Source organism: Lichenostomus cassidix, chromosome 11 (genome assembly GCF_008360975.1).
Source record: "Lichenostomus cassidix isolate B80296 chromosome 11, HeHo_3.0, whole genome shotgun sequence".
Taxonomy (NCBI): domain Eukaryota; kingdom Metazoa; phylum Chordata; class Aves; order Passeriformes; family Meliphagidae; genus Lichenostomus; species Lichenostomus cassidix.
Genome location: NC_139492.1, coordinates 20215699 through 20330216, shown reverse-complemented (window position 1 = coordinate 20330216; position 114518 = coordinate 20215699). Strand labels below are relative to the sequence as shown.

The 114518-nt window shown below is 41.6% G+C and overlaps 3 protein-coding genes, 1 long non-coding RNA gene and 1 other non-coding gene across 11 annotated transcripts; 3 read left to right on the top strand and 2 right to left on the bottom strand.

Moving 5' to 3' along the window:
- Positions 1 to 13883: 13883 nt before the first annotated feature.
- Positions 13884 to 13957, top strand: TRNAT-AGU (transfer RNA threonine (anticodon AGU)). The gene has a single exon. It is a non-coding gene; the product is annotated as a tRNA-Thr (tRNA).
- Positions 13958 to 33214: 19257 nt separating this feature from the next.
- On the top strand, positions 33215 to 38819 carry LOC146432445 (uncharacterized). Its single transcript, XR_014854611.1, has 4 exons — positions 33215 to 33300; positions 33424 to 33722; positions 34643 to 34739; positions 38701 to 38819. It is a non-coding gene; the product is annotated as an uncharacterized LOC146432445 (long non-coding RNA).
- LOC146432444 (uncharacterized) lies at positions 35525 to 40420 on the bottom strand. 4 transcript variants are annotated; one of them, XM_085072109.1, is made up of 4 exons: positions 39537 to 40420; positions 39226 to 39399; positions 38629 to 38765; positions 35525 to 35632 (listed from the first exon to the last, which is right to left on the bottom strand). In XM_085072109.1, the coding sequence occupies exon 1, from the start codon at positions 40418 to 40420 to the stop codon at positions 39611 to 39613; it is 810 nt and encodes a 269-aa protein (XP_084928235.1). In that variant the 3' UTR covers positions 35525 to 35632; positions 38629 to 38765; positions 39226 to 39399; positions 39537 to 39610. The 4 variants fall into 4 exon arrangements, with proteins under 4 accessions (XP_084928235.1, XP_084928236.1, XP_084928234.1 ...); XM_085072110.1 differs by having other exon boundaries at positions 38635 to 38765; XM_085072108.1 differs by having other exon boundaries at positions 35525 to 38765.
- Positions 40421 to 40538: 118 nt separating this feature from the next.
- On the top strand, positions 40539 to 70354 carry LRP3 (LDL receptor related protein 3). Of its 4 annotated transcripts, none has more exons than XM_085072104.1 (7): positions 40539 to 40654; positions 45694 to 45741; positions 53102 to 53240; positions 61889 to 62097; positions 62375 to 63461; positions 64627 to 64759; positions 65672 to 70354. In XM_085072104.1, exons 1-7 carry the CDS (start codon positions 40588 to 40590, stop codon positions 66476 to 66478), a joined length of 2490 nt encoding a protein of 829 aa, XP_084928230.1. In that variant the 5' UTR covers positions 40539 to 40587; the 3' UTR covers positions 66479 to 70354. The 4 variants fall into 4 exon arrangements, with proteins under 4 accessions (XP_084928230.1, XP_084928231.1, XP_084928233.1 ...); XM_085072105.1 differs by lacking the exon at positions 40539 to 40654 and adding an exon at positions 42243 to 42296; XM_085072107.1 differs by lacking the exons at positions 40539 to 40654; positions 45694 to 45741; positions 53102 to 53240 and adding an exon at positions 53253 to 53391.
- A 4300-nt stretch (positions 70355 to 74654) lies between these two features.
- On the bottom strand, positions 74655 to 113613 carry SLC7A10 (solute carrier family 7 member 10). Its single transcript, XM_085072102.1, has 11 exons — positions 113466 to 113613; positions 90992 to 91196; positions 84780 to 84931; positions 83909 to 84034; positions 82794 to 82947; positions 81022 to 81145; positions 80823 to 80926; positions 79681 to 79777; positions 76406 to 76555; positions 75943 to 76120; positions 74655 to 74986 (listed from the first exon to the last, which is right to left on the bottom strand). Exons 1-11 carry the CDS (start codon positions 113596 to 113598, stop codon positions 74862 to 74864), a joined length of 1548 nt encoding a protein of 515 aa, XP_084928228.1. The 5' UTR covers positions 113599 to 113613; the 3' UTR covers positions 74655 to 74861.
- Positions 113614 to 114518: the final 905 nt, after the last annotated feature.

Here is a 114518-nt window from a genome sequence, read left to right as displayed (position 1 = left end):
AAACGTGTATGTATTTGTTAGTACTCACAGCCCAGATGCCATATGGCAGTAATCCACACCTGAAAAATTTCATGCATATTCTCAGCTGCTTTGATGGAGCACATGAACTACCATATTTGAAGCAGATGATACTTATGATTCTATAGCAAGACAATTTGGCAAACATACAGAAGAGACATACAAATACAGATAGACCTGTGAATATTGAATCTGAAAGCATGCTTTCCACACTGAACTCTCCTTCTTTGATTTTATTCACAGCTGACTGACAATTCTGAAAGTATTACCTGTATTTTAAATTTTGGACAAGATGCTTCCTTAATTTTCAAAGTCAATAACATTTTTATATATTTTTTCAATTTAGTTGTGTGTTTGCTAAATGTATGTGTTAATTTTTACAAAATTAAAAATATTAACAAGTAGTTGAAAGGAACAACTACTGTCTTGATAGGGCATGACTAATAGATCATTATTTAATTTTTTAAAATAAATTCTTGACTTTCTGTGGGAAGTAGCCTTTTTTATTAGTCAGTATGACAAAGGAGAGCTAAAATATGGTGTTCAGAGTTTACATGTCAGCATCACTTGTATCTGGCATATATGATGAAACTATAGTTATATGGGATACAGATGCAGGTTGTAAAAAGTCAAACTTAAAGGTACTGAGCTCTTACTTGGTCACTAATTTGATGAAGATATGCAAAATATATTGCTAGTTTTAAGACCATTTCATTGTTTGACAAATACCCTTGCCCATCCTTTTTAGATATGGGCAGGAATATATCCTGGATTTGTGTGATTTAATTTGCTATAACAGTACATTCTTATGCAATTAGCTATAAAGATATCATTTTCAAGTCAGTTGTTAATAAGTTTTTACATTTTTCTTTTGATGAACAAGTTCATTTAAGGACTACATTGGATGGAGTTGTAACTATGTTTTAGGAGAGAGTTTCTTCCAGCAAGTAACAAGAGCCTGGATGGCACACATATTTATTTTGAAATGCCAAACTCTTGTATATCTGTATGTTTACATGCTTCTGTCCATGGAAACAGAACATTAAAAAGGAAGCATACAAAGAAAAAAAAAATTGGTGTTGAGGTTGTCAAGCTTAGCTCAGTTCCCCAGGTTACATTAGTGCTTAAAGTGACAGGGACATGTTATAGCACTTTTTCAGGTGGACAGTTCAGTAGATTAGGTAGCTATTCAATGTTTAGTTACCTCACCTTAGAACTAGACCTCCTCTTTTCTTCTATAACCATAGTAATTCTACCCAGAATTTGAGGTGGCAATGCCTTCATTAAAAAAAAGTCAAATTCTCTTTAGGGTTTTTTGTGCCATCATGACTTTATTTTTTACAAATAATTCATATTGTATTATGATACCTTTATTTAATTTCTTATTTTATTGGGAGCAATCTGCAAGACATGAGTTAATGATCAGACATGTTGGTCTAAGAAAAGGATTAAGAGTATGTATAAAGTTACATACATGTTTTGCAAATATTAATTTCACAGAATTCATGGCCTCTTCTGTTGGATTCTCTCCCAGAGCTCAACCTGTGACAAGAGCATGTGGTGACAGGACAAGGAGGAATGCCTTCAACCTGAAAGAGAATAGGTTTAAATTAGGTATTAAGAAAACTATTTTTTCTTACAGCAATGGTGAGGCCCTGGCATAGGTTGCCCAGAGAAGCTGTGGCTGCCCTGGATCCCTGGAAGTGTCCAAGGCTGGGCTGGACAGGGTTTGGAGCAACCTGGGATAGTGGAAGGTGTGTCCCTGCACATGGCAGGGGGTTGGAATTAGAGGGTCTTTAACGTTCCTTCCAACCCATGCAATTCTATGGTTTTATGAAGGGAATTATGAATTCCTCATGTGGTTTCAGGAGCTAATCTCTAAATATGAAAACTTCACCTCTACCTTTAAGCTTTTTTTTAAATGAAATGTAAAAATGGTCAAGTGGTTCATAAAAGAGCTAAGCTGTAATCAGTATTTACCTCAATAATTACAGACATTTTAAAAAAGAATTTCATAAGTATATATATTTTTTTTTTAAATTTAAAACTTGTGGCCAGTTTCAGATTGCTGGCAATTGTTTCCAAAGATGTGACATGTAAATGTGAGAGTTTCTCTCATACTGGGAGAGCTCATCTGAGATAAGATTTCATCCTTATCAAAATAATGTAAACCCCTCTTTTGGTAATACGTCAATAATACTCATGCAAATATGTCAAAATAATGTCATCTTTTTCTCAGAATTCTACTTTGAAATTGTGGTATATTGAATAGATGGACCACATTCCTTTAATGATTGTTTCCGTTTAGAGACAAGTTTAGGAGAAAACCATTCTGGAATAAGTGTTTCCTCTAAAGAAAAGGGTTTCAGCAATCCCTTCCTGCTAATATGAAATGAATATTGGTCGGTGAAAGTGAAATAAAAATCCCAACTGTTTCTTTGACAAAAAAAGGTGCCCCCACAACACAAAAAAAATTAGCAACTGTTATATATTGAACTGTCAGAACCTTACCCCCGCACACATCCACCCACAGGACAGCAACAAAAAAACCCCCAACAACACAAAAATGCCAGGCGAAGCGAAAAAACTGCTGACCTTGTGCCAAGAAAGAACAAAATGGTGGAAGGCCTTTTGTCTCAGGGAAGGAAGAAAAAAGTCCACAGAAGAGGTTGGGGAGAGAAAAAAACCAGATGGGAACCTGGTGAATCTCCACTGTTGGCCTCCTCCTCGCACAATAAGCTGGTGGATTTAGAGTCCTTTCCTTCATTGGTTCAGCTTTTCCCGAGGTCTGGGCTGAGATGGGGTGTCCCCACAGCTTCCCCACCAGTCTGTGCCGACCGGCACCTGCCGATGATCTGATCTCAGAACCAAAACCAAACCGAACAGCTCCAGAAGAAACAAAAGAAACCAACGAATAATTGCTGCTGCAGTCTAGGGAAAAAACTTCTTGCCTAAGCCAACAAAAAGCAAGCTAACTAAGCAACAATGTAGCCTCCGATCAGTGCCACCAGCCGAGCACCGGGGAGTGAGAGTTTGAGCAAAGCCCCTGCCAGAGTTCCCCTGGTTTCCACCCCTCCCCAGGACCTAGCTTAAAGCTACAGGAACCATTTCTGGGCGTAAAGCAGACAATAAGGGACTAGGGTATCATCATATCATCACCCCAAGGTAGTGACAGAAATCAGAAAAGGAAAAGGCTCAGTAATTGCCCTGGTCATATCACTTTGCTGTTTAACCACACATTAGACCTTATTTAGAAAAGGAATTTTGGTGTTAAAAGAAAGATGTCAGATTTCTAGGCTAAAAACACAGATTGATGGTTTTTGGGATCTGTGGACTACAGCACACCAATATGATGCTCTGATAGCCGATTTATTATTGTATAAGCTCATAATTTATAATACAATTTGTTCCGTACTTGTGATCATGCTATCACCATGCACAATTATGATTGGATGCGACGCTTTGTCTATGCGAATAATTCTACCTTATGATTGGATAAATATTGTGTGAAAGCATACAAAAGCAAAACTGACTCTTGTTACAGTAACTTATTTGTTACCTGCTTCCCTAGTTCTCGTGTTGCTTCATCATTTTTTTCTTACAGTTTCAGCGATTTCAAACTGTAGCTCTTGTGTTTTTTCTTACCCTTTACAGTTCATTCTTTGTTTTTTCATAGCCTTTACAGCTCCTCTTTGTTCTTTTATAATTCCTCCACTACCCAGGCCCCAACATCTCCCCCTTTTTCTTTAAATACAATGCTCTCAGAACGGACAATTAAACTTTGAATACATCAAAAAATATATGGCAAAAATAGCAATACTAGTACAAAAGGCAAAAACAGCGTAAGCAATTTTTTTAGCAAACCCACTATCCATCCACTTAGGCCTAACCTTTGTAACCATTCTAACAATGGATCCATAGAAACTGCAATATGCTTAATGTTTTCTTGCATTTGGGCCAATTGCAAGTGGATGCTTCGAGAGTGATCAGACAAATTAAAACAACACATTCCTTCAAAATGCTGACAACTGTGTCCTTGTGCTAGTAGCAAAAAATCTACTGCAGCTTGATTTTGCAAAGTAGCACGTCTAATACTGTCAACTTCTTGCAACATTTTTGAAATAATTCAAAATGTAAGATTGAACTGCTTTTCACTCCAACAAGCAAGTCTGTTGGTATTTTTTGCATTTACAGCCATTCCACCACCAGGCAAAAATATACCCAATGCAATGGTCTTTGCCAGAGACGGCAACTCTACCTTGTCATTGCAGTTCTCATTGAACTAAGAAGTAGAGCACTTTTTTCTGCTTGATCACAACCAATTTACCAAATCTCGCATGTGTTGAGTGAAAAGAGTTTATTTCAGAATGCCATTCCATGCTCAATCCCCACAGATCAAAAACACTCTAGGAGGAAGCAAATGTCCTCCTGCAGTATTTGCAGTGAGATATCCTGTTTTGGTGATTGGCCATCCCAGTGATTCTCCAGCTACATTTGATAACCCTTAAACCATACGTCCCTTTTACCTTGTTTCACCAGCCATTGTTCCAAATTATTCCCGAAATTAACAGCTCCTGTACCATTCCAAGGTTGCAACTGAGGTTCTAAATTGTAACAAACATTGTGAGCATTAGTAACATTACTCAGTTCCCATGGAGCAACACTAGCCAATAAGTTAAGCTCTTGAAGATACATGGGTGCAGGTCTACTTAATGATTCAATTATAGATTTTTTCCCAGCATTAACCAGTCATAGAAGGAAAATGGTCAAGACATTGATCGCTACTCATATTACTGAATGGAATTTTACAGCTACTATTATATGTATTCTCATTATATCAGGTAGTGAAGTTAACTTGACTTTCTTCCAGTGGTACGCCTATTAAACATGTTCTAAAATGGTCCTTTGGGTTTGTCATGCTTAAACAAAAATTTTGTTGGCCAGTAACAGTTGCCCATGTAAGCAAAACATTTGCTCTCCGTGATAACTTTAAAATCTTGTGGTGTTTCTTGGGCTGCATGACCATTGTCTGTTGCCGTGGGTCAGCCCTGTAGGGGGCCAGGGGGTCAGCTGCAGGGAGGATGCTACCAGGAGGGAAAAAGCAGGGTGTGAGCTATGGATCTGTGCCCTCCTGGTCATGGCAGCGGACCATGGTCCCCTGCAGCCCCCGGATTAGTTATGTATTTTATAAACTGTTGATTGGGTCCACACTCTCCCCCTCCCCATCCCCAGTTAAGGGTATTATTCTGGAAAGTTCTCCCCTAGTTGTTTCCCCATTGGTCTCCCAAGTTTGTACCCTCTCCTGTTTTGTATTTATTGGTTGTTCCCCCGTTACATCTCCCTTTCTCCACCCACCTGCTTCTCCCTGGTTGGCCCTTCAGGGCTAACCACTCCCCTTTGCCCATCACTCAAAAGCCTCTGCCCTGAGGTGCCCAGGGCTCTTCACTCCTGGTATGTCTCCCCCTTGCCGCCCCTCACTCTTTACCCTCTGCCCTTAATAAACCACCTTGGAGATATCCTGAACAAAGTGCCTACATCTCCTTTCTTCACATTGCTTTGCCACTGGTCCCTGTCCCCCGAGCACTACCGCGCTCTGCGGTGTGCCACTGCCTGTGTTCTGGCATTGCCCGGGAGAGTCCCATCTCAGGTAGCGCCCCTCCATTGACAGCATGGGGTGCTCCCCAGCTAACTGTGGAAAAAACATGCCGTCAGTTGTCCACCCAGCACCCTGGATGATGCAGATCGCGACGATCATGATCGACATGCCCATTGTCTCTTCTCAACCTCTCATCTATTATCACTCACCCACCAGCTTCTTGGAACAGCAATTGCACGTCCACACTGATACTCTATAATGTGTGTACTGTCTATAATTTGTTGTACAGCAATACGTTTAACTATATCAAAAATTACTTTTGCAGTCCCTATATCTTCTATTAAATTAACAACTGCATAAAACTGTCTTTCCCTCTCAGTAGGTGGCCAAGCAAAATTAAAATTCTCCCTGCCTTCTATCTCACTCAACGATTTTCCTAAAACCTGCTAAAAAATGTATGCAAACGGAATTCTATTACTTTCAAATCACAAGTAGGACATATCCAACATCTGGCTTGGTCTTCTTCGTGTGTAACTCGCCAAAAAATACCATTACAGCTAGGACAACACAATTTTATCCAAGGCCTACAGTTCAATCCGTGCTGTGGACAAATACAGCAATTTGTTTAATCTGTTCAGGCGTAAGATCTCTTGGTCTAAACCCTATATGAATACCAAGCTCTAGCAAATTCTTTGAATACTTATTATTCCTTTGTTGCAACTTATTAAACCACGGTGTAATGGCCTTATTCAGTCAATGTTTCAGCCTTTGAAATGCTTCTGGAGTCAGAGGTATTGTCACTTGGCTCTGCTGTATGAACTGGTCCATCAATCCACGGCTTTACCCACTTAGCAGGTACCCAGAGACACTGATCACCTGTGGAAACACAAGCATATCCCCTTCCCCAAGTTATTAATTGCTCAGGTCCTTCCCAATTGTTTGACTCAGGGGCAAATACCTTAACATGAATCTTCTTTTCCCTAAAATCCTTTTCATTATTTTTCCCATGAGCCATTGCGGGTGGCAAATTTGTATCTTGTTTTGGGTTAAGCCAATTTAAAACAAATAGTGTTTTATGCAGCACTTCTGGTGGTCCCATTTCTCTCTGTTTTCGAATAATGTCTAAATATTATTTTGGGGTGCGATGAGCACGCTCCACAATAGCTTGACTAGTAGAATTATACAGAATACCTCTAACATGTAAAATATCCCGAGTCTGCATAAACTGCTTAGCAAGGATCGGATCGATATGCAGGGCCATTATTGGTTTTGATTTGATTTGGTTTACCCAGTACTGCCATACTATTGAGCAAATGTTTTTTAACAGCTTTAGCTGATGTAGAAGTGAGACCTGTTGTCCACATGGCACCAGAGCATGTATCAATGGATACATGAATGTATTTAAGCCTTCCAAAAGCAGGATACTCAGTTACATCTGTTTGCCAGATTTGTCGGGGCTGTAGAACTCTAGGATTTGTTTCTGTTGTTTGTCATATTGGTACATGGGCACAATCAGGGCATGCTGCAACAATTGCTCTTGCATCAGCCTTTGTCAATTGAAACTGAGAATGTAGTGCTGCTGCAGTTAGGTGAAAAAATTGCACTTTGCTATCATGGTTTGAGGAGAATTTTGCGCTTTGCCATCATGGTTTGATTGGAGTTATTTGCAGAAAAGACAGCAACTTCTTTGTCTATTCTTGCGTTCCCTTCCACCAGTCCACCAGGCAAATTTGTGTGGCTTTTTATATGGGTAACAAATATAGGTTCTCTCTGATGCTGCACAACCTGCTGCACAACCTGCACAACAGGTTCTCTCTGATGCTAACACAAATGCTCAAATATGTTGAAAAGTAATTAGTTTTGAATGTGTCTGAGGAGTGATTGTTGTATGCGTTTTACTATTCCTACAACATATGCTGAGTCTATCACTAAATTTAGGGGTTTTGTGTGCCATTGTTGCAGGGCCTCAGTGATAGTGTGTAGCTCTAAAACATGAGCAGATCCCTCTGCTACAATGATATGTTTTTTCCATGTTCCCTCTTCTTGCCACACAAATACTGCTTTTTTGGTCTTACTGCTTGCACCGGTAAAGATCGTAAGAGCTTGTGAAGGCTTATCTACTACAACTGATTGTTCAAAGCGACTGCCAGGGCAGCTGCATAGGCTTGTGCATGAATCTGAGCCTTTTCGACTTCTAACTGCATTGCTGGAATGCTGCTACAAGCTTCAATAATTTCTGGCAGGGTAGCTGTTTTTCCCAATCCAGCAATAATTTGTTGACATTGAGGATTTACATTCATTACTGCCAAATCTTTTGCCACTGCATTTTTTGCTGCCGCGTCAAGATTAGGTGAAGTGTCAATGGCCTCTTTTAACTTGTCAATAAACTGCATATATGATTCTCCTGGGTTTTGTTTTACTGTGGTATATGAGGGCTCAGGTGAGCAATGTTAGGTAACTCTCTGTGGCAGGATGCTCCCCCCTCCCCCTTCTCTCTCTCCCTGATCAGTCCCAGGAAATGCATGGCTCAGATTTAGGTTGATAGCCTAGTCGGCAGCTACCTGGTGCTGGGGACTGAAAGTCTGAAAAGACACTCCTCTGTGGAATGTAGAGAGAATGTGAGAAATTTTCAGTGACTACAAATACACACTTTTATCCTATAAAAAGCTCACGAAATCTCAGAAAAGGTAGAAGCTTTCTACATGGACATTGGAGTGTGAAGTAAATTCTTCTCCCCAGGGTCTGGACGCAGCCCTGTGGTTACTTCCCTGGGATTGAGTGAGGAAGTCTTAATGTATTTCAGCTCCAAATTGGGTTTGGTAAGATCATTTGAGTTTCCTAGATTGTATTATGCCAGCTAACTTACAGGTACCTTTCTTAACTTGCATTTCAGCTAGCTCAAGCAAGCATTTCTTGCATTTTTACTATTTTTATAGTTCAAGCAAGGTTTTACCCCATAATTGCATTTTTAACTATTATAGTGTTGCAATTATGTATTCATTGTGTGTTTATGTGTGTCAATCTGTTCTATGTTTGTATGTTTGTTATTTTCTGTGTCTAATAAATGCTATTTTTAGACAAATTGGCCAAATATCAAAGAATCTTGCAAATGGGACTAAGTCTTAGGGAACTAGCTTTCTTAAAGTCTGTCAAACTGTAAAAACACATAAAACTCCTGTCTCCCATGCAAGACACTCTCTCAGTGCATCTAAGGCCAGTGTTTGTGATTGTTGTAATACTTGTGGATGAAGAGCAGCTTGTGCAGCCCCTTCAGCATATTGACCACGTCCCATGAGGGCATCAATCAATGCTAGTCTCAATGGATTTCCTTGCAGTCGACGCACATTCTTAGCTGCCACTTCAACCTTTTGCTACCATTTTTCTAAAAACAATAAGTAAGCAGTAGGTAGTCGTAAAAGTTCTCCTAATGCATGAATATCAACATGTGTTTTAACTTAGCTCGTGAAGAATGTCGACAACAGTTGCATTATGTGTTTATTGTCCATGCCATACTGCATTAAGGCTTGTTGTATGCCTTTCACCATCTTCAAGTCAAATGGTGCCCAATAATGATTCCCTTGTTGAACATAAATAGGCATAGCAGTGAGACTAGGAGGCAGCATAACTCCTTTGATGGTTGCCTCTTCAATGACCTCTTTCTACCTTTGGTCCTGGATCATATATTGTAGATTTGACAGGTGACACAGGAGCATCATCATCTGAGCTTGAAGAATTATCTGAGTTTGAAGAATATGCTCGTGCTGGCTTACACGGTTGATTTTTTTTCACTGTGTGAGGAGGGTCCATTGCTCTCCGCATTCTTGCAAATCTGGATTTTGATGCATCTGCAGATTGGCTAATTTTTTTGTGTAGGTACTCTTCAGCTTCCTCAGTTTCTAACACTCCGTCCTCCACACATTGTGCTGCCCATTTACAAATGTGCTCTTCTTTCAATCTCCGTTCTTCCTTGGTCAATTCAGATTCAGCTTGGGGTCCTTGACTTTTCTCGAAATCTTCCCCCAGTGCCTCTAGACCACTTGAAATTGCCTTAGCAGCTCTATCATAGGCAATCATTTGTTTTGTCTTACTAGACCCACTATCTAGCCTTTTCATTTGTTGCAATACTAGTTGGATTTTCGGATCTTGCTGTTGTAATACCTCTCGTAACTCTCTTGCATAATCCTCCCCATAAATATTAGGATAGAGTTTAAGGGAACTCTCCTCTATGTCCATTGGAAGAGGGACAGAGGCAGGATCTATTGCTTGATGTTCTTGCAATGTTGGAGTCCCTCCTGATTCTTCAGGTGCTTTTTCTTGCTCTTGCTCACTTTGCATCATTTCTGAGGGCATCAGCGGTGCTCTTGGCACTTTAGTTGCACCTCCTCAAAATTCTATTTCTATTGCAGGGAACGCTTGTGGAGTTGTAGCCGGTTCTGGAGGTGGCAGATACAATAGCGAGCTTTCGTAAGGGGGAGCTGGGTGTTGCTGTTCTAAAGCTGTCTTTGCCACTTCTGCCACCTGCTGTTCCAAGATTGTCTTTGCCGAAGCTGCTTCTGCTCCCTTTTCATTTTTATCAAATAACGATTGTCTCAGCACCAACTTCATTTCTGCCTCAGAGGACACAGCTTGTAACATTGCTCTCATTTTTCTCCACACAGGAGCTAACTCTACAACGTCTTTGTTTCCTACAGCTACAGAGTTCAAACACTTTTCCACATGTATCCCAAAAATCCAGTGAGAATAACTGCTCTGTACTTTGTAACAATCCTCATTGCTTCCCCCAGCTTAGCAGCGTCTCTATTTCTCTACCTCCAATACATTTACACCAGTATGAAGAATGTAAGAAACCTATCTTATGCCTGCTGCGGAGCGGCTCTGAATAATATGCAAATGTACATTTTGTCATCTGGCTTCCCCAGTGAGAAAAATTTTGTCATTGCTACCTTCTGTTGCTCTGATCTTTGAATTAATCTAGCAGTCTTGGGACTGAACATCTGGATGTAATACATATATAAAGCCGAGACTTTCCCCTAACCTTGCTCTACCATAGTGTTCTATATTAAGAATATGTCCTAGGTTGCAATATAGATGTATTTAAGTATTCTATTACCACCAACTGTGGGCCGTTAGCTGTTACCAGCTGCTAATGACCCACTCCGGATGACAGACAATGGGCCATCAGGGACCCACCGCATAACTCATGGATTTATCTCATCCCGTTATGGGATGCTCTGCCCAGGAGGGAGGAGCCAGGTGTTCCCACCTGGATATAACCTGGCCTTGGAACTGCCTGAGCTAGCCCTGTCTACTGGGTTCCCAGAGGACAAGAGCTACCACTGGATCTTCAGCTGGAGACTAGACCTTCACAGGATCACCGCTTCAACTGGACTACTTCAGTTGGACTGCTACTACCACCCTAACAGGGTGTTAGGTTGTATCTGACTTTGTCAGCGCTTTTCCTTGTATTATTTCACTTATTTTTAATTTCAATCTTGACTTGTGATCTCCCACTGGTTTGTTTTCAAACCAATACAGAATAATAAAATAGTTTGCACTAATCCATATAATACCTGTGATGTATCAGGTAAAGAATAAAATCCCCAGGAATAGAAATACTACTTATGCTGCATGGTACCAGAGAATAAAATTACTTTCTTGTCCTCTGGGAAACTTTAAACGATTTTGAATAAATACACTAGCCCAATCTTATTAAAGAAGACACAAATGCAAATTATTGATGGGTTTCCTTCTGTTCTCTAGAAGACACATTCTTCTTCACTATGACAAACAAGAATCTTCGCTGTCAGTGGATGTCAGGAAGAGTTTTGTGTGTAAAACCATTAATAAAACCTAGAACATTTGTCTAACTTGTGGTCATACTCCTTACAAAATTTTTGTGAAGGAGTTTTCAGGTACTGAGAGGAAGCTTATATCTGGCATAATGCAGCACAAGTTAATTCTGTGTAACAAAAGCTTCCTCCAACAAGAAATGTAGTGTTTTATCTGCCCTTTCTTAGGATCAGTCCAGAGAGGATTATATCCATTCAGTATATCTGAAAATGTCAATTAATAAAAGATTAACTGTTCCAAAATTTTTGGAAGCATTATTCCTAAAAATAGTAATGTCATCCTTCTCAACTTTTCTTTTATAAAAGGAACTGAAAGTGGGGAAAATATTTGGAACTGGGCATGTGACAGCCTGGAACGCAGTTAAGCTGTGGAATACAAAGAAATCTGAGTAGGTAGATTTTTTTTTCCCCTTGTGTGAATTACGTGAAGGTTAAATGCAAAATATTTCTAGGGTGTAGAATGTTTGTACAGGTTTATGATTTTGAATAAATTGTGATTTGATTTAGGATTTGATAAATTGTGTTATTTCCCAGCATTCTTCCTTCTCTTTACTCCTTTATTAAATATTGTTTTGTTACAGAGGTTAAAAAATTCTATGTCTATGCTCATCACAGTATTTTTCTTAAGCAGATCACATAAAATATGCATGTTTTATAGATTAATTAATTTGGCTTTAATGTAGTTAGCAATACAGAAGTAATTTCTGTATGTTAGAAAAGATTGTCCTAGAATAATTAATCGTATATTGGAATTTGAAGCGTTCTTTATTTCTTCCTTTATTCTTTTCAGCTAGGAAAATCAAAGCTCCATTTTTTCCCATTGAAACAGGAAAAAAAGCAGTAGCTTCTTAGAAGTTTGGTTCATTTTGGTTCATAGTTTGGAAGTTTTCTTTTGAATGAATTCTCTATTTCCCAAATTGAGAAAAGCAAAGAAACGTTAATTCTTACATTCTGGTTTTAATAAAAGCAGGAAGTTCTATTTATTGCTGTTTCCTGTCCATTACTATCACCTGTTTAATACCTGGGTGCCATATGGGTTGCTTCCAGCCCTGCACTGGTCTCAGCTGCAGCAGTCAGCTTACATCTGTGTGTGGTATAGGTTTGTTGGAGAATGTGGTAGTTATGGACAATTCACAAGATGGAGATTTATCTGCATTTTTTCTGGCTTTTGTACTACTGTAGTTTGAATAATTATCCCAGTCCCCATCCTTAGGGACCTGATGGGAAAGCTGTAAGGCTGTTTTAGACCAAGCTGGGATGGCTGGTCTTCATCTATGAGTTATTTGGAGAATAACACCTATAATTTGGCTGTAAATATGCCTTGGATGCCTGTTAAATTGCTACAGAAATCTCTGTGCTTCGCAGATTCTGATAACACTCCAAGTGAGTAATCACAGCATTATAGAGCAGGAAGGGACATTAAAGCTCATCCTATTCCACCCACGCCATGGGCAGGGACACCTTCCACTATCCCAGGCTGCTCCAAACCCTGTCCAACCTGGCCTTGGACACTTCCGGGGACGGGGCAGCCACAGCTTCTCAGGGCACTCTGTGCCAGGGCCTCCCCACCCTCACAGGGGACAAGTTCTTCCTAATATCTAACCTAAACCTCTTTCAGATTGAAGGCATTCCCACCTATCCTGTCACTACATGCTGTTGTAAATAGTCTTTCTCCATCTTTATTTTAGGCTCCCATCAGGTACTGGAAAGCCAAAGGTCTGTTCCTGACAAGATCCTTTCCCAATGCCCTTGGGTAAGGGGCTGGCTTGTGGTTGATGCCCACCTGGATCTGCTGGCACTGCTTGGAGCAGGACTTCTTTGCCCTGTGCAGGTACCAGCTGTGGACTGGGGCCCAGGGAGGGGGTAACTGGGAGCAGTATCTCTTCTGTGTCTACCAGTCTTCCCAGCTCTGTAAGAACTACCCAAACCACTTTTTCTGGTTATTTAGCTTGTACGAACACACACGTTTGGTTCAACACTGTGCCAGCGTGTGTGCACAGATCACGAAGCACATGGCAGGGTGTGCATGTGTATATCGTGGTTTAATTTTTCATCATTATAGATGATTGTAGAGTTAAACTGAGACCCGATCTTCCCTTTGTATCCTGTGCTATGAACCTCGGCCAGTCGGGGCACTGCAGGATAAGGCAGGGCTGGAGCCTGGCGGTAGGCAGTCTCGCCTAAATGTCTGAAAGGCCGACAATTTTGCATTTTCCTCTGCTCTCTACGTGTGCTGTGCCAAAACCAGCGCAGGCGCGTGTGCGGTTCGCAGTCACGCACGGGGCAGAGCCGCGGTCGCAGCTGCTCCGTCCCCAGCAGCTCCGGCGGCGGGGCCGAGAGGGCCGGAGAAGGAACAAGAGTAGAACCCAGGCCTCGCCTGAAGCTCTATTAATACCCTACTGAGATGCTGCTTATCATACGGCGCCGTGGCTTAGTTGGTTAAAGCGCCTGTCTAGTAAACAGGAGATCCTGGGTTCGAATCCCAGCGGTGCCTTCATCACCATGTACCGTTTTTTGTCCCCGGCATGGTTTTACCGCCGCAGCGCGGGGACGGGCCGGGGCAGCTCATGGCGCGGGATGGGGCTGAGGCTCCCCTGCGGCGGCGGGGAAGCAAATCCGCGGTGTGTAGTTGGCTGTGTATATATATATATATATATAAATACGTACACACACAAATCTCTCACTGTCGCAAATTCAGGCTGTTCCTCATGTGCTTTATGGGGATGCCTTTTTCCAAACCTAAGGACTGTTTATTCACATAGAGTCAGGAAACTTTTTTTTCTTATTGGCACATCTTCAATAGCCCCTAGGATAAACAAAGCTATTTTTGTCTTTTTTTTCTTCCTCTTATAGCTGGAGTGCCTGCTGACTTGGTGTTCGCTGCTGAGGTTTTTTGTTGCCCATTAGCACTGAGACCTTTTTGCCTCTTACCTGCTACTGTCACATTAAGCCTGTCTTTTCCAAGTGCAAGTTGCAATAAGCACTCTGTGCTACCCTGTCATTAGTGACACAGCAGAGGGTCAAAGACTTTTCCTAGAAATCTTGAAAAATCAAAGGCCAAACCTTGCTCTGTTAGGCTTGGGAATTAGGTTCAACAAAAATATTCCAAATTTGTGTTACTCTAAAGAAAGGCAGAATTCATCCCTACACCTAAAGATAAAAGGCTTTAAATCCACTAATACAAGTCCCAGTCTAGCAATCATATCCTCAGGTGCTTTTTTTTTGTGCTCACACAGCAGTGATGGGAGTAAATGGATTCACAGCCTCATTTGGGGGTCAGGTTTTCAGGACGCAGGTCAGCAGCCAAATCACAGTTGTTGGTTGCCCCAAATGTAATGTATAAGTCTTAATGTCTAGGATGAACATTTTGGTTATAACATTTACCTGCAGGAATCTTTCTCTGAGTAGCAAATGCTGTAAAAATGCAGACTAGATAGTATGTGATATGTCATAAATATAAGTAAACCATAATTGCAAACATTTATTTTTAAAAAAATTAGAAGTATCTTGGGATTAACCCCCCATAGATTGACACTATCTAAAAGAAAAGAAGAAGAACTAGAAAACTGGAAAGTGCAAATTGAGGCAGATTTGGGAAAAGAAGCTACAGTGAATGCAGCCATGAAACAGCTCAGCAGTTCTCAGCTCTTGCACAGGAGAGGGATTACTTAGGCATTCTTTACTTGGAATATTTGTACCTGCTGTCACTCTGCTAGTTTCCAATTAGGTTCTGTTCTTTGGCTTGTAGGTGAGAAACACCAATGTTAAGAAATTCTAGGTGTTTGTATCAAAATTGTTAATACACTTTTTTGATGCATTAGCAGGAATGGCATGATGAGCCAGCCAAAATTGCACTGGAGGGGGCTTGTCACTTTCTGCTTTAGCATGGGCACCCTAAAAAAAGACTGAAACCTCAAACTTGACTCCCTTAAGGGAGAAATTAGAGAAATTAGAGAAATTAGAGAGATGGGCAATCTGCAACCATGTCAAGTTTAACATGGGCAAATACTGAATTCTGCACCTGGGATGGGGCATCCCTCATTGTGTGGATGGACTGGGGAATGAGAGGCTGGAGAGCAGCTGTGGGAAGGGACCACATGGGGGCATCAGGCCCAGCATTGCCAGCCAGGCCAGGGAGGGGATTGTCCTGCTCTGCTCTGGGTTTGGGAGGCCTCACCTGGAGTGCTGGGGACAGTTCTGGGCACAACGGCACCAAAAAAAAATGAAGATACTAGAGTGCATCCAAAGGAGGCCAGCCACGAGGATGGTGAAAGGGAAGCCACATGAGGATAAGCTGAGGGTGCTTGGTGTGTTCAGCCTAGAGGAGACTGAGGAGAGTCCTCACTGAGCTCTTCAACATCCTCCCAAGGGGCAATGCAGGGCCAAGTACCAATATCTGCTCTCTGTGACCAGGGACAGGACCCAAGAAAACAGCATGAAGCTGAATCAGGAGAGGTTTAGGTTGGCTATCAGGAAAAGATTTTTCCCCCAGTAAATGGCCATGCACTCGAACAGGCTCCCCAGGAAAGTGGTCACAGCTCAAAGCCTGTCATAGCTCACGAAGTGTTTCAACAATACTCTCAGGCATAGGGTGGGATTTTTGGGGTATCTGTGCAGGGCCAAGAGTTGGAGTCAATAATCTTGATGGGTCCCTTCCAACTTGGCATATTCTATGATTCTATGAAAATGTTTGAGGAAGAAGGGCAAAATCAGAATCTGAATTGGTTCATGAGCACAAATGTGATTTGTCTGGATTTTTCAAGACTCTTTTTGTATATTAGCCAGAAATACGGAGCCTTAGCTTCTGAAATCCCTGGATTTCAAGGATTATCTATATACTTACACAGGAAGTAACACTGTAAGACAATATTTAAGCAAATTGAGTGAACTGAGTGAATTTTGAGTAAAATTGAGTGAATTTTTTTGGGTCTAGATCTAAGGATATATAAAAACATACAGTTTCTTGTTTTGGCTCAACCTTGGACACTTTAAATATGTATTTATGAAATCCCTTCATCTGAGCACCGAGCTTTTTCTGACTACCCAGAGTGTATGGTTGACTCTGTACCTCTCGAGTACCTCAGCCAATGGGAAAAGAGAGAGGGAAAGGCCGGGAAATTAGGATAAAAAGAGGCTGCATCCTCTAGCAATGTGGGAGACCCCATGGGAAATGCCCATGACCTCTCCCTTTATGCATGAATATTTGCAGGACTCCTGTCTCTTTTTTGGGCATTAACTTCTGGTGTCTGTGGATTGATTTTCCTGACAGTTAGTTACAAAAATAAAGGCATTAGTTATTATGATACATCTACATCTTTATAATGAAGCTACTTCTGTAAGAATTAGTGCTGTACACATAGTATCCATTTTAATATTTGTGAAAAGCCAATACTATAATATGTGTTTATCACAAAATAGAAAGCCAATATCTGGCAATTTAATGAATTCTCAAAGTGCCAGAATTGCTCCAGAAGATCTTTAACTCCTGTGCTGTTGTGATTAATAATTTTCTAAGGAATTTCATAGCCAGCATGTTCTGTGAAATTGTATTCAGAACTTACCATAATAACAGTTAAGTGCTACTTAATATAAAAAAAAATCTAGACTCAAATTGAATCACACCGACAGTGTATCTGGCCCAGCGTCCTCTCTAATAATCCTGGCCAACAGCACATGTCTGGAGCAAAATATAAGCACAGGGCAAAAGGGCAGCAATATTTTGGCAGAATATCCTACTAGCCTTTGGTGATTTCCAGCTTGGAGTCTTGAATTTTCAAATACAGACCTGATCAAATTTAATTTTTCATTTCTTCATGTCTTTGAATAGGAAAAAGTGAAGTGACTCCTGCAGGCAGATTTGCTTATTGGAGACATCTTTTATCAAAGTGGCAGTTGCCTAAAGAAGGGAAATGTTAGAGGCTGCAAAATGTTTAGTGGCTGTTTATTGTGACACTGACTATAGGCTTAGGGAAAGATATCTCAGGTTTGCCTGGGAGCTGGCATTGCTGCCTGTATGTTATTCACAAAGATTTGGGTGAAAACATTTGATAAAAACATCAAGTGAAACCACATTGCCTGTAAACCCAAATTTACAGGACTGCTTTTTTGTCTTTCTTGACACTCTCTGCTGTGATGTGTTGTTCTTCAACAGGCGTGTTCATCTACATGGCGTCATGGCTGTATAATGTGATGTATGTATGATGAAAGGATTTGCCCCAGCTCTGAAGTTTGGGGGAGAGGAAGGGGAGAACTGTTTGGGATACTGCAGTCTGCATATTGGAAAACAAAGACATTTCCCAGTTATTCCTTTGCTGGTGGTAGAAAATATTGATATGAATGGTTTAATTTGCAAGTAATTTGCAGAACTTATACCTGTTGCTTGTAGGTTTGTTTTAAGGTCTTCATTGTCTGTTTTTACAAAGGAAGCAATGACATCAGAGTGTCTTATTGTGAAGAAAGTGACTTGACTCCATCATAGAGCAGAGGAGTCCCTCATGCATTCTGCTATTGATGTTTACAGTCTAGATGTTTACAGAGGTAACAGTGGCCTGTGAACTTGGATACAGATATGGTAGACATCCCTGTCTTGCATGGGAGACAGGAGTTTTATGAGTTTTTGTAGTTTGACAGACTTTAAGATAGCTAGTTCCCCAAGACTTAGTCCCGTTCGCAAGATTCTTTGATATTTGGCCGATTTGTCTAAAAATACCATTTATTGCACACAGAAAATAACAAACATACAAACATAGAACAGGTTGACACACATAGACACACAATGAATGCATAATTGCAACACTATAATAGCTAAAATGCAATTATGGGGTAAAAGCTTGCTTGAACTATAAAAATAGTTTAAAAATGCAAGTTAAGAAAAGCTTGCTTAATGCAAGTTAAGAAATGCTTGCTTGTGCTAGCTGAAATGCAAGTTAAGAAAGGTACCTGTAAGTCAGCTGGAATAATACAATTTAGGAAACCAGTGATCTTACCAAATCCAATTTTGGAGCTGGAATACATTAGAATTCCTCACCCAATCCCAGGGAAGTAACCACAGGGCTGCGTCCAAACCCTGGGGAGAAGACTTTACTTCACGCTCCAATGTCCATGTAGAAAGCTTCTACCTTTTCTGAGATTTCGTGAGCTTTTTATAGGATAAAAGTGTGTATTTGTGGTCACTAAAATTTCTCACATTCTCTCTACATTCCACAGGGGAGTGTCTTTTCAGACTTTCAGTCCCCAGCACCAGATAGCTCTTGATTAGGCTATCAACCTAATCTTAGCCATCCATTTTTTGGGACCGATCAGGGAGAGAGAGAAGGGGGAGGGGTGAGCGTCCTGCCACAATCGCACAGTGTCACTTAAAAGAAAATGCAAGAGGCCAGGAGGAGAAAGAGCAAGAGGACACTGAGTAATTTAGATGCTTCCTGTTTAGGACCTGCGCTGCTCCATTCTCCAGGCAGCCCAGCTCATAAATGCACCGGATTAAAAGAAAGAGTTTTGAAACTTTAACTGTATTTTGGTTCAGAATGAAACAAAAGTTTGTTCAAGCAGGGAATGTGGTTGGCTAGTAAATTGCAAGTTGTGTGCCTTCCTGCAGCAAAATTGAAAATTTTGCATCCAAATGGCTGAAATCCATAGCCACAAAAGAAGGGGTTCTGTGGGACTGATGGGAGAAGAGAGGCAGTTTCTGAGGTGTTCTTTGACCTCTTTGAAAAATGTTTTTTCAGTAGGTGTGCATGGCTCATGTGCAGAATTTTGCCTTTGTGCAGGTGTTTTCACTTCTTATATTTTAAATGTCCAGTTGCCTATCTTGGCAATTTGTGTTTGTATTTTTTTTAAGGTGACACCATTACAATTCAGTATATTTTCAGTTTATCCTTTTACTTTTGTTCCGACAGAGAAGTACTCTATAGGGATCCAAATAACAAGCAGTCCCCTATTGATCCAGATGAAGTCCAGTGTACACAACTCATGTGGTGTAAGTTTCTACAGCGTGCACCATTGTCATATGCCAACTCATCAGCAGTGATGTCATGGACAGAAAGAAAACAAACAGTGGATAATTTGGTTGCCCACCTCCAGCAAGATGAAGAAAGTTTCTCTTCTCCTATGGGCCTGCATCTCAGCTGTGAAAAGACTGTCTATGTCCAGCAATTTAAAGAAGTGTCCCATGCCGTGCCAGTACAGACCAGTCCCTGGTATTGGGAGCAAATGTTCCCCTGCTTGAGAAAGAGGGGTCATGCCATGAGGTAACCTGTGGTTTTACCTGCATGGCCACAGAGAGGACATGAGGAAGTGTGACGGAAACCCCACCTCTGCCCTGGGAGCACAGGTACAAGAATTGAGTGGAGGACCAACCACCACAGGAAATTCTTCAAGGATGCCATCAGGATCTGTGGATGTAGAATCCATCTGTTTCTGGTGTGACAGGAGTATCCCAACAGCTGACTGTACTGGAAACTGAAGCAAGTCTGACTGGGAACAAATGGCAAAACCCCCCATCATGACTGGTCCAGAGGCCCTGTGTATCCTTTGCGTGGATTACCTCAGGAGAGGGTATTTCAAGGACACAAAAGGGCACTGTTGGGCTTTTGGGAGAGCTGCTGTGGAGACAGAGGAAATTAAACAGCTGAATCCTTTGACTGGTCTCTCTGTTATGGGACTGCTGAGGGTTGAAGGAAAACAGGTATTGATCGCCACCCCAACAGTGCCCCATCAGCAATATGGCACTGACCAGGACTGCAGGGTGCCATCCATGGCATGATCCATCAGCTGGAGAGCTGGGAGCGCTCAGCAAGACTTGCTCACTCTTCAACAGCTCCATATGGCCTATGCATAAGTCCAGTGGAGACTGACAGTGGACTGTTGGGGCCTGAATGAAGTCACACTATCACTGGGAATGGTGACTATTCCATTCAGGAATAATGTGGCCAGCAGGACTAGGGACTTGGCACTGGTGAGGCCAGACCTTGAGTGCTGTGTCCAGTTCTGGGCCCTTCAATTTAGGAAGGATGTTGACATGCTTGAATGGGTGCAGTGAAGGGCAGCAAGGCTGGTAAAGGGTTTGGAACACAAGAGCGGCTGAGGGAGTTGAGGCTGTTTAGCCTGGAGAAAAGGATGCTCAGGTAGGACCTTATCGCTCTCTACAACTACCTGAAAGGAGTTTGTAGCCAGGTGGGGGTTGGCCTCTTCTCCCAGGTGACCAGTGACAGGATGAGAGGACACAGCCTCAAGCTGCGCCAGGGGAAGTTTGGGCTGGTATTAGAAAAAAATTCTTCACAGAAAGAGTGGTTTGGCATTAGAATGGGCTGCCCAGGGAGGTGGTTGAGTCATCTTCCCTGGACATGTTTAAAAAAAGACTTGATAAGGCACTCAGTACCATGGTTTAGCTGATAAGGTAATGGTAGGTCACAGGTTGGACTCGATCTCAAAAGTCTTTTCCAACTTAGTTTATTATGTGATTCTGTGAGATTTCCTGCTGTGCTTGACATGCTGGAGTTTCAGTATGAATTGGAGTCAGAGGCAGCAAAGTGGTGTCACCATCAATATTACCTATGTGTTTTTCTCCATTCCTCTGGCAGCAGAGTGCAGGCTGCAGTTTGCTTTCACCTGGAGGGGTGTGCAGTACTCCTGGAGCTGACTGCCTCAGGAGTGGGAACACAGCTCCTCTGTTTGCCATGGACTGATCTATACTGCACTGGAAAAGGCTGAGGCTCCAGAAAATCTGAAGTACATTGATGACATCATTGTATGGGGGAACACAGCAGAGCAGTTTTTTGAGAAAAGGGAGAAGATAATCCAGATCCTCCTGAGGGCTGGTTTTGCCATAAATGAAAATTAAAGTCAAGAGACCTGCCCAGGAAATTCAGTTTTTAGGAATAAAATGGAAAGATGGATATTTTCAGATTCCAATGGATGTGGTCAAGAGTATAGTAGCTATGTCCCCACCAACCAGCAGGAAGGAAACACAGGCTATCCTGGGTGCTGTGAGTTTTTGGAGGATGTATATTCCAGATTAGTCATATTGTCAGCCCTCTTCTCTATCATGTGGCATGGAAGAAGAATGCTTTCAAGTGAGGTCCCGAACATCAACAAACTTTAGAACAAATTAAACAGGAGATTGTTCATGCAATAGCCCTTGGGCCAGTCAGGACAGGACAGGGTGTAAAAACTTGCTGTACACTGCAGCTGGGGAGAATGGTCTTTCCTGCAGCCTCTGGCAAAAAGTACCAGGGGAGACTTGAGAACAACCTGGGGTTGTGGATTTCTGTCTGGGGTTCTGGATTCAGGGATACAAAGGATCTGAGGCCTCCTACACTCCAACTAAAAGGAGATCCTGGCAATTTATGAAGGTCTGCTTCAGAAGTGATTGGCACTGAAGCACAGCTCCTTCTGGCACCCTGACTGCCAGTGCTGGGTTGGATGTTCTGAGGAGAAGTCAGTTCCACACATCCTGGCCCTGATGCCGTGTGGAGTAAGTGGATTGCTCTGATCACACAGCAAGCTTGAATAGGAAACTCCAATTGCCCAGGAATCTTGAAAGTTACCATGAACTGGCCTGAGGCTGAAAATTTCAGATTATCAGCAAAGGAGGAGGAGGAGAAGGTGACGTGCTGAGGAGGCCCCACCATAAATTCAGCTACCAGAAAATGAAAAGCAATGCTCTGTCTTCACTGCTGTATCTCAGAGGTACACTGGAAATGGAAAGCTGCTGTATGAAGTCCTACGCAACGAGTCACAGAAGCTCTTGAGGGACAAGGTGGATCAAGTCAGTTTGCAGAGCTGAAAGCCTCCAGATGGCCTTGGATATCAGTGAAAGAGAGAAATGGCCAACACTACACTGACTCATGGATGCTGGCAAATGTCCTGTGGGGGTGGCTGGACTGATGTAAGAAGATGAATTGGCAGCACAGAGGGAAACCCATCAGGGCTGCTGAACTATGGCAAGACATCACTGCCTGGGTGGAGAGCATGGCTGTCAAAGCCCTTCATGTGGGACTGCTGAAGGACTTTTCAACAACAGACAGGTGGATTGGGCTGCCCAGATTAAAGTGCCTTAGGTGGTTTTGGACTGGCAACACAAGACTGAATTATTTCTGGCTTGATGGGCCCATGGCACCTCAGGTCATCGGGGAAGAGATGCAACATCCCGACGGGTTTGTGATCAAGGGGTGATTTAACCACGGACACCATCTCTCAGGTTATCCGTGGCTGTAAAACATGCACTGCAATAAAGCAGGGCCAAATGGGTAAAGCCTCTGTGGTGTGGGGGACAATGGTGGAAATATAAATAAGGGCAGGCCTCGCAAATTGATGACATCATGCTCCTGCCAATCCCGTCAGGGCAAGCACTGCATGCTGACAATGGTGGAAACAACCACTGGATGGCTGGAGATGTATCCTTTGCCTCATGCCACTGCCTGGAGCACAATCCTGGGCCTTGACAAACAAGTCCTGTGGTGAGATGGCACCCTGTCAGAGACTGAAATAGTTCATGCCTCAAACATTGATATAAAGTTTTGCTCATTATAACTAAAAGTGTATAAAGAAGCTACAATCAAAGAAGCCTCCCTGAAGATACTTGACTGGGATTTTGGACTGAGTCAAACTGCTGAGATTAGATAAAGGGAAACCCTATTGTTCAATCGTCTCAAGTTGAGGGAAAGGAATACATACACAAAGGCCAAAGCCACTAGCTGCACTAAGGATCATCCCTGGCTGAGTTTGGGGTGGGGGCAGAGCACAGCTCACAGAAGCCAGGTTTACACAGACTGGCCCAGCTGTGGAACCCCCAACCCCACAGGCCACATCCACGGGACTTTCACGTGAGAGGCAGCTGAGGGGGAGTCACAATCCATCACAGACCCCCCAAAGTGCTAGGCCTTGCACCACAGGAGTGCAGGTGATGCAAGCAGAGTCTGCTGCTAGAGACTGCCCCTCCCCTGGGGGGACATGCCTGGACATTGCCCCTGGCCTGAGTGTATATTAACCCATGACATCCTGTGCTTCTGGGGGGACCACCACCACCCAGAAGACTAGATAGAGAGGATCAACGCAACATCATTGGGATCCACAGATGGTGATATTTTCTCTTTCTGTCCCCCCCACCTCTTTTCCTACTTCTCTTTTTCTCTCTTTTCTTCCCTCTCTCTCTCTCATATTTTCTATTAAATAAAACCCATGCTATTGACTGGCATATGGTCTCGTTTGTACCTTAATTCAGGCAGAGGTATTTCCAAAGAACCTTAATAATTGGATCATAACACACCCCAGAAAGAACTGAGTCAGACAGTGGGACTCATTTCTGAAATAGCTTCATGGACACCTGGGCCAGAGAGCACATGACTGAGTGGGTGTATGGTATTCCCTATCATGGACCTGCCTCTGGAAAAGTTGACCAGTGCAATGCACTGTTAAAAACCACGTTGAAAGCAATGGGCGGTGGGACCTTTGGACATTGGGATCTACATTTAGTGAGGGCCACCTGGCTAGTTTTCACTACAGGCTCTGCCAATTGAGCTGGCCCTGGTCATTCAAAAGCTCCATGTACTATAGCAGGGGATAAAGTCCCTAAAGTGGTGCATATGAGAAATGTGTTAGGGAAGGCAGCTTGGATTCATCCTGCTTAGGCAAAGGCAAACCCATGTGTGGGATTTCTTTTGCCCAGGGACCTGGGTGCACCTGGGGGGTGATGCAGAGGGATGGGGAAACATGATATGCATCTCAAGGGGATTTGATTTAGTCCCACTATGCCATAGTGAGGTTTTCATTCAACAAAAAGGCAATAAAGAATCTGATTCATAATGAAGGGAGGAAAAGATGAATAAATTCAAGCTGTGTGGGTAGATTCTTTTCTGTGCTGTTAACTATGTGTGGTGGTTTTGATTGGCCCAAAACATCAGCAAGGTATCTTTAACATCGAAGAGAAATTAAACTCTACAGAAGCTGTTGTAGTAGGCCTGAGGAAGTGTCTGAGGGGTGGGGAGTGGCACAAAGATGGCTCCTGTGTGTCTTGAGTGAAAGTTCTGGAAGTTTTTCACCAAGTCCAGCAGAGCCAATCTCTGATGGCTCTGAAAGTGATGGACATGCTGCCGGCCAAGTGTAAGCTAATTAGAAGTGCTAGTTACGCCTCTGTGAAAATATATTTAAGAAAAAATCAAACCAAGGTAGTCACACACTTCTTTATAGTTAGAAGAGGAAGAGGAGGTGGAGGTAAAAATATGTGAAAGAAAAACAACATGGAGACATCAAGGTCAGTAGAGAAGGTGGGGGAGGAGGTGCTCCAGGGGCTGGAGCTAAAAACTCTCTGCTAGCCATGGTGAAGACCATGGGGGGAGCAGGAGGTCTTTCTGCAGCCTATGGAGTCTACAAGAATGCAGAAATCCACCCACAGCCCACGCCAGAGGAGCAACTGGATGCTTGGAGAAAGCTGTGAACTAGTTAGAGTCTCATCTAAAGAGTTAAAGCTACAAAGGCCTTGCAAGGGAGAGAAAAGCCTTGCTCCTGAGATGGAAGGAGCTTAGCTTTGGCTCGGGAGAGCTTGCATCTTATGGACAAGAGGACTCACGTTACAGCAGAATTTGGGTGGGATGTTGCTCATGAGATTGGACTCATGCCAAAGAAGTTCCCAGAGGACTGTTTCTCGTGGGAGGGACTTCGTGGCTAAGTATAGGACTCCTCTCCCTAATGGACTGACCAGAGAACAAACCTCTTACCCTGCCCCCTGCCCATGCTGTTGGTTTAGAAAGAGGGAAGGCGGGGTGAGCGAAGAGACTGCTTCTGAAGAGGGAGGAGGTGAGAGCAGAGAAACTGTCTAGAGAGATAGAGATAAGTAAAGAGTATTTGTAATAGAAGAATTGTGGTAATAAATAGATTTATGGACTTGCTCTGTGAACTGAGAAAATATTCTACACCTTGTCCCCCTATCCGAGCTGTTAGTTAGAAAGAAAAAAAGGGGTAAATAAAAATGAGTTTGTAAGAGCAGGGTGAGTGAACAAAAATAGTGTATGAAAAGCTTATTTTTTTTCTCATTTATCCTCTGATTTGGTTAGGTTATTAAATCACTTTGCAACTTTAGGTTTGAAGCCTGTCTGCCCTTTCTTCTGTGTGTCTTCCTACCAGTGTTCTATTTCACTTAACTCATGAAATTGGTGTGTGTTTTTTACAGATTTTTTTCCTTTCCCCTCTCCTGCACGTCTGCAGCAGGAGAGAGCTGGAGTGCCGGCGTTTAGTCAGGATCAAACCTTGACACTATGCAATGCCATCAAAACAGCAAGGTATGTCCAAATCTCCTGTAGTATTTGTGGTTATTCTTTACTTATTAATGACTAAACACAGCCCTTTATAATTAGCTGTTTGTTGTCCATGGAAACTGTTGAGTGATGACTTTTTCTGAAAAACCCCTTGTTAATATTTTAATGTAAGAATTATTGTGAAATTGTCTGAATTACAGCATTTTTTTTTTATGATGTAAGGGTTGACAAGGTATTCTTTGTAGACTTTTTTAAAAACAAGTATGTTTTTTAGTACGTCTACTACATACATCAGAAATCTTTCTACCTTTTTGTCCGACAATAATAGTTTAAAATATCATAAGAGTTATAACTATCATAAGAGCAAATAATATGACCATTTATACATATTATTTCGTTCAACATGTCTTGCTAAACAAACATGCTAGAAGGTCATAGCTCAGAAATAATTTATTACAGTGTCCTTAATTACTATGAGTATGGCTTAATATTTGAAAAAATTACTGATACAAATTATTCAATTAACTCTGCATGTTTATTTCTGATTAATTATACTCTATATAGTGCTTCTCCATTAAAATAAATACTTACAGTCAGTAACAAAAATTGTCAAATAATATGCTAACTCGGGTCCGATTGGCCAGGCCATAGTGGCTACTTTTTTCAGTACTAGACTTTAATTTTTTTTTAAATTAACATTTTGATTTGCATGTCATTTTCAGGCAGAACAGAATCACTCACTTTTCCTTCTTATGAGTTATGCTATTTTACTATATGCTTCTCAAGGTAATTTCAGTTATCTTTATGTAATAAATATGTATTGATGCAGTATCTTAATTGATCAGGGTACCAATATGCTATTATTTCCCTACCTTTAAAGCAAACCAAACCAAATCCTTACACAGTATTATCTATACTAGCTGAGTTCTAAATTTTGTTCTTTTGTATTCTGTAATAGAATGTCCTTTAAAGCGCAAGAGCTCTGTGTTCTTAACCACGACTGCTTACGTGATGAAGATTGGGATTATGCAGACTGCCCAGGTACGATTACCACATGGCATCTTTTTCTTCTGCCTAAGAAAATGTATCCAAGGTATTTGTAGGAAATTCCTTAAATGAAACTTCAGTGTGTAAGGTTTGCATTTTGAATGAATAAAAACCCCCAAGACTTTTACTTCTCTACTCTAACCAGCTGAAAAAATGTGCAGGTCCCTGGTCAGTAGTTCTTTGACTACCCAGAAAACTAAAGCATTGGGTGAATAGTTAACTTGGGACACCTGGTCAAAATGAGTAAACTGCCTTGGTTGCCATGGTCAGAACCTGCCATCCTTCTGAAAAACAGGGTGAATTTCATGTGCTACTTAATATTGTTTCCCTTGAAGTCAATTGTGATTTATTCTGGCATTCTCTCTGGCTGTGGTCTGGGAAACAAATGTGGAAGATTAAGGGAGAACTAATGAATTAGTATTTCCGAACACAAATTTGGAATTATTAGAGCCCAAGGCTGTTATGAGATAGCACATCTCTCAAAAAACGTTCTAGTAAGACCCATAACACTGTTGTTCAGATATTGTAGTCCAAATTCAGTGTCACATGACTAGAAATAGAAGAAGGATTTAGTCACTTCTTTGGATACTGTCTTGTTGAATCGCTGACTTAATTTGGACTCTGTCCAAATTCAGTGTCACATGACTAGAAATAGAAGAAGGATTTAGTCACTTCTTTGGATACTGTCTTGTTGAATCTCTGACTTAATAGATTCCAAATGTTTTCACATAAATTGAATATGCAGCTGCTGCTGGTTTCTGTATTTCAGGAGCTCTGAATGTGGGGTACTCAGGAGAGCATAAAAATAGATTTGGGGCTGCCTTGGTACTATTGGTTTTAGGCCTGCCTGACAGTGACCATAGCTAATGTGGCTGCATAGCTCTTGGTTGGTACTGTACAATCTGAAATTGATACACATATTTGTTCTGCATCTGCTCTTCCCTGTGAAGAACTTCAGGAAGAATATTAGTAATGACCACAGGAGTGAAAACTGCTTGTAAGGAAGAAGAGCACATATTATGCAGTAAATACAAACATTTCTGAAACAAAGGTACATTGTGGGAATATTAAGATTGCAGATACTTGCACATCAAGATTTACATTTCACTGATGGGTTTTGTGTTAACTTTTTGTGCCCCTGACTCTGGATAGAGCTTTGCAGAAATCCTACTGAGCCCTTTGTTGCTGCTTTGCCATTAAGTTCAGCAAGTGTAGGATTGAGAACAAATTACCTCATCAATATACACCAGTTCTTTGCAATAGGGGGGGCAAGAAGAGTTGAATTTGTGATTGTTGCACCTGTGGCCATGGAAATGGATCAACGCCATTTTGGCTAATGAAATAATGGTATTAAATATTCTCTTTGAATCACTATCTTTGTTCAAGGTAGTACAATGCCACTTTTATGAACAGAACTACTACTATTTTTTTGTAGTTAGAGCAGAAGAGCATGGAATAAGTAAGATTAAAAAACAACAAGTGTTGTAATTACTGTCATATATGAAAGCTGGCAAGTTACTATAGTAAAGGAATATTTTAAAATGAGTAGGTTTTCCTAAATTACATGACAATTGCATGTGAGCTGCCATATTTTTGGTACTCAAAACCACAAATGCATACACATACTTTTCTTCATTCACTTCAAGATGGTCTGTGAATAATGATAGATTCGTAAAAGCTAATTACAGTCAGCTCCCAAAACAACTGGCTGGGTAAGATCAAAACTGAAAAATCTATAAACATCTGAAAAGCCTATAAGTGAGTCTGACAATGTGAAAACAAATTTAAGTATAAATGAATACTTGGGTATTTTATTAAAATAGGTTTTAAAACTGGTTTAATCTTCAGAGCACCTCCCCTGAAATGGACAAAGCAAATACTATGCTGCCATGGGAAAAAGTGCTCCAGTGAAGGATATTTGAATACTCATATCTGTACATGCATACACCAATCTGGGGAATCATGGAATTTTCTGTGCTATGTATACTGTGTTATCCTGGAGTCCTCTCAGATCTGTCCAAAATAAAAGAACTTTTCTGTTAGCTACTTTTAATTTAGAATTTGTGACCCCACTGGCTCTGTCTATCAGCTTGGTTGCTTTCTGTTTGAAAGAATTCATAAATGTGTAATATATAAATATAGAGCAACATACATATAAATTGTTTTTAATTATTGTTGCCTGCTGTAGGATTCTCCCCTATGCCCTCTGGAGTATCTGGTGTGCTCTGAGATTTTCCAGAGTGAGAACTCTGTACAGAAATTATTTATTTAGAAAAGTTATTGTTACCTTCATGTAATTCTGATTTTAAGTAGGTACCATTTTGCAACAGTCCTGTTCATCTGCCACTCCAGGCACTAGTGGATACAATCCTAAGTGGTTTTACTGCAGTTTTCTTTATTTCCTAATTTATATTAAAATAATATTTTTCATTAATTTAGTTGACTTCTCTATCTGGCACCTTAATCTTCAACTAAGGAAATAACTGGAATGTTTTGACAGCCACATGGGCATTCTGGGAAGGGATGCCCTCCTGGGGAGTCATTCATGCAGCCATGTTACTGCTGCCCTCAAGGATAAATAAATGAATGTCAGCTCAGAGGAGCACCATTTATCCCTTGTGAGAGGGTGATGTGTATGAAAAAGGATCTCAGATGACTCAACCTTCAAAAACACGGAAGCGCAAAGGCAGAAATTTTCTCAATTTTGTCTTTCAGTTTTTGACAAATATCTTACTGCCTCTGTTAGGCAACGTGTTTACATATGATGTTGTATCATAACAATATGTACAGTTAAAGCTTTGTGAAAACAAGTACCAGTGCTCTCTTAAAACAGTTTTGATCCTCTAAATCACTGATTATCCTCATACTCGCTGTCTCTTTTTTTTTTCATTTTTTAAATTTTTCTTCTCTCTAGGCATACTTACAGCCTATATATGTATGAATCCACAGGGCTGCCAGTTTTGTTCACTCATTGTTCAATCATTGAAATTATTTTCCCTCCCTGATCTTCAACTCATTTACCACAGGCTCTCCTTTTATTTTCATGCTTTGGTTAGGACATACAAGTAGGATCCACAGCTCTGCTGCACAGACTGTGTCATAGTAAAGGGTATATTGGATTACAGGGTTTTCTTTATGCAAAAGAAAATCTGACTTTTCATGGTTTTAAACTCAATTGAAGGTTGAAGCAGCTTTGATTATTCTACAAATCTCTAGCAGTAGTTTTGTTCCATGCTTTATGCTTATTTGACGAAGCGGCGAGAGGGAACTCACGGCAGTCTCAATGTGAGATATAGTGTAAGCTCCATTTTATTTCACTAAACGAGAAACTTATATACTGTTACAGATGTTACTAATTATAGTTACACACGTATCTGCAGTTTGTTCTCACATCTACAGGGTTTTCTCCTGCATTCTTTGTTAATCACAAATTCACTCCCGTACATTCCTTACACAGCTGCATCTTCTTGATATTTTCTCACGAAGCGTTCTCAGGGAAGCAAGCTATTGCAGCTTGTTAGGATTTTTACTGAGGCCTGAGTATGCTGAGGCTTTGTTCAGGTTTATTTAGTTAACACAAGTTTTGCTGGAAAACTGTGTTTTCCAACACTTATCTTTTTTTTCTTTTTTTTCTTTTTTTTTCCTCTCCTCTCTGTAATGCGGTCTGAATTAGCATGCTCATTTGTGAAAACATTACTGGGTTTTACTTGCATGCTTCAGACAGATTTTATTTTCTAGACATTTTGTACAATGTGCAATAATAAAAACAGCCTAAGCAGCATGGAACCAAGATGAAAACATTACATCTTCAGGACAGGTATAATTTCCTATCCCTAGCTGCTAGCCCACCATCCTTGATGACAAGCTACAAGTTTTTGTTTGGGACACTGTTTACACAATAAATACCCATTCTAGCTGTTCCTGTCAATAGCTGGCAGAATCACTGAGGATCCAGAAAGACAGTGTTTGTTTACCCACAGTGACACACTGAAGAGAGCAGAGAATTTTGTGTCATGGAAATCCACCTCGTGACTTAGTAGCGATGGACTTGACATGTTCTGTGTCCTTTTCCTGGTAGATGTTGGCTCACAGCCTGTGTAAAGATCTGACATTCACACCTGAGCACAGGCTGGCATTTCTTCTTTCCTAGTGCTTTAAAATTGTTTTGTCTTTTAGTGAAATTAGCTGAACAGATTATTGTCCTGAAGTGCCAATACATTGTCATTGTTATGTCCTTTTAAACACAACATTAAGAGTCTGCCTGTGAAAAATAGGTAGTCTTTTTAAGATGAGCTCATATGTTCATTTATATCCTTTTTCACTCTTTATGTGGAACAGCTTCACTGTTACACAGTTCCAAATTCTTGCTGTGTTATCAGTCTACTTATGTTAAGAAGAGCTTTGGGAAATTAGCTGTAATTTGCTCTTTTATGAACCCAAAAATCACTGTAATGTGAATATGTACTGAGAACATCGAGAAGAAAATTTAGAAGAATTGTACGTAATGATTTTAGTTGATTCTAAGGATACTCTCATACTGTAAAATCACTAGGACTTTTAAAACTATGTGGGGTATTGTGGTGAAAAAGAAGTGCAATGTTTTGTGCAGAATGAGTTTAACAGAAATTTATACATAAAAACATACCACTGGAATTTTAAAATATAGCTATAGTAGTCAACTAAGGGAAACAAAGACATACATCAGTCTTAGTGATAACCCCTGAGACAGGTGAAACACAAATTGCATTTCCTAGGATCAAATATAACCTTTGAGGAAGCATTTGGGCCAAATTTTATTGAAGAGTAGCCAGAGAGCCTAAGTTTCAGTTATTGGTAACATGAGTAGTAGGGAAAAAAAAAAAAAGAAAAAAAAATTATTTAATTGTCTATGAAACAGGAGAAGCCTGTTTATCCTTACCTTCCATTGTGCTTTTCCTGCTGAACTGGTGATTGGATGCAAGTAAAATGGCAGTCTATAATAAGTGTACTGCATAGTATAACTGTTACTCAGTTTACAGTGGAATTGCTGCAGTGCTTGGAGTCTGGTTCAGAACTGTACTATCAGTATTGATGACATTTTTAATCCAGTGCTTGTTGGTGAAATGGCAGAGCACCAGCTCCAAGTTACTTCCGGCACCACCACCTCAGACATCAGCTTTGCTGAACATCATGCTCTGGCTAACTTATAAGTCTTTGCACAAGTTTCCCAGTCATAAGAATGGATGGAAGACAGCTCTAAAAATTTTAAGTGTTTCAAACTGGTGGGTAATATTACACAAGAGAGCATTTGCTGGGCTGGCAGTGGGAATACTACAGGGTGGTGTGACAGGGGAGCTGCTCTGCAGCCTCTCCATCTGCACTGCAGTGGTTTACAGCCCTTCTCCACATTACAAAAGCCAGTAACTCAACTCTTTTGAAGACGTCTATTCAGTCTTAATTATATGTTTTGCTTTTCTGTGCATGCTCAATTTTAGATAAGCCTGATTGTATGTAATGTGATAAGTTACAGAAAGCATAGTTCACGAAACTGTTTAGAAAATCAGTAAGTTTTAGTTCTTTACTCTTGTCAAGTTCTGCTTTTTAGCGTGCTTTTACAGAAATAGTTTCTGTTCTAAAACCAAAACGTTATGCTAAAGGCCTGCGCGATGACCTTGTACAAATTGTAACTCTTTCTACAAGGCAGCCCCAAGCTTGCAAAACCTCCCCACAAGGCCGTGCAGCTGCTTCACATAGTTCCCACAAGATAGTCACAGCGTAAATCACTATGCTTGTAAGAAAAAAAAAAAAAACCCCGAGAGCCGCGTACCCCAAAGCACAACCAACCAATGCAGAGAACGACGATTCCGCGGCCAATCGAGACCCCAAGAGAACGCCAGTCAAGACCCACGAGGGCACTCAAGGGAGGGGGTAAAAAGGGCTATAAAAATTGATGGCTTGTAATCTTTGGGTGCAGTGCTGTAGGCATAGCAGGGAGGCTCGCCGCGCCCGCCCAGCGCTGTAACTTGGCTGCTATCTGCTTGCTCAATTATGAATTCTTTAATTAGCTCTACGTCTCTGATTGGTTTTTGAGATCCAATCCATAACATGTAACACTTTAATTAATTTCTAATTTTTTTCTTTCTTTTCAACAGTATTTTAACAGAGGCTGGAATCACATTGCTGAACAACCTTGTGGCTATTTTCATCTGCTCTGATAACAATACGCATTCTGAGCAAAGATATTTGTTCTCTCTCTAGGAGACAGCTTTAATGCGCATTCACTGTGTTCATTCTGTGATTTAGAGAAGCTTTCATGTTTCTAATTCCAATCTGTTTGATCTCCTACTTAAATTCTAAAATAAGTCTAGTAATTCATGCAGCTAGTGTATGTTGACTAAGAATGTATTGATAGTTTGTTCCATTTCCTTCTGTAGAAAAGAAGTAAAGTAATAAAGACAACCGGAGGACCCGCTGAGCCTATTATTCTCTGAATTTCTGTAGGTGAAGAGGAATCTGAAAATGCATTAATTCACCTGAAATGCAATTCAGCCTTTGTCTTGGGGTAATGTTATGATAATCCTATATTCCCTGTCGTTTGCTTGTATGCTCAGAAATGTGGTCCTGTAGCTTTAACTTCGTTCAGCAGCTGGGAGAAGCGCGGGTTGTTTTGAAACTCTTCCCCCAGGCTTCTCCGCTGGGGAGCGAGGAGGAGGAAAGGACATTGCTTCGTCTGGCTGCTGCTGCTGCTGTCGGGGCTGCTAGTTTTTCCCCTGGGATTGCTTCTTCGTCGTCTCCTTTTGGACCCCTTTTTTTTTCGATTTGGTTTCTCGCCTGGAAAACCTGAGGAGCCCCCGGCGGATGGTACACGAGAATTCTCCGGGGAGCCCCGGGAGAATTCTCCGCCCAGCCCCCCCGGGGGCCCCCCGGAGAGGGGAAACTACGTCTGAGGAAAAGGACACTGAAGTTCACCAGCTGTTTACTCAGGTTTAATAACTCCTTTCCCCGTTTTTCCCTTCCCTTGTGCCTTGCAGGGCACTCTGCGTGTTCTGTTAAATAAAGTTTTTTTTTCACTTTCATCTAAGAAATTCTATTGTGGTGGGGGAGGGGGTGCCAGAAGCCCTTGGCTTTCGGGGAGGTGTTTGTTCAGAACGCTTTCCACCTAGAAAAATTTGTCTCTAATCCGAGACAGCCTTATTTTGGTACTGCTATCATTTACAAGAATAACAGTCTTACTTGAGTCACTTTAGCCCTCATTTACCAAACATTTTGTATGTTAAGGAAAATTAAGACTCCAGCTACCAGAGAGAGTAAGCCCCTAATATAACCAAAGCACAAAAGGATTTATCATAAACTAAATTAAATAATCCAAACTCATATCATCAATAGATATGAAGGAACAGGCAGAAGAGAGAAATAAGTTTAACATCTTAGTAGATATGGGGTCTCACTATTGTCTTGCAGTGCTTTTCTACTATGTAGATAATAAAAACCAGCATCACCACAGTTTAAATCAATCCAGATACAGTTATAAAAAGATAAGTCACCATGGAGGTAGGAGATGTGGTGTGATGCTGAAATAGCCTTTCACTGTGGCATTACAAATGAAATAAATGTGTAGGAACTCATTGTCCTTGCGCAAACTGCAGAATCTCCATGCTGTGCAGTGGGACTGGGAAGGTGCTCAGAGGATTCCACGGCACAGAGCTGAAGAGTGTGCTGCAGAGAAAGAGTGTGTGTGTTGGTCTGTGATGGATGGCAGCCTCCTGAAACAGCTGACATAACTGCTGACATAAAGCAGCAACTTGAGATTATAGTTTAAAAACTGAATCACACTGAAAATATTTAAAGGCAAAAAGAAGAGAGAAATAAAACAGTGCTGGTTGTGACCTGGTTTTTTCTTTCAGGTGTCTGGAATGACTTGTTGTCTAGTGGAGCTTATTGATAAAATGCAGCTTCACAATTTTGTGAGGGAGCCCTGATGAACTTCCTCCAATTATTTCTGTAAGTATTTGAAATGCAGACAATTCTAATCCTCTTCTGTAATTATGCTGCATGTTTCAAAAATCTGATCTCAGTAACACAATTAAACAAAAATGAGACATAATTTACTTAATGGAGCAGGTTGTGTGGACCTTCAGTTTTGTTAAGAGAGCTAAGTTACAAGTATAAAAAAAACTAATATGCAATTAATGCTGCCTTGATAGTAGTTATAAAGACAATTGAACCATTTTGAGAGAGTGATTTTGTTTTTCAAGCAATTATCCTAACGTAAGTGCTGCTCATAATCTGGCCTGCTTGATACAAACTCAGGATTTCATTGAACGTTCAGAGTGTCATAGAGGAATATCACAGCTTTACACTCTGTTTGGAAAAACGCCTATACATTGTTCTTATAGTATTTCTCCATCAAACAATTTGGAATTGCCTTCCTGTGATACCAAATTGCTTGTATTTATTCCCATCACATTTCATAAAATGAAAGTGAATTACAACAGGGTTTTTTCAACTCTACACAGAACTCATGAATTACAAATTCCAAAAGAAGAGGAAGGAAAATAGATCACTGTGAAGTTTAGTAATGATCTATAATAGATCAAGGCAGGAATAGTGTTAAATTGGTGCAGCAAAGTACCCTTGAGAATTTTCTTCTTTTTCGGGGAGAGTGTAGTTGTCACTAAATGTAAACCTTATTAAATGCAGCCAGATAGTGCTGTGCAGTGATGCAATAAAACTAGAGATGAACAGTGTGAGGCCGAGACAAATAATCTATGTTACTACACCTAACATTTTCTAACCAACTTTTCTTTAATGCCAGCTGTCAAAAGTGATGATTACACAGGATCACAGTCTTGCTGTTCTGCACAACTCTGTACATGCATTGGAACTGATTTATGCTGAAAAAGAGATAAATGCATAGAAATTACTTGTGGAAGTGGTAAAATTATTGTCTTACTTTAAAGAAATCTCAACCAAATACACCACAGATAGGGATGCTTGTAAAAGAAGCATAAACTTTTACTAGTTACAAAAACTAGACGCAGGGGGAACTGATGTGAATAATGTAATAAAATTGTATGTAATCAGTGTAATACAGGCATTACACACATGGACAGGATAAGTTCAAAGTTATTTTAACATTTTTAGTAGTAATATTGATGGAATCCATAATTTTTGTCAACATTTCTTTATCATTTTATGTCTTCATCTTTCTACTACATATTTTGAAAAATGCAGTATAATTTTGATTATACTCAGTAAAACCTTATAAAAACTTTATTTTGATGGTGTTACATGACATTTTTGGGATCCAGTTCTGTCAAAAGTGTTAAAATGAATGAATGCACCTACAGCTCCAGCATATACAACATCTACAAATGAGATTCTTAGGACCATCTCCATATCATATGTTTTGAAATGGGATATGAAGGCTTTACACTTGGCTAGAGCAATGATTTAGTTTGGCGCAGCTCTTTTAAAGTGATTTTAAAATAATCTGCAAATCATCCTGAAGTAGAGCACCTAAGATGGGTTCTCCTGGTTATGTTTTTAAGGTGGATGTTTGCAGTGTAAAACACATGATCTCCACAATGGTATGGCAAAGACACTTTACTGCAAAAATCTTGGGTTCTTAAACTGTTAGTCTGTTATGAGTTTACATACTTGTGAGGCACAACAAATGTGTTAAACCAACCATCATAGAGCATGATAGGAACAGGTAACAGATGTAACCAACCACGAGCCCCATGGAGTGAGCACTTATTGGTTCAAATAATTGTTTTACAATTATGTAACTTGTTTTTCACCTCTAGTTTAGCTGAGTCGTTTTCAGAATACTTTTTTAGTTAGGTAAAGTAACAGAAGTGAGCAAGGATTTTACAAGGGCAGCAAGGCCCTCACTTTGCAAGGCCTTTCTGCTCTGCAACAGATGTTGTGATGTGATAATTAATTCCCCTAGGCCAGTAGATGCTAGGGCATACACGTATGTACCTTCATATATAGTTTTCTAATATATACATGTATTTATGTGAACACAAAAGTGTGTGACTGAAAGTCAGCTCTCAACATTTTAAATACTATTTAAATACTACATGAACATCAAAGCATAACTCTAAACTGAGTGGGTTTTATCTTAACAAGTTAGTGGCATGGACAGAATCTGTTAAAAAAGAGCCTACATCCATCACTTTGCTTTCCATCCTATACAGTCTACTGTTTTGGTGAGACACAAGGGTATTATTTAATGGAAATGAGAGATGTGTTTTACTCGTAATTATTATAAAAAGGGTTAATGCAGAATATAGAGATGACTAGATAATCTTTTTAAATTACAATAATAGACTCACTGAGGAAAAACTCTTTTATGAAACATTCCATTATTGCATTTGCAAATGCATAATTTGAGGATTATTGCCCAAAAACCCAGATGAAATGATTTTACAAACATGGGTCCATTAAAGATTTGAGAACTGTCTGGTTAGATTAGGAAGAATTTAGCTGTGAAAAAATGTTGTGTGATTCATTATGCTATTTAAAATTGCAGACACGTGAGAAGTAGGCTCTATCTGCAGAACAGACATGTCATCACTGTGCTGAATGTGAGGCCTTCTCACCTATGGGTAAACTTTGTTTGTACTGACACACTTATTATTTCTGCATCTTTAGCACAGTAGAAGTATTTAACTTGATATCCATTTCTCTAATCCCAAGAAGACCGGACATGATACTATTGATCCTCAGGACAGTCATCCATTAGGTATCCTTTAAGAGCCAGATGATAAGCAAATGTGAATTGCAATCATAATAATTCCAACAAAGGAATTGATAAGAAAAGGTAAGGCACAGGTCTGTGGCTCAGTGAGGGTAAGGATCTCCTCAACTTCCGATGTACTACTATAGCCACACTTTATACTGTTGAAACAAAAAGGCCTAAAGCAGTATCTCTGTGTGCTGCAAGGTGTCCTTCGGTGAACTGTGGTGCTTCCAAGCATTGAGTAAAGCCTTCTGTTTCACCACTCTGCCAGACTTTCTCACTATCAAGTAAGAATCAGCAAAAGGGAATCTAAGTCTGTGCTTTCTACATCCACTGTGATCTGCCTCCTGTAGATGCTCCAGAAAGCAACTGTCAGCACCATTGCCCTTAAGTAGCTTCAGCCTGGCCTGGTATTTTCTTATACATTTCTGCATTTTCTTTCTTATCTGCTGTTTCCCATATTATAATTTGGTCTCTTTCTCTATTTTTCTGACTGAATCTGACTCTGAAATGTTCCGCTAATTTTAAACAAGATATGGTGCCATAAGCATAAGAGTGCGCAGGCATTTTCTTCTAGACATGTTTGAAAGTATTTAACTGAGCTGTGTGTTTAATATTACATGCATGAACTTAGGGGCAAATGACAATCATAGTTTAATTAATATTTTTAAATTGCATGTCATCCTAGGCAAATTAAATATGCTTTGCTCATTATTTTTCACCATACAAACTGACAATTAAACTTGCACAGCTCTTTTCTTTGATGGGGCACACATAATTAACAAGTATCTGAAATATTTGTCTGAATATGCACCTGGGTGTGCATCAAATGGGCCTTTGGTATGAGAGATATGATGATGTGAACAGGTGAGCTAGTTATCTGACATGGGTTCAAGAAACCTAACTCCCTCCACAGCCACTCATTTGCCTTCCTGCATCCACTTTTGTTATTACACGAGCTCATGAGCATTCTTGGGTATACTATTTAACCTGGTTTTGGGCAGTACCTGATCTAAACCTCTCAGATGACAATCTGACACAGCATACTTTTACCATAGTATAGAAATTGTAATTTATGTTGTTGCATCTCTTTAATGAGAATCCTAACTCATGCTCCTGAAAGGTTAGCAAACACCTCACCTTTACCTCAGCATTCCAGTTCCTCTTGTTGCAAAACTACTGCTGTCTCTTGCTTTTCTTATTCTTCCTTAGGAATGCTGCCTATTCAATATGATCATTTCACCAGGTCCAGTCAGAGTGAAGAGCTGAACCTGGGCCTGTTGATGACAGAATACTGTTTTCTTAACTGGATCACACCTTACCCTGGAGGCTTTGCCAGCCAGCCAGCCAGCCAGCCAGCCAGTCAGTGAATATGTGTGCGTGTCATTCGCAGCTAGACCTTTATGCTGGATGGAAACCCCTTAAATATGAATTCTACCCTGGGGATTACATCCATTTCATGGGAAACTGAGTACAATAACGTGATTGTTTCATGATGTTGAATTTACCAATCAATATTTAATTTAGTGATCGAAGAGGTTCTGCTGTAAACACCCACAGACTGCACACCTCTGTGATATGGCCACAGAATGCAAAGATGCGATTTTTTTAAAGCATGTAGGCAAATTTTTCCGTGTTTATAGGAAATGCAGCAAAACCTCATCTGTGCCCTGAAGGATTAAACTATACCCTGTAGCACAGCCCTCATTTTTGTAGTTTAAGCACTGGTGATGTTACCAAGTGTTCTATTGCTGTTGATATTTGTAGCTGAATTACAATGCTGCTCAGTGGGTTGCAGCAATCGTGTGAAAGCTGTATGGTAGTGCCGTTGAGGCTCTGTTCTTAGAAAGAGAAAAGCTATGCCAATGACAGTGCAGCTGGTACTGGTTCTCAGGAGCAGCATGTGAGCACCTGCAAATGGGAAAACAAGGAAAAGTTCAGCAAACGTGAAGTAGAGCTGGCTCATTGTAGCTGTTTAGGGCAACCTGAGAAGGGGTGCCTGTCACCTTGCACTGTTTCGCAATTCTCCTCGTGAAGTTCCCACTTACCTTTTGCCGTCTTGCTGCTTGTAAACACATTAAGCTTCGTCTATTTTCAGTGGGACAGGATGGGTTTATGTCGTTTATACTAATCCAAACTGGTTGCCTTGCAGTGGATACGTTATCTGTTTGATGACGAGATGACTTGTTTCACGGTCGGCAGGACCTGCAAGGGTCCGAGTTTGGGTCGCAACCCTTCGTACTAGTGAAGGAACTGTGAGAGCTCTGAGGACAGCCGCGTTCCTGAGGAGGCTCTTCACCCTGCGCCGGTCACCGATCACAGCGTTCACTCCTGGGAGCTGCAGCGCAGCCAACTGCCGTAGCCGTTTCCTGCGCCTCCACTGTCGCCCGGGATCCGCAGCGCACCTCCGAACGGAACTCTGCCGGGAAAGGGCATCCGGCTGACCCGCTGGGCCGAGACAGCTCCCGGCAGAGGGGGCCGGCGGCGGCGGCAGTGGGCGCGGCCTCCCGGCATGGGGCCACGGCTCCCTGCATCCTCTAGGCACACGGGCGGCCCCCGCGGGGCGCTGCGCTGCCCTGCCGCTGGGCACGGCCCGCCCGCGTAGTGCGAAGGCAGGGTGCGCCATGGCCGCGGGGGCCGGGGCGCGGCGAGAGCGAGGAAATCTGTGCCTGACAGGAAGCCCGGCGGCCGGCGCTGCGCTGGCGGGCTCGGCCATCGTCTTTCCTTCCTCCCCGGGCCGCGCTCCTCCCGCGCCGCCCGCCCGCTGGCGGCGGCTCTTCAGGTGTACGCGGAGCGGGGCGGCGCTGCGCTCCCCTTGCTCTCTGGCCCGGCAGCCGCAGCTGCTCGGCGGGCCTGTCACGTGGGGCAGCGGCGGCGGCGCTGCGGTCCGTCCTCTGCCACCTGCCCCGGAGTGGGAGTGCGGGCCGGCCATGGGGCCGCCGCCGCGGCAGGCGCCCGCGCCACTCCCGGCTCCCCGGCGAGCGGGGGCACCGCAGGCCGGCGGCGCCGCCGGCTCCTGCGGCTCGGCGTAGCGGCTCGGTGGGTGCCGGAGCCGCCACGGCTCCGCCCGCGCTGAAGGGCAGGCGACAGCGACCCGCCATGGAGAAGGTAGCGGCCGCAGAGCTCCGTCAGAGCGCGCTGGCGCCGCTCACTGCCATCTGCCTGGGTGAGTGCGGCCCGGCCACTCCCTTGGCGATGGGGTATGTCCGGACACGGCGGGCATCGGCTGTGGGGACTTCTGGGCCCCCACCTCCCCTACGGGAAGTGACCGTGGGCAGGGGGCGCGGGACGGGACGAGGCTGCAACGCACCGAATTGTGACGGCGGAGTCCCCTCCCGTCACCCCTCTTACGAACGGGGCGAGGAGCAGTGCGGCCACGGGTCCCTTAGACACCCGCTCGGGCTGCCATGCTCGGGCTGCCATTCCCGGCCGCTGTCGGGGGCCCGCGCAGAGCAGCGGAACCCATCGCCTTCCCCTTGACTCTGGAACCGCTGCCATAACCTCGCATGGCTCTGATAAAAAAAAAAAAAGTTCAGGAGGCATCGCTGGTTCTTCCCCGGGCTGTGAGCTCGTGTGGGGCGCGGGTAGGCAGCAGCGCCGGGTCTCGGTTAGGGATTGCTCGGCGCCGCTGCGCGCTTGCCTGGCCCTTGAGTGGCAGCGGGAAGAAACATTTTCTCCCCCTCTGTGTCTCTGCCATATTCTGCTCTCTTCCCTGCCTTCTGCTTGAAGTGGTTGCTCTCCGCTCTGCTTCACAGCAGGTGTTAAGCAGTGACAACGTGGTGAAGCGTATTACTGGTCTCCAGTCTGTCAGTCCATTTTGCAGGGAAGATGTTTTTTGTTAGGCAGAAGCATTGTGACTAGAACGAGCGACCGATAGACCCCGTGTATTTAACAGGGGCACGTGAAATTAGGAGTAACTGGAGCTGACTGCTCTGTTCCTGCGTCCTGCCAGATGATTCTGGTGGGGCAGTGTAGTCAGGAGAACCTCATGTAGCTGAGCAATGCTGGGGCTGCACTGAGCTCTCCAGACACTTACTTGATAAACTGTCACAGCTCCTTAATCCAGAAGGTGCTAAACCCACATCGCTTTACTAATGAAGTGGATTAGAGTTAATTTTTAATAATTCCAAGTGACAGGTCTATTCGTTATGTAAACGATCAGAGAGAGATATCTGTGGCCAGACTGCTTGTTCTCTTTTTGTAAAAGTGCTTCCTTAACATCAGTGCTTGCCTCGAAAAATCTAGGAAGTTGAAGTTCAAAGGTCGCCTTTGGTTATTTCAAATTTATCTATTTTAATTAACATAATTGCAATGTAAAAAGCTAGCTAAACTATAAAACCGTTTGAACATCCAGGTAGTACAACTCTTCTGTTTTTTTCAGTCTTAATGGGATTTCAGAGATGTGCTACAGCATGAGGATAATGTCTGTTGCACTGTTTATTTAAAGTTAGAGAAAGATACATATTTTCACTATATATCTGAATTTCTTATGGTTTTTTTTTGCGGGGGGTGTTTTGGTTTTTGCTTTGGGGTTTTCTAATGGCCCAGTCAGACCTTTGTTAAAGCTTTTGTTATTTGACAGAAATAGCATGGTTATTGTTAAAATGACTAATGAGATAATAAAAGGTTATGTAAAATCCAGAGTTGAAGTGAGAACACTTTTATTTAGGTGTGGGTGATGTCAGTTTAGTAGATTTCTGCTTTCTATGACTTCTAGAATTTCACTGTCTGGCTCTTCTTTTCAGCTGGAATGTTTTATTCCTATTCCTTGCACAACTGACAGTAGTGGAAGTTGAGAAACATGAGAGGTGGGAAGCTTGTAAGGTATTTTGCTTCAGTGAACCCATAAGAATACAATGCTGCTACTTGAACTATTTTTGTATTTTACTTCCTGCTTGTCTGTCCTTTCCTTTCATCCTTGTTTTTGGTTCTTGCTTCTTGCCATTCTTTTCTTGTTTTCCCATAGCTTGTGTGTGGGTGTTTGATGTCTGTATCAATGCACTGCCACTGACCATTGCTGTGTGACCTCATCTGTAAACTGCTGCTCCAAAGACTGAAATTGGGTTTGTTTCAACTGTTCTTTTATGAAGCCATTTTGTTTGTCATTCTTGAGAAATTCTGGAGGACATAGAAAGTTACCAAATAAGAAGGAATCGGTGAAACTGATGTCTCTCCTGGCTATGGGAAAAGCCTTGTAGCTGTCAGTTGGTTTGGAGGTGCCAAGATGTAAATTTCCCTTTTGAACCAAATAGCTGCTTTCCCAGCTGAAAACCTCACCCTGAGAATTATTTAGCAATACAAATGAATGGCACAGTAAGTTTCCTACATGGAGTTCAAGCCAACTGAACCACTTCTGGGTTGGTTTTTTTTTTCCTGTCTTTCCCATAACTGTTCCAACAGTTAAGAAAAAGAGCATCTAGAAAACTTTCTAATACCCTAGTCTCTCACCTGTTTTTATTTTGACAAGGTTTTGTTTTGACAAGAGACAAGAAAATCAACAGGGAATGGCTGTTCTTTCTTACGGGCCTCTGATGGTTTTGAGAGCTGACTGCTGGTTTGCAGTGCTCTTGTGGTTTGATTTGATGGTCTTGAGTGAGCAAAATGATTATTGGAAACTAAGCTTATTCAGTTGCTTGGGAAAGTGTCTGATGTGAGGCTTAGATTTTATTTTAAAGAACTGTTTTTGCCGACTTCTTGGTTTGAAAATGAGAGCAAAGAACTTGCAACTGCAGCTAATGAAAGTTTTTTTCAGAGATAAATGACTGGTTTTAGGGGGTTCTCTTCCTTAGGGATCTGCCAGATGTGGTGTGCAAGGCTGTCTGTAAATATTTCTGGTAGTAAGCTAGGACTCTCTGTTTAACAGTCCTCAGTAATGTAGCTGTGAGTTGGCTAATTCCACTCTATTATGCCCCTTGTCTTTATCCTACTTATTTCCATTTGAAGGGCATAGCCATGTAAGCTTGTAAGCCATGTGAGGAAACCTCTCCTTCAGAGTTTGTGTTCTCTTACGGCTGTTGGAGTATTCAGGTAGGAAACATGAAGAAAGATTGTAGAATGGTAGCACAGACCCAGACTTTTCCATACAACATGTCTTCAAACACTGCTTTCATTTGTGCTGATAATGGTTATGCAGAGTATATTAATTCACTTTCTTTGGAGCACAACCAAGTATTTTAATTCTCATGAATATAAATTTGTGACATAATCATGGGTTAATTTAATCTCAGTCTTTATGACTATATTACTATGCTTACAGAAATAGGGACATTTTAGTATTGTGTGAGGAAATGTTGTGTTGCTGTTACTGCTGCAATCCAGAGTTTGTCACAAATGGCAGAGTTAACAGAGTTAACAGAACCATGTTGTTTCCTGGTACAGCATGGTATTGTTGCTTCTAGGTAAGCATTGATGCTTCTGTTAGGCTTTCCCACCTAACAGAGCAAGCTAGCACTGTGAAAGAAGAAATAATTTCATGGCACATTGTCATTATCATATAACAAATGTTACTGTACACTCGTAATAAAATCACTGCTGTTAGAGTCCTTTGAACATGGTATTAAAGCTTATTAACACAAATCTGTGGCTCAGGTGTGTTTCTCCTCGAGCTGTAGCATATATGCACTGCCATTTAGTTGCCGTTCTTCCTTTGTGTGTTCCTAAAAGCTCAGATCCAAGACCACTTAGAAGGAGGTAGAAGTCACTGCCCTTGTCCCTGTGGTAGTGACCCTGGAGTCTGTGACAAGTGATGACAGGAGCAGTCTTTCTCTCTGTTTTGCAGGGCCTGGCCTCAGCCTGAGGTCTGTAGCAGTCTTCCCAAAATCACTGTCTGCAAAAAGTTTTGGCTTCAGGAAGGAGAAAATGGAAATTGTGGATAGCCAGATGTAAGTCAGCAAGGGACAGCTGTAGGTGCCTGGGCTGCTGCAGTATGGTGACTGAAAAACATGACTGGGCCTGAACTGGAAAGCTAAGGGATTATATTTCATTTACACCCCTTTAGTGTCTGGTACTTTATGTACCTCTTCTGCTGATTTAAGTTATGCCAGAATGTAGTGAGGGTAGTCAGAAGGTAATTGTTTTGTGATGTGTGTAGGCAGTGTAGAAGACAATGGGGGCCCACACTCTCAGACATAAATAATGTTAATTGTCAGCTGCTTCCTAAGTGACTGTTGGGAACAGGGATGGTTTCTCTTCCTCTCTTCTCCTATTGTTGATTTTTTGGTGATGTTTTAACTAAATTCTTGCCAGGAGATTAACTATTAAAAAATTTAAGACTTAATATATGCAGAATAAAGTCAAAGTGAGTGCTTGGGCTGGGATGTTGTAAATTAAGTTTCTGGTAATGTTTTAAACCTTTCTAATTCTTGTAAGTATTTGTCGTTTTACTAATAGGCTATCTTTGTAGATTACAGATTACTGTTTTAATGAGAGCGGTTAGTGGAACATGCTGTAGTTGTTAGAGAAGTGCCTTAAAGAATGTGTGGGGAAGCTAATATGAAACTGCATGTTAATGCTGACTTCTGAACCAACAATGACACAGGACAAATTTTTTTTTTTGGCAATAACTACTCTTTCCAGATCACTTGGTATACACTGTGAGAGGATACTTTTGAGAAAATGAAGTCTTTGGAACTTAATTTGCAAGTCAGATATGTATTGCAAGTACTGCCTCATCCTGTTTTGATTGTACTAGTGGACCTTGTTGAAAACTTATTTGCTTTTGCTTAGTCTAGGCAATCGTGTTAGCTTTAGCAGTTGATTTTCAAGGTGGTACTTACCTGAGGGGAGCAAACTTCGCTTTATTCAGAGATGTATTTAAAGATAATATTGGCATTAGTTATTATCCAGCATTTAAGCAGACAAAATCACTAGCTGTGATGATAAATGTTTTAGTGTGATTGTTCTTCTGTGTTCCTCAATGAAAATAAATCCTATGGAAGATAATTTAGAATAGATTGGCAGTTGTTTCTTTTGATAGCATGTTTCGCAGATACTAAACTAACATGGTGTGTTGACTCGTTTTATCTACAGTGAAGGATAATAGTTGATTACATGACTTGCCTGTGCAGATAAGCAAAGTTCTTGTTGGAAAACTGCAAAGCATTTATGCTAACACCCCACCAAATACCTAAGAATAGTTAACTTCTGACTGCCACCCTGTGCCACCACTAGAACCTGTCTGAAAATTATTTTTCTGTCTTTACGCAGTGAATCTCTTCCTAACTGGGAAAATAGAGAGCGCTGTTACCTCATTAGGTAAGGTATACTTTTTTTATTTGTATTAACTGTTCATTTGAGATGTTATTTTTATTTGTATTAACTGTTCATTTGAGCTGTTACTGTTTCTTTTCCATACAAAGAGATGTTCTAATGAGAGAGTGACCTTTTTTAATGACGTTTGTTTAAGACAGACTGACAATGACATCTTAGGACGTTTAGGACTTAAGTTTTCCTAGGCTTTGTCCCGGTGGCACCAAGGCCAGGGATCGTCGTCCCGGTGGCACCAAGGCCAGGGATCGTCGTCCCGGTGGCACCAAGGCCAGGATCGTTGTCCCGGTGCCAGCCACAGCCAGGGATCGTTGTCCCCGTGCCGGGAGGGGCGGTGCTGGAGCCGTGTGGGCGCGGCTGCGGGTGCAAGACAAAGGTGCTGTGCGGAGGCTGCGCCGCCATTTCCGTTCCTGTCCCGGGGCCGGAGCGGCGACGAGAGCGAGGGCCGCGTCGTGTTGCGCTCTGTGAGCGCTTTGCGCGGCATCATCCCCTCTTACACGCTGTTCTCATTAGTGTTGTTGCTGTCGCTGTTTGTTTTCTTATATATACTGGTTGCTATTTCCAGTAAATTGTTACCTCAACCCGTAATCTGTATTTTGTCTCTCACCTGAGGGGGTGGGGGGACAGGAGTGGCGGCGTGGGGTTTATTTTCCAATTGGGTTTAAACCTTTACAGGGTTATAGACTGCATCATTGTCATTGTGGGGGCTTATTTTCCAGTTGGGCTTAAACCACAACAGCGTTATAGTCTGCATCATTGTCACTGGGATAGATAAAAATTGTAAGCTTGAGGCTAAGATCATAATATGTGCTGATACGTTTAGGGGAAAACTCTGTATTTAGGAAATGTGCCTGGGAGCATCACGTCAGGGAAGGTGGCTCATTCCTGAAGAAGCTAAAACAAGAATATTACAAATGTCTTATGAATGCTAGCGTGGAAATTAAACCAGAATCACAGCGCTTTGTGTAATTTCCTTATCTGTGCAGTACTGTGATTTACTGGCACTGTGGCAATATTGCAGTCAGGGTCCTCTTAATGATAAGGACCCTCTTGTGCCTGTCAGTCCACCCTCATGTGTAGATGTACTTTATGCCCAAAGAGGCTGCAACTTACTTGGCTTTTTCTGTTTTAATATAAGGGGGTGGGACGAAAGGATATGGGAAAACAGAAAATTCTAGGATAGTAGATCAATTAATGTGGGAGCTTGAGTGTTCAAGTCAACAGTTGGGGGTTGAGAGAAAGTTTAAATCAGGGAAAGGTAGTAATTTTATGATTAGGTAACCTGCTTAATTTAAGCTTAGAGGAAGTGTGGATAAGCCATACAGGACATGTATTGTTTGCAACACAGTATTTTCCATTCTTTCATTGCAAAAAGTACACAGTGTCATTTATGTCCTAGTATGTTCTGCTTGGATGGTTCTTTAGCTTTTGATGGAGTTTGGCATCTTTGGTGTATGAGACATGAGTTTACAAAGTGTAAACTGAGTAATTACACAGTGGCTTACTTAGACTAGTGATACTTCTTCAGCCTAAAATATGTAGAGCTTCTTTCAGTTGGCTCTGCTGCTTTCTAACACTTTTTTTTCACTAGAAATAGAGTTGTTATGTCTGGCTTTTATTTTTTAAAGTATGCTGAAAACCTCAGAGTGTTGTAGCCTTCATGGCTTTTTTGTCTTCATACAGTTTTGAGTTATCCTGTTTCATGATGGTGTAAGTGGAGCTGGGGATGTAGCTTCTGTAACGTGCTTGAAGAAAGCTAGGTCAGCCTATTGATCGAGCAAGTGTGAGCTCCAGTTTTTTCACGTCTGTGAGCTGAACCCTTGGACAGTGCCATCGTTGATTCTGAGCAGGGACAGAAGCAGCCAGCTGGAGACTGGGCAAAGTGAAGGGGAGCCTTAAGTCTTCTTTTTCCACAGGCATAAGGGATCTGCATTAAACCACATGTGCAAGCCCTCCTTGAGGAGCATTGTGAGAACTTGGAGAGAGTTTCCTGCCGACCCTGAGACAGCTACTTGAGGAAATGTATATTGCCAAGCATTTGATTTTGAGAGGAGGTTCCTTGTGGCAGGTGCAAAACATCTTTTAACCTGGAGCAGATGGTTGGGATGTGTTCCTTGTGATTGTGGCAGGCCCTGGTGCAGAAGAGTGTAAAGCTGCAGGATTTATTTTCAGCTGGGACTGTCTGAAAATTTATTCCGGCACAGTACCCTCAGTGCTGTCCTTTGGCGAAGCTCAGTGTCTGTTTTATTACAGTTGCTTTTGCAAAAATAGGAGTAATATTATTAGTGTAAAGTTTTTGGAAACTTCATTGCATATATTTGTGGCATATTTAACTGGCAGAGGGAATCTACTACTGTTTACAGTAGAAGACATCCATTTGATGATTACAGAAAGCAATTAAGATTTATCTCCCCCTCATAAGGGGGAGATCTCCTCTTGACAGAAACTCTCTTAACTCAGATTGCTTCTGGCATTTGTTTAAAGTTTGGGGGTTTCTTTTTCATTGTTTGTTTGCTTGTTTTTTGTTGTTGTTTGGGTTTTTTTTTTTAATTGTGGAATATTTATTATTGTCTGTGTTTATAATGTATCTTTTCTTTAAAAGCACCATCTCAGTAAGATTTTTGGTTGGTTGGTTTGCCAGTCCAGGAATTGATATTTTTATGTGTCTTCAGTAATACTAAATGTGGGAAATATAAGCAGTTTGGAGCTTCTAGTAAATTGGGATTTCACTTTTCTTTTAGGTTTGTGCAGAAAAGCTCTGGAAAGACAAGAAGAATTGTTGAAAAAGTGTTATCACTGCTATTCTTACATGTTGTCACTGATGACAATGCCTTCAGAATCCAGGACTGTACTTTCCTATTTAGGAACTTCCCTTTCCTTTAGATTTTTTGGCAATTTGAACAGGCTTCTGTTTATTTTCCTTAAGTAATTACAGTGTCATGCTGAAGCCCTACTTAATAACACAGTACTTAGTGATTTTGCAGACTTCATGGCCAGGAGCTGCGGATGGAAGTAGGGCCCTTTTATTGAGACTGAAGCCCCAACAGTATAAAATTCTGCCCTTGTGTGGTTTTACCAAAATGGTTTTACCATTTGGTTGCTAGCACTGAAGGCTGTGTTTAGTAGAGGCTTTTCTTTCAAAATTTATGTGGGTGAAAAAAGAGCTGCTGAAATCGGTGCTCAGGTGCTTCACCTTGTCTGCCTTGCAGCAGTTATTGCACAAGGAGTAGAGAGGCAGGCGGCTGCTTTAGGAAGGATTGATATTTGCAAATCCTATAGTAATGAGTGTTGGTGGGGAAAAAAACCCACATCAAAACCATAAGGCAATTAAGTGAGGTTTGGATAAACGCTATAGTAGTTTTGGGAGGGGTGTATGTGTGTGTGTCCCCAGTTTACTCCAGCAGGTTTAGAGGACAGTGGCATATTGTTAAAATAGTGTAATGAAGTTTTGGCAATATTGTCTTGGTGTGATTAATACAAATTATAGCGTATTCCATAATCAAATGTGCCCAGAAATCGTTATTGTATCGTTAAGGTTCCATGGCTGGGAATCTTGTGTCTCTATGCGTGTGTGTTGTGTGTGTGTGTGTGTGAGTTTGCTTTGGTGCACGCATTTCTTAAAAGCTGCCCGGGCAGCCTCTCTGCCCCTCGCCGTTGCGGGGTTGGACATATCGCGCAATGGGAAGCTGCAGTGACGTCGTTTGCAGCCCCAGGCTTGGTCTCTTCTCCTGTGGTGGTTCGGGAAGTCGGAGGTACAACACTGAGAGAAAACAGTAGCAAAAAGCTGTTTCCAGCCCTAGTCTTGGTCTGTCCCCCTCCTCGCGGTTTCAGGTGTTAGAGGCACTGCACTGGGAGAAAAGGGCAGTGAAGCCCACCCCGGTTCAAGCTGCCATTTAGCCGCACACAGCCAAGAGGATCCAGCCCAGCCACTCTATCTTCACTGCCTCTAGGAAGACAAATTGCCACCGTGAGTTTCTAGCCCTCTGAATCCAAAGAACTTCAGTCAGGGTTCCAGCCATCTCGAGATAAGCCAAGTGAGAGATAAAAGAATGGAGCAGGGGCGGTGCAGAAAAGACTGACACCATTTCACCCTTTGTCCTTTGACCCACGTGCTCGAAATCCAGGGCACTATCTCGGAGGGGTGTGCCTGGCAATTTTTGTTCGGATTTTTGTTCGGGATTGAGAAAGGAGTGGTCAAATAGAAAACCCAAATCTATTTGCACTTCAACCATCCTTGTTTCTTTGAGCTTTTGCCCCTTCCACCAGCACGGCGCCCGTCCAGGGCTGAAGGCTGATAACAGTTCTGGCCTTGTGGATTCCCTTAATCTTATCAAGATAAAAGGGGGCAAAAGGAATCCTTTTGCCATTGAGCACAAGAAATCGCTAATAATATTAATGATGTATGAGAAGTAATTTGTATAACCACTCCTGTCCTGGAGAATGTAATGAATATTCATGAATTTTACCTATAACACTGTGCTTTTGGAGTACTGGTGTGTGTGTGTTTGTCGGAGAGAATTCTCCACACATCCGGTGCACCGAATGAAGCAAATACCCACTTCTCTGACTTGGTCTCTGAAGTGTCTCTGGGCTTGATTGGGGCGAATCAGTATGGAGCAGTTTTTTATCTGGTGGTTATTTACTATTGTTTTTGGCTGTTGCTGTTCTGCTTGTTAGTAAAGGCTTATTTTTTCACTTAATCTAGTTGCGTTCATTACTTACTTGGAACCCTGCTGGAGACAGCTAGACCCAGAGGCTTCTCCTTTAAATTGTCTTAAACCAAAACAGATAGGAATTCAGGTTAGTGGTCTATTCAAATCAGAACCCTTTGCAAGAGCCAAGTGGTTGTCCTTTTGATTTTAAGTAGGAAAAGTCTGAAATGCTTGATAGGTGTCAGAGGGGATAAGGCCATGGTAAAGTATTGGCAACAATAGCCATTGTCAGATGAACTGCCCAGAATGGCATATAGTGTCAGTGCAGCCCTTACCTTGCTACATCCTTAGATTTGAACAGCTACAATTCTTCTGTTAAAAGGAAAAATCTGTTTCTTTTGTCGCTTTTTCTTTCCTTGTCTTGCATTTACATCAGATGTGCAGTGTTAGCAAGAAAAAGGATTTCTCACTGAAGACCTGAACTGTGTTGTTACAACAGATCCTCTACGTTGGGAAACTGTACATTATTACAAAAGAAAAAAAATGTAGTGATACTACTTAAAAAGACCTGAGATACTTAAGTAACTATTTCTCAGAGTCTTTGTAATTACTTCCTAAAACTGAGAAACAAGTATTTGGGAGAATAATAGCTCCACTAACTACACTGATGAATATGTGAATGGAAGTGCTCATGTGGAGCCATCAGCCTGTTAATAGGAATTCGTTAGAATGGAAACCCAGTAAGTTTTGTGTAATTGTGATCTGTTCTATTGCAAATACTATGAATAAGGGATATTAATCCAGAACATTATTTGGTACAAGGGCAGCAGAAATATTTGCAGAGGTGTTACTGGAAGCATCTGGATAGTGTTGCCTGGTGTATTTGTTCTTTCACTTTGTGCATTCTGTTTTGTTCCCATTTTGAACTTTTCTTAACCTGGCAGTTAGGAAATGCAGCCTTTCGAGGTCTTTTATGTGTTTGCTAGCTCTTGCTCCTCTTTTGCTCCTGTGATATGTCGATGCAGTAACAAGTGTGTGGAGGACCACATTTGTAGACCTAAAGAAACTGAGAACTAGAGTTGACAAGTCCTGTGGATCTTATATATTCGCTTTTATAATTCTACAATTGCAACTACATCTCAGTATTTTCCAGCATTGAGCATAGCATGGAGCCTCTCTGGTTTTAGAAATGGATAACAAAAATGTTCTTGTTTTTGTAACTGCATTACTGCAAAATATTGTTTGGAAACAAATGCTTTAATGTATTTATGTATTCAGTATGTTTTTGTGGCCTTTGAAACTAGTAGAAATTATATGCACGTATTTCAGGGGAATACCCTACCTGGAGAGTAAAAATAATAGCGTTTTTATGTTTTGCCTCAGGTAAGTTACATCATGCTTTCTGTATTCCTGTGGCTCTCACTTCAAAAGTGCTTATTGTGAACAAACAGAATAGTGCCAGGCCCAGGTTTCCCTGAGGGGACATATTGCAGCCCAGTCCCAGCACCAACCAGGAGTGCCCCAGGCAGCCCTGCCACCTGACTTGACTGCAGCCAAGTAGCTTTGCTGACACTCCTCCCCTCCATCCCCCCAGTGCAGTTAAACCTGATCCTGACTGGGAATTGAAAATGATGTATTTATGTGGCTAGATTTCAAGCAATACCATGAATCTCTCATTTATAATGCAGCGTATTTGGATGCGTATGTGTATGAGGTGGCAAGGTATAGGCAGCCTTTTTCTCCCCTTGCTGCGTTTTTCAGCTACAAGAATGTAAGCGTCTGTCAAAAACTGGAATATTCAACTGCAGTCCACAAGTCGTGCTCTAGATAGTAATTTGTTTTAAAAATAATTTAAATAGTATTTTTGGGTAATGTTCAGAATAGCTATTACATTACAAAGAATTTTTCCTCTTGTAGTCTGCTAAGAGTATGTTTTCCTATCAGAACAGCTTTTCAAGTTGTCCTTGGAACATTTCATTTTCATTTTTGAATTGCTTAATTACAAATTATAAGTATTTGATGTAGCCTGCTGTTTTCCATAGGAAGAACTAGATGTGCTTTGAAAATGCTGAGCTTTATTTGGCCTTGTTTGCTCTTTTCCCCGTCTTGAAATTTTTCCCCATCTAGATGAATTCCAAAGGAATTTAGAGTACTTTAGTAATGTTCAATGAAAACATTTAACATTGGACTCCAGTTTACTTTTTTGTGGGACATGGGGTTGTGGTGGGTGGGTGATATTTTTTTAACTATTACAAACTCTTCAGGTCTCTATGGTTAAGAGAATAAACAACATATCCAGGAACATGTTACAACAAAAATGGGGTACTGGCTATTTTACCGTTAGCATGGATCTTCTTCACATGCTGGGTGACCTACCTAGTCTTTGGGAAACTGGTAAGAAGGATTTCTGTATTACATCCTCTTGGCAGATCCATGCAGTAATATTGATTGTAGCCTGTGGTAGATTCATAGAAGATTATTGATGGGTCCTGCATTGAAATGCAGGTTATGCTTAACTACACTTGGTGTGGGTGTCTTCATTAAAAAACAGGGCAGGGAAGAAAGCAGTGAGAGGCTAAAACTGTTGACTCTTGTTTGTCTGCAGTCCTCAGAAACTGATGGAAGCTCTTGAAGCTAATATGAATTGTTGATTAGGCAAAGCATTAACAATACTATTTTTCTCCCCTTTTTAACAGCTGCTTGCAGTGGAGAACTGGAACAGCACACAGAGAGACGGGGAGTCATCTATAGTCCTTCTTGGCCATCGAACTATCCTCCAGCTGTAAACTGCAGCTGGTACATTCAAGGAGATCATGGAGACATGATAACGATTAGGTATGGTTTGATATTTTGTAGAGGTAAAGGATTGTTTTGCTGAAATGAAACAAAATTTGAGTTCATACCTGATAACCAATGTGAGACTGTCTTCAGAGCTACTGGATAATTGAAGAAAGCTGAAATTGGTTATGCTGGAACATGATTACAGGTTGGGCACCTCTCTCTGTTTAAAAATGCTTCACTATGTCTTGTTTCTGTAGGCTACTTCTGACATCCATAATTATTCAAGTCACTTGTTGTCTTTTAATGTATTTATCTGACGATTGGCGAGAGAGAACTCATACACGACTTAACATAAGTCATAAAGCAAGCTTCATTTTATTTCACCAAACGAGAAACTTATATACTGTTACAGATGTTTCTAATTATAGCTACACACGTATCTGCAGTTTGTTCTCACATATTCAGGGATTTTCTTGGTGACTCCCTATCTTTTCTCATAACACTTCTGACTCCCTATCTTTTCTCATAACATTTTTCTCACAGCCTAGATGCAAAGCTGTGGTTCTCAGGTGCTAGTGTCTCATGACAGCCTGTTAGGATCTCCACTGAGGCCTGGCTATGCTGAGGCTTTGTTCAGGCCTGCTCAACTAACACAAGTTTTGCTGGAAAACTGCGTTTTCCAACATTTATCTTTGCAGTGCCTGAGATTTCATATACCTCTTACAGATGAGGGGGTAGGAAGCAACAGTATATTTACTCACATTAAATAGTCCCCTTTCTCTTCATTGCTTATAAATAGGAGTAGGTGAAGGTTATAAAACCAGGAACAGCCTCAGTGGGTATGTAAAATTCTTAGAACAAAAATGGCTTTTTTGCTAATGTCTTGAAATGGAGCTATGTTTAATAGACAGTTGAAGATAATTATTGCTTATTGTTACTTGTTTACCAAAAGACATATGTTTTTCTGCTTAATATTTATTTCCATCAAATCAAATAATAGTTAGCATTTGTCGTACAATTTCAGCTCAGTTCTAGAAAAATGCTATTCAATGAAGACTAAAATATATTGCAAATGGTTTGTTAAGAATGTTTAGGCTATAATATGAGCATACTGTGAATGTGCTTAATTTCTCTGGGCTAATGATCCTTCACAAACCAATAATTTCTTGCTTCAAAAATAAAACCTAGGAAAAGTTTTTTTTGTGGGGGGTTTAGTACTGCTACATTTGACACCATCTGCTCATTCTTTGCTCAGCTGCTTAAAAGGACTGTAAAACCTCTTCAACTGCAGATGCTTAGAAATTAAAAACAAATTGGCTCCAGATGGAATAATAGGAAGGCTCCACCATCCCCAGTTCACAATAGGAACTACTCACTAAAAGTAATGAAGTAAATACATGCCAGCATTTGAAATTCATAAATAGAAACATGCTTTTAAACCCCATTACATTGCACTGGACTTGGGGAATTTGTTTCAAAGTAGATTGTTGGAAACTGAGAAAATATATAGGTGAGACAAAGGACTTTGCTCTGGAGAGTAATGCTGCAGTTTATGCTGTGAAAATGTCTCAGAGCTCCAATTAGAATTAGGACTCTCTTCTGCAAGTATGGATGCAATACAGGCTAAAGAAATACAGGAACGTGAGGTGTGGCAACTGGTAATAATGAGCATACAGTTTAGATGTATGCACAGCAATATGACTTGAAAGGTTTCTTCTTAATGGGTTTGTTTTCTATGACTGAATACACAGCCATAACCTGCCCTCCTCTGCACATGCAAATAATAGGAACTATGTGTTTACATCCCAGGGACTAGTGTTGTGGTGTTATGTTTCTGTCTATAAATGTACTTGGAATGACTCACTCCAGTGTATGAAATGCATAATGTTACACCATCTGAGGATTTCTTTACAAGGCTGTTGCCCTTGTAGTGCCAAGGATGTAAAAGAAGGAACTGACTTGCCTAGGCTAAGAGTTTTCAAATGTGAGCATGTTTTCTGCTTACCAGTTGGATATGCTTCTTATTCTAACAGTGTGTTGGTAAGGGCATAAGACTAGCTTTTTATATTTTCCTGAGAAAATGAAACACAGTTCTTGTGCTAACATCTGGATTTTGAAAGGTTTCAAAAAACCCATCTCCTTTGTGTTGTGTTACACTGTATGTATTTCCTTTGATCTTGAATTCTCGTTGACAGTAAGAGAGCAGTGTTAGGTGAGAGACGTATATAATGAGATACAGCAGGAGTCATTAAGGGATAAACTTGCAATTGAAAGTTTTTATTTCTAAATCTTTTATTTCTAAACTGTTTGCAGTTGGTTGTTCTTTTTTATAAACCTATTATTCAGCAACTTTCAGTACAACAGTGACCAAACTTACATGTGGATGTGGGATGCTGGCTTCTGTGGCCATGTCTTTCAGAAGCTATATCTTAATGTCTGTATTTCATGTGTATGTTGATTTTCTTCATATCCTCACATTTCCATGCTTATTGTTTTGCTATGCAGTTTACTTTGTAGAAATCCTTCAGGGAGCTTTCCCATGAGCAAGTGTATGTTCTTTGTGCTTATACCACTCTGTGCACATTTCAATACTTTTCTCAAGTTTGTGTGTCTGATGGAATGGTTCTGTTGAGACCTGGGAACACGTCTGTAGCCACTGTTTTCCAGGACTATGTGAAGTCTCTTTAAATTTGGGTAATCAGTTGCTAGTTATTGTTTTAGAAAGAACTTGATTTTTTCAGCCATTTTCTCTATTTTTATGCTTCTTTGCACAGAGGATTACATAAAATCATGTAAGATCAGATAAAGATGTCATATGCAGTAACTGCCTTTTTGCCATCCTTTACAGGCTTTATAAGTGTATGTTTCCTCATATCTGAGAAAAAGATTAAAAAAAATTTTGTTTATCAGTTGCTGTTACCTGATGGTTGTCAGTAACCCTGATGTGGGCGGAGTATAAATTTATTATTTTATTATTGGAATTTAGGGAACTGACAGTAAAATGCTTTCCATGTTCAGCATTCAAGGTAAGAGTATTGAAAAGTGATCTACTTAGTGACCCGCTCAAGCTATTATTAATTGTGGCGAGGGGATCATCTTCATTGGCTTTCACTTCAGTGATTCGTGACGTTGTCTTTGAAAAAAGAAATTGTCAGATACCATTTGAGTTTTAATTTCTGCATAAAATTGGGGTCTGTTCATGTATTCTTGCTGGCCTGTAATTGCGTGAAGAGTTAAAAGGACTGCTTCATAGTCTATTTACCAAACTCATGGTGTTTCAGAACTTGACATTAACTGGAGAAAACCACATAATAGCCATTTGCTTGCTCAGCTTTTGAAGAAACAGTCCTAGTGTCTTTTCCCTAAGGTTATGCAGCTAGCTGGTGCTTGGGAGCTGAGGGCGGAATAGAGCTTTCCTGATTTAAGGTCCTTGTGCTTCAATGGTTAAGCAGAAGTTTTTAATGAGCCAATTAAGTCATCAGTTTTTCACAGTGTGCACATTCTGTAAGAAGTTGGCGAATAGAAGTAACCTTTCTTGCTTAATTGGTCGGTCGGTTTTATTTTGGGACTGTGCTTTACTGATCTACCCATAATATTTATTGTCCAATTTCTAAAATTAGTTTAGAGGGCTAAATTGGGCATTTACTTTATTTATTTCCTAATTACTTTCATTCAGATTTTGCACCCCATGTTTGTCCTTTTCCAGTTATTAAGAAAGCTTTTTTTCCTTTCATATGTAGTCCCTCATGCCTAAATTATTGAAAGGGGTGTAGAGAATTCGCTACATTATTTATAGAAGTACTTTTTTTCCTAGCTAATACTGTTCCTTTCAATGCAGATGGCAAACAACTTAGGTCTGCTAAGCATTAGTTTCACTGGAAGCACATTTTTCTCATATATATAGACTGTTAATGTGTGTTTATGATAATCTGGTTTAATTAAGTTCTTTCCAGCAGCATAAAAATATTTGTCAGTTAATAGGAAGATACCACTGTATTCTGTTACTTCACGTGAGTACGTGAGTGCATAGGTGAGAACTGATATATATGACCAACCCTGTGATTTTCTCTAATCTCCTGGAGTTCTGCTCACTGTTGGATGTTAGTGTCATGCCCCTGAAAGAAGAATCAGATGAATTTACTGATTTCTGTAGAATTTAGTAAAAACAAGACGTAGTACTGCATTTCTCAGTTCACATTGCGTTGTTCTGATCCCCAAATTCTGAATACTTTCAATGTTTAATAAGCTATTGTTGTACTTTTGTATAAAAATATGGAAGAGACATTCCAAAAAGCAAGACAACTGGAGGTGCTGCTTTTGAATAGTATCTTTCAGGAGAGACAAAACTGGCAAAATTTGGTCCAGTAATTTTGATCTTGTACATCAGTCTCCTTCTCTATTCCTGTATTGTTCTGGAGATCTACAAGTAGCAGTGAGAACAGCTTAAGGGCCAGACCATTTTAAACGATGTTCTGTGATGGGTGTTGTATTTTGCTAACGTTTCAGTTCTAATGCTCAAAATACCAATGTTTGACTGCTTTTCTCTCCCTGCCCTGTGAACTAGGGCTGTGTGCTCTGGTTGTGGAGAGGAATAGAAATCTGGAGGAATGACAGGTTCTCCTTCCCTTTATCACCAAGTGCCAAGATACCAAAGCAGGGGGGCATTGCTGTAGAAGTGAAGCTCTTCGGTGGAGGGGAATATCTGGAGCAGGTGGAGTGTGGGAGGGGAAGGCTGTAGTTGAGGAGAGCAAGAGTTTAGTGCCACTGTGCACTGCAGCATGCATGGTAGGATGGACCTCTGGGTCCACGTTCCAGTCCTGTCAGAGGGCTTTGCTGGAGAGGATTAGTGACTGAGCAGACCTGTCTTTTGCTTTTCTTCTCAAATCCTGTGCTTCCCTGCCCAAGATGTTTAAAAATACTGCAGTACTGACTGGTGCTGCATGAGATACGGGTGAAGTTATACATGAATACTCGCTCTTACAGTATGGCTCCTGTTTGTTGTTTTAGTTACAAAAAATGATGCAGCTTTTTGATACAAAGGGTCTGAGACTTTCCTCAAGAACAGTAACTACAGACTTCAGTACTTTTCCAAAGACTGTACAGTGTCTGTATAATCCTACAAGCAGTACAAGCACAAGTCTTGGTCCAGTATTTCCACTGTATACCATCACTCATTCAACCACTGGACTAATTCTTTAGATAGAAAAAACTGAGAAAGCTTTGAAAATTTTGAGAAAGCTCAGCTGAATAAATAAATGTTTTGTGGGTAGCAGGATTAAATTATTCTTCAGAAGGCTGTGATGGAGCAGCACTAGATCTAATTACAGATAATGAAAGAAGTGTAGAGGCTGAATGCAGTATTCAGGACTCTTGGCTAAAATTAATTAGTAGGCTACTTCATGTCAGACTACTATGGCAGAAACTTCTGACACAAAACCTTGTGGTCACAAATGCATTACAAAGTGAAACCAAATATTATGTACTTACAAATACAAACGTATTCATATTGTTTTCATATTTCTTTGCAAGGTAGTGTTTTTTGTGGTGAGGACTTGTTCAAGTATAGCATGCTTTCACTCTTGTGTAAAATCACCATCAATATAAATGAGTAAAAATTTGCTTCTAGTAGGGGCAATGTAACTTAAAAGGGTGCTGGAATAGATTGACAATGCCTTAATCAAAGGAAAATTTGTTGAAAGTAAATCTATTGATTAGTTTGCATAAGGTGGAGCATAATTGCTTCGACTTCTCTTTGGCCCTTAGCAGAAGAAATTTTGTAACTGCTATGGTATCTATTACATATAAAACTTCACATTGGAACTAGAACATATTTCAGTGAAATTGCATTTTTAACTCCTAGGCACTTGGGATTAAGATGTTTGTTTTTGTAAAAGAGTTTGTTCTTTTGAATATTCTGTATTGCCCTTTTCAAATACCAAGGCATTTTTTTCGGTAGCTTGTGTATCTCCGAGAGGAATGGTGTTCTCAGGTAATCTGTTAAACACGGTGTTTCCTTGCAAGTCTGTTCTGCCTCATCACCTTTGTACTCTGTGGCTAAAGTTTGGATTTGTTAGTGGAGAAGAGTGGGATTCTGCTCTGAATCTGAGATCCACAACTGACACTCAAGAAAATCAGTTATCGTCTGTATGCCTGGGCTTCTGCATTGGAAGCTGGAACTAAAGGTTATTCCTCTTCTACAACCAAAAAAAGCTGTTTATGAGCAATGTACAATACTATAATTTCAAGGTGCCAGTGAAAGATATTAATTATACATGAATTCAGACTCTTGAGAGGTATTGCTGTCATCTACAAAGTAGTTGGTAAACAAGGTATGTGCATGTAGCTGACTTTTCTGTACTCTTCCTTTGTGTGAATCTTAAGTGTTAAACGTTTTTCTTTTTTTTTCTAGAAAGAAATGAATTTTAAAGTAAATTATACACAGCTTATTATATAGGCAATTTCCCCCCCTGTGTTTGTGCAGTGTGTGTTGTGTAACAACTCTATGGCTGAATTATTTACTTGATAAACAAAAGTAGCTCTTTTCAGGAGGGAAGGGGAAGGGAAAGTGAGTGGCTGTGGGACCCAGTTGGAATGCTGAGAACTGGGAAAGATAGGAGAACAATTTGTTTGCCTCTTTAGGGTTGATCCTGGCACATCTGAAATAACTACAGAAGTAAAGGATCAAAAGATTTAGTAAGTGAACTTGGTTGTATCACACAAACAGAAGTTTTTATAACCATTCCCACCTCCCCTTCCCAGTTTTGAGTTTTCATTTCTTGATTTAGTGACTGTTCCCTTTTCTTAAAAACTTTTTTTGCTGGGCAGATAGGTATTTCTAACAGTCAAAAAGTTTTCATTAAAAAAATCCCTGTGAACAATCCTCCAAATAGGTGGTAGAAACCCTACATGATGTGTGGTGCCAAAATGAGTTACAGAGAGCAAAACTGATGTGGTAGCTCAGTAATGCTGTCTCACATCTCATGTAGCAAACAGAATTTATGTGAGTGCCTATAGTTTGCCTTTTCATGATGCAGTGGCTGTTCGCTTTCTTGGCCATTAAAAACATTTTATGCAGAACGCCTGTAACAGAAATAGTCTAGTTTATCTTTGAGTGGCTGAGTACTTAAATAGTTTTATTTTGGCTGCACAATTATCTAGAACTTCCTTGCAAAATACGCTGGTTGCAGAAGCTTGATGAGATTGTTTATAGCAAAGAATTAAGTACTGTGGGAATAGCACTTCTAGATTTCTTCCCAGCTGGGAACTCACACAGAGGTTGGTGGGAGAAAAAGAGTTAGAAAATGAAGAACATGTTTCTGGGTGGATTGTCCTTGCACATATGTTGTTTGTAATCTCTTAATTTCCTTTTAACTTATCACTTTCAATGCTCTCTTACTTCTCATGCTCTTGCTGATAATTTTTTTTTTGAGGATTATTAAGGCAATGTGTTTGGCAGAACCTACAGGTGTGGGTAGGCTGAATCTCCTGCTTAAATGAATTAGCTAGTTTATGTAGTAGCTGTTCTTGCCCTTTCAGCTTCGAAGGTCAAGATCTGGCAGGCATTGACAGCCTTTTGTAAATACACATTAGTATCAGAAAATTATCTTTCCATTTATCTTTTTCAAAGAATTTGATGTTAGTGAAAAATCCTGTATGGAAGGAGATCTGTATTTCGTTGCAGCTTTTCTGCATTTCTGAAAGTTCTGTCTAGATATTTTCATGGAGTTTGCACAGGCTTCTACCAGGTTAATTTGGTGTAGCTGAGTTACGTAAAAGAGAACCAAAATTAATTTCTGAGTGTTCCGAACAGTGTGTCCTTTCCTAATGAGTATGCTTTTCTGTGCAATCTGCTATTGTCATTGCAGATTACTGAATGCAAATGCAATCTGTTTAATCAGAGAACAAATACCACATATGGTTCCTGAGCCACAGGTTAATGAGTATTATCTGGTTGTGTTCAGTGTTCTGCAGATAGTCAGGGTGCCTCTTTGCACTAGATAAGCTGCTATTGAATACATCACTGGGCTTGTGTCAGCAGAAAGGCTGGAAATTTCACTGTGAAAGGTTATAGTCTTGTTTGCTCTGCATTTGCACTCCCACAACAGGAATATTTTAATCTTTGTATGAAAAGATAATGGTGTTAGATTTTAGGTTCCATTTCCACCCATAGTCTCTTCTTGTTCTCTCATTGTCCATCCATGGCTTGAAAAGTGGATTTGTGTCTCTCATACTTGGCCCTTTAGGTTTCTTTGTACTGCTTCCTGTTGTTCTTTTTCTGAGACTGTAGTCACCTCTGTCATCCCTAGTTTCATAGCTTTTAAGGTTGGAAATGACTGCTGAAATTAATCATCTTCTGTATAATGTATTCTGGAATTTTGCTTTTCCTCATATCTGTATTTTAGGAAGCAGTTGTATTTAAGGACTGAAAAAAGAGGAGTCACTCTTTCAGCTTTTGGAGCTACTTTGGCATGATGTTCATGCTTGTGAGATGGGTGCTTTTCCAAATTGGGGGATGTGCTTTGATTCTATATACTCAAGGTAGTATATGGAAGGTAGATGTTTCATTATCTTTGAATGTATTATCTTCATGTCAGCCCTGCTTGGTGCAGAAAGTCAGCCATTAGAGTCTGTTCTTTCTCTGTTAGGCTTTGTTCCAGATACATGTCCTCTTTGTAACTTGTGCTTTCTTTTGTTCTTAACAGTTTTAAGAACTTTGATTTGGAAGACTCTCAGAAGTGTGCAGTAGACTGGTTGATGATTGGCCCATCTTCTAAGCGGGAGGAGTACAAAGTATGTGGATCTTCCATACCTCCATCTTTCATCTCTGCAAGGGACCATGTATGGATATTTTTTCACTCAGATGCATCAAGCTCAGGACAGGCTCAGGGATTTCGCCTTTCTTATATTAGAGGTAAAATCTTACGGTTTTGTTGGCTTCACTTTATACTCTCTCTGGCATAACTTGGAAGTTAGTAGTACTTTTTCTTGACTGGAGTCTTGGGCCAGTCTTGATGACTGTAAAGTGTTGGTGTGGTAACACTGATATTTGCATGTGGTTTTTAACAGTATTCTTGAAGTGTACTGGCCTGACTGATTGACTTGTGATAGGCAGGGTAGTAGATATTAAAAACTGATACCAGTTCCAAAAGTTTTAATGCTGACTTTTTTCTGCTGGTCCTCTTTCACAGGAAAAATAGGTCAGTCTGTGTGCCAGCCAGATGAATTACGTTGTGCAAATGGGAAGTGTATTCCCAGTACTTGGAAGTGTAATTCCATGGATGAGTGTGGTGATAACTCAGATGAAAAAAATTGCACTGTCCCTCCAACAGACCCTCCATCCAGCATCTGTCCCTCAGGAATGTTTCAGTGCAGTGCAGCTCACTCCACCAAATGCTTGATGAATGAGCTGAGGTGTAATTCGGTTAAAGACTGCGGTGATGGTTCGGATGAAGATAATTGTCCTGATCTTTCCTGTGGCAAAAGGCTGGGTAATTTTTATGGATCTTTTGCTTCCCCAGACTTATTCCGTGCTGATCACAGCAGATCAGACCTTCGTTGCACATGGTATGTGGACACACAGGATAATCGGCATGTTCTGTTGCAGCTTGATTTGCAGTTAGGCTACAATGACTATGTAAAGGTGTATGATGGCATTGGAGAGAGAGGTGATAAATTAATGCAGACGTTTTCGCACCACAACAACAGGCATCCGGTAAGTGTGGAGTCACCAAAAGGCCAACTCACTGTCTTGTATCATGCCCGCTCCAAGAGCACTGGCCATGGATTCAATGCAACATACCAGGTGAAAGGCTATTGCCTTCCTTGGGAACACCCTTGTGGAAGCGATGAGGAGTGTTTCACCGATAAGCAGCATTGTGATGGCTGGTGGCATTGTCCGAATGGCAAGGATGAGGAGAACTGTCCTGCTTGCCAGAAGAATGAGTACCCATGTGAAGGAAACAGTGGGCTTTGTTACTCAATACTTGACCGCTGTAATAACCAGAAGAACTGTCCAGATGGCTCAGATGAAAAAAACTGCTTTACTTGCCAACCAGGAAACTTCCATTGTGGGACAAATCTGTGCATCTTTGAAACTTGGCGCTGTGATGGCCAAGAAGACTGTCAGGATGGAAGTGATGAACATAACTGCCTGGTGATTGTTCCCAGGAAGGTCATCACAGCTGCTCTGATTGGGAGTCTCGTGTGTGGCTTGCTGCTAGTGATAGCACTAGGTTGTGCATTTAAATTATATTCTCTGAGGACCAGGGAATACAGGTAAGTGTCTTGCTTGGTTGATATTTCATAGCTGTGGTGTTTTTTTCTGTTTTGTTAAAAGGAAAAAGAAGTTGATTCTTAACCAGAGAATTTGCAATATACTGTGAAATCAAATCCAAGGACTTGATCACAGCTAAATAATAGTTACCACATCAGGCTTAGAGAAGATTTGTGGGAGTAGTGAGTAGAATATCAGCTCTTCTGTGGTCTGTGAGAAGTACACGTTTATTTTGCGGCATGGCAGAATCTGTATCTAACTTGAGCAGTTTCCTTTTCCTCCTCCTCCCCTTGCAGAAAACCCCTTGCCCCTGCTGCAAACTGAATGCTGAACTGCTACAGTGAAGTCTTCACTGAATCTGAATTGAATAACCCTTCACCCCTCCCCAAATACTCTAGTTCTCAGTTCTGCTAAAAGCAATGTCCTGCTGTGGTGGGACCTGTTCTGGGCAGGAATTGTCCATGGTATAAGCTGTTCTGTGCCCCTTTTCCCTGGTCCCATATGCCTCATTTTACTTGTAGGGTGTGTCTTTCTTTGCCTGTGTGTTACACGTATGTGCAAGTGGGGTTCTGCCATGTAGGAGGGAGTCATAAGGGATTTTCTGGTTCCTATCTCTTCGTCATGTGCACCAGCTCTGTGCTATGTTGCTGACACTGTGTTTTAAACATTCTCTCCTGATCAAAGAATGATCATCAAATCTGCATGATTAAGGACTTGCAAAAGAGCTGCTGTGCTAAGGTGGGAACCTCAGTGCCTCTGTTCTGGCAGGACAGCCAAACCTCTCTGCAACTGCAAGCTGCCTTTATTGCGTGATTGTTTCCAGTTCTTAATGTCTTTTCCAAAAAGAATCTTTGGGCCCTTGCTGAACAAGTTACTGCTCTTACTGGCACAACAGTTACTGGCTAGTTGAAAAAAATTCGGTTGCCGCAGTGTCCAGCCTGAGACTGCACTAGAGAGTTTGCTGGTTTGATTCACTCATACCCTTTATTCTTAGTGCTTTTATTTATTTTAGCATCCTGATAAGATTTTTGTGGACCTTAGTGGAAGGTTTGTGGTTTTACTCCTAGCATGAGCCCCTTGGCAGTGCTTTTATACATTAATGTGAGGGAGGCAGGACAAACTGACTGTTACTTCTCTTCCATATTTTCTCTCTGTTTCTGTTTCCAGAGCATTTGAGACTCAGATGACACGACTGGAGGCAGAGTTTGTGCAGCGGGAAGCTCCACCTTCCTATGGACAGCTGATTGCACAAGGGCTTATCCCCCCAGTTGAAGACTTCCCTGTGTACAATGCATCGCAAGTATGCAGACACAAGTGCCAATGAATATTTCTGCAACCATAAAATCAATCTGGCAATGTATTTCAGTGGCTGTGCTAATTATATGGAAGTAATATAAAAATGTAGATGCATTACATGGAGCTGAAGAACCACAGTTCCACAGGCACTGTGGATAGTTTTGAACATGTTAAATGTATTTGGTGAGGAACAGCAGTGAGATAAGCATCACAGTTTTGCTGTACATCAAGACAGAATGAATAGAGACAAAGAGAGAAAGGTCAGAAAGTAAATAAGAAAAAAAAGGCTTTTTAAGCTGAAACTGTAAATGCACCTGAAACAATAAGAAAATAAAGTCTCTAGCAGTATTTTTTGAAAATTCTTAATTTTCCGAAAAGATTGTTTTTCACTTACAGATAAATTATAATGGCCATTAAGACATTGTTTCATTGCTGAGTACTCAAAAAACTTCTGTATCCTGTCAGAAATTTCCAACTGAGATACAATTCCTAGTGTGATAAAGCACTTGTAGTTTGTTACTCCAGTGGAAAATTACCTTCCTGGGCAGACTAGTAGAGCTTAAACTCATAAAATAAGCACTGTGAGGGACAGAAGTTGTGGCTGTCCTTCCCTGGCACTGTTCGAGGCCAGGTTGGATGGGGCATTGACCAACCTTGTCTGGTGGGAGGTGTTCACAGCAGGGAATTTGGAATTAGATGATCTTTAAGGTCCCTTGCAAGCCAAACCATTCTATGAATCTATGAGAGTCTTTTCGTACAGGCAGAGCTGTCTTTGATTAGAGAAAATGCATTTAACAAGGAAGCATAGGGACCAAGTCTGAGTATTGTGGTAAAGTGGAGATATTAGTGGGGATAACAGGGTTTAGACATCTTTTGAGTATGTGTGAAATGCTAGTTTGCTACCTCTGTGTTACAGGCTTCTGTGCTGCAGAACATTCGAACAGTCATGAGGAGGCAGATGAGACGACACTCGTCAAGACGGAGCTCATCTCGGCGGCGCTTGGGCAGGCTCTGGAACAGACTCTTTCACAGACCTCGAGTGAGAGGACAGATCCCACTCCTGACGCCTGCCCACGCCTCACAGACTACCCTGGGTGATGGAATCATCAACAGTGCTGATGGGACTATTCGGAGTCCTCCACCCTCCCCAGAAGGACCTAGTTTAGACCTACGTGGCCAAGTCAGGGGCCCACAAGAAGCTGGATGTAGCAGCTTGCAGCCAGAGACTGAAATCACAGAGCCATCGCCTTCTAACATCTTCCAGTCAAATACTTGCACAGCAGCACATGCAGAGCCTGAGGCTGGATACACTGATAAATCTCTAAGTGCTGACTGTGACAGAGAGCTTAAGCCGTCCAGTAAAGTGGATTCAGGAAAGGCTTTCAGAGATCCTTTATCTGAAAGTGTTACAGAAACGATCCATGGAGGGTCAGTATCCAGGAGGACTGTCCCAGAGGACAATGGTTTAAGTGGAAGTCATCCACTGAGTGAAGATCCATGTAGATTACCCTTAAAAAAGTGGGAGTCTGGTTATCCAGCCAGCCCTGTGAATGTTCATATCCAAGTGGATGGACAAAACCAATGTTGCCCTAACTCATATCGGGAGGAGACTTTGAGTGTTCAGGTGGCTTGTTGCCATTCTGTGGAAGTGCCAATGTTACAGTCATCTACTTCCCTTTCTGAAAACAATACCAGTGATGATGAATCTTTACTTGTTTGCTAATAAAAATATTTGTTTTGTCCATGTAAATTTCATTGTTTATGTGACAATGCACTTTGATGATAGGTGGTATGTCTGTTCTCTCTTAAAATCAGTGTGCTTTAATCCCATAGTGAATGAAGTACAAGACTAAATGGGACAACTTTCTGTCATCATTGTTATTCCTGAAACTCCAATGGGGCAGAAGTAGGCCAGTGTGTGATGTCAGGGGCTAGGAGAATGTTGTTAGATTTGACGGCGAGAGTGAGAGCAAGCGGCACAGCTCAATTTGAGTCATAAAACAAGCTCCATTTTATTCCACCATATGAGTGGCTTATATACCGTTACACTGCTTATATTTAGTGATTATTAATCTACTGGCTAATTACACGTTACAGTTTACATTCTATTGCATTCTATTCTCATACATTCAGGGATCCTCCTCAGTTCCTCCTAAATCTTCTCACGAGATTCTCTCACAGCCCAGAGGCACAGATGTGCCTCTTAGGTATCTTTCTCACGGCACCTTCGTAGGGCTCTGCTGCGGCCTGTTAGCTAACACAGGCCTTGCTAGCACTTGGCACAAGCTTTATTCTCCAACAGGAGAACAGGTGTGTGTCACTGCAGTTTAGAGGCATCTCCATCCTGTGGTATTTCTTTGTACTTTTACTCACTCTGCATTCAATGTTTCTCTGCCTTTCAGTGGTCTTACTGGAGAACTCTGTTGGAACCTGGGGCAGACACCAGTCCTTGTAACTCTTGAGTACTGTTACAAATAACATTGTTGTCTTTTTAGGCATAATAATTTAATTAAAATTTAATAATTCTAATTACAAATACTTAGGAGGAGTTAAAATGCCTTGTAGCTTCCTCTTTGTAGAAACTGCTCACTTCTTTTGCTCCCTTCAGAAATGTTTTGATGGTCATATGTACCTTGAAGCATCCACTAAATCCAGAGTTTCTGTATGGAATACCCAGAATGAAATCAAGTGTTTTAGCTACTGAAGCTTTGTAAATGAGAGTGTAGCAGTGTTCAGTATAAGTGGAGTGCATTGGATCCTAGTTGCAGAAATATTTCTTTTTGGTTTTGTCATGCATTGCATTTTCTTCATAGTGATGTTATGAGTGTTGCAAAATTGTTTCCTCCTTCTCTACCCTCTTTTTCCTCTCCTCCCTTGTGTTTTCAGGGACTTTCTGCTGATACTACTTTGACTGTCCCTGAAGGACACTGAGGCTTTTCAGCTCCTGAGGGCTGTCCTGGGAAGCACTGACCACTTGGTCAGGATCAGACTTCTGTTTTATTTTGAAATAAAATCTGTCTCACAAGTTTGCTTGTAGATCTGCTATGTAAGTGCAGATGTATAAGCCAGTGATTTTATTTATCTTCTATTTTTAGAGGATGTTATTTTGCTATTTTTATTTGCTTTTTTTCTTTGAAGAACTGAAATAGATCAGTGCCATTTTCAAAGCTGACCCTGTGTGGATTATACACACTTAAATGTAAACTGGTGCCTTTTTGGTTTTTTAGAGTGTAATTAAAAGTAAGCAAGTTATTGACCTGTAAGAAGGTGGCATTGCTTAATGAGGAGTCCCTGCAGAATGACAGAACCTGCTGTGTGATAGCTTGGTCCCGTTGCAATGGCTGGGGTGGTGGCCAGACTCCCCCTACTCTTAACAAAAGCTCTGCTTCAATTTCCCCATGACACTTTGACAAACAAAAGTGCTTTATAAAGGATTTAACAAGGAAGTTGATGCTGCTGTGTAAACATCTGAGTGCTCCAAAACCTGTTTGGTGTTGTAGGAATTCAGGTTTTCCGGAGTTATTAACTGAACTTGTGAAACTGGGGTCTTTGGCACCTGTGGGCCTGAGCTCTGCTTCCCATAGGACTTTCCTGTCTGTAAAGGCAAACAGGCTTCTTCAGTGAAAAGTTAGGTTTACATCAAAGTGTCAAAGTTTCCTTTAAATGGGCTATATTTTGCTCTGGATCTTTCATTAGGACTTCCTTTGTGGGAGTGCCTTGAAAAGAAGGAATAGAACTTTGGTGTGCTAAAATGTAATGTGGAAGAATTAAATGGAAGTGATATTTTCATCTTCTGTTTCAAATTGGTTTCATTCTGTTCATTCCAGAGTTAGAAATTCAGATTCTTTAAGGTTATCAATAACAGGAAGGGCTTGTGGCAAAATGCATAACAAGTAAGAGTTGTAGTTGCATTAAATAAATACTGCTCACTAATTTTTTCCAATTGCTTCTGTGATCAGAACTCATTTCATCAAAGGAAAATGTAGTTTTGACATCTTGCTTTCATAGCATTTGTAAACATTCTGGGTACATTCCTTCCACCTTTGCAAGGCCATGTACTGTAGTCATTCACTGCCAGAGTAGTTGTTTGCATCAAAGGCTACAGGTTTTAGTATGTTTATTTATTTTTTTTGTCTAAAGATAATTTTAAATACACAGACTTGTATGTATAAGGTAGTTAAGTATAGTTAGGAGAAATATTAAAAGTTTATATTGTCTGGATATGAAGGACCTTAGAAATACATGTATATTTATTTCTGTTACAGAAAAATATTTCTATAATAAAATAATGTTGATCATGCCATGCCTTAAACAATCACCATCATAAGGCTCATAAAGTTAAAATATGTACTGCAGAGTACTGCTATATTTTGGGAACAATGCTGAACAGCTAACACTTTTAAGATGTGTAACTTAAAACTTAAAACGTGACAAAGCAAACACATAATTTCTTATGTGTATCATACATATTTTATGTACTGATGCATTTGGTAATTCAGTGAAAACTTCACCAAGAAGGTTTTATTTTTAGAAACTTAAAGTCGAGGTTAATGAAAATTTGATGTTGAAGCATATAGAAATGTTCACAGCCCTCATTACTGGAATATATAGCTTTGCATCAATGAGAAATACAAGCCTGGTGCTCTTTGTAAGCACTGACTTTTGTATGCTGCAGGGCAGTTTTCCCTCCTAGCTCACCCCATGGAGGCAAGAGCCACAAGTTCACTGCTAATTTTACAGAAGAAATCCCTGTGTTTGCACTGCGAGCACAAAGAGGTGCATTGCAGTGCCCCGGAATGTCAATACCTGGATAAATCACAAAGTCTGCCTTAGTGTATGTACTTCCGTCTCTTGTAAGCATTAAACAAGGAATCAACCATCCTCAAAGGCACCTCAGTTGTGATTCATTTAGATTGCCTTCCTGTATTCAGAACTTCTTAAAATTAGAAAAAAGAAGAGGGGGGAAAATGGAAATACAGCGCTTTAAAGACTATACAACATTTAATCATCTAGTAAACTTGTTAAACTTTTTGTTTTGTTTCATAATGCTTTTCTGCAATCTTTAAAGATTTTTGTAGACAGGAAACAAAGTGGTTGGTTGGTTGGTTGGTTTTAGTTTTTTAAGACACAAAATTCCCATCCAAGCAGTCAAAAAAACCCACTTTCCAAAACACCCTCTGAATAGAGAAGAATACATACTAGTTTAAATATAATGCAAGCTCATAGGCAGCATAAAGGGGAAAAGTGATTCCCTTAGTATTTTCTCTACCGCTATTAAAATAGGGAATGTTTCTGTTAGAAATCCTGGTACCTTCCAGCTTGTCTATTACTTTGCAATATCCCTTAAACGTACTTGTTCTCTATTTCTTTTCTATGGTTTGTGGGTTTTTTGTTTTTAATTTGTTTTCTATATATTAATTTAGTTACAGTATTTTACCATAGCATGTATGCAGGCAAATGGTTCAGGTATGGTGTCATGTTTGTCAGTGTCTACTGCTGCTTCCTGGACTGAGCAAGATACTAAGCAAGATGATGGGCATCATCGTACTTTGCCTTGCTTTGGATCTCTTAATTTTTAATAAAATTTCACATGCCCAGAGCTTCTGGATTTCTGACTGTCACTCTTAACACCAAAGCACAAGGATTCCTAAATTGTACTCCCACAGTCTTTTTTTGACACTGACTGTTACGTTGCCAACCCATGACTCCATCTGTTGACGTGAATATGAAGGGAGGGGGTGCCTCATTCTCTCTGTGCTTCCCAATGGTGCCCACTCAACTCCTGGAATTTTATCTTTTCCACTTCTGTCTTGAAAAACATGTAGCACAGTGATGACATATCTGTTGCTGATTTTTTCAATAGTGTGATAAATCAGATAAGAATAATCGAATCTATTTTTTATTGACTTTGCCTTAGGCTGACTTACAGGTAATACTCCTCATGAGGCAGAGGTTAACTCCACAACTCAAATAGTTATGAGGTGGTATGTGTGTTTATTCCAGTGCTGGGGTACATGGGGGTAGCCCCTCCAAAAGCATGCACACCTCAGCAGCACTTCACTAGGTTTGTATTAGGTTATAGGTTACATATGCATGAAGTTACATGATGCCCCTATACATATTCATTACCTATCCCCGCTTTGTATTATAGTAAGTTCAAAGTTTAAATATGTTTGCGCCTGCACAGTGCCACTCGATTAATTGAGTCAGCGGGCTTTGAGGGTCGTGGGAGGCAGTAACCAGAGTATTCCTCGGTATGAACTCTTCCCCCGTCTTCTTGTGCATGCTCCCTTGGTTCTTGGTCCAAGTTCAAACCTTAGAACTAACTTGAGCTAGTTCTGGGGTCCGAGAGCAGGATATTCCATCACAGTAAGTAATTTTTGTCAATTATTTGTCTTTCTTCTCTTTCTCCTCCCTTTTGCTAGGCAAACACAAAATCATTAAGCAAATGATACTTTGTTTTCAGTAAGCAGTTCCTAGTAAATCATTGTCCAAACTCATCAGTTCCAGAAGATTATTATCCAACTTCTAGCCCCCACTAAATTAGTAACTCCTAGCCCCCCTAAACCACTCAGACTATTTTTCTTCATTACAGCCTCTAATACTTTATGCTATATAAATATAATAGCACATAATACGTAGGCTTATATACTATTGCTTATATTACTGTTGCTTATATACTATATTCTAGCTTTATTTAAAGTCCTTTCTGTTGGAAACAACTTTTCTGTATCAAGTATCACAATATTCTCAACATGCTAATTGTGAGAAGGTTTCAAGGTTTTTCTTTTATTCAGTGGGCTTTAAAATATTAGCAATTATGTCTCCTTCGGGGCTAGTTGCTTTTTCTTTAGGAAAAATATCTCTTACATGGATTAAGTGTGCTGCTAAATTTCATTTACCATATGAATTTATCTTTCTAATTTTGAACATTGATTTCTATGGTTAGAAATTCTACATGTTAGGCACTAACCTCTTCAAAGCCTGTAATATCTGTGATGTTGGGAGCAGAGATCAAGGTGTTCCTAAAAATGAAACATCATGGAACACTTTTTGGGGGTTGGTATGTAATTCAAAGATGAGGTTTAGAAAATCAACCTGTTCGAAGTTAAGCCTTCTGATTTAAGGCCAAATGTTTCTTTTAAAGCATGTTGGTATATTCAGGGAAAATTTGAGCCAAACTGAATTGACAACTGTGAGGAATTTGTTCTTTAATTTTGCTTTTGATTCCCTTAAACAACAGCCAAGAAAAGCCTTGGTAGCTGTTGCAGCATTACTACTATTACTGTTATTATTACCTTTCTCATTACCATACAGAATTGTCTCAAGAGCTGCAAAGTTTTGTTGTTGGCTGATTTTCATACCTTAATTGTTAAAACAAACAAATGCACACCAAAACTTAGCAGTTCTGAAAGCAATCAGTACTGCTGGAGCTGTAATACATTTAATTTTCTCACTAGCTAACACAGGTATTGCAAGAATTAATATGTGGGAAATTATACCACAGGAAGTTGATTTTGAGCTATGGAAAAGGAGACTTAGCCGTTGAGAGCCTTTGACATTAGTTAAAGGTTCAGGTGCTGCTAAGCCACAGGGAGGTCTGCTCTGAATTTTTTTTTAAAGGCAAGCTGAATAGATATTATTTACATTAGCAATGTCTTGGTTTGAAAGACAGGTGACTGCTAAGAGAGGCGGGACCCTCCCTTAGAATAGAGAATTTGACCCCACTTCCCTCTGAATTATTTTAACTTCGGAATCAAGGGCTTTCAGGCAAAGGTATGAGGAAAGGGAATAACAGTTCTTCACTAGTATCTATAGCAGAGTAAACAAGAAATAACAATAGCAACAACAAACAAAACCAGAAAACCCGGTGGCAGATATCCCTGGGCTGCCAGACACTTTCCCGTTTGGTGTAATCACGGTCACAGCCAGCAGGGGCGCTGTTGAGCTCCCGGCCGGGCAGGGCAGATGCGATGACAGCCGAGCAGCTGCAGGTGGCGCTGTGGCGCAGGGTCAGGTCTGTCTCAGTGGTTGGTAATGGCGGCCGGGCTGGGCGGGCAGCAGTGTGCGGCAGAGAGCTCGGAGCGGCGAGTGGGGCGGCAGGGCAGGGGCAGGGCCTGGGGCTGGTTCTCCCAGGCTAGCCAGCAAGGGTACAGGAGCTCTGCAGTTATGGCAGATGCTGCAGTGCATTCCGGCGAGCGGGACGGGGGGCAGCGACAGCCAGACTCCTCCGAAGTTGCTGCAAAAGCACAGCCAGGAAAGTGTGTGCTCCCAGAGGGCAAAAAGGGTTGGATCCAGCGCCTTTTTCCAAGCAAGAGCTCACCCAGCCAGGAGGAGAAAACAGAGCACAGTTGGATGTCCAGCAGTTGCAGCCAGAAGCCAAACCAGCAGCTTTCCTCCCGGTGTCCCACGAGCAAGTGCTGGTCCCAATGGCCAGAGTGCCTCCTCCCCTCACCCTACCCAGCTACAGCCTTTGTCTCTTACAAAAGAATTAATGCTCTGAGCACCTGGACGTAAGTTTCCTAGTAACAGGGATGGAGAAAATTCCACCCCCCCCCCAACCTTCAACAACAAACTCTATATTCATACTATTATTTAAATTGTGGAATCTTTCTTTATGTGTGTGCATATATACACACAAAACCACACTTTTTTCCTAGCTAAATATATATTTTAATCTCTTATGGTTAACAGCATTATACTAAGAAAAGAATATAAGCTGTGTTTCTTTTTAGTGCCTACCATCTGAAATTTTGGAGAGAGATGAATAGAATTTTAATATATAGATATGATGATGATGATGATGGATTTCTAAAAACAAAAGTATTTCGAAATAATTTGCTAAGAGGTAATGAATTCTTAATTTTATGCCAGGGCCATAGATACTTTTAAAATTACATTCATATGGCTGTTACCAAGGCTACTGAATGTGATGGATTTTGTTTTCAAAAACTGCGAAAGAATAGTAGCTCAGAGCTGTTCTCACATTTTGCATTTTCAGAAAATACCCTGGTGTGAAAGTGGCCATATTGCTACAATATATAGAGCAAATCTCAATATATTAATTAAGTACATGAATGAGGATTTTTTCCTAGAGTATGGTGCAAATAAAAGATGCAAAACACTTTCTAAGGAGCATCTGATGTGTGAGTGTTTTAGGCTTTTTACTTGGTTGAACACAGCTGAAATGGGAAATTGGTCCCTGAGGTAACATGACACTACCTGACCGTCAATCGACAGGAGGAACATCAGACTCCTTTCCTGTGTTTCCTTTGAGTTCCCACTGCTGGGCCCACTGCAAACCTCTCCATGTCTCCATCCTCCCCAGTTGGCACCTGGATAATGCTGAGCTTCGTGCAGGAGTTCCTGGGTGGTGCAGTGAGCACTGTCCCATCTGGGATGTAGGAACCCCACTCCACCTTTACAACAATGCTTCAAAAGTGAGATACTTGAGATTTAGATTACTACTTCTGTATCTTTTTTCCTGTGTCATGAAATGATGCCAGAATGGTCCAGATGATTGTTGGTGTCACAGCTTTTGCTCTGCGGTCTGTGCTCAGCACAGTGACCCTGCCCTGGTTGTGCCAGTCTTCAAAGCTGGGACAGAGATGCTGTGCTCCTTCAGATATGTGAAGGGGTGGTCCCTTGGATTGTAACTTTGATGCCTCATGTGTTATGTGGGCATTTGCCCCACCCAGGGACAGCAAGAGGTCTTCTTGCTTTCTCTTGATTTCTATACTTAGATTTTGTGTTAGGAACTGCCCTAGTTTTGAAATGCCTGAATTTGTATATTTCTGGTGGACCCTCGTGGTGACTAAAATCAGTATTCCAGAGCTGTGTCTGTGCTGCTTGCCTCTGCTGAGCGAGAACACTGCCAGAAAAAAACCCCAACCAGCACCTTATTTTATATTTTATTTCTTCTTTTTTTCTTTTTACTTTTTTAAAAATTTCTTAGGGCATAACTAAAAGCTACAGAGGCCATAAAGGATGTGGCTCATTTTATGGGCTTCACTATTGGAGCTCTAAAACAATTTTTTTTCCAGAAAAACTTTTTTCAAAAATCAGCATGTAAACAAGAAGCCACTTCAGCCGCAAAGGCCATGCTGTTATTTCCTCACTGCTGTCTTGCTCACTGGCCGCCAAGAGTGGGCTGAGGATGCCTCCTCCTCGGCACTTCCACACTGAGGGTACACCACAAAACACAGCTTCTGCCCCCAGCACGTCATGGACTCTGCAAGGAGCAAACGGCCAGTGGTTAATGGGTGGTTAATGGGGATCCTCAAGCTCTTCCAAACAAATGTGTGATGCTGGAGCAATGCCAAATGGGAAGGAGGCTGCACAGCTCTGCTGCCCACCCCCCCCCACCGACTCAAACCCTTCTCATCTCCAGCTCAGTGAACAAAAAATGTTTGTGAAGCAGGGGCAGATTAAGATGGGACAGCTTTAGGGATAGCTTTCCCCAGCCCCTTACAGAGCTGCCAGTGCTGCCCATGGCAGGCTGACAGGATTGGCATGGCATGGCATGGCATGGCATGGCATGGCATGGCATGGCATGGCTGCCAGCCCTTCTGGCACTGTCAGCCCTGCTGCAGTGACCACTGGCCTCAGGGAGCTGCTGGCAGCAGAGACCGCTGCAGCTGACAGAAACCCTCCAGTCAGAGCAGAGGGCTGCAGTGTGTTTGTTGAAAGCCCTCACCTTAGAGCAAAGTGATTAAAATCAAACACAACCAAAACATAAAATACTTGTGTGCAGTTGTAATTTTATGTAAGGCTTTATACGAAACTTTTGACTATGAGATAGTTCATCATGTTGCACAGGGCTTGTGTGACAGGACATGCTGGTGGCACGGTGGAGGAAGGCAGGGTGAGGGTCAGACAAACTCCTCAGACTCTTTGTGATTACCCATTTAGCTTCCATGTTTGTAAAGTGACACCCTGTGTATTTGCCACAGGACAGGCTGCTGTAAGCAAGCTGAGTGGATGGGGATGGAGGCATGAGAGGAGGCAAATGTACCCAGGAGTGAGCAAAACATCTGCCCACAGAAAATCACTGCCTGGACACTTTGTGTGCCAGGACTGCCAGGCTCAGGGTGGTGGCTGGGCTCATACAGTGAGTTGCCTAGCTGTTTTGGTGCCAGTGTCAGAGTTTAAGCAGGGAGGGCAGTGAGGCACATAGTGCTGGCTTACCTATTAGCCTATTTACACACTTTGGTTTATTTCTCCAGTAGACTCCAAGGAAAAACACTGGCACTCCAGTTAAAATGATAATTAGTCCAACCCCACAGACGATCGGCTCAGAGTATAAGCTGAAGATCAGCAGAAATGCCCAAAACGCCAGATAAGTGATGGGGATGAGGAGGTTCACCTACCAGGAGAGAGCAGAGCAGAGCACAACTGTGCAGAGCAACAGCAGTGGCTGACTCATTGTGGTGGACTGCAGGAAGTGCAGGCTCCAGGTCCCCCCATAGGTTGTGTCCCCCTTCCTTCTACCACTGTTGTCCTCTCTGCCCATCCCAACAAGTTCACAAGAGATCTGCCTGTGTATCCCTCTTTTACGCTAATGGCACTTCGGGACATGGTTTGGGAGGTGTTCCCATCCCACCCTTTGCATCACTATTGCAACCAAGAAATTTAGCTCTAACAGTGTCACCTTGATAGGTCTGAAGATTTTGGGTTTCTTCCAGCGTAAAACAATCAGGCCCATAATTGTCACTCCATAGCAGAGGTAGTTAATAAATGACACGTAGTTGATTAGTGTGTATGTGTCTCCAACAAGCATGATGATAAGTGTGGCAAAACACTGCAAAGAGAGGAGCATAGCCTTCTTGAGCCATTACTAGAAAATGTAGCCTAAAAACAACAAAACCAAGCAAAACTCCCGTTAAAGCATTAAAAATCCTTTTGTTTATGGCATCTGCTTGACATGTGCTGCCTCCTGTGGCTCTGTGCCTTATCCCTGAGCTGTGCCACCAGGGCTGGGGCTAAATGGGAATTTAGAGTGATTTGGGTCATGCTGAAGCAAGAGACTAGAGGGTCTGTTTATAAATACCCTGGGATACTAGCATAGGTGTCTCTGTGGCCCATGGCTAGGCAGGCAGGGCTGGGAAGGTCGGCAAAGCTCCCACTCCACCTATTTCTGTTTACTGTTTTAAAAGCTGTTGAACCTTATGGTGAGAACTCCAGGTGAAAGGATTTCTTAGACTTAACGTGTTGTGTTTAAGGCACTATGTTGTTGAGCTGCTGTGTATATTATAAAGAATTAGAGTTTTGCCCTTTCTTCCGCTGGCTCATGTCACAGCTGACCAGCATAAATTATCTTGTGAGCGTTACTAATGTTTGGAAACTGGCAGATGGATGGTGGAAATTTCTATGCTTTTGTTAGCTTTTTTGAACTCTGTGTCTGCCTAATACTGGGGAGCCAGGAGAGCTAACTTGGGGGCCAGGTGCTTCTCCTCGAGCCCCCCACCTTGCTCTTTGGTACCACAGGGGCTGAGCACTCACCTGCACCAAATACCGGTCCAGTGAACACTGTCTGCTGGGACCCAGAGCCTGAAGGAAAGTAAATATCTAAATCCCACTAGAGAGTGCTCAAGATTTTGCTCTGTGTTGATCCAGGTGTGTGATGTATCTTTTTGCTTATGTTCCTTTTTTCCAAATTAACTTTTTCAATAGTAAATGCCTCCCAGTGGGGAATGTTTCTGCACCTCCAGCACCAGGAATCAAGCACCACCACAACCAAATGCCCCACTGGTCCCTCTGTTCCCCTGTTCAAAGCCTTGCTGGCTTGGCACGGGAATTTCAACACCTTGACCAGTCTCACCACAAAATGGATTTAAAATTGGACACCATCTCATATTGCTGTCATATGGGCACGCCTCAGGGTTTCTGCACTCCCCTGAGGTGAGCACTGTGTCGTGTGTACTGCCACCGATGGGTTTTGCATTGATGTCGCTTGGAGTGGCAAGATTCCATGCATAGGTGACACAGATGTGTCATATTTGCTCACAGTGTGGGTGCCATCCCCAGTGGCTCGTGGCTGAAGAGGGGGTGTTGCCCTCTTGATGGCTTGGCCACAGCCACGTGGCTTGCAGTGAGGCTGGCTACTCCCCACAATCTTGCAAAAAAACCCCTGTCTGTTTATTTTACATTTAGCTTGGCCCCTTGATTTTTGGTAGTAAAATAGTAGATCAGTAACAATAAACATCTCACTTTGTACAGCCATTCTCCATGTACAAAGAAACATCTCTCCATGCAGAGAGCTAGGTGTGATTCACTGGAAGAGAAAAGGAATCTGATGTATTAACTAGGTTTGCCTGAAGAATGGCCCTGTTTGCTATTGTAGCTGCCTACACTATACTATTATTGCATTTCTATTCGTTGAGCAATAAATATTTCATTTATTTCCTGTGCACTGAGCTGCATTAAAACACCTTCAAACAATGAATTGATATGTCATGCTTGTTCTGTGATTTGCACTGTGGTTCAAGGGGAATGCTGTGTCATGGATCAGTGAGCTCAAGAGGTAGCTTGCTCTTGATGGGGCTGTTCAGCAGAGAAACAGCCTCTGAGACTCAATGTGTTGTTTCAGCTGATGTATTTTTAAGAACAAAGGAATTCTGCCTCATGGGCCCCAGTGGAACACAGGATCCCATGATGGCTGCCCAGGGCAGTTAACACCAAACCTTCAATGGGCAACATGCAAGATGTTTGTGATGGAGCACTAAACCTCAGGAATGCTGTAAAACCTCAGCAAGATGTGTATTTTGTCATAAAAGGGGAATGAGCAGAGGCTTACTTGGTGAAATTTCTTATGAGTGTACTGTGCTAGAATTGCTGCTAGTAGAGCTGGGAGGCATGTAAACATGTATCTTGCTGATGCATCTGGGGTCAAACCCTCGTGGTTTTGGTATCAGTGGCAAATCTGCAGTTGGCAGCCATTGATGCAGCCAAGATTTCAAGCAAATTCCCTTTAGGGAATTCCTTTGCTTGGGTCCTGCAGAGCCCATGGACAGCAGCCGTGTGAACCGTTTTCCTCTTTATTATCTTCTATGCCACTGTAAAACCCATCACACATTCTAGTTTCACTACTGGTAAAAGCATATGAAGCTCTTTGTTTCAAATAACTTGCCTAAGTCATTAGTATTGTGGAAGTTTACACTGTCTAAAAAATGAGGGGAATCTTTTTCCCATGGGAGCGTGCCAGCAACTAGACCAGCCCCCAACACTCCTAACAGCTGGCCTGTTGGTGTCTGATCTTTGCAGGTGGCCTCTTGTCTGCCTGATGTACCATTCAGCAGATGTGTTACTCAATGCCACTGTGATCATTGTCCCTTACTTAATTTTTTGGCCTGTGGAAAAGAAATACCACAGAGGCGGCCCTCAGAGATCTGCCTGATCACCCCTCACATGATGTCTTGATTGCTGAGAGTAAGTAATTTTACGAGCACTTTGTACATTCTCTGGGACCCACCATATCTCTGGCTTTGGTGGCAGGACCTAAAGCAGCCTTGCCTGAGTGGGATTGGCAGTGACCATGAAGATTTCCAAATGCTTGTGGGAAGCAGGCAAAATTGGTCTAAGGAATTTTTTTCTTAAATCAAGTATCTCTGTTACAAAAGCCAGTCCCTATCTCTTGCTGCAGCACAAGAGTTAATGAGCTGACATTGCAACTCAGGTTGTGAAGGAAACCCTTCAGGTGTCAAGGGGGTTGGGAGAAGGAGGAATTATTTCTGAGGCTGAAGGCTGCTTCTCTCTGGGGCAGTTGGAGCTGCTCAGCTAGCACCTACCAGCTGCATTTCAGGCCAACCCACTGCTCCTCTGCTGGGTTAAAACCACCCCTCAATGGTTTTTCCAGCTCTTCTCTCTGGGATTTAATGTTTCTAAAAGCAGGTTACTTGGTGACAGAGCAGGGACAGTAACACTTACACAGACAAGAAGGGCAGGAATGGGTGTGCAGTTCTTGACGTGGATCATGGCAAGCAAACTTGGCAAATGGCCTTCTCGAGCCCCAGAGAAACATAACCTGGAAATAAGAAGAGTAATGATGAGTCCACTGGGCATGCAACAGCCTCTCCTGTCCCTAGTCATATGATACCTCTTATCTCAATCACCTGCTTTGGTCTTCTCATTGGAAGGAAGCTGTGGCTGCAACTGCAGAGACGACTAGAAACTGTGTCCCTTGGGGAAAGGTATTTAAATTAGACCCTTCAGTATATAAGGTCTTTAACAGCTAATGTCACCTGGGAAGAGACCTGCTCTGAGATGCCAAAATAACTCTGAGGACCGAAATCTTCTGATTTCCTGTCTGCTAGCCAGAGTTGTCTCTTTACCCAGTGGGGGATGAATACTCTGAAGATTGTGTGGGTTATTTACAGTGTCAAAAGGGTTTTGGATAAGGTTTAACATGCCTTAACATTTCACTTTTAAGTTTATAACCTGTTACATATGCACTCAGATTTGTTCCATCTCATCATACAAAAGTGCTGGGAAAATCACTTTCCCAAGATATTTGAGTTGTTTCCTAAAGAAAGCTTTATAACTTCTAAATTAAATTCAGATAGGTAAATGATTATAAACAGACTTTATTGATTACAATCTAACAGACTTTACAGGTTCTGGCCCCATCATCAGCAGTATCCATACAAAGCATCTTTCTTGAAAGATGATTTTCCAGCATGAACATGAAAATGCCTGTAACTGAGTAGAGCACCAGGCCCTAAAACTTCTCTTTGAACAAAGCATAGTTTAGCTGGGAGCTACTGGAAGTTTAATGATATAAAATTATTTTGGTTCAATGCAAAAGCTGTGTTTGGCTCTTACTGTGAATTATTCCCACATCTGCGAACACTTTTAATAACTCTTAATGATAAATTTGAAAGAAATTTCATGATTCAATATTCATTTGCTGATTTAAAACAGAATAACTCATAACTGATTGTATCCAACACACCCAACAACCTCATGCTCTACAACATCCAAAATGTCTAGCTAGCATTTCTTTAGCAAATGCAATTAAAACAGCCCCTCCCCAAATTAGATAATGTTCATAAAATTGTACTCCATCTAACCTTGATGAGGTAAAAAGGTATCCATTTATTCCTCCAAATGTAGATAGGGCCACTGAGACTGGCATAACCCAGGAAAAATAGCCCAGTAACTTTTCACCAAATGTCTAAAGCAACAGAAGGCAGAGAAACTGAAATATACTGCAAAGCACAGTACCAAAATCAAAGTGTATTTTAGACATCCAGGGAATGGTTTACTTACTACCGCCACAGCGTTGGAGGACAAGAGCTCTTGGGGTGACATGGCAGTGAAATATGCAATGTTGGTGAACGTATACACAAATGTCACCAATGGGATGGATATGAATATGGCACGAGGTAGGTTCCTAATAAAAGAATTAGGAGGGTAGATAAGAAATTACAATCATGAACAGCAAGACCACAACAACGGTATATGGCCCGGGGGTGGTCACCCAGCTGGGTGGGTTCATTGGCTGTTTCTCTGGAGGGAAGCAGTGCTTCCAACAGCTCTCTGACCCATTGCATGTTGGAGAAGGCTAAAAGTGCTATGAAATGCTCTGTCTGCAGGGAGCTTCCTGGGACAACAATACCCTTTGCGTTCTTGACTGGGACTGGGACAGCCTGTTACTGAAAAATGAAGCAGCCATTTCCCAAAAGCAATATGTGCAGGCACCGTGGTGGAATAAAATGTCTTGGTTCACTTTACTTTTGCCTGCTCTGAAAAGGTAGGGGATTCCATTGTTCAGCTGCTGCCTTGGCCCATTGTGTACCATAAACCTCATCATACAATACTATGGCAACTTACAGTAGTACAGATGTACTTGATCTTCAATCCAGAGACCTTCTTAGAGGTGGACACCTGAACTGTTCTGTATCTAACATAATGCATTTTTCTCTGTGTGTCAGATTTGGAAAAAAGGTTTCAGAAAGCATGTTTAACCTTTGTGAATTTGAACAGATTTAGTAAAAGGGAGAAGTGGTTTTGGTTATCCAATTTTTTTTAATGCTTTAATTTCTCCTCTAAGGCTGCAAAAAGAAAAAAGACGCCATTTGTTCCATTCTCTCTTTATTTCTCAACTAAGGCTATATTTACCTTATTTAAGTAATGACTTTTTTATTATTCAGCTTTGAAATTGTGGTGGTCCATTAAAATATTGTTTTTTATTAAGGAAATGCATTACCACACTTTCTTTATTCCTGATGAGATCTCTGGACATTCACTTTGCCACTCACTGGGGTGCAGAGATGCTTATAAGGCTGTAGCTTTGTCATTCCCATCCAAGCTGTATTAGCTTAAATTTCTTGTTTAATCACTGTTTGCATTGGATGCCCGGAAATAACTAATGCTCCAAGAGCTGCTCTTGATATTTGTCATCCCACTTCATTAGCTCAGAAACGTTGAAACATTTAAGCTTTGCTAAACTAAAATTCCCTTTCCCTCCAGCCTTCTCAGCCTGCTTGTGATAAATCATTTCCAAGCCCCTTCCCATACCCAGAATCAGCAGTGACCCAATGTCAATGTCAGCTGGTGCCAACAGCTGTGCTGGGGCAGACGGTGCCACCTTCACTGCACAACTAATCTTTTGGCCTGTGGAAAACAAAATCGCTTTCAAGTGTCTGTGGGATACCTTTGCGTGAAAAAGCAAAGCACCTTCCAGGATAATTCAACTTTTTTACAACAAAGAAGATTCACCCTGTAGATACTTGTCCAGTATGTCATCTATGGTTAATTTTCCACTATGGAAGATTGACTATGATTGAATAGTGACATAAAGATCCTTGTCTATAGGCTGCTTTGATTCAGTTAATACCTTGTGCAATATTTTTTAAATTTCAGTGTTTCTGTAACTTGCCTACTATCTATTCTAAACAAAAATCTCTCTCCGTTAGAAAGACTGATCCCACAAACATGGAACCACATGGCAGCATCTTATGAAATGAGTAATACTACCAGATAGCTCTAATGTCTCAGCACTTCAAGAAAATGTGGGTGTCATAGAAATGGATACTTGCCTGCAGGGATCAACCAGCTCTTCTGTTACATAATTCAAGAAGTTCCATCCACTGAATGCAAAGGACCCTTGAAGAAAAGCTAAAGCTAAATGCCCCACGGATGGAGTCATCCAAAAATTGAATGCGTTGCTTGGTGTCAGCTCTTTGTAGTTTCCTGCACAGAGAGCGAAAGCAAGAAGTTAAGCCACGCCTACCTACCTCAGACACTTTAAAATAGGTAAGTTTTCCCTTTTTATTCTTTATTCTTTATTGGAACTGAGACTTCATGCTCTTCGTGTCACCATGGGCTGACATAGCAATTGCAGTGCTTACTGCAGGACAGTGTCCTGGTGAAGCAGCTCACGCTGTACAGGCACCCTTCACCACCCTCTGTGCTGCAGCAACTCATGAGACACTTTGTCAACCTGCACTGTCTGAGGGTGGATCCTTGGCAGTGTAAATTCCTACCTGCTCCTGTTGCAATTTTCTTTTACAAGAGTTTGGTGTTGTTCAGTAGAAATACTTGAAATAAAATATCAGTGGGGCTGAAAGATTTGTCAAGACTGTTAAGACTATTACCACTGAGAAAACAAGTTTTCTGCTCTCTGTAAATGTAATATTTCTTTGTCCTTAATATAATTCATCATATACATGATAAAAATATTACAAGTCTTTTTGCTTTCTGCTTTCCAATAAGTGGTGAAACAGGGAGACTTTTTTCACCTATATTTAATCTTATAAGTGACTTGTTGGAAATTGGACTGGTGCCTGAAATGAAGCAGATATCTTTCTTCTCTAGGCAAAGAACTGGTTATTCATTTTACATCCAGAGCCCTTAAAATTCAAGGAATGAACAACAGATTAAAAATGTTAAGTAAGTATTCTGAAACATTGTGAGCTGCTCTCCTTCATTCTATCAAATCGTACAAAGTGGGCTGGAAAGGGACTTTTTAAAGCGGATTCAGCTGATTTCTCCCTTGTGTTGTACTTTCCACAGTGTCAGTATGCAGCTCCACAGCTTGGTTAAACCCAGCACACATTCTGGTCAGTTTGTAAGGAAGAAACAGTGCAGTAAGTGGGAAAAATCAAGTCTATCAACAGTACCATACCAATGTTAGAGCTGTCTCACAGAGTACCTTTAAAGATCTGTATGAAGCCCACAATAATGATAAGGGTCAGGGCTAAGAGTTTTCCTGCTGTAAATATATCCTGAATGCGTGTTGCCCATCGCACACTGGAGCTGTTCACCCAGGTCAGGAGGACTGGAGAGCAAAAGACTGAATTCAGTGAAATGAAATTATGTTTATTTAAGAACAGACAGTCAAAATATTGAAAAACACATGCAAGTTCCTGCAGGGAGCTCTAGCGTGGCCAGGAATGAGGGTGAAGTGGAGCACTGCCTTTCCCAAGAAGACTCCCAGCTGCAGGGGCATCCCTGGCAGCCATCAGCCTTCATCCCTTGGGTGCTGCCAGCTGGGGCTCTCCCAGGCTCCAATAACTGTGCCTGAGTAGTGCTCAGCATGCAGGGATCATTGCCTCCTCACAGAAACAGTGAATGTCTTCTGTCCTAGAGCTCTGGTTTGCTTTTGTCAGCTCCATAAGTAATTAATGCAGAGCTGGCTGCACGCTGCCTTTCTGCACACTCACGTTTGTGAATGTGAAAGAAGAATAAGAAAGGAAAGGGCTCAAAGGGTGGTAGGTCACCATGGGTGCCCATGGCTCTGCAGGGAGCACAGCACTGTCCCATCCAACATGCTCACCTGCTAACACTTTCCCTGGACCCACCGGGATTTGGGTGCCTTTGTGCCTCACTCCAGGCCACTATACTTGCTGCAGGCAAGTGGAAAGGGATAGAATTGCCCACACCAGTCACAGTGTCTCTCCTGGGACCGCCCCACTGGCCTTTGGAGTTGTGGCCCTGACCCCAGCCTGGCTGGAGTGGCACCTCAAGTGGTCCCTTGTAAAACCAGGGCAAGATTTGTGTATGTGCAAGAAGTGAATACTCACGTAAACACACCATGGAGAGGACCCTAGAGGCATTATAGGGGGGGATACAGTTAGGGAAGATGGGCTGCAGGACATAGTTTGAGAAAGTCAGTGCAATGACGGCCAGACTAGTTGGGTACATAATAAGCACTGCGCTCCACAGCAGCAGAAACCTGGAAAGACAAGGAAAAGCACAAGAAAGCAGTGCTAGTGCTGTGCCGGAGGAGATAACACGTGTTCAGCTATGCAGTACTTCTGCTCACAATGCATCAGGGCCGAGCACCTTTGTCCTAGTCACCCCTAACAGTCACTTGCTCGTGACTCTCCCCATCCCTTTTCCCATGTTCTTAACACAATCTGGATTTTAAATGAAACATTGTAAAGCAAAACATGGTTTAGGAACGTGTGGAAGAGCGAGGATTATGACCAGTGGGCATGCTTTAACTCTGTGTGTCTAGCTGAAAGGAACTCTGTTGCTCCTGGGCTGACACATTACCACAGCAGGCAGTAGTCCCTACATTGAAGGCACCTCTAAAGGGTTTTGGCAGAGCCTTCAGCCAAAGGCGGCAGCTGCAGTTCCCTGCTGGTCAGTGGGGATGTTTCTTGTCACCGTTGGTGTTGGCTCTGACCTGGGCCAGGGCAGACTAGTGCTGCAGTATTTTGTGATGGATCACTCAGCCGGGGTCCACTGGGCTGGCTGTCTGCCTCCAGGTGTAGCTTAAGGTGATTGCACCCAACAAGGTATCCATGCAAATATAAAGTATGAGATATTTTGGTTTCTCATTCTGTGCAAAGGAAAAAAAATTAGAAAGGCAGCAGTGGATCTGGTTAGTCTTTAAAAATGTTTGAAGTATTATTATTTCTATAGTGAGAAGTAGTCATTGTGAGAAAGTGAAGTTTTTTGTGCCATGTATATGCACACACAGACACACAGCCATTCATTCACACACATGCACAAATTTAATGTGTAGGGATGCCTGACATGAATGAGGATTTGAAATGGTATTTCCAAATAAGACAGTATAATTTCTGCATTACGTGGGTTGCTCTTTAAGAGGCTGCACCCATCTTGTGTGTACCCTGCTTCCAGTCCTGTAAATCTGGCACAGCTGAGGGAGCCCCTCTTTGTGCCATTAACCTGGAGGGAGTACTGCTTGCTGGGTACTCCCCATCCTTCACTTTGCCTTCTTGTTTCTGAGAAGTATGGGGCAATTATTAGCTACCAGAGTTAATTTGGTAAACCAGACTGATAGAAGAGAGGGTTATCTTCCCTAGTGACACTGTAGATTTTTACAATAAACTCAGCAGTTTTTCCTTTATTTTGTTGTGTGACTTTTCCCCTCCCCCCCCCAATTGCTAATGTTTTTCATTGTGGTTCAGAGCAATTTTCTCCAGTGATTGCTTTGTGCTATTTGGTGGTGTTGATGATATACCCTGTTTGGGGCACCTCTGCAGATCCTGCTTGCTGATTTAACTCAGCTGATCCACACAGAAGAATAAATAGGAGCTAAAGACTGTGATAATAATTTGCTGAATATGATTAGGATTCTGACGGTGCTGACTGAGGTCAAGTTGTTGTTTATGGCTGTCAGCTGGCAGGGCCTTTGCAGAGGCTACCAATTCGTCCCTGTCATGTTTATCTTCACCCATACCAATTACGTAGGTTGAGAATTGTGTAAAAACATTCAGTGGGGAGAATGACTCTGAAACCACTACTTCAGGCAAAATTGACCCTTGCTTCTGTGTTGTATTATGCAGTGTGGTATAGTTGGTATTGGATAGAATATAGTTGAATGGGAATGGATTATTTCTGACAGTTGTGGAATTGAAATGAAGGGTTGATAATGCAAATTAAGGCAAATGTGTAATTTTAGCAGAGGGACACAAAGTTGCACTGTCAAATGTGAAGCTCAAGAGAGAGATGGCCGTAAAACAAGAAGGAAACTTGCCTAAGTTGTAGGCCCACTTTTATCTTGTTTCTACAGATAGATTTTAACCAAACCTGTTTCTGAGAAAAAGATCTCCACGCTGGTCACTCAGATCACATTCACATCCCTGAACAACTGGCTGTGGTGTTCTGGAGAACATGCATTGTTCTCACTGTGCCAGGGGCTGTCAGGGCAGATGAGGATCTGGAGGCCCAGCTGGCTGGGAATGGCTGCTCCTGAGTGAAATGGCTTGTGGAGAGATGGTGTTTGCTTGAGGAGGGGCGATGACAGCATGGCATACCTGGAATTATTTTGTTCTTCAGATGGAAAGTGGCAGAATTATTGCCCTGAGGGCTGAGCTGTGGTACTGAGAATGTTGGAGAGGAACTCCATCCTACAGCCTTTCACAGTCATTAACTGAGATTAAAAGAATATGAGAAGTTAAATCTCTTGCTGCTGACTAAGAAGAGATCAGATCTTTAGAACAGGCTTGAGACAGCTGAATGTAAAGAAAAAGGAAGATGTAGCTGTTTGGTTGGTTGGTTTTGGGTTTTTGGTAGGTTGGTTGGGCTTTTTTCTGAACGTTGGAGTTTGCATGAAAAATCTGAGCTTCTGCACACGCTGGTAGTGAAATGGCTGGTAAAATAACCTCCCTGCTTGTATTTTAGCTACTGGCTGGATGTCCTCTGCTGTGTTTTGTTGTCGAGTTTGATCCAAAGTTCATTGAAATTAATGGCACACGCTCCCATCAGTGTGTACATGCATGCGATAATGTCTAATTAGAGCCCATCCCCCCATTTTAGAGACAGGCTGGAGTAAGTGTTGCCATTAGCTATTCTTGGGAAGGTGTGGCATTCATGTGAAGTGCCACATCCCTGGACCAAAACTGATTTTTTCTGCAGACATCTCTGCATACTAATTTCCTTACCTGTGGAAAGAAATAAAAAACATGGTTTGATCTGGGTCTTAAATAGTCTAGTGGGCTTGGTGAAATTGGTTCTCAAATTTCTATTTGGGATGTGCCTGCACTCCCACAATGATCTCAAATTAGATATTAAATGTTATGGAGTAAAAGCAGTCTGTAAAAGCAGTGTGCCCTACTTGTGCATCATTGGCAAAAGAAAATAGTTTGGAACAGGTGCAATAGTACAGCTAACCTTAGTTCAGGAAAAACTGAACTGGCTTAAGTAAGTTTGAGCCAGTTTGGATACTATTAATGCTACCCTACATTGTTGAAAGGCTTATTGCCTTTGGAAAATTCAGATTTTTTCAATTAAAAAGAAGAAACATAGAAGTCTATTTGGAGCATGTTATACTTGCAGTTTAGAGTGACACTAAGGAAAGCTTTGGCTGAAAACTCTCTGCTGACTGACTTTAATAAGGACATATGGCCAGTCACCAGTCTTTGCTGGTGAAGCAGCTGTGCTAGCTACAGCATTATTGCTGAGCATTCAGAAGAAGCTGTGTTGATCAGAAATGCACTGGATTGTTTTTGATGAAACTGGATTTATTCACTGTCTTCTGCAAGAATACATATCAAGCCTCTCATTTACTATTTGGGGTAATGCTCTTTCTGTGAACCGTACAGACCTGCAAGCCCATATGCATGTAAGAAGAGCTGTGGTCAGATGGCTCCTGCAGCACAGGCTGTGACACATTCCCTGCAGCTTGTGTGCTCACACACAAATGCTATTAAAAACGAATATGATTTTTAAATAGAGATGAAAGCAGGAGTCTCTTCTCTGGTACGAGACCAGAGCCTAGTAATACTGGAACTCTCCCTCACCTCTTTCTTCTCCCCTGGCCAGAGGACCTGAGGAGTGTCTCTATGCAGGTCTGTCTCCAGCCAAGGTTTGCCATCACCACCACTTTTCACCAGTGTTTCATGCTGTCCTTGAGTTGGACTCAGAGCAGGGCTCCTGCTTTGCAGCCACAGCTCCTGCCAGCTCAGATGGTCCTGTCCTGTCTCTGTTATTCCATTCACCCACTTACATTACACCTAGTAATGTGGCCTTTTTAAAAAAAGTCATACATCCAACTATCTATACTGCCAGACACAGAAGCTGGGGCATGTGGTACTCCAATAGCTGTTACTATGCAGGAAAACATAATAAATGGAAGGATTTTGGGAAAAGACAACAGAAGTGGAGATGTTGTGATCTGGGTGGGTACAGCATGTGCTCTTATAACAAACATCTTTGTGTGAATAAACCAAACCATCCAGATTAGCCACTGGGAAAGTCAGATGCACTGGAAAGGCAGATGTGCTAAAGCTTTGAGTGCTGCATTTGATGAAAGTTGCTGTAGAAGTATTAAATCAAAAGAGAGAAGCAGTGTTTTTTATCTCAGGGGAGGCACAGTGAAGGCCCCTTTTATCTGTGACCCTGTGTCCAACCTCTGTGGTGAATGGGCACTTTCCAAGTGGGAAGCTGAAGGTGCTTCTCAGAGTTCCTCAAAGCTGCAGGCTTTAGGTGGTGGCTCAGCAAAGTGCAGCAGGGCACAATTCCATCTTGGCTTTACTGGAAAATATGACTGAATCACCCCTTTTTTACACTAAAACCCACCTGAAGGCTTTTGCTTAATATAACCCTTTGTCATACTAGTGGGACTATTTATTTCCTTGAGAGAAATGTTAAAGTGTCTACACAGCAAGAATGGGAACACTGCTTCCCTCCAGATTGTGCTTTTTTGATATTGCTTGTGCATGACAACCCTGGACACCCAAGCAACTGCTGCACAAGCAGAACCTCCTGCCTTGGGTGGTGAGACTGTCCCCAGGTACATGCTGGTCAGTGATCAATCAACTGGTGTGTGGTTTGTTACAGCAGTTGCATAGCTTGGTGCTTGCAGGGACCAGGCAAGTTCTCTGTGCCAGAGTAAGCTGAGGAACAATGTAAAGCTGGACTTAGGTGTACTTGATTTCTAAGCAGTTTCATTTTCTCCCTTAGAAGCACAATTCTTTTGGCTTTGTGAAACTCTGATGTTTCTGGCCTCCTTCATGGTGATTCCTGGGATGGGATTTGTGACAGTTTGTGAGGTACTATGCTCTCATTTCCCTGGTCCTTTATTGCAGACACTATTCCTGTGAGCATGCAATAGGGAAGATGCTGCCTGCCAGCTACAGTGACCTGGGGAAGCAGGAGCTTGGCTGTGCAGCTCCTGCCCCTGCAAGAGAACAAACCTCAGTAGAGTTGAGATTTGCTTAACCAAGACAATGCTGTTGTTACCTCAATATGTTCTGTGATGTCAGTGTAATTTTCTATGCAAAGCAGGACAATGTTTAGAGGAGAGATTCCATCAGCTGAAGAAACACAGACTTCATGACCCAGCATAAGGCAATGGCTTAATTCTGACAAGCATCAGCAATGTACCTTGTGACCTAGCATGTCTGTAAAGCTGGCTGTGCCCAGTGCCTATGTGGCACTGAGCTGAGGCACTGAGCTGAGGCACTGTGAGGCACTGAGCTGAGGCAGGCATGAGAGGACAGCCTGTGTTATGCCTGTTCTGATTTGTCCTTGCTCAGCAGGCAGCTCAACTGTTATGAGCTCATTTTCCATCTCACATGAGAAGGAATACTCTAGTTTGGTTTTTTTTCCCCTTACTGTTTCTCTAGTTTTCTGCTCTGGTGCTTATTTTTCTTAACTAAACCACCAGCATCTGGTCTGGCCTCTCTACTTGCAATGAGAGACCTGATCAGATAATTCTGGTGCTTCTCTAGCAGCCTGTGAGTACGAGCTGACAGCTTAATTTATTGTGTTGAATACATGAAAAAGTGTACTCTGAAATGAAAAAGATAACCTCTTCTCACTTGTCCCTTCTTCCCTTAGCCACACTACTCCATTAGTAGTATTTTCAAAGAGAAATCATTCTCTGAGTAGCATTCCCCCAAACCCTGTATTTACACACTTGGTTATTCTGTACAACTGCAGTAAGTGAAGCAGCTTTGCTTTATTTCTGTAGCAAAGCAGCTCCAGCCTGGCCTCCCTCATGGCTAAAGCTCTTCAATACAAGGCACTGATCATTCATGACTTGCACACAGGAGTATCACTTGGACACAGCATTGCTCTTTTCTGTCATGGACTTTATTGAGTCAGTGAGGGAAGTGAAAGCATCCATCACCTCCCCTTGGAAAGTGGGAGGTCTGTGTAGGGGCAATTTGGTATTTCTAACAGAGTACAGAAAGATTGATTTTGCTAAAGCATTTTTAATGACAAATGCTGTCTCTTCCAAGTCAGATGGCTTTTCCGCACCAAATACATAATATAAATGTGTTTTCAAATTAGTTTATAGAGATAGGGTACTTACCCGGCTAACCCACCAAAAATCTCTGTGACATAGGAATAATCCCCTCCCGACTTGGGGATGGTGACTCCCAATTCAGCGTAACATAGAGAGCCGAGGGCAGCCACACCACCGCCAAGTACCCAAATAATGAGAGCAAGTCCCACTGAGCCGGCATGCTCCAAAACTCCTTTTGGTGAAATAAAGATCCCAGAACCAATGATATTACCTGGAAAGGACAATAGGTTAGCAGTGAGGTAAAAGAAAGTAAATATTTTGCTTTTATTTATAAAAAAAAGCAAACAAGCCCATAGCTCTGACCCAACCAAAAAAGACAGCTGTGCCCCCTCCCCTTTTCAGATTGTGCATGACTGTACTTTTTTGAATTATGCACTGGCAAAAGTGTTGCCATTTATCAGCAGTAAGTACGGTAAGTGTGTGCTTAGCTCTGCTGAAGCACGGTAAGTCTCAGCTGAGGATCCGTGAGTTTTCTGGCATGAACTTGCTCGGCTTGCACAGCTGTCTGCTCTCCTCTGCTGTGCCCAAATGTTTTATTGACAGGAGTTAGAAGTAACTTTGTAATGAAGATTTTTCATCCACTCCTAAGAGGAATTTGAACAAGTTAAGGCCTATGTCCAGGGAGGTTGGGAAGTCAAAAAAGAAAAAGAGTAGCATTGTCTATAAGGATGGGCCCAAAAGGTGTGCTTGTCACCAAGGATGGATTTAAGATTGTGCTTGAAAAAGCATCTGCAAAGTCTGAAATACCAGAAATCTATTAACATTTTGTACTTGCAATACCTGTGCTGCTTAGTCATCAGCCATAAATTTTAAAGTTATAATGTGGCATGACTGAAATATTGGACAATATGAGACAATTGAGATGATGTAAGTTGAGGCAGTGCTGGGTATAGAAAAGGAGTGCTGGATACCACAGGTGATCTTTTTTCATGTGGAGCCAGGGTATGTTACATGATGGGTGAGCAACTAGCTCACAGGTTGGACATAAAGAGCTGTAGTGAATGGGGTGACATCAGGCTTGTGACCTGTCACTAATGAGGTTCTGCAGGGCTCCATCCTTGGCCCTGTGCCTTCAATATCTTCTGTAATGACTTGGACCCAGGTCTCAAAGGAATACTAAGGAAGTTTGCTGACGACACAAAATTGGGATGAGCTGTTGATTCCTTTGAGGGCAGAGAGGCCCTGCAGAGAGACCTCAACAAATGAGAGAGATGGACAACTCCCAACCATGTAAAGTTTAACACAGGCAAGTGCTGGATTCTGCACCTGGGATGGGGCAGCCCTGGCTGTGTGGGTGGACTGGGGAATGAGAAGCTGGAGAGCAGCTGTGGGAAGGGACCATGTGGGGATCCTGGTCCATGGCCAGTTGGATCTGCCAGCAGTGTCCTGGCAGCCAGGAGGCACGTCCCTGTCCTGGGGGCATCAGGCCCTCTATTGCTAGCCAGGACAGGCAGGGGATTGTCCTGCTCTGCTCTGGGCTTGGGCAGCCTCACCTGGAGTGCTGGGGACAGTTCTGGGCACCACAGTACAAAAAAGGCATTATGCTATTAGAGAGTGTCCAGAGGAGGCCACAAGGATGGGGAAGGGTCTGGAGGGGAAGCATTGTGAGTTCTTGGTACTTCTGCGTGCTGCAATTGTAATAGTTGTACTCACGAATATGGAGACAGGGCTTGAGTTATAAAATTCCTTGAAAATGATCTGCTACCTGCCAGCATACATACCTGTGTGTCTCCATTTTTCACAGATCAACCTGTGTAACTTAAAACTGAAAACACTGCACTTTTGGGAGGAGCTGGTGGTATTTTGGGGAGCATGCTAAAGTTCAGACATAGTGTTTTTTACCAAAATAGTTCTGTAGGTTTCCACTGCCTCTTTGGGATGGAACCATCTTCCGTTCTGGCCAGTCCAGTACTGAACAAATGCCCAAAGACAGAATAACCCCTAAATGGGTCACCTGGCTCCTTTCATGCCATCTTCTCCTGCTTAGGACCCTTGTTCACTTTAGCTCAGGTTTGCTGCCATTTTTGGCAACAAAGAGCAGATGTAAATGCTCATCCTTCAGCAGGCTCTCAGTAAGAGTTTCCACCCCTAGCCCTTGGGTCACCTTTCCATTTCATCAGCACATGAAGAAAGGTTATAATCCAAACTGATAATGGAGAAGAAATTCAACATTACGGCTTGTCTCTGCAGACCTGTGCTGTGTGGTGCTGGCAGGGTGCTTCCCTGAGCTCTACTGTGGCTTTGTGCTGGCGAGGGGGTGAGCTGATGGCACACCTGGTTTTCTGTACCTGTTCAACTCCTGCAGTGTGATGGACAGACCTGCCGTGGGGTGGGAAGGGTGGGGAAGTGGAGCGATAAGCATCAGCAGCACCATGGGAAGCAGTGTGACTTGACCATGTTGTGATGAACCCAGGGAAGAGACAGCTGAGTCCTGGTGAGGTGTAACTGCAGATAGAAGGTGGCAGCAGTGATCTGGCACAGCACTGCCACAGTGCAGTCTAAATAGACAGTCAATGTGTTTTTTAAATGCTTACGCTTGGCATTGTCAAAGGTCTGAATCTCTCTGTGCTTCATGTTTCTGCCTCCAGGGCAGAAAGGGAAGGGGCATAGCTCGTCCCTGGCAGCCTGGGTGATGTGCAGTGAGGGGCATTGGCAGCAGGGCTCTTTCTCAAACCCAAATGGGTGCAGGAAGGAAGTGTCCGTGGCTTAGAATGATGGCCTCCTGTTATGGTAAGACTGCCAAAGCAGTCCTCCTCATCTGCAAGTCTGTCTGAGCTAGAAACAGCCTCCTTTGTTTAAGGAGAATTCTTTTTGGGTGCAGCTGTCTGAAGGAGCAGGACAAGGACCAGACAGCCTTCTGGACAGTTCTTTCATACGAACATTCACAGGATATTTTTTTGTAAATTAAGTAGCTAATAATATTTAAAAAATATAATGTCCTTCATGAATGAATAAAGAATAAGGCACAATTATCTTTCAAATTCATTATGGATTTCGTATTACTTTGCACTCACAACATGTGCAAAGGCCATAGCAGTAGGAGTGGAAGAGGTACACCCCTTCTGACAACAAAATGTTCATATGGAAACTTGCCATGAATGTGGTAGATGTGCCCCAAAAGTACCTTCACTTCACTTGGCATAGGATGTGTTTAAAAATAGATATCGTGGAGATACTCAAATGGTCCAGAAAATGAGATGCCAGAAACAGCCTGATGAGAAGCAGTTTTTAGGAGGTGTTGGTCAGCAGGAACTGAAGGGAATTTGGTGAGCAGCTCTGGGGTGAGAAAATGCAATATGTACTCTTTCCCATACATAGCATGATATTTTGTCATCTCTTGTTTCTTGGTGTTTGTTGCCTTTTTTTCTCCTTTTTCACAATAATATGGAATAGCTGGTATAACAATACCATGACAACCTCAGGTCTTGTTTAAAAATTATGTTCCTAACCCTTATGAGTCATTTTAGAAAATTAAAAAACACAGAAGCCAAGTAACATATCCTGAAATACATCTGTCACTTCTGAGATCTTATCCAGTGTCATGATTATTATTTTTTTAATGATGTTGAGAGCAATTTCCACATCCTAGAAAAATAGGAAATGGGGGAGGGGAATAGAAGAAACAAAAGGAAGAAATATCTGTGCCTTTTTATCTCTCCTGTCAAGTAACACATCCAGAAGCGCTGCTAGTAAAAGTAGTAGAATGTTTGTATGAAAGAACCATCCAGAAGGCTGTCTGGATGTCCTGCTCCTTCAGATAGTTGCACCCAGAATCTATTCTCCTTAAACAAAGAAAGTTCTGGCTGTTTCCAGCTCAGACAGACTTGCAGATGAGGAGCCCAGCCTATCCTCTGTGTGCTGCATGTTCAGCCCAAACAGCTGCGCTTGCTGGGCCCTGGGTCTGGAGAAAACAAACCAGCTGTTGCACCACGGGTGTGAAGTGGGTCCAGCCTCTCCTATCAGCCATGCTCCATCTCTGACTTAGTGGAAGTGGGTCCCAAACCTGGTTTTCTGTAAAGAGAATGCCACCCCCCTCATCCTTTCAAATCTCCAGTTGTTTTTGTAATTATGTTTAGGATCTTTCATGACCTGGCCCTGGAATGAGTTTCCCAGAGCAGTCATACACATGCAGCATGTAGTTTTGCTCTGAGGTCAGCAGCTCATGTAGAGCTAAATAATTTTGGAACTGTGGTAGTGATGTGAAAATTAGGACAAGGGGCTTATTCAAAAATCTAGTGTTTTCAGTTTACCTCTGGCTTTTAAACTATGATAGTGCATTTGTGGTCAGGTATGGGGTTTTGATGTTTTCTAATAGAACTATGAGAACTGAAACTCACCTCTTAAACAAAAGCTGAATTCTCAGCAAAACACTTCAAGAACTGCACTTTGACGAAATATAGTATCACTGGTCTTGTGAGAAAATAAAGGGACTTGGTAATACTTGGCGTATTCACTTAGTGTGCAAAATCCATAGGGCATCTTTTATTTATCTGCAGCACACAATCCACACAAACTATAAAAATAATGGATCTTGCAGCCTGTTGAAAGTATCTATCAGTTCTGTAAGAATGGATGTACTTATTATACGTAGAGACCATATTTGGTCTTGCCTGGATAAAACCAAGCAATTTCCTCTGTGGTTAGCAAAGAAAAGTATCACTCATGCCTTTTTATTGCCTGCACATTTCTTTAAAGATCTGTTGTACAATTGAAATTCTGAATGGGTCAGTAATTTGCCTAAGCACTTCTTTCCCCTACAAAGTGAAGTATTAACAACAAAGAAATTCTACGCCTTTTATTTGGCCATAGTCAGGTAAATCAGTTTGCAACGAGTTGTTCAGTGAAGGATTATAGCAGGCAACATTCCTAAAAAACTGTGCATGGTTCATGAATATGAATCCTGCCAGACTCCTACTTTAATTGAGTGTTGTTTGTTGTCCTCAGGAGATGGCACTCCAAACTCAAGGTGGGTCATGCAGCACTCAGTGCACATTGCGTGCAATGAGGTGGGGAAGTGTGATGTTCAAAGGCATGCAGAGGGAATGCCTGTGTTAACTGTGTGTCTGCTTCCTTCAGCATTGTTGCGGAGGTGTTGATATTGAATCAAAATAGGAGTTAGTACGACAGTAGTCAATCACAGGAGTCAGCGTCATCAAAGGTTATATCCCCAACTGTATAGTGGGTTTTTCATTGCTACAGCTGTGACAGATGGTCTGAGTATGTGTCTGGGTATATCAGCTATGAAGGGCAAGTCTGGCACCCTTTTCTCAGTGCCAATATGCGGAAGCTGTAGAAAACGGGACTTTTAAATTAAATGTTTGAGACCAATCTGGTGTCAGGTACAGCTCTCTTTTGATATATTGGCATATTGTATCTTCAACAGCAGATACAGGGAGTTTTCACTGAGAATAGAATAATAATCAAAAAGTTCTCCCATCCTCTCAGGACTCGCACATCTAGGTAGACATTGCTCAGGCCAACAGGATGACAGTCTCTTTCACTGCTTAAAACAGTTCTCTTATAAACAAAAACTGAAGCTTTGCATCTTGCCTGGGAATTATAAATGAATATATCTTATTTCAGTACAAAATGTTGTAAAGAATAGAGAATCCTGTTTGTCAACAACAACAAAAAAAGCTTAATCAAAAGGAATTGTGCTTTGCAAACTGTTGAAATCCAAATTAAATATGAGGTGGATTGTGTCAATAATGGTGATGATGTAACTCATGGTGGACATTTATTTATGTATTTATTTAGCAGAAATCTGCTAAATGAAGCAGCCTCTGGTACAGCTAATTTCCAGTTAATTGGCTCCCAGGAGTTAAACACTCCTAAGGATGTTAGTGACTGTCCTGTTTGTGATCTCAGGGCATGACACAGCTACAAAACCAGTCAAGAAGTAAAATGTACAGCTCATAATTTTGGTGCTAACTGGAAATCTGGTGGCAGCACAGTCTCAATGACTCTGTTCACAGCAAATAAACTTGCTGCTCTCTGCTCTGGCTGAGCTCAAGCTGTGGCTTAGCCATGTGCCGGCAGTGCTGGGAGAGGCGGCTGCCATGCACCACGGCTGTGCTGTGGCTTCCAACGACACGGCCAGGCACAAGGCACTGCTCAGGCTTTGCCCTGCTCCTCCCCAGCTCATTAACACAAATGTAGCATCTAATGCAAGAGATTGTATGTGTCCCCTTCCCCTCCATTAAAATACAAAGATGAAATTCTAAACCAAGAAAACAGGTCTCAAAAATTACTAGGCTGTAGGGACTCAACAGAATTAAAACTACCAAACACTTCAAGTGCATTTTCTTAACCTCTAGTCAAACATGAATTTAGGCTATGTGGCAGTCCTGGATTGTTTTAGTTTTTAAATAGCATTCAGAAAACTCTTAATGAAGAAGAGATGAAGAATAAAAGGATCTATAAAGGCTGGCATTAAAATAATAGCCATTTAACTTCATATGCAAGTAAAAAGATGTAACTTCTGTATCAGTGGACAATTAATTATGGCTGCTCTGCTAATATGCTTGCAAAAAAAAACCCCTCAAAAATGGCTATAAAAATAACAGTGATAATTTAATGTCTACAGGGATTAGTATTTAACAACATTAAATGATCTTAAAAGCTGACTTCAGTTCAAATATTTATGCTAAAGTTCCTACCAAGCAACAACATGACCATTATAAACTGCTATTCCAGCATTCCAACTGGATTTTACTGGGTTAAGAATTTAGAATCTGATTATACTACACACAACTTTAAAGATTTTAAAAATCGGGCTGCTTTAAATACTGACAAAAGTGCTTTCCTTAACTTCTGATAGATGTAGGAAGAAGATATTTGCCTTGTGAGCACTAATATGCAGGTATAGTCCATGAGGACTTCAGGAACCAAAGTTTTCTAAAAATGAAGGTGTGGATAGAACAGAAAACTGAGTTAAGGAAAGTAAATATTTCAGGCATAGCTTCACTAATACCTGATGCAGCCTTAGAGGGAGTGCAACAGTCTGTTTCAGTGATAAGGGTTAGATTTTGCTTCTGCATGAGGTACTGTGGAGATTTGTAAATAATTTAAATTTATATATGTTAAAAATCAATACCTGCTCAGCAGGACACAGCTGTGCCCTCCCCAGCTGCACAAAGGGCAGGGAAAAGGCAGACCTATGCATCCAGTGGTAAACAGGCTCTGGAAGTGTCTCTTACCTGGTGAACTTTAAGAGCAAGGATGGAATATCATTCTTACCCTGAATTTTAGGGAATATTACTGCGGGTGCCAAATTTTTGGTTTGTGGTTCTCCCCAGTAATTAACCAGTCTGCAGGATGATGGCACACATCCTTCCCCAGAGAGAGAATAACCTCTGCCTTCTCATTTGTTATATTAAGAAAATATAAGATTGATTAAATTGCAAAGACCACTGATGAACAGAACTATCAAATGGATACATGTGGATACAAATGGAACTTGCATGTGCCAGCCATATTGTGGTGATTTCGGGAGTGTGTTAGGCAGCTGTGTTGCAATTAGATGAAAAAATCACAACTTAGAGAAGAGCAATCAAGACAAATTTGTGCTAACCTCAGTCTTCACAGTTAAAGCCTGTATCATAGGATTTTGTTGTTGTTCTAAATTGCAACTCCTTTTATTCTGCTAATCCTTTCACAGGCTGCAGGCTCTGTCTGCTCTTTTCAGGCACACAGTCCACTGCTTTATTTCCTGCTCCTCTGTTCTGACTCTTGTACTTGGTCTGACTTCTCTACTTCCTTAACTTCTGACTTGTTCTCCTCTTCTCTTGCCAGCACTGGGATATGTGGGCTGCATTTCATTACCATGAAGAGCAAATCTCAGCCTCCCAGTACCTTTAATATATCTGGGGCCATTTGAATGGTTCTTTAAAAGTAGTAAGTGCACATTTGGCTCTGGCTTAAGATGTATAAACTGCTTAATGATGATGGTTTGTTTGGAATCCCTTTCCTCTAGAAGTGGAAGGCAGCCTCAAAGGAAAGCAGTACTTAAATCCTGAAAGATGCATTTATGGGACTGCAGTGTTTTGCTATTCAGCTGAAGCCTGCTGCTTGCCACAGGAGACTGACCATGCTCAGGCTATTAGTAGCCCAACCTCTGTCAAAGTACCCAACAGCTTTATCCCACAAAAATGTGGTGGTTTAAAATTTCTACGTTTTTGTAAAATTAGTCATAATTTGTCAATTACCTTTCTTCTACAGGAGCAGGTTAACCAAGAGAAACTTGTGTCAAGAAAGCTTTTAAGACTCTTTTGGTAACATGGAGGTCACAAAATACTCTGCTGCTTCAACAGCATTCAAAGGAGGTTCTGCTGGCATGTGTTTACTACTTGTAGGAAGGGCACATCTGTACTGTAAAGACCTCACTACAAGAGATATGATGTGGGGATATTCTCATTATAGTATTTCACTCAAATGCAAATGCTCTATTCACCAAAAACAGCAGTGAAACCTCTGATCCAGTTCTCTGGCTTGCAAGCATCATGCTTGCCTGAGTATGTATGTGGGCATATACTAGGTACATCAGATGAATTTGCAAATCCTTTTGTGCAAAATTGCAGGGCCTAATTGAGAAGGAAACCTGGTTGTCCCTATCAGTCAGTGTCCCTATTACTCCTTACCTGCTGGAGACCAAACATTTAGATGATGGGTGCAGAGGCCAGCCCTGCACTAAGGCAGATAAATGGCCAGGAGGTGCCGGGGATCAGGCCTCCTAGGAGCATGTGAAATAATAAAGAAAATGACCGATGTCTGCTAGTACGTGGTTTCATTCAGTTCTATTTGAGTAACACTGTTACACTGTGCTCATTTCAAAGCTAAGCCTACCTTGATACTGTGAGAGGAATGTGGAGGAAACCCCTGTGATGTTCCTAAAATGCCTGGACTGCCCCGGTAAGAAAGTGCAGCACTGCACACTCACTGCAGTCTATTAAAAGTGCAGCTTTATGTTGTATTGGCTCTTATTATCTGTCCAATATCAGGTTTCTCTGCTCTCTGTATCTCAATATCCCGACTTGGAATTCTACCTGCAAATGGCAGAAGTGTGTCATTAAATCCCCTGATGTAGAAATGGGCACTGTGTAAAGCTGTGCCCTGCAAGCATGCTGGAGGACATGGTGGGGTCTTCTCCCTGTCTCACTGTGTGACTGATTACTAACATATAAATTCCAATTTTAAAGAAAGCAACTGCTAATGGAGATTGGTCCTTCTGTAGCAGCTTAAAGGGCAGATGCCAGCCTATTCAGCTGATTTAATATTTGTTGCTTAGCTGAGAAATCTCACAAGTGATAGCTGCATCTCTGGGAGGGCTCTCACAGTGCACTCTACACCTGCAATGATTTTCAGTATTTACCAAGAAGAAAAGCAGCTACAAAATGCTGCTGTAAAGATCACCAACTCAGCTTTAAAAATAGCGAAAGAGTTCAGCTGTGTTGGGGAGTGCTGTGGGTCAGACAAGGACAGCATGACAGATAAAGCTTTTTGGCAGCCCACTCTTCAGCCCTGCTCATGCCAGTGGTAAAGACCCCTGCACCAATCTTTGAAGGACAATTTGTTTAATGGAAAATGCTGGTTTTTTTTCCTATTTTCTCCTCCTAACTCTGTGATTGATCACAGTGAACAGATTATTCAGTCTGGAAAATTCACCAGCAACTGCCACCCAGTGGGAAAGCCTCTTGCTGTCCATTCCTGAAAGCTGTCAGTCCTCATGGATGTGTTGTTGGCCAAATCCGAAAGATTAAATAAAACATCAGTATGCAATTTCAAGAATTACACAGCACACTGAAGGATTTTTTTGTCACACAAGTCTGGGCTCTAGCAAAAGAAACCAACCTGGAAGTTGGCACCATCTCTCTGACCCCCACACTGCTCCATACTCCCTGCTTACCTCGCACAGCATCTCTGCAGCTTTTTGCTGTGAAAAATGTTCATGCTTGTGAATTAAAAACTGTTTGCATGTATTGGTGTCCTTGCAAACATCAGCTATGGCTACCAAGAACCCACGTGTTCTTGGCTCTTCATCAGCCAAGGGACAGTGTGGGGACCTATGGGGCAGCATTACAGGAATGAGCAGGTCTGGAGAAAAAACATAGCTTGAACTAAATTGCTTAATTGCAAATAAAGTAAAACTTAATTCCCACTCTGGGTTTTATGCCTTCTGCTCTGATCCCACAAAGATGAGCCATGCAAAAGTGTCCTCAGGCTCAGGCCAGTTCGTGGATTTTGGACTGTGCTTACACAGCTTCTGCAAACTTGGAATTCATTAAGAGCATCTTGAAATTAGGCATCACTTAATCCTTGATTTCTGAAGGAGAACAATGGGAATTTCAGTGTGTTAAACTTTTAAGGTAAAGCTTATTCTTCAATATTACCCTGAACAGTAAAAGTCTGAAATGTTCAAAATGCCTTCCTGAATTGAAATTCCAGGCAATACATATTTAAAACAAAGCTACATGAAAACGGAAGTAACAAATCATCCAAATATATCAACTGGTGTATTATAGCTCTTATGTTATTGAGAAGAAAAATTGATTTAGAATCTCCTATAAGCTCTACTGCCATTGCCTAGGATCTTATACAACCTTTATTTTTTTTTCAGATGTAAACAAGACATGAATTTCTTAGCAAAGTTTGTGGTTGTTGCAACTTTCACACATGCTTGATCAAAAATCATTCAATCTCTCAAGTTTACATTCTTCTGGCTGTAAATCTGTGTTAGTATATTTTGTGTAGTTAGTTTTACCTCTTAGCATAGTAATCTCGGCATTTATGTCTCTCATTTACATCTCTAAGTGGCTTTATCTCTATTTATCAAAGAATGCAAAGATAGGCTACTGGTCAATGAACTGGGGTGGAATTTAAAAGCAAAAAAATGGTATTTATGCTTCCTGGAGTGTGTATGACTATTGCACAATGACATTTAACTTAAAGCTTGCACTTAACTTGAAGTGCACTTTGGTAACTAGCTCAACCTGAGTTTAGATGAGATTTTCAAACACCTATCAGCTCAGTATACACTTTGACAGACACCACTTATGATGCCTTGTTGCTGTCTTCATGTATTTAGAAACCAATGCTGACTCGTATCTTGACTTTATTTTTAAATATTTAATTTATTTTTAAAGAACAAGTTTAGACCATTTTACTGACAAGAACTAGAAACTTCTGGATTTCCAAAAGAAATGGCAGCTTTCTTGCCATTCTTAAATATCTATGATCTGGGAACTTAAGGACCTTTTGTAATATGATCTCAAGAGTTAGCAATACTAGTATATAATCCTTTGCATGTGTGAATCCTGTATTTGCAAATATCACAACTACTTTTTGAAATTAAGTTTCTTCAGAATTATGTGATTTCATGTTGCTCACTGATGTCTTTATGTATCAGGTATATCTAACCAGTTCACAAGCTGTATAAAAAATTAAATCAAAAGAATGTTGCTTCTGCCCCCTGAATAGAAAAATGTGTTTACAGAATAGTTTGAGCACACAGAAACATGGAATTAAATTAGCTAATCCTGCAAAATACATGTTAAAACAGACATGAATACACCTGGGTATTCATGATGGTACCCCAGGGGTCCATCACAATGTATAGGACCCTGGTTATAATACACACTTTCTCTTCTAGTTTTGCAAGAGATTGGAAATCTGTCTTCTTCTTCTTCTTCTTTCCTAGCTGCCTAAAGTAACAGACATATGTTTGAAGCATTTGCTTTATAAAGGTCACTTTACATAAGTTTTATCCTTTGTTTGAGGTTTTTCAGTTCTGGTGCTTCTGAGCAGCTAAATCTCAGCCAAGACTTCCTCGGATTATCTCAGAAGAGCTCAAAGGGTAACACAAGGATTTCAATAGATAGTGTATTCATAGACCTGTCTTCAGGGAGGTTTTGTGAGTTGATGGCTAGAAGTGAAGTTGCTCCTTTTGGCCTTTGTATGCCACTTACCCCTGTTTGAAATATAGAGGATGATCCCTACCTGCTGCAAAGGGCAGCCAGGATGCTGCTTCTGTCCTCTGACCATGTCTGGTCACATTTGTGGTAAAATGAGTGAATGGGACTGGCCCCCGATAATTTCAATTAATGAGAACAGATTACCCTTGTTGGCACTGCTCTCTGCTGTGCAACTTGAGCACAGTAAGGTTCATTCTCATCTGCTTCACTGTGGTGTGACTGCCAACCTCGCTCAGGTATGTGGGCAATAAAGGATTAATGTGTTTTGTACCTAGCTGCTTTAATTTAATTTAAAGCCTGATCCTATGAGGCGATGAAGTCCTCTGCTCTTGTTGCCTTCAGTAGGATTTGAGGGACTTGGGACCAGTTAAGAAAAGCGTCTTTAATTTTCCATTGGGAGCACAAGCCTGTTGAGAGAGAGCTATTTCTTCTGTATGCACTTGTAATATGTACAGGATTGGGCACCTTTTGTAATAGTCTGCTTAAATCTTACTGCGTTGCTAGGGAACTGGCCGTGTCCACAACCAAAAAAACATGGAGACATTGTGTCCTACTGGTTTCTGGCAGAGTTTACCATAAGAAATGGCTTTATTGCAACAAGATCTACTAAGAAGGAGTACAAAAAAGGTAATTTGTCAGCTTTTTTTTTTTAATTACAAATATTTTAACTCTATCACACACATGGAAATCCCCTCCTAGCTGAAAGTTAGGCCTGTAAGGACACCATGAGAATCAAACATTTATTTCCTTTATTCTTTAAAATACTGATTAATCTATTTTTAAATTTACTTGAGTCAAAGTACAGTGTTTGGAAGCTTAAGAAGCTTGGATACTCTCTGCTCTTTTGTACTAAGGCTAGTACTATTTTCAAGACACTTATAAATAGAGTTGATTATATATGTTTCCAAAATGTTTTTTGGGACTTTTCAAGTTTTCAGAACGCATTTAAGAGTATCAGAAAATAAGAAACTTGTATTTATGGAAACCTAGAATGACATCTGATACAGTTTCTTATCCCTTTCAGGACATCAGAATTCTCTGTGCTGTTTTAAATTAGTGATAAAACAAGGCTTAATACTGCAGATACCAAAGAATGTCTGCTATCAAAACAGGACAAAATCTGAGCAGAGAAAAAAATAAGCTGGGGGAAATGGAAATGAAGTATAGTCTGAGGTGATCTCCCTTAAAATAAGCAAGGAAATCCTGCCCTATTAAGCTCTAAAGAGAGCTGCTAAAGAATTTTGAAATAATCTAGACAAGGAACTCAACCCCACATTTTCATTCTTGTCAGTCCTTTTCTTGCAACTCCCTAAGAAAAAATGATCCCTTGGGTATTTTGTACAAAATTATGAACTTTTATGCACTCACTTTAAAGCTCCAAGTCCTCATTCCTTGGCAGTCATTATCTTCAGGTTTACAGAGAAGAACACGCTGATCCTTTCCAAGGCATAGGTGAGCAGGGAGGCAAGAAACACTCTTCTGGATCAATCAGCCTTGCTTGTGGGGCCTGACCAGGAGCAATCTCATAGCACAGCACTATTAAAACCCTATCATATATGGCACCTGTTAATAGCTTTTGCTCCTTCTCTCAGGGTGGTTGCACAATTTAACAGCAAAAGGATGGAAGACACTGAGGAACTGGGAGACTAGACAAGTAAGGATGTTTTTTTCTTGTCAGACCTGTAGCTTATAATGTCATGCACATGTACACAAGTGCAATGGCCTTTTCACAAAACTCCTTGTGCTATAGAGAAGGTGCTTCAGAATTCAGACCTCAGCTTTTGTCCTCCGTTGTCTGGATGTGTCTGTATGAGAGCAACTTTTTATACTGACTGCTCATCCCTGTGTGATTTTCTAACCCAGAGTTAGTGTACAATAATTAACGTGCCTATGAGTTGACCAGTGCTACAGGTGAATTAGAATTTTTGTGTAGGGCAGCCTTGTGACATTTGTTGCCATAGATCACTCTTTCTGACCCAGTGTATTAAACAGAATGAGATTCTTCCTTAACTTTTTCTCATGGTATTTCTCCTGGTATATTTACATCCTGGTGGATGTAAATAAGGTCCTTATATTGTTCAAACATAATTTTTTGTGGTATACTATATTAAGATGTTTGGCCTGATCTAGATTAAGCAGCTTCATATAACTGATGAAAGAGCTATTGTTTCTCACTGCAGAAAAACTGCCACTCATCCAGATCACTGACCTATTTCTTGGAGTTAGTGGTAATCTTTCTGAAGTTTTACTGATTTGAAATGCTATGTTTTACACTATTGATATTCCAGTCCCACATTTGATGTGTGATTACACCATCATTTAAGGATCAGATAAAAAAAATCAACTTTCTTTTCAGATGCAAAAAGATTTTAGTTTCTGTAAGTTTTGGTACTCTTCTAAAGAAAGTGTTAAATGAATCAGAGCAATTCAGCTTTGGGGGTTATTCCATTACTCAATGATATAGAAATTCCTCAGGCTTAAACATCACCAATATGGTCCTCTCCACTTTTCTTGCTCTGAGATCCAGTGGAATTTGTCTCTATTGCCTGAAAGAGATGATGAACCATGTCTAGGTGTAAGAATTTAAACAGCTCACCCTAACACTAGACTGGTTCATCTATTACCCTGCAATCAGAAAAACAGAATCTATAAGTTCATGAAGATGGGAACAGTTTGTAGACAATCACTCTTCAAATCTTGCTTTTCAGCCTTGACTTGCAAATGCCAGCACCAGAGGAAAACATCAGGAGAATAAATTAATATTGCATAAAGAGATTTTGTGGAGGTTGGAATGAAAAAATGTATTTACCACTATACATGGCTTTCCTCTGCAGGACAACAGGGCTTGCATATTCTCTATGCTTTCTCACTATACAGAGAGAGATACAAGCATGTAAAAAGGAATTAGGGTGCTCAGATGCTCAGTCAACGTTGGATTGCTGACTCCCTGCTCTTTGCCATGGAACACCTGCTAAAGAACTCTTTGGGAGACTTCTGAGTTTTTCAGGACCAGCAGAAAAAAACAACACAGTCAGGATGTTTTATATTTGGGGCACTTCAGTACTGTCAAATGCCTTCTCACTTTATCATGCTGCAATCAAGATCACAAAAAAGTGTGGCAGCTAGTAGAAACTCCCCCACACTACAGCAAAAAACAGGGTCTCAAAAGGAAAGGTTTGGCACATGAAAAGCTCCAAACACAAAAAAACTAAACCTTCACCAAACCATTTCTGCTAGTTGTGAGCCTGCCAAAGCAGAACAGACTTTCTCAACAGAAAAGACTACATTATGCTAGAAGGAAATGAGCTGCAAGGCACAGGAAAAGGGAACACGAGTGGAGATTTATGGCATTGCTGAAAGCAGGCACTGTACTGCCAGATCAGGAGTGAGACTCTTACCAAAGGATGCTACCTTTGTTTATTTATCAAGGAAGGAGTTTTTGTTGTAGGGTATCTAAACTACCAGCATTCATTGCAGAGAACTCATCGATTCAGCCCTGTGATCAGAGTCACTATGTCCCAATCAGAATTTTCTACTTTTTTAGAAGGTAGGAAGGTAAAAAACCCCAAAAAACTAGCAAAACTCACCCAAACTAAACCTGCCCAAACCAAAATCATCAATCAACGAATACTTGATAGCTAATGACTTGGAAACAGAATTGTGTGGCAATTGTTGCAATAAAGTACAAATTTAGTGGCTTGGTTCCCCCCTGCATCCCCAAAAAGATTCTTCATCTGGTCCTTCTGCTGTTCCTGAAGACCATATGGGAAGGATTTGTTCATATTGACATTTTTTACTTTGATCTTTTGGTGCTGTTTTGGCTCTTACTCTTCATGTGGTTCATGAGGTATTTCACTTGCTGAATTCTCCTTGATATAGACTGCAGCAGAAAGGCACATCTGTGGACAAACAAAACCCTTTTCTTTGTCCAGAAATATTTAGTAAAGAAAAATGTAAAGTTAAGGTTTGTAAGGTTCTTTTTTCCCCCCTCCTCTGCCAGGAATTACTAATTACAGCTCCTTTCTAGACTTCCTCTGTAAGTAAGTTTAGTCACAGAAGTAAGCTGCTAGCCCAGAGTAGCTGCACAATCTCCCTGAATTTTTACCAAGCTTAATTTGAACTTTGCCATGGTTTTTACTTTCAAGTGAAACTGCAGCTTGTTTTCAGCTCCCTAAACTCAAGTGAAAGACAACCCCAAACAATCCTGATGGAAAACTGTATGTTGGAACAGTCCTGAAGAACGTGGGAACATGGTACCACCCCTAAAATATCATGCCATAAATGTAACTTGCATTTCAGATGGGTATCTCTAGGTTTCTTTTTTCCCAAATGCAGGATGGGATCTTTCTCAGTAGTATGAACCTTTTTTCCTATTAGGTACTACACCAAATTATGGATACCTATCAGCTCAAATGTACACATGGAACCTGGAGATGTAATTTCCAGTAGTTTTGAATCTAAGCCTAAGCCTCTGGGCTATATGGAAAAAAAATTCAGAAGTCCCTCAAAAGTGTCTTTGTGATTTCTTACTAGTAAGGAATATATGCCATTTATCTTGAACAAAAACTGACTGCTGACTTTACTAAACCATAATTTGCATTTATGAGAGGACAAGATACTGAATTACATTTCCCTACAGTCCAGAGCTAGATCCTGAACTACTGCCTTGAAAAAAGCCCCAGTTGTGCTTTTGTAAATACTTTGTGTGTTATGTCAGTAAGTGCCATGTGGAACAGATAAGGAAGGCTGAATCCTTTTAGAAAATTTTTTTTTTGAGAACCATTGCAGTGTAATCTGTATTACTCTCACAACTCAGCAAACAAAACTGTGTCCTGAAACTTCAGTTAGCTATAAAAATGAAATGCTCCCACATGGACTGAGAGGGAGAAAATTCCTGCTGCCACACCACTGTTTTCTATGACTCCAGGTATGATCACAGAAATCAGGAAAAATCATACAGTGGTGTGGGTGGGTTTTTTTGCTGGTTTTTAATATACCTTTCTTTCTGCTGCAGTTCTGTAACTTGGGTACTACTCCAGTGAAGCCTATTGGGTCTGCCTAGGAACGATGTCCTAATGATTTTTTACTTGATGAACACATGGATCTGATGGGTGCCAGTTGTTTCAATGACCAAAACCCAGCCCACTTAAGCAATGGTGGCACATGAAACGTGATCAGAGAGGATACAGCAAGCACTGGGCATTAACACCTATCCAATTCCATTTGAGTTCTTGTATGTTATGAAAAAGAGGAATTTGAACGCTATTCCCGGTTCCATGTGTTCTCTTTCCCTAATGTTAAGCTAGCAGCTTGCTGAATCCTGTACTAGGTTTCTGCCTAGTGTGATTTTAGGACATGTTAGAATGGCAAGAGGCATAGTGGTAAGGAGACAGCTAATTGACACACAGGAAGGCTGGTAAATAGTTTTCTGTTAATGTCAAGGAGAAAAAATCACATTGGATTGCTGCAGCTGGAAGTGATATTTATGCAAATAAAAACTTCCCTGTATACGCATATGCAATTATTTGTATGTAAGTACGATGCCAGGCAGATATAATGACAACCCAGGCAACTCAGTTGTTGTCTTGACGGATTATCATGGTGTGGGCAGTAACTTGCACTACATATTGGGACAACTGTGACTTAAGGAAGCATCTCTAATGTAAGGAGGCTTTTCAGCTTGTAGGCATTCTGCTGAGACCATCCACCGGGTGGATGCCTAACAGCAGCTAGGGATGCAAGTAAGCATGTGCTGTTGTCTGGGCAATGTGGACAGGTAAATTCCGAAAGTTACTTTATGAACTAGCAATAACTGAATGTATTGCTTACTGGTCAGCTGAACACAGTTTTGTTATTATCACTGGATCTGAATCAGGAACCAGTTCATAAGGGATTTTATATTACATTTGTGTGTGAGTAGAATAAGTAATGCAAACATTTTTTAAGCAATGACAAGTCAGCTGATGCAGGTAACTTGACTGCCTGTGCTCAGCGAAATAAAAAGACATATTTAGTTTTAGCTGACATATTTTATTGTAGCTCAATTTGTATGTCTTCCAGTAGGTTTTATATAGCCTCATATTAAATCATTCACAAGTACACAACAGATTTCATCATAATGAAAGTATGACCCTGTGGCTATTTTCATGCAGTTTTACAACCACATAAACAAAAGTTTTAAGAGATGTTTAACTGTTTGTTTTATTTAATGTTACTTGATCTGTATTAAACAGTCAAACAACCCTTTTTACATCTGTCATATATGTGTATAGAGTTAAATATACATTTCTAATGTAAGAATGGTGAATTTCGTTTTTCAGACCCAAGAACCAGGCTGGTATTGGACATTAATCAGTCTGCACTTTCTAGTTCTTGTACTTCTCTAAAAAACAATGGAATGTGGTAGAAACGACGCAGAGGCAAGTCATGGAGCTTTTCATCTTAGCTTTTCATCTACATAGGCAAAACTCCAAGGAAGGCACTGTATAGCTAATATGCTTGTGCTCAAAGAAAACACACATACACTAATCTTTATTACATACACAGTTCTACAAATGAGATGTAAAGCCAGCTATGTGTATGTGCATGAAGTAACTATTCAATTAAATGCAGAATTAATTTCTGTGTCTGATAAATAAAATCCAGTGTGGATTTCAAACAATTATATAGTATCTGTAACTAATTATCTAGGAGATAATCACGCATGTATGTCACTACTTTTTAAGCTCTATCAGTCCATCTAAGTATTGGCAAGCTTGATTTGTGGTGTATTTGAGTGCATTAGAAGATATTGATGTCTGGAGCCCATGAGAGATTTGTTTTCACCATACGTAACTACAGTTGAGACAGAGCAGTTTGGGTGCTTCTACAGCAAGTCTCAGGCACTTTGCAAAAGTGCTCTTCCTGTAGCAGAGATGAATTGCCAGCAAGATTTGTTACTACTATTAAACAGTGTTCAGTTTTACAGACATTAACTATCAGCCTCTTTTAGAGTTAAAAGTTTTTGTATTTAGTACCTGCATTTACATTAGGATACTCAGAAAAGGTGTCTGCTGCAGTGTGAAATAACATTTGGAAAGAGCCTTCTCTTATCAGGCTTGTTTGTAAGCAAGTTAAAAATATAAATGAAGTAATGAAGGATAGACTTATGTTGTATGAAGGCTAGGTTGCTGGAAGAGATCAGGAGACTGTTCTATGGGGAGGATATAGGACAGGCATATTATATTCCTATTTTGATGTAGTTTGTTATGTTTTTTTTTCTGAATATTTTTTGTTAGATGAACCGGTATTTCTTATGGCAAAACCTTTCAAACCTCAAAAAAAGGAGGATAAAAATTTGAAAGGATGAGTTTTGTGAGCACCTTAAGAGATACAGCAATTTCTTGTGTTGACAAATATCTCAGTTGTAAAAGTAGTAAGAAAATTGCGCTATAATTCTAAATATGACAAGAAGATTGAAAAGGAACACCTGTTTTCCAGGGAATTAGCACAGGGTATGGGAACTTCATGATAGCTGGCAAGATCCAGGCTTTTTGTGCCCTTCCTGCTCCCTGAACCAGTACATGCCCTGCATTCACAGGGCAGGCTGAGCTCCTCCTTAACTCTAACAGCCAGAAGTATGGCATGTTTAACCTGGATGACATGATGTACCTGTAGAGGTTGTTTTTATTTTCTTGGTTGCAACTGTGATGGAGTACTAATAGACTACAAAATATCAAGAGATCCTGACGTTATTGGAATACTCTCAAATACGGTATAATGGTGATAAAGGTGCTCCCACCCCCACGTCTTCTCTTTCACTTCATTTCATTGCTTTCTGAGTGCTCCCTAGCACAATCTGACTCCCCAGCTCTGTAACTCATATAATGCCTTATTTTAATCTAGCAAAATTAGTGTGTAGAAGGCAACCACAAACTTATTAATCACATATTTATAAGCTCATATTTACAGTATTTTTCAAATACTCCCTCATGTTTCCTCTTCTTAATTACTAGAAGATTTTAATTCTCTATATCCATCCTGCAGTGGATTAGAATTGTAGAACAGTCAGCTAAACCAGAACATTTGGTGTAATGCTGCCAGATCACAGCATGAAACTTCTATTTGTTAATGTAAAAATATGCTCATACATTTTCTGTATCTGCAGCATTTTCATATGCTATTTGAGTAAAGATAACCTGCAAGAACATTTAAAGAAAAATAAGAAAGTATAATCTTTATGTCTGTGCAGAGCAAGAAGAGGTTTTTTCAAAAGTGACTTCTGATTTTCTTGGTGTTCTCAAGAAGTAAAACTTTGCTGTGGGATGCATCAGAATTTGATGTATTGACTCTTGAATTGTGTTTCCCTCCTGCACTGAAAACCAGGAAATCCAACATGATGGCTAACATAAAAGTCCTGGATTATCCTTTGGTCTGTTCCAAAGGCTCTGACACACTGACTGCGTCCATTTTTTCCCCTGCCATTCAAGCATTTGGAAATAAGTCTTCCTCCTATGTTAAATTCTATCAAACAGAAAATTTATGAGTTAACTGGTTGCCTCATATCAATTCAGATCAGCTAGCTTATTTTATTTCTGAAGGCGTCTTAAATAAGATTTCACTTTGTTAACTCCAGTAATGGCTTGCAAGTCGACCTGATGTAATTTACAGTGTCCTCTGATTTGAGGCTGTCATGTTTTATGCAGTGACGCCTACAAAGCTAGACTATACTCTTACTACATACCACTTTGTTACTGATGACTTTGATACATGATGTAATTTCATGCATCTGCACACAAACAAAAAAAACTAAAAAAAAGGATCCTAGGGTTGTGTTTCAAATGTCTTCTATGAAAATATGGCAGAATTTGCAGAAGAATTTTTACGCTTCATGTGGCAAAGCAGATGACCTTCTCTAATATTTAAACCATTTGAGAGTACTATAGTTTATCATAAATGTCAGTGCTTTTCCCTGCTCAAATGTTCTTGATTAGATGAGAGGCTTTTTCACAAGACTTGCTTTGGACAAGTGTAACAAATATGTATCTGCTTGCAAGATGTTGCAAATAAAGTTGATGAAAGGTAGACTGGGAGAGAAGGGTAGCAGTCTCAAGACATCATCCTCTAATACCTAACAAATGATATAGATGCCGTAAGTCTTCCCTACGGCCAATAGCAACTCTTGCAATACCTAACCCTCGAAGTGCCTTAATTATAGCACTGTGCAGCACTCAATACATCAGTCTAACACAAGGTCATCTGTACTCTATTGAGATCCAGAACCTAGATTTCTCCCCTTAGATATGCTGAGGGATTCAAAATAAAGGTATGTTGGTATGCGTAAAACACATCTTCACACAAACTGCTGACACAGATTTTAGTGTTTCACTATGGGAAAGGAATGAAATATTTTTTCCTTTCATATAACGGCCTTGCTCATAGTGATCTTATTCAATGGGATTGAAATTTCTTTTTTTTTTTTTTTTTTTTTGCAAGACCGCATCCACCTGAATAGGACATAAAGGCGATACATGACTAAGAGCATAAAATTGCAGTAGGGCAGCATGTTCTCTTCCTCATAATGATGCTTGGTGACATCAATCACAGAGACACATAGATTGGGGCATCCCAGCCAATTCTGCTACTGAACAGTGTATTCACATGGATGTGGCAGATCATGTTGTGCCCACTGTTACCCCTCCATGCTGCCATGGACCTTGACCCAACTGTCACTGTGAGTTTTTTCCATAGCTCTTGGTGAAGTAATGGCTGGGTCTTCCTATGGGGTTTTGAGGCTCACAGGGTTAGTACAGGCTGCTTGTATTCACTTGGGCAAATTTTCCTTCCCCAGGCTCGTCCCCACATCTCCAGCCCAAACGCCATAGTGATGGAGCACACCGAGGAAAGGTGCTGAGCACACCCTGCTCCAGTTTTCCACACTATTATGGGAGCAGCTGACTGCTCTGCCAGCGACGGCTGCTGCGGGACGCGGGAGAGCATCGCTGCCAACTGGCTCAAGGGACACTGCGGGTCCCGGGCCACTCTGTAAGCGCCTTCTGAAAGCTCACGCCACCACCTTCACTTTGAAGAATCTCGATCTCAGATAAACGAATCAATCTGGTTTAGCATTAGAAGTAAGCACCGCAGAAGCCTCAACTGTTCACCAGTCATAAGGAAAAGACTTTAGGAAACCTCACGTTTTTGCGTTCAGCTGAACGACTGGGCAGAGGGGGCTGTTACTGCTATTGGCACCTCAGCACAGACCGTGTGTTACAGCGACAGCGACCCGCCGTCCCCGCTGCCACCGTCCCGCCGCCCAGCTCGCTGCTGGACGAGCCGCGCCGTCACATCTCAGCGCGCCACAGCGCGCTGTCACCTGTCCGGTACCGCACACCTGCCCGCGGAGCCGTGCATCGCCACACCGCCGCCTGTCCCCGAGCCGGCCGGTCCCGAGCCCCCGCCCCAGCACAGTCGAGTGGAACGGGCTGTCAGCGCTGCCGCGGGCGCGCAGAGGCGGGACGCGATGCCCTTACCGATGATGATGGCACAGGCGCTCACCAGCCCGATCTCCTTCTTCAGCGCCACCCGCTCGGGGCCGCCGGGCGCGCGCAGCTCCCCGCCGGCCATCGCTGCCCGCGCTGCTCTGCCTCGCGGCTCCGCGCGCATGCGCCACCTCGCGTGCTGGTGGGCGGGGGGGGTCTCGCCGAGCGGCGACAGTGGGGGCGCGTGCACGGGCGGCGCGCGGAAGGTGTCCCGGACCGCTCACGGGTGGCGCTGCGTGAGGGCTGCGCGTCACTCGAGGCGCGGCCGCTCCCACACACCTTGCGGGCGTGTCCCCAGGAACAACCGAGCCAGCGCTGTTGCGGTGAGGGCTAAACGCCGAGCGGTGGGCTCAGACATTTGGTGTGTCGGACGGCGGGTCCTGCCCGGTGCCACGAACCAGCCTGGCGCCGTACCGGGTCCCCTGACAGGGCCGGCCCTGCACGGGCTCCGTGGCGGCCGCCTCCTGCTGTGCTCTATTAGTTGAGGTAGCGCGATAATGTAGAAAAAAACCATTTTATTGCTTGTCATTAGTACTGCCACTTTAGCGCAGTTAAAACCAAGACGGGAATGCCCAAGATTGACTGGTTTCTGTACTTTTTACGTTAGTTTCTCCACTTTCCTTCCCACGTTGTTTCCCCACTTCTGAAGGGATCCAGTCCCAGCCCGTGCCTGCACCGACTCCTTCGCGTCTGAGGGGGCTGAGGGGGCTGCTGGGGCTGCCTCCTGTGTCCCCCACAGCCACCCGGGGCTCTCTGGGCGGGCAGAGGCTGCTGACGAGCTACACTTGGGGTTATCTGCCGGAGAGCTTAAGGAAAAATGTTTCCTTTCCTTACACAGGGGATGGAGCGTAAATGTTGGGATCTGTCTGTTCGCAAATCTTTTGTTCCGTGAACAAACTGCCTTCCCAAGAAAGTCAATGAATGAGGTCTCCTCTGCTCTCATATGACATCAGAAGGCTAAATCGTAGTTTGGGAGCCTGGGCTCTTCCCTCAAGTTTAAACAGCCAAGGGTTTATTGATGGAAATCCTCAGCTTGTTACTTGT

Excerpts from the sequence above, each read along its gene's own strand:
- SLC7A10 (XM_085072102.1), bottom strand. The coding sequence starts at position 113,598 with ATGCGCGCGGAGCCGCGAGGCAGAGCAGCGCGGGCAGCGATGGCCGGC. Across the intron at positions 81,146-82,793 it reads GAGCTGGTTGATCCCTGCAG|GAACCTACCTCGTGCCATAT; the intron begins GCAAGTATCCAT and ends TTCTTTTATTAG. Across the intron at positions 80,927-81,021 it reads CCTCCAACGCTGTGGCGGTA|ACATTTGGTGAAAAGTTACT; the intron begins GTAAGTAAACCA and ends CTGTTGCTTTAG.
- LRP3 (XM_085072104.1), top strand. The coding sequence starts at position 40,588 with ATGGAGAAGGTAGCGGCCGCAGAGCTCCGTCAGAGCGCGCTGGCGCCG. Across the intron at positions 40,655-45,693 it reads GCTCACTGCCATCTGCCTGG|TGAATCTCTTCCTAACTGGG; the intron begins GTGAGTGCGGCC and ends GTCTTTACGCAG. Across the intron at positions 62,098-62,374 it reads TCGCCTTTCTTATATTAGAG|GAAAAATAGGTCAGTCTGTG; the intron begins GTAAAATCTTAC and ends CCTCTTTCACAG.
- LOC146432444 (XM_085072108.1), bottom strand. The coding sequence starts at position 40,420 with ATGGCCGGCCCGCACTCCCACTCCGGGGCAGGTGGCAGAGGACGGACC.